Here is a 144,179-nt window from a genome sequence, read left to right as displayed (position 1 = left end):
TCAATGTATATAGTTGTGTCTTTCTCATTTGCATACCTAAAAGGGTTTTATGATATGTTAAGCTTGATTGATGTGCTTGATGTGCATCTCTCTAGATCAGTTTCACAGTCCTGGGCAAAAACAAAATCATTTTCCGGAGTAGGTAGGTTGCATATTTCAGTGAGGAAGAGGTTTTTGCATGTGAATATTAGGGTAATCTTGAACATGCAATCATTCAAACCATCATTGATCATGAATTTTTCTCCTAGTTTCTTGATGTATATATCAGTGTGATGTCCAAATTCATGCATTTGTTGCATCAAGCAATCGACAACATTCTAATGTTTTTATGTTCCTTTTTAAGTTGGATAATTTGTTGGAGACATAATTCCATCCATAGAAAAGGCCACTTGATGGAAGACTATCAACCTCATTTCTCATTTCTTAAATTTGTCTCACATTTTCATATTAAGTTCAATCATGTTTTCCACATCTTATCTTTAAGCCGCTTAGGGATGAAATGAACACCATGATAACCAATTCTGAAAGTTGTTTTGACTACTCATCTCATATCAGAATCAAAAAGATTAAAAAGTTAGATCAGAAGAAAATTTTTATGGTGCTTTTGTCATAAATAAAAACAGATTATACACAATATGCCTTATAATTCAACATAAAATTCATGTATGCATTTATATGTATAAAGATTGACTCAACTTTAGGTTTCACACTAATTGTATGTGGAATATGTCAACAATATTAGATACTCTCATGTTCTCTTGCTTTTCTTATGTGATCTGATGTTCTAATGAATTCCAGTTGTTGGCTGATCATATTATATAGCACAAACAGTAATTGTTCTTTCATACTTGCTTGTCAAACACTTCAACTATAAAATCCACCGAGGTGTCATCTTCATTATCTTCTTTAATTCGACTAAGAGCTTGTTAAACCTAACATCCAAAAACTAGAAATTTTTTATACCGTTACCGAATCATACAAATCTTCTAAGAAGAACAAGTTAATTCTGTTTTTTTTTTTTCCTTAATTCAACTTCAGGAAGTTATTGGTGGTACAATGCAAGAAACAAGTTATAACTGGTCCTATGTCCAAATCTGAAAACTAGATTGCAGCAAAGATTCATCACTAGAAGTTCAATCATACTTCATACATATCTTCATCCATTGAGTGCTACTTCAATGGTGAAGATGTTTTAAACACAATATATTGTTTGTCTGCATGAAATCAACATCAAGAGAAAGCATCAGACAGTTTTAAATTTGCATCACTTTATTACCGGTTGTAATTATGACAATCTACATGTTCATGTTGGACTAATTACTAAGAATCTTCTTGATTAAGCATTTGGTTACACTTTAGTTATTCAGAAAATGGATGTCATTATGATATGGTAAAACGAAAAGAGATACAGAAGCAAGTCTCATAATCATTTGTGCTTGTATAATTTAGACCTATGCAAAATCCTTAATCGTTTAGCATCAGAAGTAGTCAGAACATAGATTTGTGAATCTTTCTGATAATAATTACTTTGATGCACATTAATGCCAAGCCCGAATAAGAAATTGACTTATGAGGAGAAAAATATGTATTCTATAATGTCTGCGAAGACTAGAGAGCAGTTCTCTTGGAAACCAAATGGAAGTTTCAGTCACTTTTGCCTCATTATCAGAAGAAAAGTCTTGACAGAAGAAATAGTAGAATGATTGATCAAGAACTATTTTTCATGAATCTTTGCCGACTGTCGTGTCGAATTGAGAAGTATTATAAGTTGACCCGAAAACTACTCCTCATCGACCCATTTCAAGGTGGATCATCTGTGATGTAATTGTTCAAAGTTGTTCAAGATCATGCATGCATCTAAAGACACCATTTCAAAGTGTCCATGCCCATCAATCTGCATGTTAGAAGGATGTGCACACTACCACTTGTTGGAGCCATGTCAACCTTTGATTTGTTCAGTGACCAAGTCATTTTGAGGCCATCTTCTAGAGAACCTACTCCTGAACTATCATCAAGACAAAATTAAATGGTCTATATTGATAATATCTTATCATTATTTTGTGTCAAAAAAGTGTAAACCACAGTTTACAACATGTCGGCGAATCTGATGCAGGCATGACAGGCTTCTGCAGGTAGCTGCTTAGAATTACTACTCTTACAGAAGCCTATACCTTTTTGCAATAGCTAGATTGCTGCTTGGGAAATGAGGAGGGCAGAACAAAGTGAGAATGAGATGGGAACTGTGTCCAAACCATATTAGAATGGTCATGAAGAGTAGGTAAGACTGTGACATATAGCTATCCCTATCTGTGGATTTACTTACGAGACACTTCAGCAATTTTTTATCTCTCATTCTAGATAACTTCCTGTGCAGTCACAATCTACTTAGACTGATAGATTGTCATTTATGTTCAGATCAATTGTCACTGCTTGGTGTGAAATAATTACAGTAGTTCATAATGTAAGGATAAGGTCATACTGTTTTTGTTGCTTTCGTTGCATTGCTACATTAAAGAACCAATATGAATCCTAAAGAAATAATTGGTTTTCAGTAGGAAAACAGCATTAAATTTGAGAGAACTTGAAGCATGATTTGAAGCATGATTCATTAATCTTGCGGCTACAATGTGGCGAGTCAACTGACTTCGTTTTGAAAACAATTTGAGAGAACTTCAATAGAAAGCATCAAAGAAATTTTCCAGTCACAAATATTTTTCCCATCTCTTCCAACTAACATACTAATAGAAGCATAAATTATATATATATATATATATATGATTTATGATATCTATACTTTATACATATGATAAATTACATGATCATATTTTTTACTTTTAAAGTTGAAGTTAATGTTTTTCAAAAATATTATTTTTAGTGCTCTATAAAATATTAGGTGAGCATACGTAAGAGTAAATGCTTATTTTAAGTATATTTTACAATGAAAGAGACATAATCTTTTGGCATAACAAGCTTAAGTATGCTAGCGGATTTAAATATGAGGCTAAGTTATAGTAATAAGTATGTATATAATGATTATATGTGGCGATTGAATTGTAACGGACTTAAGTGAATCTCAAATGGGTTTGAACGTGATTAAAATAAGAAAGTTTAAATTTTAAACCTTATGTACATGAAGGATAATAAGCTATTTAAGTATGGATGGAGTAATAAAAAATTACATAAAAATATAAATCAAAGATAAGTGTTATATAAAAAATATTGAGGTACTAAGTAAGATCAAAGGACGAGTCTAGATAAAAAATGTCACATTTATCAAACAAAATTAGTTTTAATTAAATTTATTATAATTTTATAATTATATTAGTAAAAAAAAGAAAAAATTAACATAATGTCAAATGAGATTAAATCTTGGACCTCAATGTAATCTCTTAAGTACATCTATCTTATTTTGGTATCATCCTCTTTACTAACGTGATAACTCATGATCCTTTTTCTCTTTCTTTAGTCATTTTTTTAATTTTACTCATGGGGGCTAGGAAATTTCAGCTCTAAAAAATATTAAGGTACAAAAATCAAATTCTTCTAGTAATCTAAACTTTGAATTTATCTTTGATTTTTGGTTTATATGAATATTTTATGATATTAGATTAGTGCATAAAGTTATTACTCTCCCCTACTTATAATTTTTTATTTTTTAAAAAGGATTCTATTCAAGTTAAATTGACCTACTTAGATATATGATTAGGCTTTGTCTTTTTGGTATGTTTTAAAATGTTACCACGATTGTATGAGATTGGAGTTGAGTGAATATCATTTATGTGCATTAAAATATAAGGTTTATAAATTCAGATAGTCTTAACCTAGTTGAGCATAATAGAATTTGTGTTGGTAGTTGAATTAGAAGGATAGTTTAGTATTCAAATGATTCTATTTTAAGTTAAAATTTGGTATATATTTAGTTTTATGTATCTCTAATTTTTATAAATTTTAAAGATAATTCAAGGTCATTTGGTTAGCTAAAATAGTGAAATAAATTTTTTTCATAAAATTATATAGTAGTTTGATTGATACTAACTAGTTTATTTGATTATAGAGTGAATTATTAAAAAATTAACGATGAAATTTGGATAAATTTTGGGTTAAGTATAGTTTATTTTATGAGAGATTTTATATATTTTTCTATGAATTATCATAATAAATTATTTTAAATTAATAATTAAAGAGATAATATTCTTAATTAAGACATCTTATGATTCTATACTCCTAATTTGATAGGTGTATTACTCCCTAGTATACTCAATTATTAAGAATATAGTTTTTTTATTGATATTTTTATTTTTGAGTTCAATCAAATAATTATAAATTAATAATATAAAATAATTATCATATAAATTATTATATTCATAATATATTTTTAAAAACATACTTCGAATGATCTAATTCTTATGAGCTAGACATGAGTTAAATGTGAATGCATATATTTTATAAGTATAAAAATATATGATTTGCAAGAAAAATGTATTGTATGTATACATATATAATGACGAATGAAGTGAAAGTGTGTGTGTTTTCTATAACATGTGGTGTAGAAGTAAACAAATATAATATGATATCTAATGCTTGTATATGTTATGATGTGCAATGTGATAGTATACACATATATTATGGTATGCAAAATAAGATTATACGTATATATTACGATAACATGTAATATATAAGTTTATGCATACATTATAACATACATTGTAGAAGTATATATATATGATTATATATGATGTAAGAGTGCACGTATATATTATGATGATGTGCTGTATAAGAATATATGTACATGTTCTGTTATATGTAATAGAAGTCTATGAATTTATTATGTTTACATATAAGCATTCTGAATTATTTTAATATAAAATTTTATCTTTTTATTATATATATACTATGTTATAGGATTATGTTTACTGAATGATTACTCACTATAGATCATATTTTATAAGTATGTACAAGTATAAAAAATAATATGCAAAAACAATCTTATCATTATGTTTAGTAAATTAGCATATTTTAATTTTTACACTTATATCTATAGTAATAATAAAAATTTAAATATAATATCCTATCTTAATCATACATACAGAGTATTAATGAAGTTAAAAATAAAATGTTATCCAGTAACTTTTTTTGCCAAGATAAACTTATATGAATATAGTAGCCATTGGAAAGGAGACTAAGAAAATAAGAAAAATCAGTGACTAGTTGAGCATTTTTGAATCAACCAAAACAAAAACTGAGCAGATCTTTCTTTGATCTGTAGGCTAAACTGGTGTCAAATTAAATTCCTCAATATGAATTGTACCCTCAGAATTTGATTTTACTAGATTTAAATTCCAAAGTAAAGTCAGTTCAGCTATTCTTGTATGATTTAATTCTTACAAAGTAGACACAGATATTAGACATTTAGATGGGATGATTTCTTCATTAATATTTTATTTTCAATTCTGCAAATAGTACACATGATTGTCTTTTGGGGATGAGAGAAAAAACTGATTGTATTCATTATAATAATAAAAAAATGTAATAAAGATTTTAATTGAATATTCAACAATCCCAAAGGTTTATGTGATTAGAAAAATGATTTGCTCTAATGTGTAGTCTTAGACCCAATAAACAAAATCATGAGTATTGCATAAATATACTTAAATCAAATACAGGATGAAATAAAAAGATATTGTTGTGGAATTCATGATTTTTTGACACCATCATAAATAATTTAAATAAATCGATCAATAATCCCAAAATTTTAAACTATGGAGAAAAAAACTCATAAATATTTTAAATCAAGTGATTGATAATCTCAAAAGTTTAAGAATATTTATAGACTTCAACTGTATGTTCGATCATTTTACGATATATTATTAAAGGAATTAAAAGATAAATGTATGGCATTTACTGCTGCAGTATGTTTGGGATCTATCAAATGTGATTTCTGCTTTGAGATCCGCATCCGCATTCGCAATCGAATTCGGACTCGAGCCACTACGACCAAAAGGGCTACACAAAGAGAGCCGCGAAGCGAGAGGGAAGAGCGGCAAAACCCTTTTCCTCCTCGCCGGACAGCCATGAGCGAATCCCGCGAGGGATCCCCCGATTGGTTGCGGGAGTTCCAGGTGCGTTTTACTGCGATCTCTTTCTCCTTTCTCTGTGATCTGCTCGCATCTGCTGTTGTTTTGTTCGTGGTTCGCTTTTTATGTCGATGAAAGCTAGCAAATGTGAGATGGGAACTAAAGATCCGATTTGTATGCTTGGTTCTAGTGACGATTTCTTAGTTTTGAATGATTTTTACGAGCGTCACTGCAATATCTTTAATCTATGATCTCATTTTTGGTCATTGGTGAAGTGGATTGCACCTCGAACTTGATACTGTTTTAGTTTTGGGGTATTCTTGTCCTAGTATGTCTCCTCAGTTAGCGGATCATTGCTCGTTGAGTCGGGAGCTTTTGCCTGCCTATAACCTGTTTGGTTGAATGCTTATGTAGCTTTGCCTAATTTTTTGTTTCTTTCTGATGGTTTGGTGCTTGATGTTAAGTTCATCAGAATTTGAACCAATGGATCATAGTTTTAGTTTAATCTAATCAGTTGCTGCATTAGATCACCTTAATAATAAGAAAGCTAAGAAGCTTTTTGTTTTAATGAAGTGGTACCCTTGTTTCGGTGCTGCTTTCTTTTGGCCAGTGTTCTCTTTGACTTGATTTATGTATTGTGTTGTGCGGAAGTTTGTTTCGGCTATCATCTGTTTGCGATACCTCTAAGATTTTTTCTTTATGTCATTGGAATTCATCATTAGCTTTTGGCTCCACCCCCTCCCCCACCCCCTCTTTTTTTGATCCTATAACATTGAAAAATTTAAGTCTCCGAAATTCCATGTTAAAATATTTTGGTGTAGCATTCACATAAAATTTGTATCTGCAGAGAATTGAACTTGATTTTTTTGGCTTGTTATATAAGCATATGGTAAATGATCTTTACATTAGCTAGCTTTATCTTTTTTTTGAAGGCAAGCTTTGGTGTCATAGAAAGGTTGCTTCTTTTGCCATCTCAGTGACAACATTACAAGTTGCAAAAGCAATCTCCCCTATATGAAGGGTCGCACTATGTAATCTTCCCCAAACCCCACATTGGTGAAACTATTGTGCACTAGGCCACTGTTTTTAATATTTTTCTTAATTTTCTGATGAGTCATATATTGATGGCTTGATGATACTAGTGATTTAGTAATGCCAATTTGCACCTTGTATCTGATCTCAGAGACTGGCGAGGTCAGTTGGATTTATTTTGATTTTAAAGAAAAGATTCTGAGCTGAAATGACAGTTTGAGAGGCTTAATTTTCACTGAATACTTGTTCCTATGTATTAAAGTTTGCATCCTATCTTAAGTCCATGAATGTTTGTTTGATGTGTTGAACACTTTGAGCAGCCACCAAGCAGGACCATTGTGACACTATCGTCTGGATCTGATTCATCATCAGAAAAAAGCCCAACCAAATCTACTTGTTTAGATTTAGAGGAACCAGGCAGACATCAGAGACAGCAGGATACCTTCCAAATTGATAGTGGTGAAGACAGTGTTTTTATTGAGACTAAGAAACCAACAAATTTAGAAACTGAAAATGATCAAATTCTAAGCCAAGGTAAAATTAAAAATTTTCTTTTTGCTGCTAAAAATTGAAACATTTTTATTTCCTTTTCACATAATTTCAACAATATCCACTCTCTACATCACAAAGCACAAATCCTATTATTTTTTGTCTCAATTACTGCTGTTTGCTGACCTTTGATTTTGCTTCATATGGTAAAAAAAACATAGATGCCTTGGATGTGAATGAGGAGGGTACAGCTGAGCAAGATATAATACGAAGGAAGCCTGCAGGACCTCCTGTAAGATGCCAATTCTTGTTTTTCTTTTTTACCTGAATTGATTTCAGGTGGAGTAAAGTTCTCGCTTTACTTCATTCTGGTACCCATACTTTCATCATGCCATTTTTTTTGCTGTTTTACTGAAGCATATTAATAACATTGCTTACATGACTGATTATGAATTTGAGTCCTCCATAAAGTTAATAAGTTTTTACCGTTCTAGAAATCAAACAATATGGGATTTATCATACAATTTATCATGTATTCCTGCTTCTTCCTGTTTGTTAATGCTTTTCTAGTTTTCCTCTTGCAACAATATGAAGATTCTAATTGCCTTGTGTATTTCAGGTTTCCTCTAGGTTACCTTTGATGTTACCAGACAAAGTCCAACGATCCAAGGTATATTTTATTCATTTTTGCATATAGGATGTTTAATATCTAAGGTTTTTGTTACTACATGACATGTTAGCTCCTAAATAGGATGCTCTAATTTATGAATGATAGTTGATCCTTCAGGATCACAAATCACCATTTTGGTTTAAGTAAGATATCTGTCTTATGCGACAAACTATTCATGGAGTAGTTATTTAACTCAATCTTTAATCAAATTACATTGTAAACTTAGTTATTTTATATCTGTTAAGATCTATGGGTTTCACACAGTGACATAACAGGTTGCTTACGTTCATGTCAACAAATTGATTTTGATAAGGCTTATTGCATTTGATCTATTTCATGTTTTATAAATTACATGTTTTTGCACTCAGGCACTCATTGAATGTGATGGAGACTCCATAGATCTAAGTGGAGATGTGGGTTCTGTTGGACGTATAGTAATTTCAAATGGTCCTACTGGGAACCATGAAATGATGTTAGACCTAAAAGGTAGTATGTATAATACTTAAATGATGCCTTATTGATATTTTTGAAACAATGCTAACTTACACATGATTGCTTTTTTTATATATCATGCTCCCTTTTAAGTGTTTTTCATAGAAGTTTATAAAAAGTAAAACTTGACATTTGCCTCCAGATTATCTGAGTGATTGCATGCTCTAGGTTGTCTAACCTCTGAACCCATTAAACATTTCCAACAGATTATCAATTTGCAGTGCAAAGTGCTCCATGCAAATATGACAATATGCTAATCTACATAAGCTAGCTTTAGTCTGGTTGACATCTGCTAATTGTTTATTGTGCCTGCTAGGCATGACTAAAAGATAACTAGATTTGGAGTTTGCAAGATGGAACAACCAATTTGTCTTATTTTCTTTTGCTCCAAATGTCACAGATCTTTTAATTGTTTGTAAAAGAAAGCAGTGTAAATTCTACAATATAACCTTAAAGATGTTGCTGGTCCTTTTTCCAAATTCCGCATTTAAAGCATATTGAAGTTCCTGTTGATGTAATAATTTCCTTAGTAGTACCTTGTTTTCGACCTGATCCAATTGAATCATAGATTCAATGTCAAGCATTAAGTTTATTTATATTTGTGTTTTTATTCTTTAAACTTTCTATTTTTAGCTTTTTACAAATTCTTATTATAGCCATAGAGTATTTGCAGCTAATTGTACATCAGATATTTTTGCCTATGTGTTTTGTTGTCTTAAATCCGTCTGCTGATAGCATATAGAAATATTATTTGATGGACAACTAACAGTTCTCATGTTTTACATGTCACAGGGACCATATACAAAACAACAATAGTTCCTTCAAGAACATTTTGTGTTGTATGTCCCTCATCCCATCCTGAGCCCGGGACATCTTATTATTGTAGTTAAACATTTGAACACACTTCTTTGAAAGTTGATTTGTGATTTTCTAACTCCCTGTCATATTTGTTTTCAGGTTAGCATAGGACAATCAGAAGCAAAGGTTTGTCATTAGAGTAAAATATTATTGATGCAATCTATGACTTGGTAAAGTAAAAAAATTGAAGATCCCTTGGTTAAAATTTAAATAAAATTTATCCAATGATTTAAATGTGTTCTCTTATCATATTAAGGCACACCTTCAGTTATAAATTGATATGACTCCCATGGATGACCATTTTCATTTGTTTGTCGTTATTGTATAACTAGCTATGTGTTATTCTTTTGTCAAAACTGCTAACCATGCATCTTAGAATTTATTGTCATTATTTTTGAGGCAATGTTATCCTGTCAATCTTTTAATGTCTCTGATGACTTCTATTCTCTAAAGCTAGAAACTTGATAAATCATTTTTATGTTGGTTGTGCCATTGATATTGATAACAAAAACATGCACTTACATCATAATATTTGTACATCATAATATTTGTCTAAGAAGCACAAACATGTGCTTTTGGTGGATGTGTCCATGTCAGACACGTGTTGGACACGGATACGTCGTCGGCATGGCCGTACATGTGTCCAGCACATGTCCAGTCGTGTATTTTTTATTTATTTTCAATTCTATTTGTGGGACATGACAGTGCTCCTGCACACATCGTCGCGTGGCCCTCACATGAGGGTCATTTGCTTTGGATTCTGTGTGGAGATGGATTGTCGGCATCGCAAGGAAAGAAATCTGAAGATCATTGCAAGGAAACATATATCAATTATACTTGGACATTGTTAAATATTATTTTATGTACTCAACCTATTTGATTAACACACTTCACAATGCTCGATTTATGTGTAAATACTATAAAACTCATGTTAATCAAATATTATATATATATATATATATATATGTATATGTATACAGTGATTGCAAAAGGCGCTCGGGCGCTCGCCTAGGCGCTCGGGCGAGGCGAGGCGAGGCGAGGCCCGAGCGCCTCGCTAATGTCCCAGGCGGCGCGCTTCAAACAGGCGCCGCTTGGGCGCTCGCCCGAGCCCAGGCGCTGGGCACTTCGGGCGAGCGCCTGGGTAAACCAAGGCGATCGAACCAGAATTTTAGGTCTGGTTTGGTCCTGGTTCGGTTGTTAGTTGGTTCAATCGAACCAACTAAACCGATATAACCCCAACCCTAACCCTAACCCTAACCCAACACTAACCTGTCGCTGCTGCCGCTCTCGATCCCGATCTCGATCCCGATCGCGATCTCGTCGCTCGCTGCCGCTGTCGTTGCTCGCGCCTCCCGCGAGCCCTCTCGCTGCTCGTGCCTCCTACGAGCCCTCCCGCAAGCCCTTCCGCTGCTCGCGCCTCCCGCGAGCCCTCTCGCTGCTCGCGTCTCTTGTGAGCCTTCCCGCTACTCGCGCCTCCCTCGAGCCCTCCCGCTGCTCACGCCTCCCGCGAGCCCTCCCGCTGCTCGCGCCTCCCGCGAGCCCTCTCGCCTCCTGCGAGCCCTCCCGCGAGCCTTCCCGCTGCTCGCGCCTCCCTCGAGGCCTCCCGCTGCTCGCGCCTTCCGCTCCCTTTCCCTTTCCCGTTGCCGCTGCCGCCGCTGCTGCTACTGCTGCCGCCGCCACCGCTCGCTGCCGCCGCTGCTTCCTCGTTTCTCCATCAGGCTTAGTATACTCTTAATATTAAGTTTATTTGAATTTTGAAATGATTAATTTTCTGTTAATAGATTAATAATATATTATTTTGATTTTAATGTTATTAATTTTTATTTATTTGAAATTATTGTTATAATTATATTATATATTTTTATAATTTAGATAATTTTAAATAATTATATTATATATTTTTATAATTATATTATATATTTTTATAATTTAGCGCTTTGCTTCGCTCGGGCGAGCGCCTAGCGTCTCGGGCGTTTGTGGACCTTGGCGCCTTTTGGCGCATAGCGCTTTTTAAATCACTGTATGTATATATATATAGATATATATATTAAAAAACACATATGTCCTTGCCTTGTTCGTGTCCTAATTAAAAAAAAAAAAAGACATGTTGCTGTCTGTATCTGGTGTTCTGTGTCTGTGCTTCTTAGATTTGTGTAGTTCAGAGCTTTTTGATTTATCAGATACTTCTGTGTAACTAGAAGTCCACAACCTGATCTTTATAACACTTTTGCCACCTCAAGTAGCAATATTAATAGTTCAGCTTTCTAACTTCTAACCCGTTGTTTAAACATTATATTTTTTTCTTAACTTAATAACATAATTGGTGGTGACCTAAAAGGATTTATTAACATCTGTCATCCAACTGTTCTCTTGTTTTTAGTAATGTGAATTACTTATGGCAATAGATGAGTTGTTGAATGTCAGTTGAGGCTCATCTACTGTAAGAAATGTAGTAACTAAATAATTTTACTGATTTCTTCATTTTTGATAAAATTATTCAATTTAATCCCATGTATCTAAAAATTTGCTGCCTTAATATTCTACTCTTTGAATCTTGTTGATTTATTGGTCAAAAATATATGTTATTATGTAGATGGGCCAACTGTGCCCCTTGAGATGCATCTATTTACATGGGCTATAATGCAAATAATCCAACAAGATGCTAGCGTTTGTGTATCTTTATTTTATTTTCTTTGCATTGCATATATGACCATGTTTTTTCTCTATTTGAAACTTGGCTTCACAGATAGAGGCAATTATGAATGATTTCATACAATTGGAGCCCAAGTCAAATGTGTTTGAATCTGAAACAATGGTTGAAGGTAAAGGATTTTAATATGTGATTTATATACCATAGATGAAGGCATATGCATACATGTTATGGTTTTTTCTTTGGAATAAATAGATGATTACTGACTAAAATGACATGGCTAAGTGGTGGATTAGAATTCTGTCCTTAACTTATTATTAGAAATTGAACAGAAGGAAAGGGTTTTGGTCCAGTGACTTTGGGGTTTCTGGATTTTGCATGAGTCTTTCTCTCTAATAATCTTTAGCTATTTTTAAGGCTGTACTCCAATAACTTGTAAGTAGCTGCTTGCTCCTTCCTTTCTGCTGGTTCATGTGAAATGCCTACTTTGATTGGTTGATTTCCAGACTTCACTGAACTTTTAATCTATTAAACTTCAGTAGTTTTTGCCATTCAGCTAAGCCTCCTATTCATTTTGTAGCTCTTCATCTAGGGTCTTCTTAGATCTTCATGATACATTACCAGACTATCTCACTGTTTTTTCTGCCATTATACTAATTTTGACTGCATTGCTAGCCTGCTATGACTACAGTTATTAATTTTATTCCTCATTTCCTGTCATATTGCACTTATAATGTGTAGATTTATTCTTTTGGCAGGAACTCTGGATGGTTTTTCATTTGATTCAGAAGAAGATATAGACAGGGTAGCAAAGACTTCTGCCCATATATATGATCAGAAGGATGAAAATGGAGATAATACAGAAACAAAGACCAAGGTAAAATAAAATGAATTCATTGAAACCTGCAAAATCTAAGTTTCTCACACATTTTCAATCATTGAAGAATTACAACATAAAGATTTTGCAACATAGCCTATTATTTCAAGATTATATTTAGTGAATATATAGAAGTTTTTTTATAGATTGTTACTTGTGCGGCTACATGTGCTTAGCTCTTTGATTATGTTTAGTACCTTAGTGTAGTCACTTGTATAGGTATTTGTTTATTTAATATGTTGCTTATATTCTGTTCTGAAGGAGTGATCTATTAGGTGTTGTCTCATTTTATATTGGATTCTTGAAATGACACATGATCTTCCTTCTAATTTACACCAGTGAACCATAAATCCCAAATGCTTAGTGTCTGCTATATGACGTCTTTCCTGAGATTAGTTCTATTGAGTACTATATCACTAGTCAAACTAAGTGCCATCAAATCCCCTTGTACTATTTCTGATAAAGTTCTTTTTAGGTCATCCTCTACATCTTCTTACACCATTTATTTGAATTATAATCAAGTTGGATCACCATCAGTTGGGCCAAATCCTTCGTGATATCAGTCCCCATTGGGACTTCAATTTCTATTGTGAATGATATTGCTCCATGAACTACCTGCATTGAATGCATGCCCTTCCTTTGCATCTGTTACATCTTTGATATCAGTCCCCATTGGGACAATGCTTTGCTTCAATTCTAGCATCTATTTGCAGGAAACAATGCATAAGAAGGCAAAAACTAGCGCCAGATCTGCAAAGAAAGGAACTAGAAAACCCCAAGTTTCAAAGAGAACAAAGAAGTCGAAGAAATAGTCGATGTGCTTCTTGTGCTCTATGCCCATTGTTAGAACGCATTAGCTGTACTAATTCAAGTGATGGGGAAAAAGATATAGTTGAATCTGACAATGTATTTTTATATTCTTTACATTGTGTATGTATTTACACTTACAAATGAAGCTGCAGACAGCAGGGCCAGAAACTCTCTTTTTTGTTCTCCAGAACTTATTATGTTATATTCATTTGTCCGGAAAGTATTCTGGTTCTGATTCTTGTACATGGCTTCACATCAGTAGCTATGAGAAATCTTTCAGGAAGAATGCTCAAAATCTCAACTTCCCTCAGACTGTCAAAATTATTAATATTATAGTTTTTACAAAGGGTAAATGATGAATGTGAAATCTGAGTTGGAAGTTTTAAAGATGATTTATCGATATCTCTATCAGACAAAATTAATTAAGAATCTTGGGATCTTATAAAATTTTTATGTTAACATTTCAAGGGGAAAAAAAAAAAAGGTAATTACACAAGTAAATTTTACTTAAACATGTGTGTTGAAGCCGAATCAAATACATGGATTTTAGGATTTATGTCACCGAATTAGATGGTGTAATCACATGTAAGTGCTTTTTTATTTTAATTGGTAGATGATAAATCTGATGGTTGATGGATGGGTGGGTGGGTGGGTTGGTGGTGGCGTCCTGTCTTTTTTCTACAGATGATGGGTTTTGTCGGTGATGCGTTAACCATGACTAACTCACGTTTCATGAGATGCGCAAGTCTCCGAGTAATAATAATCAACATGGACAGATCTCCGCACTCTTTCATCTTTATTCCTCCCTCTGTTCAACGTCAAATTTCATTTCACATGTTGAATTTACCATTGCCTATATTTTCTCATTCCCCCTTTTTTTCTTTTTGGCTATTCTTTTCCCTACATGAATTCCTGAACATAAAATCAGAACACTATCGACATTACATCGTTGTTAGTCAACGTAAAACTATGTTAAATCGATCTTAATAGTTATATATGTAAAAGAAAACAAGAAGAGAGAGAGAGAAAGAGAGAGAGAGAGAGAGATTAAAGTAGTGTAGCGAGGTAATTATTCTGCCATGCCATGACATGAACCCAAGGGATGACTTTTGTCTTTCACTTTTTCTTTGTTTTTAATGTTTAAAGAGCATCTAGTTGTCCGAACGAGAAGAAAAAGACACAATTATTTGCGTTGGATGGTAGTGATCGTGAGAAATGCCTCCTGATTCTGTTCTCTCCTTGCAGTAAAATAATGTCAATCGATTTCTTTTCCCTCGAGCTGAAAAAAGCAAGTCTCTGAAAACTGCAGGCTACCAACATGGAGCAGCCCCATGATTGTTGGATTGTTTTGCCTTGTAAGATTTATGTTCTTTAAGTATAAAGATAATTCCAGAATTGTCCTTTTCTTCCTAATTTTAGATGGACAAACAAATCTACAAAAAAGAAAGAAAAAATGTTACTTGGATATAAACTAGGATGAGTCTGTTGATGCCTCATCTGCTAAAAGCCAACTTGTATTATGGATGGGCCAATCAACTGTTAAAACAAAGATTTAGAATCCCACCCTTATGCTGGAAAAAAATAGTCTTTTTCAACTTTGCCTCATTGAGAAGATTTCAAATGATACAGTGGAAAAAGAAACAAAAATATAATATCAAGGGGAGACAAAATCTCATCACATTCATGTCCCCTAAAAGCATTTGAGAGCTTAAAGATCAAACAAAACTTTGGCAAATGCTTCCATCACCCATGGCCTCATGTTGTGGTTTCACTGGCTCTCTTCCTCTATTGCTTGCTGGAGGAGTGATGGACTCCTCGCAAACCTGCCCTGCAAATAGCAACAATCGAAGCAGAAGCCAAAGCTTCTATCACAACTATGTCATTTGAACCAACACCAGCTCACTGGAACAAACTCAGGTTGAGAAGCTTACACTTGCCTTCATCCTCGGCCGTCGGTCGGCGTTTGCCTTCCTCACCTGGTACCTGATCTTCTTCGAGAACAGCCGGCTGCGCCGCTTCTCTCTGTACCGGAGAACGCTAGCTTCCCTCACCGTGCCGGCGCCAGTGGCATCCGGAAAAAGATCGATGTCTGCCAACTTGGCCTGCAAAATCCACATCTTTATGTCAACGAGGATGCAGTCACTCACATTCAAGAAGAATTCAGAGGAATGCTTCCGTGTTCATTTGGAAGTACTGAAATGCAAGCGTTGACTGATGAAACAGTAAGAATTGTGATGCTTGTGCTACTGTACTGGTTGCTTGTAGCATCATGCAATCTGCATTGGATTTGTGCTTTTGGGAAGAGAGTAGATGCTTACGAGAGCGTCGGCAGATGAACTTGGCGAGTCAGGCCCGTCGGAGAACATGGAGCCACGGCCTGACCATGCCTTGAGGACCTCCTCATGGTTCAGCTTGAGCCCCAAACCAGCCTCCTTTGATGGCGTGGATGTTGCGTTTGTGGTGTTCTTCATGCCACCCGTTTCCTCTTTGGCCGCCTTCTTCTTCTTCTTCTTCTCCGGTGCTGGTGCTGGTGCTGCCGTCGCCGACTTGAGGTTTGGAACGAGGTCTTGCACCGGCACCGCCGGTGACCTCCACCAGTCACCTTCATCCCTGTTCCTCAACGCACGTTGCAAGTTCCTCCCGAACCTGAGCCCGAGCCCGAGCTCGAACCGGCCGCACGTTCTGTATCCGATGAGGCTTTGAAACATGGGATTGACGGAGGCATTGCAGGTGTTCAGTCCCTCATTGTTGTTGTCCTCGCTGGGAACGTTCATGGTGAGATTCCCCATGATGCTATCGATGCTTTCCTCGACCTCCCCGTCGAGAATGGACTCCGCATCGAAGTTATCGTCGAAGGGGTCTGGGGAATTGGGCTCGAAGGAGACACTGCTCACCGGGCTTGTGCACTCCTTCTCGATCGGCATCTTGTACTTGAGCTCAAGCCGGGTGGCGGCCGGCATCTCCGGCTGCGGATTGTGGATTAGGAATGCGGCATCGCTGAGGACCGGGAAGGGCGGAAGAAGGTCGGAAGTTTCCGGGAACGAGTCGAAAGGTTTTGTGTCCTTGGATAGCTTCTTTAGGCTCTTGGAAGAGAAGATGTTGGGGTAGATGGCGGAGAGGAGCGCGGCGGCCTCGTTGTAGGTCTGGTTCGGCCGCTTCCGAGGAGTCCTCGCCTTCTTGATGGAGATTGCGCGCGGCGAGTTGCTGGATTCGGAGAGGGTGGAAGAAGGCGACGAAGAATGCAAGGAGCGGCCCGAGGACGAAGACGACGGCTTCACGATGTCCAGGTCGAAGCCGTAAGTCCGGCCGCCGCCGCCGCTGAGGCACGACGACATGGTACCGTGAAGACGACGTACTTGTACGGCCTACAGGCCTTAAAATTCTTCACTTCTGACGGGTATGAGATCGAAACCGATCAATTTTGTCCTAAAAATCGAATCTTTATGGAATTCTCCTACACAATTCCACTCCTTAGAACATGCAACCTGGGTCTTAATCTCAACATCTGAAAAGATTCGCCACAAATGGTGAAGAAAATGAAATGAAGAACAGAAACAAGGTTTGGAATTGTGCCAAAAACCCTAAACCCTACCTCGGAAGGGGATTATATGGGTTAAGAACCACAAGAACAGAGGGAAGCTAACGAGTCTGGATTGGATTCTGTGCAAAACTCATGCTCGATTAGCTGCAGCAAAATCCTATCTTTCGGAAGAAGGCAGAAACAACCACCGGGATTTGGGGACTGTACTGGTGGTACAACCAGATGGAGCAGGCCAAAATCCAACGTTTTGATTCTCGATGATTCCAAAGCTCGTTGCTTTACTCTACCGCTCGTCTCAGAACCCAGAAATTTTCACCTGGGAAGAAGGTAAATGGAACCAAAACCAATCGAGAACCGGGAGAAAAAGCTTCCAAATTCCAAGCACCACCACGTCCCGGAAAACTACTATTTCAGCGAACAAAACAGGGGAATGTCCTGAGAGCTAAATCGAGATGGCAAAGACTAGAGCAGCAATTCAACGGATCCGCGGAAGCACTACAATAGGAAGGAAAGAAGTGGGGTTTTGGAAAGGGCAAAGACGTTGGCAATCACGAGAGTCGCGAAAAGTTCGTTGAGAAGCTGCAGGATTAACAGCAGAGTACAGAGCAGAGGTGGGAGCTTGCGGAGGAATTCGAGAGGAGTGAGCAGGCGTGGGAGGTGCTTTAGAAAGAGAGCAAGACGGGAAGCGACAACTCTCTGTCGTCAGCCGGGCTGCCCTGTTCTGCTGGACCACCGCAGGCGTCTCCATCGCTCTCTCATTGCCATTGGTGATTTGGTACCCTTGTGGAATTACTCCATTGCTGTGTTTGACTCTTATGCCCCATGACTGCTTTGATACCACTGCAATAGCTTCATAAACAATTTCCCACAAGAATGCATTTGTCTTACACTGCAACAGTAAAAGATTGATGCAGAATATAATACATCAGGCCTTCTTTTCGTTTGATCTCCTTCCTAAATGTTGTCACTGTATCAGACTTGCACATTAGACAAGCAGAAATCAGGATCTGAGTCTTAGGCTTACAAAGAACACCTAAGATATTGTTGTTCAGCTACTTGGACTACAGGCTTATTGCAGTTACTTGGTGATTTCAGAGCAACAAGTCTGGCATGGAAGAACTTGTAGTATTGGCATCCATTAATACCATTTCCATATTCACATTTGTTCTGAAACACTTGTCAAAATGATGCATTTAGGATTTCATCCAATTTAGTATCTATCATCATACAAAAAAAGCATTTTAGAATGACAATTAATTCAGCTTTTTTCTTAGTAAAGTCTGTAATTTTTGCCATGCAGTGCCTTTTACAACATGCAGCAATGTATTATTTAATGTTAATTGTCTTTGTTTTAAGAAAAGGATTAGGAGTGAGTGATACCCACCAAATTTATCGCAAAACTAGGCTTTATGTGACAATCATATAGGCTTCAAGATCATATATTAACTCAAAATACTGCTTTTTAAAGGGATGATATGTTTGGTTATTTTTCTTACTTTTTATCAGAGACCATTGTTAATCCAATTCTAATATGAATGTCTCCTTTGCCTCAAAGAACTTGTTATTACCTTTCTACTCATCATCCAGAATTCCCACTCATAATCCAACCTGATTTTGACCCATTAGCTGAGCTAATATTAATAAATGAATGATATCAACAAAGACAGAATAAACAGATCACAACTTATGTCTTTTTGGTGGAGAAAAAGGAAAAAAAAACTTTGACATCAATCTGTAAGAAGAAAAAAAAAGAAGATGTTTCAAGATATATATAGTGGCTGAACAAGTGATGTTATGACATGATGTCCAATGAATGCAACCACACAGGTTTGATGTGAGAATGCTAAGAAATTATTCCTTTAAGCATTTGATTCCTGCAGCAGTTCCTGAGGCCAGGAAGGGGCACATCCGTCATCTCCCTCACCCGAGGATCACATATGGGGTTGCTTTGCTTATCTCCTGACATGGCTCTCTCTCATTGGTCTCGCTAGATTTTGAGGCCTACGTGGCCTGAACTCGATTGGCCACCAGGCTTTCACGTGAACCAAGGTGCGGCTGTGGCCCTGTCTCCCTTGGGGGTCTGGTAAGGAGATGTCGATGATAAGAACAATTTGGCCTTGCTTTGCCATTTAATGTGTGGCTCATCTTCCTCATACGTTGCCTCTCTTGGATTCAGTCAGTAATGATGAGGGGCTTTTCACCTCCACAAGTGTTGTTTCTGCTGAGATAGGATGGTTTGAATGACTGGGATTCGTGTACAAACTGAGGAGGGGATATTACTCCGGATAGTTCGCTAAATATCTCGAAGGTTATCCAGTTTGTGAAATGTCTTGATGCTCCACGGAACTTTTCCCATTGATTCCAATGTCCTGTCCTGTTCTTCTAGGAAGATCTCTGTAGACACCTCTGGACATGAAATCTAGATTATTTTCTCTTCCACTATTATGTCGTGACTATCCAGTTCCATTTCATGCAGTACAATTATCGATATGTGAGTTCAAATTTTCTTAGCATGATTAAGAACAAACCACAACATGTTGATATGCTTCTTGCGGCTAAACCATTGGGACTATGACATGAATTCAGAACCTGCAGCAAGAAGCTTAACATCTGAGTCCTTCATGGCTTCATCCCTCTCGACTTGCTGTGCCTTAACCCTCATTGGGTGATTTGGAGAACTTATGGCCTACTGATATGGATAAAGCCACCCACCCACATGAAGCATGATTGAGAGAGAGAGAGAGAGAGAGAGAGAGAGAGAGGGGGACCTCAAACTTCATAAACTTTATATTAATCAAGAAAGAGGCATCCAACTCCGAGAGGAACAGTACTAGTTCAGTTTCTAGATCTGTAATGTACCGCTCTCTACTCCCAAGTCTACTCAAGATCAGAATTAACCTCTCCTTTGTATTTGAAGAGCTTACACATCATTCGGCTCTGTTCTCTGTGTGCTGCTCCAATTTGGTGAGAATTAGTGAGAAGAAGACTCCAGTCCACTGTCTGGGTGACAAGCCGACTCCCACCTTATCACCTTCCATGCATGAGACTTGGAACTCTTGAGGTCCTCGGCATGGACACGTCGTGCCATGTCGATCTAATGTCCTTTTTGGAGCTATTGTTGGCATGGTTCCAAGAAGAAGATCCACTATCCATTTCAAATGAAGCTTCTCCATTGCCAGTATACGCTTCTTATCTGATCACAACTTGTTTTGTGGTCGTGAGTTCTCTGTGCTGTCCTAATGGTCATCAAACATAGGTGATAAAGCTATCAATCGTTTCGTATTAGAAACTGCGTTCTACTGGTGTGGCTGAGATATTAGGATGAGCATTTGGTGATGGATATGAAGATGAAGATATCAGCAGAATATATATATATATATATATATATATATATATATATATATATATATATATATATATATATATAGTCAATTGTCAGTTCAATGTATCACTCAAATAGAAAAAAATTATAATATTTTTACAATGTCAAAACTTGCCTCAAGTACAAATTTCTAGTTTCCTACATCAATTTTTATTTTTAATTTACATTTACTTTTTAAAATTTAAGGTTCGGTGCAAGTTGAATATATTGATTTTTAAATTTAATACATGTTATAACGAAAATAAAAAAAAGACTATTGTAATTATCTTTTAAATCAATATATATATTTCTGATTTATTATAAAAAAAATAGGGAAGTGGAGACGTGTGTGGGTGGAAGGTGTGTGCGAACGATGGAGACTGTAGCGGGACAGAAAAATAATAGAGAAAAAGAGAAAAAGCTAAGGTTACGAAGTTTTTACTATAAACTTTATCGATTTTGGCTCAACGAAAAATTCTTATAATAAGCTATACAATCTTAATCATATCGATCTATAATTTATTCTCTATGAAATATTATTTTGTTATACTCATTTGGTGAGATCTAAACTTTTTTTTTTATGAAATTCATCTATGATGATGATGATATGTTATTGTTGAGTGAAGATCTATGCTCTTGATGTTATTGTGATCATCTAATTATTTTGGAAAAGACTTATTAAACGTATTATCATTATTGGTGATAGCGGAAGTTTGAAGTAGACTACGATCCCATGATTTTTTTCGTATTGAATTTTTCACGTAAAAATTTAGTGTTTCACTTTATGATTGATTCATTGGTCTATTGTTTATGGTTAATATTTGCTTTGGTAATAAGTTGGTATTTTAATGAATAACCCATTTTGATACTCAGAAAAAAAAAAAATCCAATATAATAGTATATATATATATATATATATACTTATGTAATAAGAAAAAAAAATTTCACAGCACATATCGACCATCAATTCTATACCTCTAATCATGCCCATCTTATTTACAAGTTTAGAGTAGGGTTAGTCTCAAGTTTTTTCTTAAAAAAAATATTAATTTTAATGTTGATATATTAGATAAAAGATTGAAGATTCGAAATCTCATCCACTAGTTTTTTAGAAATTACTATATCTTAAAGATTTTATCATATCATCGCAATATTATAAAACCAAAATATCATTCACCGTGAAATCTTCTATCTACTATTATCTAAAAATAATTAAATTATTAATGATAGGACAAAATAAAAAAAACAACCCCTTACGAAGAAATTATAGATCTTCTATCTACTATTATCTAAAAATAATCAAATTATTAATGATAGGACAAAATAAAAAAAACAACCCCTTACGGAGAAATTATAGAAGATCTCCTTTAAGATCAAATAATTCTATCGAATTGAGTATGACTGTATGTGTGATAGCATCTACTATATCAGGAATACCAATGAACCCAATTCTTGTAATTGCTCACGATACCCTCTTTTAGTTTCTAGATTTATTTCTTAATTCAATATCCCTTTTACTAACTGGAATAAAAGAATTAGTAGATCTGTTCTGCCCAACCCAAAATGGGAATAGACTGGCGTTATGAACTTATAATCATGAACCTTTATAAAACCAAAAACAAAAAGATTAGTAAGACATTTATTTTTGTCCATACTCTGCCGATTGTTTATTAACTATAAACAGAAGTTAGTTTATAAACAATCTTTTATATGCTGTTTGTATGAGCATTCACAATAAATTTTCTCAGTGAAAGAGAAACTTTTACATCAATAATTTTTTATGAGCCTTTGAAGACCACTTCCATGGTTTATGTGAGCATAGCAGATCCCATAAGAACAACTCCCAAAGATCTAGGAAATGGACCAACTTGCTTGTGGATTCTGGTTTCTAGAACTTCCTTAGTCCAGTAAATGCCGTGTTGATTTAGTGATTATAATCTTTAAACATACCCAGAAATCATGCCTGATGGAGTTAATCTTGATCTCAAAACCCCAAACTCAACTACTCCCCAACTACAAAAGTAGATGGGAATCGGACCTGGACTTTGCCAAGTTATGTGAAACAGGATCCTTCCATGTTCAACATGAAAATATACCATCAGAAAATAAATGGAAACTTCAAGATGATGATACTGAAAAGACATCATTATTAGTGATACAAGCGCATTGATTTCTCTGAACTATGACCATAGTTTATGTTCTAGAAAGAATCCAGTGTCTAAAAGTCGTGTGAACAATCAATATGACAGTAAAAGAGACATATGACTACATTGTCCCTCTATAATCCTCTATCAGCCTATGACTCCTTCCATCCCTCTCACCCCATCCACAAATGCAAAATGCCTCAAAATATTATAACACAAATCTATATAAAGGAAGCTAAAAAGAATTCAGTTTCAATTCGTGGAACCCTGCTGCCCGATGAGCGCCCCAAGCACTGGCCATGTGATTCATCATGCTGGCTGCTGGTTCAACTGCACTCTATGAATGATTTTGCATTGATTTTTAGAGAGATGAGCCAAATTGCTGAACTTCCAAATCATAACCAGGTCATATCATCAAACTTTACATTGGTTTGAAAATAAGCTCTCCTCTGAGATGAGCTCCAGCACCAAACTTTTTAACCTTGCTGCTGATGGACTTGGCTTGACGGTGTTGATGTCAACCCCGCTCGAACAGGTATCGCCTTTCAACGTCTTCTCTCCATTATTTTTTAGCTGGGCCGAGCACCACTGTCCAAAGCCAACTCCATTTTGTGCCCGCTTTAGTATCTTCTTATCCACCTTCTTCAGCACTGGATCATCTTCCATGAATCTCCTAGCAAAGGCTGCTCTGCTCTTTATCATGGCCTTGTAATATGATTGGTTAAGAAATAGAGGCTCCAACCCTGGTGGGTTGTCCCAAACTATGTATCTTAGGTCAGTATTGACTGTGGTGTTCTGGAATTCAGGAGAGTTGCATATCACAGTTTGGAAGTAGGATTCCATCGAGTAGGCTACGTTGGCAAAATACATGAGTAATTTCCTAGGGAGGTTATCTGAGCCATGTATACAATGCTCAACGAAAGCTCTGCTAAGAATCACCCACGGAGAACCTGTTTCAGGTCAAAAAAAGGATAAAACAGTACCATTAACTAAAATGAGAAGTTAATCAAAGAAAGAATAATGCAGTACCAGTGGCCAAAACGAGAATATTAGCAATATAACACTTGATGACCTTGACGTTATCAGGACAACACTTGGATTATAAGAGAATCCAGACAACTTCATGCTAGACATGATCCCAAAGCAAAAAAATTTTAAACAGCAGGACACAAAATTCAGCTTTCGCTTATGTGATAACAATGAGTCTAAGATTTCAAGAAAACAGAAAATGAAACATCAAAGAATAGGAGGACATAACACTGGTGATAAATGGGAAGAAACATTTACAATATGCTCTTTGGCAAATGCAGATACCTGTGAAGATCTTAAAAGCATCTGGTGTTTTACGTGTTCCAGAAGAAATAAGCAATTGGGAATTCTTGTCCATATAAAGGCTGGGGTCTACAACAATTTTGTCAAACCTGTCATACCTACATCAAAAAGGTGCATTATAAATTAAAGAGATGCTTAACAATATAGATAAACATAAAAGTAGCCATAAATTTGGAGCTAGACTCACTCTTTCCAACCAAGATCACTTGTGTGATCAATGAAGTTCAGATTCCTGGGCAAAGAAGTGAAAACATGAAGAAGATCTGTACAGCAATGAAATTTTAAACATCACAACAAAGAAAATAGGAGCATGAAACACACAGGATATAAATATTTGGTAACTGAGCAAACAGCATAAAAATGGTCCATTAATGCTATGGACAAAAGTTACTCATGCTCGACAATTTGATATTTCTATGACTTAAATTTCTAACCTGAAAGCATAATTGTTGAGTTTTTGCAGGCAGAAGTCTAAAAGATCATCACAGTAATGTTTCATGAGTTGACATTGACATTCCATATCTCAAAAGCTACCCAATATTTTTTAGTGCCTGCATGTGATGCAGGACTAAATGCATGCTAACATGGAGTCTTAACATACCAAGACATGTCAAGATGGATCCTAATTTTTGGCCTCCTTTGAGCATGGTTATCTCATCAAATTTAGAGTTTAATCATGTAGACCTGTGGTTACCCTCAATTACATGCCACAATCAGATTGTGGTCATGTGAGAATGAGAAGCCAGGCAGAGTTTAAAGCAACAGGACAGGATAATATTCAGATAACTAGAGCCACTGTAGATGCAAAAGAGAAGATCTTGATTATCTTGATAAGAAAAATCTCTGCTTTCAAGAGGCAGTCCGTCCCACATATTAGTTTGATATGTTCTTTCACAGAGAAAGCAGATTAGGAATACCTCTGATTGTTAACTCTAGCTAACATAAGGTTTCAAAATAACCATATTGCAGTAAAGCAATCTGAAATGCTAATCGTTGAAGGTCAAGGTTACAACCTAGCCAGAACAAGATAAGTCAGCATGATGCATGAACACAAACTCTTACCATCTTGGGTCATAATTGGATAATCTGAAGAACTCAAGGTGATAAACCAGTCCCAATCGGCACTAAGCCTTAGCAAAACCGCAGCTCCATGAAGTGTTGCACTGAGTATGGAAGGACCTGTTCGATCAACAGCATAATTTTGGCCAATAACATCAACATTTCTGAAAGCTCTGAAGAGCCTTTCAGACTGAATTGAGTGTGCCAGGTTGATCCTCTCAAGAGCTGAGGAACCTGCATCTAGGTGCAGAACATATCGGTTCCTCGGATGATACACTGCTTTCAACAACCTCAGCATCTTCTGACCTTCATCACCAGTCCCCGAAATCCAATACGCAAAAACCGGGGGATCAGCAGGCCCCTTCAACAGAGGTCCAACAACTAGCCCAAGGTTCTGGTCAGCAACCGATGCCCCTCCTCGCAGAAACGAATGGGAAATGACTCCCAAGATGAATGCAGCAACGGCGAACACCAAGATCCCAATCCATGGAGAAAACTTAAGCAGCCTCATCGGACCACCTGAGTCACAATTCAAATTTTTTTGTTTTGCATCGGATAATTCAAGCTTTCAAAATCACATTCTATCAGACTCCATGCGTGGAAGGCCGACCAAACTGGAAATAATTAGACAGCATATCTGAATTAGTAAGATCCAAATAAGGAAGCACAATAGGGTACGTGAGAAACTTCCTAATTAGTACTTCAATAATTTAGAGACGGCATCCTAATTTGGATTTGGCAAAATTCATGAAGCAAATTCCAGGAGAGAAGGATCTAACTATTTCTAGGAAAATTACCCTGGACTCCAACAAAATCACGACGCAAACAGGCAAAAAAGAAAGAAGAAATCAAGGTTTATCACGCCAAGAATATATATAGACCGATCTAAATCGGCCAACAAAGAAACAGGTTGAGAAGAGAAAATTCGAATGGAGAAAGAAGATTGCAAGACGCCACCTTTCCTCAGAATCAACGACAAACCCAAGGAAACGGGAATGCCTGGCCGAGAAAAACGTAGTTTTGTTCAAAGACGCAAGTGGGGCATCGGTGGTGGATTCCCGCGCACGTCGCGGAAAGGAGTGATCCTTCGGAGCGCCCACCGCGGCATCAGCGAGAGGAAAGACGAGATCTTTCCCTGGTGACCCGAGGAAACCGTCCTATTCGGGGATGAAAGCGAAGAAAACGGATCCAAAGCGGGTCAAAAAGTGAACGCAAACCGCAGGGGCACAGCAGGGTGTGGGGGTTGGGAGGGCGAACGACCACCAACTGAACACTCGAATGGAGTAGAAAGATTGGTAACGAAGAAGCGCCGAAGCAGAGGGGCAGTGAGTGCCGGAAGAAAGGCTTGAACTTTGCGATCCGGCAGCGCGGAGAGGGAGAAGCCGAGAGACTCCAAGAAATAATAGTACGGGGAGGACGCGAAGGAATTCGAGGTGGTTCCGTTGCCGTCCTCTTCCTTGTCATAGTTCACATACACTGGGAGACGACTGGGGCCCACGACACAGTACTGTAGAGAGAGAGAGAGAGTGGCAGGAGAAAAAAGGTGAGAGAAGTGGGTGTCATCATTCCTCGAGCGGTGGTGGTTCTGCGGTCGCTTCACAAAGATGATAACGTCCGATATAATTGCACCACCCGAGAATAACCGGTATAAACATGTCAGTTTCAAATCGTTCGGACTCTTCACCGACATAGTAACGGCCGGTATAAACTATGTCGGACTCCATGTTAATGCGTATTGCATGATAACTGTTACGATGCAACTCGACTTATTCCTTGTTCTTCCATGTGAAAATTGCAGGTGACAGCTGACACAAGACAAATAAATACACCATGGAATCTCCACCATTTCACATGTTCTTCCACCAAAGTTTTTAGGGATGTGAAGGGTGTCATATCCTTCACCTTAGCATCACCAAGATATTAACTTGAGCTTACACATTTGCGGCAATTCAATGCCACCATCACCAAGTTTCTTCTCTTCTTCAATTTAGCATTAAATGGCAGTGAATGCTCATCTGAAACTATGAGGCTTCATCAGTGTGAAGTAGCTCAACTCAAGACATCAGCTCCGGTAAGTGGAATCCATTGTCACTTGTCTGCAACTGCAAAAGCTGAGCTTTCAGTCTTGTCAAAAGTCTGTTTCTTAAACACAGAAGTAGTGAATGCTTCTGCGTTTGTCGTCGACATGATAATTATATGGGTTGAGGACACTATTAGGCAGAGGGTACAGCACTGCTTTCTCGATCATCTTCAACAATATTCCTTTCAACTACAGATGCACAGAGAGTTGATGCCATAATGAGAGGACGATCTATCAACTTTTGGCTGCAGGATAGAAACAAAAAAAACCTCTATAAAGTTGCCAATCATTCGAGGCAGAACCTACAGTGAGATCTCAACAAAGCTTCCTTTTTAGAACAATTTACATCAATTGGATCAGTTGATTCTTTCAGTTCGTGGAAAATCGATCAGTTAAACTAAATTCAATCTGGTTATCTGACTTGTCTGGATCAAATCGGCCAAGAGTCTAATTCCTGATTTTTCAGTCTATCTCATCTCTGGGATCCAATTTTATGGCTATGATTCACACAAGACTTTCTTCTTTTCTATGAAGATATTAGTTCATAGAAAGGTACTTGCAATACTGATAAGAAGGGAAACTGGGTCACTGTCAGTCCCCATCTACAAATCGCAATCTTTGCACACTGAAGGCAGATGTGTGGCAGAAGAAAGTGGTCGATCCGAAACCGGGCATATGATGTTTGATGGGAGTAGCAACTCTATCCGTGTTGGAAAGAAAGCATAGCAGATGTTTCTTAAGCAACAATATATGAACCTTGATTTAAGATTTTTATTCAGATCAGATACCGAGGGTTTCTTTGGCATCTGGCTGTTTGTTTGTTTCTGCTACTAATCATGGATTATGAACACCAACCATGAAAACATATTAAACTGAGAGAGAGAGAGAGAGAGAGAGAGAGAGAGGACATATTTTCAATATATGGAGTGCAAAAGTAAGTTGTTAATCTTGAAGGAAACCTGAAATCACCTTACAAAATCTTCAAATGAGACTTGATGATTTATAATGACAATTAGATCTTTGAAATTATAATACCAGCATTCTTCATTGAGGATTATATTTTTATAATATGTACAAAAAAATAAAAAGGAAAATTATATTTATGAAAATATTTTGTAATTACAGAATAAACTAAAAAATTAATTATCAAAAGATAAAAATTCAACAACATGTGATATAAGGTGGTAAGACAAAAAAAAAGAAGAGAGAGATAGAATGGTTGCAAAATTGAAGATGATTACAAATTAATGATTATGAGACAAATAAACAATGAAAGTGAGGAAATAATGATGAGTTATAACATGACATAATTAAAGAGAGGGATTGGATAACGCATTCAAAAAAATATTTTATTTTTTAAGAAAAAAGATAAAACTAGATTCAAAACAATCCAATTAATAAACGGTATCGAAAAAAACATAATTCTTAATTTTTTAGATTGAATCATATAAGTTGGTCCTATTCGAGTTTAATAACTATGATCGATAGTGTTTGATAATGATAATTATTTATTTAAAAAAATTAAAAGTATATTATACTCTTAATTATTTTAAACAATTAATCTTAAAAACGTTAAAATTGTTATAAGACGCGAGTTCATTCGAAATTTGTCCAAGGAAAACAATGGTATTTGGTGTTTGGGACGATCCAGCTAATCTTCTACCAACCTCGGAGATGAGGCGCAAGCAATATCCAGTCCATTACATTCAGTGCACGAAACGCCCACTCAGCGCAGTGAAGTCGCCATCTCCCCCGGCCATCTCATCTCCTTCCCGACTGCTCCCATCGGCCGCCTCCTCTTCCCCTCTTGCTTTTCCTTCCTTTCCATCTTAATATTGGAGTGATCTGCTGTTTCATCTTTCTTTTCGATGGAAACGCTATCGAACACCATCTTGCCCTCCGGCCTCGCCGAGACCTGTCCCCCGCGCCAGTTCCCGGTTTCTCCCTTTTTCAAGGTCTCGCCCTTCCGCCGTGGGATCCTACGAACACAAGAGAATCCATATGTTCTGCGGCTCTCGATCTGTCAGTCCGATGCCCTGAAGTGTTCCCCGAGGCTTCGAGCCCTCGCCGGTGATGTTTCCGGGAACATCGAAGGAGGAGATGAAGCGGTGGGTCGTGGCTCTGGGTTCCTCCCCGCCGAGGGTGGTCCCTTGATCGAGGTACTCTTGTCATCAAGATTTGATCTTTTTGTGTTGTATAATACTTTTGTTCCTTCTTGGTACAGTTGTGAAGTTACGTTACAATCAATCGCATCTTGACTCCGATACCGAAAAATTCCATTTGCTTTTGGCATCTGTGCTGGTAGATTGGCTCTTTTCTTGGTCAGCTATCCTGCCAAGTCAAGTTTGACGCTGATCGGTTTTTTATCTTGAATATAATCTCACAAAAATCATTGGCTGTTTGAGATGGATAATTGACACATTAATTTGTTGAGTTTAAACTACTGACTTGGAATTGCTTAAGTCAAAGTTCTTGATAGTACACCCATCAAGTCTTTATGAATTAATTGAAATTGTTTTCCACTTTTTATATGACACTAAAGTGGGGGTGTTACAATGGGATTGCTACGTTTATCTTCATCTTTCAATTTCACATCTCAAAGTGCACAAAAGTTACCGACTCTTGCAACATCTAGCTTATTCTTTTGCATAAGATGTCCAAGATTTAAGATGATCACCCCTTTGATGAGTGCATTTGAGATTGATTAGTTACTTTCTTGTTTAGTGTGCATACAACTTCAGCGACCATCTTGGTCAAATTTGCAAAATCCTATTTATTTTTGTTATTGATTGTTGGATTTGGGAACAAGATCAAAACTGATCAGATCTTCGTAAAACCACTTGGATTCAGTTGGTATCTGTTTGAGACCAACTAAGACCTTCATAAAATCAGCTAAGTCATATCCCAGATCAATTGGAACTACTTAGGTACCACCAGGACCAATAAAATTTTATCATGTATCAGCCAAAACTGCTAAAAAGCTTGACTGAACTAGCTAGAAACCAAATGTAACAGAAATCAAACAACACAATGAAAAAACTATTGGCCAATTGCTTGCTAAATTTAATAATTTCTCATATCCAGTTACCCTTCTTGTTTAGGTGTCGATATAGTTGCAGGATGGATACAATCTCTATTGGAATATCTGGATCATGATTGATTAATCCGGTGAATCGTGAAGTTGGTCCGCATTTGAAAGGTTGATATATGACATTTTAATTTTTTTCTGTTGCTGTAGGCCATTAAATGGTCCAACACACCTGTATCAAGAGAACCACCAACCATGTAAGGGTGCCTTCCAATTGGTTTGTAGCACTCTTGGCTTGCCTGCTGAACTATTGGCTAGGGTGCCGATGTGTAAAGTTAGTGATCTTTCATAGGGCCTACACCACTGACTGATGGGAGGCAGTCCTTCTCTGGTTGGTGGCTTGGCTAAAAAATAGAAGTCAAACCTCTTTATGGAGGAACAATCTACTTCTTAACAGCTTATTAATCTTCAAATAGTTCGTCGACAACATCCATTTATTTAGCTTTGCAACTTCTTGGGTTCTTTGAAGTCTGAAAGAAAATCGTAGAAGAGCAAAGCAGCTATTGTGTTCTCTAGTGAAATGTTGCATACTTGAACCTTCTAGTCTAAACTCCATATTGTATAAATCTGTAATCTCATGGCTTGCTTATAAGGCATTCAACTATGAAAACTTTGAACTTTTCGATTTGCCAAACTATCATCCTAATGCATACCTCTTACAAACTTAGTCCAAACAGTTTCTTCTTGCTTGAATAGATCTCCAATCATATATTTGCTATTCTTTTTAAAAGTTTAAGCCATAAGAAATACAATAATACTTTTATTTATATCCCTTTTTGCAGCTTGTGTTGTCTACATCCAATATGGATCCAATTTTTGGTTTTATTGAATTCTCCCTTGGTGTATATTAGAGTTGATTAGGATGAAATTTAGATATAGGAAAGAGGTGATTTATGAAAAATTGGCAATCTGCATATTTAAAAATGTTTTTTGATATATTTGTAAGCTTGCAGCATCCATATCATAGATATCTTCAACTTCTCTGCTTAATGAACAACTGGGTCATTATTTAAATAAATAATCATTCTGATTGTTATTGTTATTCACTTGAAGAGAGATTTAGACCTCGGTGGTAGCCATGAGATGGGTGTATCAGAAAACCCGGACATGGTAAGACCTATCGCTGGAGGAAGTGGATCAAGTGGGTCTAGGTCTGGGCTTTTCAGGACACCGATTTCAGGTGGTGTACAAACTGCAACTTCCACTCATGATTTACCTTCTCCAGCCTTGGCTGTTCGCAATCTAATGGAGCAGGTGAGGCTATTTGCCACTACATGCGATCTAATGAGGCTTTTAATATTTGACTGACTATCCTGTAATTTATTTGTCTAAGATGAGTTGATTTCTTTTGATCTATGAGTGGAATTTTTAAATTTGTATATTTTTTCTGATTTATTGACTAAATACCAGGCTAGGTTTGCTCATTTATGCACCGTCATGTCCCAGATGCATCATCGTCGTGCAGGATACCCATTTGGTTCACTAGTTGACTTTGCACCAGATTCAATGGGCCGTAAGCTACCATCTTTTTACTGTACATATGTAAATTAATTTCAAATAGTTCCAAACATGCCATCCATTACCATTTTGTGCAGACCCAATCTTTTCGCTTTCACCATTGGCTATTCATACACGGAATCTTTTGGCAGATCCAAGATGCACTCTTGTAGTACAAGTATGACAATATTGATTATTCATTATTTAAATCATGGTTCGTGTTACTGGTCTGTATCAATATACCGATCGGCTATTGGCATGGTGCATATCGATCTGTACCAATGTACTGACACATGATATGGTGGAACATACCGACAGACTGGTATTTACCGCCTATATTGGTTTCTTGTCAGACCAATATGTATCGCTCATATTGGGCGGTATGTCATGATACGACAAATCTTGGTTTAAATTATCTTCAAGGACTTTCTTTTATTTATTCATGCTATTGCTTGCTTATACTACAGATACCTGGATGGAGTGGATTGTCAAATGCACGTGTGACAATTTTTGGTGATATTGTGCCCCTCCCGGCTGATCAACAGGTTCCTAAGCCATGCTTACTCACTAAGTTGCTTCCTATCTCCCTAAGTGATTGAACTGATTTATATTAGTTGCATCTATTTTCTCTATACTATTTCAAGCACAAAATAGTTGACAAATTAAGACATGATATTCTCAAGAAATATGAATATCCCTGGTCAAATTTGTTTGTAGCGGTAGGCCATGGTCTTGGATCATTTTTAAGGTCATTAAAAGCTTATCATATTCTAAGGTAATTATTGAAGGCATCTTATCCCTATGGTGGATTGTTTAGTTTTCTATGAACGTTTGAGTTCAGTTCATGGTAAACTTCCTAAAATCACACATCAACGTGATATTATGTAATAAAGATGTTCATTCATCTAGTTCTTGACATGTTGGTAGAAAATGGAATGTGCATATTTCCCACATCTGTTTTAATTAAGCTTTTCTGGGATGTAGCTCTGGACTTGTGTGTTTTCAACTTTACATATGTGTGTGCATGCACATGGATATTTTGAAGTATTTTCTTTTAAGATTCTTATAACGTGCGTCTACAAGAACAGGGTACCTATCTCCATGCCTCTAGAATTTACCTTGCTAGTTGTATTACAACCTAAGGTTGAAAGGCTCATGGATTGTGAGACTTCATTTAGTTAATAATTTTTTGATGCTAATTAATTCAGATTCTATGAGGTCATGACTATTTGGTATTGATTGATTATATATTTGGGTTGAGATGATATGATAATGAATATATCACTGGGTTTTCCTTTTTAAGTTTTACTACTTTTACATGATCTCTTCTCCAGACATATGGAATCGCTGGGTCCTTTGAGCTTATGTGATTTCCAACTTTCTATTCTGAGAGCTCCTCTATGTTATACTTGCAATAGTTGATTGCCGCATCCTGAGCTTGTGTCTTACAACTTTCTTGTGTATGATATTTCTGATCTTTTGCTTTACTTGGAATTTGAATCATCTACTAAGTTTGAAAGAAAACTTGTTTCTGTTAACCCTGAATATATTTTATGATGAATATTGCATAGTCGATCTCAGAATAATTTCTTCATCCACTGTAGGAATGGGCTCGTCAACAGTACATGGCCAAACACCAACAATGGTCATCGCATCAGTGGGGAAACTTCTACTACTACAGGATGCAGAGTATTAGGTTTGCCCTTGAATCTTCACCCTTTCAAAGTTGACTTTAAACATCCCGTGCAGGAGTTTTGTCTTTGTGTTAACCTAGTAATATATCATGGGTAATGCAAAAAAGTAAAGTTGGTATACACCAAAAAAAAAGATTGAACTTTAGTTTTGTATTGTAATACTGAAATACACAGACATATTACTACTGGATCCAGAAGATCTGTTAAAATATTAAAGTAATTACACCATGCTAGTTTATCTTGTGGCATTTGATTCCTAAAAATAAAGGATGTAAAATTCTGCCACTCTGCATTTTCAGTTGGCTACTTGATTTTCCAGGGATTTAAAATCCTTTCCCGACTAAATGGACATGCCGCACTAATTTCCAAACAGGAGAAGAGATTCCTCCAGTATGAGTTATCATAACATGTCAAGGTTTGCAGAAAAAATCTTTTTATAGAATAATTTTGTTGCTTTGAAGGAGATAATGATTAAGGGCTGTAACAAAAATGGTATTTGATTTTGTTTGAAGAGAGCAGAGAATTGTGAACAGATTCTGCAGAATCATTAATCAATTAACTGCATGGTGACGCTTGGTGATTTAGTAGATTTGATATTTAGGATTGATGGTGGTATATGCATCTCAACCAGAACATGTTCCTATTGTAGTTTGGCATTTTAAGTTTAACCATGAGAAGGGAATTATGGAGAATCAGCAATCAACATTCATCTGCTGCTTCAATTTGCTTTCGCTGTTGTTTGATATATAAGGTGCATTTTCTAATCAATGTTATGTACAGATACAAAATGTCAGAGTTTGGAAGCATCATGTTGTCTGAAAGCTTCTTTTAATTACTTATTCATGTTTTTGTTTTGTTTCAACTTATTCTGAAGTATATATGTTTTGAAAGATATTCTGCATCAAGTCATTTATTCCTGCTCATGATATTTACCATTACCTGGATTATCAGCGACATCTATTTTATTGGAGGATTTGGGACTGTTGCATGGGTCAACGTCAAGGAATATGAGGCCACCCAGCCTGACAAGATTGCAGCTGATGGCGGAGAGCAAAATTTAAAAGTAAACATGTGATGCAAATTTCAATACATCAAATTCTTGTGTGTGTACATCTATGGTAGCATAATTTTGAAGGTTGCATGCAAACATTTGCAAACTTGTCTTGCTATGTGCTTTTGTTTGCTTATGCTATGAACATGCATCTGCCGTAGGAACTAAATGCAAACTTCTCAAAACCACTAAAAGAACTCTTGTCCATGGAAGCGGAGATAGATGATGCAGCTCTCATATCCATAGATAGCAAAGGCATTGATATACGAGTTCGTCAGGGTGCACAGGTATGGAAAACAGGTGATATAGACTGTTATATACATTTCCCTTATGGTTTCAATTCTTCTAGTGAACTTGGTTTTTGCAAATAGCATTATTTATGTTTTAATAAGGTCTGTTGTTGCATTTAAAATTTCCAGAACTATTATTGTTGGAAGTTATTTGATTGTCCTTCATGTATATATGACTTATTTAAAACTCAATGAAGGATGTTAGTTGATCCAGCCAAGGAGAAATTCTTTTTGATAATCTTGTAGTCAGGGATGCATTGAACCTTAGGAACTTCATTACAGAAAACTCTGTTGGGCTTAAACCGTCTAGTAATTCAATATTTGCCAATCTCACTGTCTATACACACACACACACACACACACACACACACATGTATGTGTGTGTGTGTCTTTTTTTCGGTGAAGGGGCTTCAAAGTAGGGGGAAAAGTTAGAGAGGAACTTGGTATTATAATTGATGAACATGGGCTGAATTTTGTTTAGGAATGTCAAAAATCAGAACTATGGTCTAGGTTATGAAAGGAATTAAAGGCTAGTGTTATAGTCAACTGAAAGGCTTTTGTCTTGATAAATTGAAGGGGTTGTATGCAGATAAGGGGTTGGGATAAAATCATAAATTATTGAAAAATTATTGACTTTGATCACTGAGGGATATCCAGGTTTCTCCTCCCAAAAGTGTGCATATGTGAATGTTGTCATTGATTGAGAGGGGTACTGAGAATATGGATAGTTCTAGGGTTTGGATTAGTTTACATATGTTTAATAGAGGAGTCTAATTTGTGTTTCTATGTACTTCAAAGTAGTGAATTTTAGAATGAACTGTTTTATATATTAGCTTTAAGTCCCCATTTATCTGTGTGCAACATTATTAGAGAATAAGATGGTGGATATGTAAAGAAATTTTTGAGTTTCGGAAGGGAAACACCAGAAATGAGAAATAATTTAAGTGGATGGTTTTATAGTATGTCAGGTTGCTTAATAAGGATTGTTCTTTTTTTTAATATATATAAAATTTTAAATGATGTGATCCACTTTTCTATATGATACTATAGATAGTTTGACAAAGCATAGCAAATATATAACACCGAAAATTGGTGGATTATGAGTCTCATATTAGGATTAGAAAATTTTCATATTATCGTTGGCTTGCAGTGTTTTAAATACCACTCCAGTATTATTAATTCAACCAAGGACCTGTACTAGTGGTACAGGTTGTTACCACTTAATACATCAGTACCCCATCAGCCGATAAGGTGTCGAAACTAATATTGGGCCAAGATATTAAACCTTATTATGCCGTTTAGGAGAAAGATAGTCATTCTTTTGATCTTAGCATAGGATGTAGATTTGATTGAAATGTGTGAATGGGCCTCAAAGTAAAGGTTGGCTAACTAGTAAGGCTAAGAGCTATGAAGTGTTATTTTACAATTTTTTCTTTTCTGGTTTGCTAGTGGAACTGGTTGTTATTTGCTTGCAAATATAATCCTGGAAGATAGTCTGAGAGTGGTGCCATTATAAATGCTGGTAGTCTCCAATAGACAGTTTCTGAAAAAGAGTTTGTTTATCTGTCAATCAAAATAAACTGATTGGGTTGTCCAACTCTTTTTGGCTACACAATATGCCGATGTTTTTTAATGTATATTGTTTTCTTAATGTTCCATAATCTTCTTAGACCTTATCTTGACCATACAGTTCAATATTCAAAGACTATCGTTCGAGGTGGAACACTCGATCGAGACTCTGGAGGAAGCCAAAAAAGCACTGCAGAAGATTATTAAGGGCTACAAGTCAAATCGAGGTCGCCTTGGTAAAAGCTGAGCACTCTGCATTTCCATCACCGGTGTCGTCTATGACTCAGCGTGGCACGATAAATGAAGATTCCTAGATTCCTTTGTCTGTGACTAGAGTGATGAGAAATAGGGATCTGGAAGATGTATCTGCTTTTCTCCAAAATAAAGAATTTGTTTCAGTTCCGATATGCTGTAAAATGGTTCATGAGAACATGATCTTGGTGGGACCTTTTTCGAAATCAGAAATGGGGTTCATGGCACTTGATCTGAAACATTTAGGATTAGTATGATCGATTACTACTCACGCAGACATGGTAAAGAGCTTGTTCATGGCATTTCAGATAGATAAGAGCTTGCCGAGGTTTCACAGGTTTGCAGGTGTATGCTTCGTGGAGGTCAGACTCACATCTGAAGTTTTTCACAAGCTTGGCAGACGGGAGATCAAAGAGTCGGGACAGGATCCAGGTAAGGGTGGACTCTCCGTATGTATTTTTAGAAAGCGCAAGCGGGGGAGAATGGTCGTCGGTGCTGTGAGGCCGCGTGACGGGGTCAATTGCCCGAGGCCCGTCCCGCGTGAGGCAAAAGCAGCAGGTGGAAAAAAAATTTCTGGATCACCTGTCACCTTCCAGTCACTGTTCAGCCATTTAATCTTATGTCTTCCCCTAAAATGGGACCCTTCCGCTGTGGGAGCCACCGCCAATGGGCGAGTAAATTCTTTAACCTTTCGACACACGGGGCTAAGTACAGATTGCCTGTCATTTAATCTCATGTCTTCCCGTAAGATGGGACCCCTCCGCTCCGCTGTGGGAGCCACTGCTGGGCGTGAGGCAAAACAGCGTGTTAAAAAAAATTCATATTGACATTTTTGTGAAATATTTAATATTGTTTATCCTAATATCATTGGTTTTATTACGACCAAATGATACGAAATAATAAGTAAAAAAATAATTTCAACATCCTAGTTATATTTACTTTTATTATATCATAATTAAAATTTTTTAATCGATTATTGTAATAGTGGCGAATTGTGACATTACTAAAGTTCAGAGGTAACTATTATGGAGGTGGTCGCTATTAAAACTTTTTAGTCGATTATTGTCATGTTGATTCAAACATCTATGACTGATGCGAGGGTGACAGTCGCGACAGTGATAATAGTTTGATGATGGTGGTGGATCTCGAAGATGTGAGAATGTAGAGGAGAGAAAGCGACGACGGGAAATAGCATCGGTGCAACCATCATCATTATGACACTATCATCCCATGAGGGAGGAAGAGGAAGAGGAGGGTGAGCAACAACGGTAATACTATCTCCGGCTTTTGTAGCTTTTTGTAAGGGGAGGAGAAGAGAGATGATGGAGAGCAACAATGAGAGGTGAGGCAAAGGGAGAGAAGATAGCGGTTCTTCCTCCTTGCCCCACGAGAGGAGAGAGAGCGACGACGATGCTATCTTCGGCTTTTGGCAGCTTTTTGTCGGGAGAGGAGAAAGAATAGGGAGAGTGATGGCAGAAGGTGAGACAAAGAGAGAGGAGATAGTCACTCTCCCTCCTCTTCCCCCCACAAGAAGCCATAAAAGCTAGAGATAGTGTTGTCATCGCAGTCCTTCCTCTTCTCCTCCATCCGCGGGATGATAATATCACGAGAATGATGGTTGCACTGATGCTATCTCTTGTGACACTATCATCCTCGTCATCCTCATCCTTTTCCTCTTTTCCTTTTATCTCACCTCCCGTCATCACTCTCCCTCCTCTTGTGGTGGGAGGAGGAAGAGGAGGGAGAGCAACTATCTCCTCTCTCTTTTCTTGTTATTGCTCTCCCTCTTCTTCCTCCACCCCTCGTAAGAAATCGTAGAAGTCAGAGATAGTGTCACCACACTCTCCCTCCCCTTCCTCCTCCTCCCCTCGCAAAAAACTACACAAGCCGAAGAAAGCATGGTCACTGCTCACCGTCCTCTTCCTCCTCCTCCCTTATATGATGATAGTGTCACGAGGACAATAGCCGTGTCAATGCTATCTCTTGCTATATTATCACCCTCGTCCTTTTTCTCCTCTCTCTTTACTTTATCTCTCGTCATTGCGCTCCCTCCTCTTTCCCATCACATTCTTGAGATCCACCAATATCATCATCAAACCGTCATCACTACCTTTACTTTGATCAGTGATATTCGAATATATATCAATAAGATCGATTACCACCAAATAGCTACCCGCTACCCTTGTAGCATCATCGTCCACCACCATCACAATAATTAACTATGAAGTTTTAATTAGGACATAATAAAATAAAACAAGGATATTGAAATTATTTTTTTCTATCATTTTTATGTCATTTTTATAATATCACTATCTTTTGTCAATGACATTAAAGTTAAAGTAAATATGATTAAATATTTTACTTTAATAATTACAGAGATTTTAATAAAAACATTTAAGTTTAAATACCGAGATACTATAAGGTTTAAATACATGAGGTAATGATAATTATTAATTAGCCCCAGATATACTTATTGTTTATCCGTAACTTCCTCAAACATAAACATCAAAGCATAGGAAATAATAATAATAATAGAATTACTCACAAGTTGATTATATTTAAGTGGGATTTGTATATGCTTGTCAAATTTGGAATTAAATATCTGACCATCAAATTTAAGAACATAAAAATGAAATAGTTAAACATCGTTCTCATTAAGATGTTCATAACAGTTCATTAATTATGTAATATATAAAAAGTTATGTTAAAGTAATGATATATTACTGCCATGCTCACACTAGTGGCTGGTTTAAGCTAAGCATTATTAATTGTTACGGTTACATTACCACTTAGTAAATCCGATTAATTTTCATGTTTAAGCTATCCAGTGGTCCATATTTGGTATCGGGGAAGCAGGTTTAAGCCAAGCGTTATTAATGGTTTAAGTTCTCATTTTGGCTTTTTTTTTCCTAATAAGATGACCTATTTTCAATTTTCGATTCTCCTGTTTCAGATAATACCTCAAATATCTCTCACTGTGGTGCAAATGTACTATTCCCACCACAAACACCCCTATGAGCCAACGGTCCATAGTTTGGTGAAAATACTGTAAAAATTATTTGAAAATATTATAAAATCTACTTAAAAAATATTTTCAGTACGTTAATAAAAATATTATAGTGTTATTAAACAATACGGTAAGTGAGCTAAATAAAATCAAGCATATTAAAAACTATTTGATATATCATATATATATATATATATATATATATATAACTTAAAAGAGTGTATTTGTAATATTCATAACCTAAGGGGTCATTGATGCATGTGTCGAGTTCGGCTTAAATCTCCTCCTCCATTTCTTTCATCCCGAACTCCTCCCCCCTCGTTTTTTCTAGGGTTACCGCTCAGATCGATTGCTACGGTTTCCCGATCTTTTCTATCACCATCTTCATGGCGGACGTCATCGATATGCCCACCGAAACCCTTGATCGTGGCCTTGATATCCAGCCGCAGCGGCAGGAGAGCCACGGCGGCGGATCCCCCTCATCGCCGGCCCGGCCTCCGAAGAGGCGGGACAGGGATATGACGGAGAAGAGGGACGAATATAGGGCCCGCTCGCCGTCGCTTCCCCCGCCCCCGCCGCTGGGGCAGCCGCGGGACGACAGGGATCGGGAGTATCGCAGGAGGGGTAGTCGTAGCCCGCCACCGTACCGTGACCGACGGCATTCGCCTCCTCGCCGATCCCCTCCCCCCGGATCCTTTAAGCGAGCAAGGAGGGATGATGGTGGATATGAGCGGCGCCGAGGTAGCCCGAGAGGGGGTTATGGACCGGATGGCAGAAGGTGGGCAAGAAATCTGGTCCTTCAATATCAAAATATGAACTCCAGCAAGAACAATTTTTTTCATCGATAGTGGGATTGCCTGTTTAATGGCTCTGTTAAGTTGATGCTATTTGCTTATAATTCCAGGTATGGTTATGATTATGGTGGTGGGTACGATAGAGGTGGCTCAGGAAGCAGAGGTGGGTATGGGGATGAGAGGCCTCACGGTCGCTATATGAATCATCCATCAGGTAATTGTGAAGTCAGCACTCTTTCTAGCCGCTTGTGGACTTCAATTAATATAAAAATCGTTCAGATAAGAGATACTCTGAAAATTACTATGCTTGCAAACTCTTCCAGTTACATAGTGAGAATTCCTGATTCCGTGCACACCTGACCTGAATGAGAGAAGTGCTTCATTCCTTATGTGTGATATAGGTCCTTCTGTCAGCATATATGAAATTCATACTGAGATGACCTTGTAGGTTCTAGTTTGCTAATTATCGATATCTTACTCATGCATACTCTGCATATTTCTTGCATCTTATATTGCAAGTCATAGTTGGTTTTGGATATCCTTTCTCATGTGCTGCCTTTGTACACACCTACTCTTCCACCACTTTAGTCTGCATAGTTATCACCTCCTTCCTCTTTGGGCATTGGCCGACCCCTCCTCTACCTTTGTTGCAATTGCAGCTAGCAACTCTACATTCAGGTGTCCAAATAGCTGCGCCTGCTATTATGCTTGCATTTGTGCGTTTACCTGTGACTGTTACTTGCAGGCATTTTCAATTTCAGACAGCAGACTCCCCCTAGCGCTCATTGATAGACATTCAATATTAGTGAATGAGAAGGTTGTTTTATAAGAAAACTGGGAGGAAATTCCAACTGTACAAGAATTAATAGTCCAGAGCTGAATGCAATTTTATTTGCTTATTTTGTGTGCCAAAGTGTGTTCTTACAGCCAGGGGATGACTTTTGAAATTGCTAGAACATTGAAAGGGATCTGGACAATCTTGTGGTGGGGGTTGTAGAAAGAGTTGAGTATGAGAGAAGAGTCCACCATTTAAATGCTGAATGTTGTCCCATCTATTTACAGGAAAGATGACTGGAGGAGTGCCAATGTCAGTCTGAGGTTTCCATGTTGGAACCTAGTGCGATATGGTAGGATCTCTCCCACAATTTCTCACATAATACCTTCTAACAGAGGGGAAGAAAGCATCTAATTTCTAGTGGGCATGTGTCTGTACTGCAAAGAGACGAGCATTCTTCCTGGGCTGTATGTTATCATACTAACAAAGTTCTTAGTAGGATGCAGCTTTTATCCATGTGGATGATGTAACGTGCCAAATTGCCTGGATTGCAACCTTATCAATCCACTCATCTAATCTAGGTGGAAATGATTGCCATATTGAAGGATCTTTTAATGTCAGTTCTCATGCTTGTGCCTTTGTTAAAAGTACTGAAGCAAAATAATAAAGTAGTTACTGGTTAAAGTTGTCTTGAGTTAAAGCAAAATGATTTAGTTGGTTATGTCAAGATACTTTTAGTAATGCATATTGCCATTCTGATGATGTAAAATAATTATTTGATGTATTAGCATTCTTTAAAGTCTTATGCTTTTGTTAATTAATAAACGTTGTCTTGAGTTAAAGCAAAATGATTTAGTTGGTTATGTCAAGATACTTTTAGTAATGCATATTGCCATCCTGATGATGTAAAATAATTATTTGATGTATAATAGCATTCTTTAAAGTCTTATGCTTTTGTTAATTAATAATCATTGGATTTGCCTGATTCAGGATATGATGGTTATGGTGATGGTTCCGAGGTTATTCAGAGGTTTGTAATTTGTCACATGTTTTTATTAAATATGGTTCATGTTCCTTTGTTATGCTCCCTTTTTCTGGCTTAATTATGTCTACCGTCGTTCCCTATCATGTTTTTTTCATGAGTATTTCTCTTTTAGAGAATTTTTTATTAATTTTGTTATGGCATGGACATTCAGCCATTATTTTATAACATGAAACTCTAGCAACACAAGTTCTTAACTAGGGTAGGACTCTCTCTTCTCCAGGTCGACGTCCCTTAGCTCTCCCTCTTATTGGCAACTAGGATAGGATTCTCACTTCTCCAGGCCAGTGCCTCTTAGCTCTCCCTCTTATTGGCTATGCAAGTCCTTCAATCGAAATAGGTATCAGATTGAGGAGGGTTGGTTCTCTAGGTTGATCGCATATCCTTCTCTTGATTCGAGTGGGCATCATATTGGGTTTGCTGCAAGTGGAGTTGATGTTGGTCTGACTACAACTTGATCCGAAGCTTGAGATTGGGCTTGCATTGGGTTCGGCCAGATTGGATTTAACTTGGAGTTTGACTCGAACTCTAGTTGAGTTGAATTGGACTTCGACTGGAACTTGGTTTGAGCAAAACTTGAGTAGTCTGAGCTATGTTTGATTTGGTCCTTGAGCTCAAATTTGAGCTTAAGCTTGCTTCGGTTCGATCAAGATCGATTTGAAATCGACTCGAATCTCGGTCGAGCTGAATCGGAGTTTAGCTAGTACTCAGCTTGATTGTCCTAGATTATGGATCCCCCAATTGGGCAATTCAACTCATGATGAATATGGTTTTGAGGTTCTTCTCTCTATCTGCGAGTTTGGGCCATTGGAGGATTTCGTTTGGCTTATCATCATGGTCGGTGTTGCCGTGTTTAACTATGCCATCTTTTTGTGTTGTCTTGGTGGGGTTCTTATTGTCAATCACCATCGATCCGAGGGTTTTATTTTTCAACTTCTTGAGGTTGCAAGCTTGTTGTTGCCCCTCTCTATTTCTCCTCTTTTGTCAGTTGGAGGATTTTGATTTTCCCCGTGTTGTAGTTAGAGCCATGTGCTTTCGTCCAGCGTTTATCATCCTCTTTGCTTGGCCATTGGGTGCCAAGTCCACCATTGATTTAATCGGATCTCGTGTGATGAGAAACTTTCTTTCATCCTTCTAGAGTTGACACTTTTGTGCTTGACAGAAATAAGCATCTCAATCCCAAAGGTAAGGCTTTCCAAGGATGACTTAACATATGTCATGAGACACTACTTTGTATGTCGCCTCGTCGATCTACTGAATGGTTATTGCAAAGTGAATCTTGCATTGCCAGTCGATCTTTATCTCCACATTCTTGTGTAAGCAACTTGTAGGATATGAGTGTGGATGCGGTGTCATCTCCAGGTTGAGCTTTTGGACCAATCTCACCGAGATCGAAGATAGTGCTAATGACCTCTTGTTTCACCTAGATCTTTACGGTGAATGAGTTCTTCTCGAACTTTTAGACTGTGGGATGGACTCGAGTGTATAACCTTCGGTCTTGCCATCATCGATATACTCGGATTTGCATGAATAATCGACGCATTGTCACGAACGGTCGTCGAGCACCCGTAACAACTTCGTTCAATGAACCGTTCGCCGCTTTTGTTTACATGTACAAATGCTTGGCAGCATGTTTTGACTTGGTTTTATGCTCTTTTGCTTGTAAAAAATGTAAGTTCGAACAAGTTGCAGTGCTACAGTGCGATTGCTCACTACAACGAGCAAATCAACCCAAAATGGCTCCGTTTTCGGGTGTCATAGGTTGTTTGCTGCTGCCCGTCGTTGCATGTGAAATGTCAGCCATCTCAGCACCTTGGAACCACTCGGGTGGCACCATGGTGTCACGACCTTAGCTGGAATTGCCTAAGGCGTGAGGCACCCTTGCGGCCAAAGACTCGAAGCTAGCGTGCGTTGCCAAAGTCGCGGGTCACCCGTGCGGCAAAGACGCGAACTTAGCTTGCGTTGCCTAAGTCGCGCTTCGCCCTTGCGATCTTGCTCCGCAAGGATCAGCCACTTTGTAACCTCTCGCAGGTCCCGAAGGACCTGTAAAAGAGAAAGAAAGTTAGATCGAAAGAACGAGCAACGGACAAGTCCCGAAGTCTCGCGAAAAGGGAAGCTTTACAAGCAAATCGTCGAACACCTTGTGTGCACAAGAGAAAAGAGGGAGAGGGAGGAAAACAAGGCTTTCAAGGATGAACGAACAGCTGCAAGCCCACAAACAGCCGCTCACCTGGTCCCGGGCGCAAAACCAAGTTCCCGTAAAGGTCACGTGCGAACTTGCGAAAGAGTGTTCAACGCCCGGTATATAACCGAAGCCCCATCCAGCCATGTGCCACCCGGGGGGTTCCTGGGTGCTGAGATGGCTGACAGTTTGGTGAGCGGAGGCAGCACTCCGCTCACCTCCCGCGGCACGCGAAAACGGAGTCGTTTTGGGCTGTTTTGGGGCTGTTTTGCTCGGTTCGGTGAGCGATCGCTTTTGCAACGCTGCAGCTTGTTCGAACTTACATATTTACAGCAAAATGACCCAAAACCATGAGAAAACATGCTGTCAAGCAGCTGTACATGCGGGTGTGAGCGACGAACGGTTCGTTGAACGGAGTTGTTGCGGGTGCGCGACGACCGTTCGTGACATTCTCCCCCACTTAAACTGTCGACGCCCTCGTCGACGCTTGTTGGTAGTTGTTGATGACTTCTTCTTCATGTCGCAGGGCGTCTTCAGGCTCCCAACTGGCTTCAGTTCGGGGAAGCTTTCGCCACTTCACCAAGTACTCTATCTGTTCCGCTTCGCTGGGTAGCTTTATCTTACGATCCGCCAGAATGGTTTCCACTCGCTTCTCGTAGGAGGCTGTGATGGGAGGAAGCCGAGTTGGAACACTTCGAGAAGCGTCTTGCGGATCTGAATGGTAGGCCTTCAGGTTGCTGGCGTGAAGAACGTTGTGAATTTTGAACCACGCCGGCAGCTGCAACTTGTAAGAAACATTGCCTACTCTGCTGATAATTGGGAAGGGCCCTTCATACTTACGCACCAATCCTTTGTGAACTCTGTTCCTGAAGAATTGGAGTGATGCTGGTTGGAGCTTTACCAACACCAAATCGCCAACTTTGAACTCTTGTGGTCGCCTTCCCAAGTCTGCCCACTTCTTCATCCGTTTTGCCGCTTTCTCCAAGTAAGCTCGCGTAATATCGGCATTTCGATGCCACTCCTTTGCGAAATGATAGGTTGATGGACTACTCCCAGTATACCCAATTGCCATAGTGTGCGGAGTCGACGGTTGTTGTCCTGTGATAATTTCGAAGGGGCTCTTGTTGGATGCAGAGCTCCGCTGCAAGTTGTAGGAGAATTGGGCGATGTCCAACAGCTTCACCCAATCTCGTTGATTGGCACTCACGTAGTGCCGGAGATACTGCTCCAAGAGCGAATTTATTCTTTCAGTCTGACCATCCGTCTGGGGGTGGAGGCTTGTAGAGAAGTATAACTTTGACCCCAACAATTTGAATAGCTCGGTCCAGAAACGTCCCAGGAACCGAGCATCCCGATCACTAATGATATTGTGTGGGACTCCCCAATACTTCACTACACCCTTCATCATCAGTCTGGCCGCCTCTTCAGCTGAACAATGTAGGGGGGCAGCAATGAAAGTTGCATACTTTGAAAACCGATCGACCACCACGAGTATCGATCCAAGTCCCCCTACAGGTGGCAAACTTGATATGAAGTCTAAGGAAATGCTCTCCCATGGCCTTTCTGGTACGGGCAACGGCTCCAAAAGTCCCACCGGCTTCTGCTACTCCGCCTTGTCTTGTTGGCAAGTAAGGCATGTTCGAACATACTCCTCCACATCAATCCCCATCTTTGGCCAGTAGAAGGCCCTCTCCACGAGAGCCAACGTTCTGTGAATGCCGGGGTGTCCAGCCCAAAGGGAATCGTGACACTCTTTTAAGAGTTCACGCCTCAAATTGTCCACTCGGGGAACATAAACCCTATTCCCTTTTGTGTAAACAAGTCCCTCCTGGACCCAAAATCGTCGTGCCTTGCCTTCTTTGATGAGCTGCATCAGGATAACTGCCTGGGGATCACTATACAGTCCATCTCTGATTCGGGAAAGGAAGTTGGAGTGTAACTGACTTGCTTGGCGTCTGCCCTCCAGTTGTGCAGCATTCACGCATTCCACTTTCCGACTCAGCGCATCGGCCACGACATTCGCCTTCCCGGGCTTGTATTCCATTGCCATATCAAATTCAGCCAGGAAGTCCTGCCACCGTGCTTGCTTTGGGGAGAGCTTCTTCTGAGTTTGGAAATAACTCAGGGCGATGTTGTCTGTCCTCAGCACAAATCGCGACCCGAGAAGGTAGTGTCGCCAAACTCGTAGACAGTGAATCACTGCTGTCATCTCCTTCTCATGCACTGGATACCGCCTCTCGGTCTCGTTGAGTTTGCGGCTCTCGTAGGCCACCGGATGACCTTCCTGCATGAGTACTCCTCCAATAGCGAAGTCCGAAGCATCTGTGTGGACTTCAAAGGGCTCTCCATAGTTTGGCAATTTGAGCACTGGTTCTTCTAGGACAGCAGCTTTCAGGTCTTGGAATGCTATCTCACATTTGTCCGACCACTTCCAAGGCTGCTCCTTCTTCAGCAACTCCGTAAGTGGGGTTGCCCGCTTCGAATACCCGGCAATGAAGCGTCGATAGTAGTTGACGAAACCAAGGAAGGATCTCAACTCTGGCACCTTCTTTGGAGTTCGCCATTCCGCAACTGCTTGCACCTTCGACTTGTCCATCCGAATGGAGCCATCACCGATTCGATGCCCCAAGAATAGGATCTCAGTTTGAGCAAAGTAGCATTTCTCCCTTTTTACGAACAACGTGTTCTCCCTGAGAACCTTGAAAATCGTCCGAAGGTGCTTGACATGCTCCTCGAGCGTTTGGCTGTAGACGACGATATCGTCCAAGTAGACGACCACGAACTTATCCAAATACTCCTTGAATAGCTGGTTCATGAGTGGCCTTATCCACTCATCCAAGTAGACGATATCGTCCAAGTAGACGATATCGTCCATATCCTTGAATAACTTATCCAAGTAGACGATATCGTCCAAGTAGACGACCACGAACTGACCTTCAGGACGTTCGCCACCACAGCAGGTTCTTGAATGGCCTCTTCGTTGAGTGGCTCTAGCTTCATAGCAGCCACGAATGTCAGTTCGCCCTTTCGCACCCCTTTCTTCAATTGTAACGCCGAAATATGTTGGGGCTCCTTGGTTCCTCTCCGAGAGACGGGAACCACGCAGGGGTCATCGCCTCCCATCATACATAGGGAGTTCAAGAACGGCATCGGCACCAACTTCGCCGCGTGCATAAATTCCATTCCAAGAATCACTTGGAAGTCGTCCAGTGGCACGGCCATCATGTTGGTGTTTCCGCTCCAAGTCCCGATTTTGATAGGAACACCCTTCGCCAACCCGGAGATTCGCCTGGCCTCCGAGTTCACCGCTTTCATTCGGCTTGGGCTCTTCTCCAAGATCAACCCAAGTCGCTGTGCTTCACGATCGGCTATGAAGTTGTGGGTAGCGCCCGTGTCCACCATTGCACGGGTCATTTGGCCATTCAGCTTGATGTCTATGTACATCAACTCACCACTTCCTGCTTTCTGTTGCTTTGTCTTGTTGTTCTCCCCCACTTGACCCCGCATAGCGTTCAGCAAACGCATTGCTCCCATTCGGGGTCCTTGCGACTCTTCGTCATCGCTGCTGGATTCTGAACTGCTTGAACTAAGAGCAACAGCTTTGCCCTTTTCCGATCGGGGAGGGTGGATGGAAGCCGTCAAAGCATTGAGTGCCTGTTTCTGTGGGCACTCCCTTACCATGTGCGGTCCTCCGCACAAGAAGCAAGGAAGGATCTCAACTCTGGCACCTTCTTTGGAGTTCGCCATTCCGCAACTGCTTGCACCTTCGACTTGTCCATCCGAATGGAGCCATCACCGATTCGATGCCCCAAGAATAGGATCTCAGTTTGAGCAAAGTAGCATTTCTCCCTTTTTACGAACAACGTGTTCTCCCTGAGAACCTTGAAAATCGTCCGAAGGTGCTTGACATGCTCCTCGAGCGTTTGGCTGTAGACGACGATATCGTCCAAGTAGACGACCACGAACTTATCCAAATACTCCTTGAATAGCTGGTTCATGAGAGTACAGAATATGGCCGGAGCGTTGGTTAAGCCAAAAGGCATCACCAAGAACTCAAACGCTCCATATTTGGTCACACAAGTAGTCTTTGCTTCGTCGCCTTCAGCAATGCGCACCTGCCAATATCCCGACCGAAGGTCAAGTTTTGAGAAATACTTCGCCTTGCCCAATTGATCGAACAAGTCCGCAATGAGCGGGATGGGATACTTGTTCTTCACTGTTACTTTGTTGAGGGCTCGGTAGTCGACGCATAATCGGAGGCTCCCATCTTGTTTCTTCTGGAAGAGAACTGGAGCTCCGAAAGGTGCTTTTGAGCTGCGGATGAGACCACCGCTTAGCAGTTCACCTAACTGCTTTCTGAGTTCTGCCAACTCTGGCGGGGGCATGCGGTAGGGTGGTCTCGCTGGAGGCTTCACTCTTGGCTCCAGCTCGATACTGTGATCCACGCCTCTGCGTGGTGGAAGAGTCTTCGGCAACTCGGGTGGCATAACGTCTTTGAACTCCTTCAGGACGTTCGCCACCACAGCAGGTTCTTGAATGGCCTCTTCGTTGAGTGGCTCTAGCTTCATAGCAGCCACGAATGTCAGTTCGCCCTTTCGCACCCCTTTCTTCAATTGTAACGCCGAAATATGTTGGGGCTCCTTGGTTCCTCTCCGAGAGACGGGAACCACGCAGGGGTCATCGCCTCCCATCATACATAGGGAGTTCAAGAACGGCATCGGCACCAACTTCGCCGCGTGCATAAATTCCATTCCAAGAATCACTTGGAAGTCGTCCAGTGGCACGGCCATCATGTTGGTGTTTCCGCTCCAAGTCCCGATTTTGATAGGAACACCCTTCGCCAACCCGGAGATTCGCCTGGCCTCCGAGTTCACCGCTTTCATTCGGCTTGGGCTCTTCTCCAAGATCAACCCAAGTCGCTGTGCTTCACGATCGGCTATGAAGTTGTGGGTAGCGCCCGTGTCCACCATTGCACGGGTCATTTGGCCATTCAGCTTGATGTCTATGTACATCAACTCACCACTTCCTGCTTTCTGTTGCTTTGTCTTGTTGTTCTCCTCCACTTGACCCCGCATAGCGTTCAGCAAACGCATTGCTCCCATTCGGGGTCCTTGCGACTCTTCGTCATCACTGCTGGATTCTGAACTGCTTGAACTAAGAGCAACAGCTTTGCCCTTTTCCGATCGGGGAGGGTGGATGGAAGCCGTCAAAGCATTGAGTGCCTGTTTCTGTGGGCACTCCCTTACCATGTGCGGTCCTCCGCACAAGAAGCATCCTCCAGGTTTTGAGGTCTTGCCTTTAGGGTTCGGCCCTTTGTGGGAGCTCTTCTTCTTTTGTTCGCCCCCGAGCTCCTTCCCTCGAGAATGTTTTGGAGGGCGATTGCTTGAAGATTGTTTCCTTCTCGCCGGGTCTTCAGAGGAAACAAAGTCGGTGAGCCTTTCTGCAGCTGCAATTGCCCCGACCACATCGGTAACATTCCTTCGATTCAGCTCTTGTTGAGCCCATGGTTTCAAACCATCAAGGAAGCTGAACAACTTGTCCTTCTCGGACATGTCCTGTATGTCCAGCATTAGCGCAGAAAATTGCTTCACGTAGTCTCAGATGGTGGTACTTTGGCGGAGTTGTCTCAACTTCCTTCTTGTGACGAACTCTGTGTTCTCCGGTAGGAACTGAGTTCTCAACTCCCGCTTCAAGTCTTCCCATGTGTCGACTCGACACCGACCTTGTTGGATCTCCTCCCAACGAGTTCGCCACCAAAGTTTCGCATCTCCGTTCAGATACATTGTTGCTATAGAAACTTTGGTATCTTCAGAATCGGGCCTCGTAGCTCGGAAGTATTGCTCCATGTCGAACAAAAAGTTCTCGAGCTCCTTGGCATCTCTAGCCCCTCCATATCCATGGGGCTCAGGTGCCCTCAAGTTTTGTGGCGGTGCAACGCGGGTGTTGCCTCCTCCCGCATTTAGCGTTCTTGTGAGCATAGCCACCTTTGCCGTGAGTTCCGCCACAACATCCTGTAAGTGCAGCACGGAGTCCTTGGTGTCATCAGACAGTCGGTCGACTAGGGCCTCGACCTTGTCGATCCTGGACTCCGCTTCCTCTTGCGAGCTCTCTACCCCAACAAGCCTTTGTTGGCCATGGTAGAGTTCCTCCATGCTCGCTTCCAGAACATCCAGGCGGGTTTCCGCCGTCGTGAGTCTCTCCTTATGACTCTTTTTCCCAGTTAACGCACCAGATTGCGCTTCCTCCGCTCGTGGAGAGTTGCCAACTTCTCGCTCATCCTGTTCGCTGCCGCGATCCTCGTGAGCGGCTCCAACAGCATGAGAGCGAGTGTGCACATGCAGCCCACCTGCGGCTGCTTGGGGCAAGGTTCCGGCTTGCCCCGTCTTGCTTGATTCGCCACGATGCTTTGCCATGGCGAAGTTGCGAAGTTCGTTCGCTGTTCGATCGAAGAGCTTGCCCGCTCTGATACCACAATGTCACGACCTTAGCTGGAATTGCCTAAGGCGTGAGGCACCCTTGCGGCCAAAGACTCGAAGCTAGCGTGCGTTGCCAAAGTCGCGGGTCACCCGTGCGGCAAAGACGCGAACTTAGCTTGCGTTGCCTAAGTCGCGCTTCGCCCTTGCGATCTTGCTCCGCAAGGATCAGCCACTTTGTAACCTCTCGCAGGTCCCGAAGGACCTGTAAAAGAGAAAGAAAGTTAGATCGAAAGAACGAGCAACGGACAAGTCCCGAAGTCTCGCGAAAAGGGAAGCTTTACAAGCAAATCGTCGAACACCTTGTGTGCACAAGAGAAAAGAGGGAGAGGGAGGAAAACAAGGCTTTCAAGGATGAACGAACAGCTGCAAGCCCACAAACAGCCGCTCACCTGGTCCCGGGCGCAAAACCAAGTTCCCGTAAAGGTCACGTGCGAACTTGCGAAAGAGTGTTCAACGCCCGGTATATAACCGAAGCCCCATCCAGCCATGTGCCACCCGGGGGGTTCCTGGGTGCTGAGATGGCTGACATTTTGGTGAGCGGAGGCAGCACTCCGCTCACCTCCCGCGGCAGGCGAAAACGGAGCCGTTTTGGGCTGTTTTGGGGCTGTTTTGCTCGGTTCGGTGAGCGATCGCTTTTGCAACGCTGCAGCTTGTTCGAACTTACATATTTACAGCAAAATGACCCAAAACCATGAGAAAACATGCTGTCAAGCAGCTGTACATGCGGGTGTGAGCGACGAACGGTTCGTTGAACGGAGTTGTTGCGGGTGCGCGACGACCGTTCGTGACAATGGGGGATGGGGCTTCGGTATAGTGTTGGGCGTTGAACAATCTTTCACAAGTTCGCACGTTAACTTGATGGGAACTTGTCTTCGTGCCCGACACTCGGTGAGCAGCTATTTGTGGACTTGCAGCTATTCGTTCAACCTTCTAAAGTCCTTGTTTTCCTCCCTTCTCTCTTTTCTCTTGTGCACGCAAGGTGTTCACTGAATTGCTCGTGAAGCTTCCCCTTTCGCGAGACGTCGGGACTTGTCCGTCGCTCGTTCTTCGAACTAATCAACTTCTTTTACAGGTCCTTCGGGACCTGAGTGAGGTTGCAAATTTGCTGACTTTTGCAGACGTATATTGCAAGGGTGCGTCATGACTTAGGCAATCCTAGCTAAGTTCGAGAAGTTGGCGCAAGGGCGCTTCGCGACTTAGGCAACTCAAGCTAAGTTCGCGTCTTGGCCGCAAGGGTGCCTCACGACTTAGGCAATTCCAGCTAAGTTCGTGACATTGTGGTATCAGAGCGGGCAAGCAATTCGGGCGAGTAGCGAAGGAATTTCGTAATTTCACTATGGCAAAGCATCGTGGCGAATCAATCAAGCCGGGGCAAGCTGGACCCTTGCCCCAAGCAGCCGCAGGTGGGCTACAAGTGCATACTCGCTCTCATGCTGTTGGAGCCGCTCAGGAGGAGTGCGGCAGCGAACATGATGAGCGAGAAGTTGGCTACTCTCCACGAGCGGAGGAGGTGCAATCTAGAGCGCCAACTAGGAAAAAGAGTCATAAGGAGAGACTCACAACGGCGGAAACCCGCTTGGATGTTCTTGAAGCGAGCTTGGAGGAACTCTACCATGGCCAATGAAAGTTTCTTGGGGTAGAGAGCTCGTAAGAAGAAGCTGAATCCCGGATCGACAAGGTTGAGGCCCTAGTTGACCGATTGCCAGACGACACCAAAGACTTCGTACAACATCTGCAAGAAGTCGTGGCGGAACTCACTTCCAGGGTGACCATGCTCACAAGAGCACTGAATGCGGGAGGAAGCAACACCTGCGTTACGCCGCTACAAAACTTAAGGGCACCCGAGCCGCATTGTTATGGAGGTGCTAGAGATGCTAAAGAGCTCGAGAATTTCCTGTTCGACATGGAACAATACTTTCGAGCTACGAGGCCTGATTTTGAAGAAACCAAAGTTTCTATAGCAACCATGTATTTGAATGAAGATGCAAAACTTTGGTGGCAAACCTGCTGGGAGGAGATCCAACAAGGTCAGTGTCGGGTGGATACATGGGAGGACTTAAAGCGAGAGTTGAGAACTCAGTTTCTACCTGAGAACACAGAGCTCGTTGCAAGGAGGAAACTAAGACAACTCTGCCAAAGTACTTCCATCCGAGATTACGTGAAGTAATTTTCTACACTAATGTTGGACACACACGACATGTCCGAGAAGGATAAGCTGTTTAGCTTCCTCGATGGTTTGAAGCCATGAGCTGAACAAGAACTGCATCGAAGGAATGTCACCGATGTGATCGGGGCAATTGCTATCGCAGAAAGGCTCACCGACTTTGTTTCCTCCGAGGACTCGGGAAAAAGGAAACAATCTTCAGGAAATTGCCCTTCAAAATATTCTCGAGGGAAGGAGCCCGAAGGCGAACAAAGGAAGAAGAGTTCCCATAAAGGGCCGAGCTCTAAAGGCAAGGCTCCGAAAACTGGCGGATGCTTCTTGTGCGGAGGGCCGCATATGGTGAGGGAGTGCCCACAAAAATAGGCACTCAATGCTTTAACAGTTTTCATCCACCCCTCAAATCATACAAGGGCAAAGTCGTCGCCCTCAGTTCAAGCAGTTCAGAATCCAGCAGCGACGATTAGAAGTCGCAAGGACCCCGGATAGGAGCAATGTGTTTGTTGAACGTTATGCAGGGTCAAGTGGGGGAGAACATGAAGGCAAGGCCACAAAAAGCAGGAAGCAACCAGCTTATGTACGTAGACATTAAGCTCAATGGCCAAACGACCCGTGCAATGGTGGACACGAGCGCTACCCACAACTTTATTGCCGACCAAGAAGCAAAGCGACTTGGGTTGATCTTGGAGAAGAACCCAAGTCGAATGAAGGCGGTGAACTCAGAGGCCAAGCGAATCTCCGGGTTGGCAAAGGGAGTTCCCATCAAGATCGGAACATGAAGCGGGAGTACAAACATGATGGCGGTGCCACTAGACAACTTCCAAGTGATTCTTGGAATGAAGTTCATGCACGCGGCGAAATTAGTGCCACTGTCGTTCCTAAGCTCCCTATGTATGATGGGAGGCGATGACCCCTGTGTGGTTCCCGTCTCTCGGAGAGGAACCAGGGAACCCCAACAGATATCGACATTACAACTAAAGAAATGGGTACGAAAAGACGAATTAACATTCATGGCTACTATGAAGATAGAGTCAGTCGACGAGAAGACCATTCATGAACTTGCTGTGGTGACGAACGTCTTGAAGGAGTTCACAGACGTTATGCCACTCGAGTTGCCGAAGACTTTACCGTCATGCAGAGGTGTGGATCATCACATCGAGCTGGAGCCAGGAGTGAAGCCTCCAGCGAGACTACCCTACCGCATGCCCTCTCCAGAGTTGACAGAGCTCGGAAAGTAGTTAGGTGAACTACTAAGCGGTGGTCTCATCCGCAGTTCTAAAGCACACGTCGGAACTCCAGTTCTCTTCCAAAATAAACAAGATGAGAGCCTTCGACTATGCATTGATTATCGAGCCCTCAACAAAGTGACGGTGAAGAACAAGTATCCAATCTCGCTCGTCGTGGACTTATTCGACCAATTGGGCAAAACCAAGTATTTCTCCAAACTTGACCTCCGGTCGGGGTACTGGCATGTGCGCATTGCTGAAGGCGGCGAAGCGAAAACTACCTGTGTGACCAGGTATAGAGCGTTTGAGTTCTTGGTGATGCCTTTCGGCTTAACCAATTCTCCGGCCATATTCTGCACTCTTATGAACCAACTATTCAAGGAGTATTTGGATAAGTTTGTGGTCGTCTACTTGGACGATATCGTCGTCTACAACTAAACGCTCGAGGAGCATGTCGAGCACCTTCGGACAATTTTCAAGGTTCTCAAGGAGAACACTTTGTTCGTGAAAAGGGAGAAGTGTTATTTTGCTCAAACGGAGATCATATTCTTGGGGCATCGAATTGGTGATGGCTCCATTTGGATGGACAAATCGAAGGTGCAAGCTATTGCGAAATGGCGAACTCCAAAGAAGGTGCTCGAGCTGAGATCCTTCCTTGGTTTCGTCAACTACTATCGACGCTTCATAGCGGGGTATTCGAAGCGTGCAACTCCACTGACGGAGTTGCTGAAGGAGTAGCCTTGGAGGTGATCTAATAAATGTGAAGCTGCATTCCAAGATCTGAAGGTTGTTGTGTTGGAAGAACTGGTGCTCAAATTGTCGGACTATGGGGAGCTCTTCGAAGTCCATACAGATGCTTCTGACTTCGTTATTGGGGGAGTACTTATGCAGGAGGTGGCCTATGAGAGCCGCAAGCTCAACGAGATCGAGCGGTGGTCCACTGTCTACGAGTTTGGCGGCACTACCTTCTTAAATCGTGATTTGTGCTGAGGACAGACAACATCGCTTTGACCTATTTTTAAACTCAGAAGAAACTCTCCCCAAAGCAAGCACGATGACAGGACTTCCTTGCTGAGTTTGATATGACAATGGAGTACAAGCCTGGAAAGGCAAATGTCGTGGTCGATGCATTAAGCCGGAAAGTGGAGCGAGTGAATGCTGTACAGTTGGAGGGCAGAGGCCAAGCAAATCAATTGCACTCCAACTTCATTTCCAGGATCAAGAATGGACTATACAATGATCCCCGGGCATTAACCCTGATGCAGCTCATCAAAGAAGGCAAGACACGACGATTTTGGGTCCATGAGGGACTCGTGTACACAAAAGGAATAGGGTTTATGTTCCTCAAGTGGACAATTTGAGGCGTGAGCTCTTAAGAGAGTGTCACGATTCTCTTTGGGTTGGACATCCGGGTATTCACAGAACCTTGGCTCTTGTGGAGAGGGCCTTCTACCGGCCGAAGATGGGGACTGATGTGGAGGAATATGTTCGAACGTGCCTCACTTGCCAACAAGACAAGGTGGAGCAGCGGAAGCTGGTGGGACTTTTGGAGCCGTTGCCCATACCAGAAAGGCCGTGGGAGAGCATTTCCTTAGACTTCATATCAAGCTTGCCGGCAGTAGGGGGACTTGGTGGTGTAATCTTGCATCGATTGTTCTTGTCCTTGGTGCAAGTAATGCCATCTTTTCCACTAATATTCATGATAGGCCATCGGGTAAAAGTCATGATGGATGAGCCTTCTAAAGTGTTCCCATGTCACCTCTTCATCGTTGTAGGATCGTAGGTGTTCCACCATTCTAGACCATGGTGTGCTACAATTGGAGCTGATGTTGGTCTAGTCACAACTTGATTCGAAGCTTGAGATTGGGCTTGCATTGGATTCAGCCAGAGTGGAGTTGAATCAAAATTCAACTTGAACTCGGTTGAGCTGAATTGGACTTTGATTGAAACTTGGTTTGAGCTGAACATGAGTCAAGCTTAAACTATGTTTGTTCTAGTCCTTGAGCTTGGATTCGATCGTGAGCTTGGTTCGGTTGGATTAGGATCTATGATTCTATTTGGATTTCGACTCGAACTCTGGCTGAGCCTGGTTGAGTCGAATTGGAGATCGACTTGAACTTGGCTTGATCGTCCCAGATCAGATAATACAGAGGTTAAATATTGTTGCATTGTCTGAGGGAACATCAGAATATATTTTCTTTGTCTACTCTTGTGGATCATATGTTTTTTAAGAAGTATGATGTGAAAACAAAATAGTGTTACATGAAGCTTTGCTAAAACTTTTCTACGATTGAGAAGATGGTATTATTTTAGCAGCATGGATGACATGACTGTGTTGGATTTCTCGTGGTTTTGGGTTTCAATTGCTGAAATTCCATAACTTTTGGAATTCTCATTTATCTACTTGTTCATCATTTTGCAGGGGAGGTTTGATGACATACAAGCAGTTCATTCAAGAACTCGAAGATGATATTTCACCCACTGAAGCTGAGCACAGGTACATGTATTAGGGATACTAGGTATCACTTCAAAGAGTTAGTTTGTGATAAGCATTGTTGACCTTGCCACTTAACTTGTATCGGATTAGAATACTTGCCAATTCTGCTAGTTGTTTAGCTAGTATGGATGTTCAATCCAAGTTTTGATCATGTAGGTATGAAGAATACAGATCGGAATACATTTCCACTCAGAAGCGTGCTTATTTTGAAGCTCATAAAGAAAAACAATGGTACATGGTGCTTACATTATTCCATTTTTTATTATATTTTCATATGGAAGTTATGTAATATGATTGAAAACTTTTTACATGACTGCCTCCTGGTGTAGGTTGAAAGACAAATATCATCCAACTAACTTAGTGGCAGTCATTGAAAGGTGAGTTTCAGTGTATGCAACAACATAGACATGTTTTTAGAAGACTATTGGTAATTGTACGTTGAATATGATTTTCACTGTCTTTTACTTGAGGATTTCCTCCCTTTTTCCCTGTTTCAACCAGACAAGCTTTATTGTTTGTCTCTTCTTCATATGGTCAGGCTAGTTTGGTTTCATTTTTATATTTTTGCTTCTTCATTAGATTATTATCTTCACACTTCTAGTGCTATCATTATGTGTTGCATGTTTCACAGGAGGAAAGAACAGGCCAGGACTCTTGCAAAGGAATTCTTGCTTGATTTACAGAGTGGGACACTTGACCTGTAAGAGTTTCTTCTTAGACCTCATATGGGCTTTCCTAAGGTTTATGTTCCCTTGACTTGCGTTTTCCCTGCTTGTATCATCAGTGGACCAGGATTAACATCTTCTTCAGCTAGCAAGTCTGGGAATGGTAGTGAACCAAACTCTGAAGATGAGGCGGGCCCTGGTGGCAAAAGGAGAAGGCATGGTAGGGGGACAGAGAAAGAAAATGATCTGCTTTCTGCCACTCCCAAGGCTCACCCAGTTAGTTCTGAACCTCGACGAATTCAAGTTGACATTGAACAAGCACAAGCCTTGGTCCGTAAGCTTGACATGGAGAAGGGTATCGAGGACAATGTCCTTTCCAGTAGTGGTCATGGTAAGTTGGAAGTGGAGAAGTCTCATGGAGGCTCCATGGGGCCAATTGTAATTATACGTGGCCTGAATGCTATCAAGGGCCTTGAAGGTGTCGAACTGTTAGATACTTTGATTACCTACCTGTGGCGTGTCCATGGCTTGGATTACTACGGCATGTCTGAGTCATCTGAAGCCAAGGGTCTTCGGCATGTTAGAGCTGACAATAAGACACATGATGGAACTGATGCTAGTGGATCTGATTGGGAGAAGAAACTTGATTCATTCTGGCAAGCAAGACTGGAAGGTCAGGATCCCTTGGAAACATTGACAGCCAAAGATAAGATTGATGCAGCAGCTATCGAGGCTCTAGATCCTCTTGTGAGGAAAATACGAGATGAAAAATATGGTTGGAAGTACGGATGTGGAGCAAAGGGTTGCACAAAGCTTTTCCACGCTCCTGAGTTTGTTCATAAGCATCTCAGGCTGAAACACCCAGACCTCGTAATGGAGCTCACCTCAAAAGTTCGAGAAGATCTGTATTTTCAGAATTATATGAAGTAAGAATTTAGCATATCTGGTGTCCCAAAATTAGTGGCTACATTGAGAGAACCACTGACTTCTTTCTAATGCAGTGATCCAAATGCACCTGGTGGGACTCCTGTCATGCAGCAATCTGCATCAGTATGACTTCTTTCTGTAGTGTTAAGCATATTGTTTTTGCCTCGTGATTATGTCGTATTATTTTTTTCACTTTTGTGTTCTTTTACTCTGAACCCAAAGCACATTTACAACTTTCTAGTCAAGGTTTTAATTGTTGGTGTCAATCAATTAAAAAAAAATGATGAGAAAGAGGTTTCATCCATAGAGTTATTATAAAAAAATTAAAATAAAATAAGAAATCAATAAGGAATAGTTAAAGAATGCAATGGAACAATAATTAATTAAACTCCTTCCATTGTCCCGATTTGTAAAATTGTACCTTTATGCAAATGGATTTATCTAAACATGTTGATATAAGCAGAAAATGCTGATTGATGATAATGATAGGTTAAAGAGGAGGCAAGAGGTTGGTCTAATATTTCTTTGATTATTCTCTAAGTCGCCTGATGTTTGAATGAGTGGTTCTTTCCTTCCAATATTATTTTATAAATCTCTGGAATATGGAAGTTTGTGAGATGGGTTTACCCCCGTTGGACATCTCAGCATGCATAAATTTGTAAACTATCTTAGCAACTAGTTATAGAAACAGAAAATCGATAAATTAAAAAGAGCAATTAAAAAAATATGCAACAGTTTTGGTGATCGTTGTTGGGAACTGATGTCTATCTAATGCTAGTTAAGGCTCTGGATTTGATATGTATTCTAATTTTAGTCATTGGTATATCCGTATTGTCTAACAATATTTCGTCTTATTGTACACTCATTTTGTCTAAAACTTGTCATGTAGCTGAAATTGCAGAAATTTGTTTTATAATTTAATGAACTTATTGGAAATTTGTTTTGTGCAAAAGTGCTTTTAAGGGAGGACTAGGGATGTGAATTGTTTAATTGGATTTAATTTGGTTCTTCTGTTTAAAATTTTATTTGATCCAATTTTTTAACTTTTAATTTTGATGTTCTTTTATAGAAACTTCTTCTACTTTAGATTAATATTGCATTCTTATACATAAACAATCACTTGGATATGAACTTTCAAATATGTGATTCTGTGATCTTGAAATTTATTATTTTATTAGTTACACTTTCCATGTGCAGAAGGTGAAAATGCAGAAGAAACGACTGTTAGACGGCCGCCTTAGAGATGAACGTGGCAACCGCAGAGAGCCTAACAGGAACGATGGAGACGATGACCGGCATGATAGGACTGACAACTCACCTCGCGATGCCAATGATGGATCCGAAGTGGAGAATCATGACAAACCTCTGTATGATGCTTATGGTGGACAAGGCTTGCATGGTGCTTTTCCCTCAGATATTCCTCCTCCACCAGTGTTAATGCCTGTTCCTGGTGCTGGGTGAGTCGGTGGTTCCCAGAGTTCAAATCGAATTATTACCTCTATTAATCTTGTCTAAAATTTAATTATTACATATTAGCCCGTTGGGACCTTTTGTCCCTGCCCCACCAGAGGTTGCCATGCGTATGTTGAGGGACACTAGTGGACCATCATCGTTTGAAGCTACTGGAGGCCGTCGGGGTATCAAAGGAAGGCTTGGTCCGCAAGTGAGTGGTTCAGCGCCAGTTCTTGCTATGCCGCCAGCATTTCGACATGATCCTCGTCGCATAAGAAGGTCTGTGACATTCTTGTATCAGTTTGTATGTTTTTTACTAGAACTAATGTACTTTTGCACTTTGTTATTTCTGAACTTTTGGTAATGATTTAGTTTTCGTGGTCGTGCCACCATTATGTGCTGCTGGATTCTGTCTATCTTGTCGATGTATTTTTAACTGGTCATCTTTGATTTGCAGTTATCAAGATCTTGATGCTCCAGAAGATGAAGTGACTGTTATAGACTATAGAAGTTTATAGGCTGCTCATATCCTGCTCATCCTTTGGAATGATATTTGTTCTGTGACCAGACAGCTCACTCCTTTTGTTCAATGAAGGATGACTAATTTCCTCGAAAGAGCATGTCACATTTTTGTAATATAGTCACACCTCCATTGAATTCATCGGTAATGTTCTCATTTATGGCCAGAAGGGAAGATTCAATAAAAACATATACTATTTATGCTATGCCATCAGACACTCTGCTTATTACTGCACTGTGTGATTTGTATACTGCATCGTCTCCTTTTGTAAACATTATGGGGATATTTTCTAAGTTGTGGAATGATAGAGTATGCTAACACCTTTAAGTGGCTCAGCATATTTAATTGACATCTTTCTCGTGAGAACATGTACCGCATGCATTTCTTTATGTAAGTTCTCTATAAATTTCCTATGCCTGTTGCCATGTTTAAATGGTTGCAGCTTTCTCAAGGAAGAGGTGTTATGACGTTCCTCCGTGGATCGTCAACTCAAAGCTTGCTGTAAAGATTGGTGTCTATCATGCCGAATGGTAAACTTTCCTCTTCTGCAAATTTACTTGTTGCTATTCAATTGAAAGGACAGATAATTGCAGATAAAATGATGCAGAATTCAGCTGATCGGCCGTTCTGGTCATTGAGTCGTACCTTGGTGGAATCTGAAGAGTTTTGGTTTCCATTCGGTCATGCAAATTTGATAAAAAGATGTATTTACAAGCTAAACACTAACTGCATGTGAAACCACTTGAATTCTGGTTTCTGTAGGTGAAGCATGGAGGCAAAGTAGTGGTTTATCATCTGGTCTAAGATTTATCATCTGGTCTCAATCTACTTCCCTCCCAATAAATTCAAGCATTCTTTAGCTCTCTTTTTAGAGAATCTTTTATTTTGTTCCTCGTAGTAGTGGTTTGCTATCAGTCTTTAACCCATATTTAACCTTGGAAAGGAATGGCAAACAACTCGTGTTATCAACCAGGCCTCATGGTGTGGTGGAGAACGGGCGAGGGTCTGATCCTCCCTAGCATCTTCTCAGTTCAAAGGTAGCCTGTTCCTGATTTACTCGCTGGTTGTTAGGAAAAATTCTCTTTTAAGTTTATTTCTTCTCTACTAGTGTATTTGCTTAAACTCCATTAATAGACTTAGCTTGATCTAGGATCACAATCCAAGGTGTCCCGAATCACATCGTGGTTTGGGATCCTCAAGGCCTTGTCGTGACTTGTTCGAGGTATCTACCATTCATCGTGTTCGGTGATTATTGTAGATGACCACTCTTTTGCCTGTTAGATTTTGTGACATATTATATTATCTTATCTAATTAGGTAAGATATATTATATATATGATTAGATTCTGATTATCGATCAATAGAAAAAAAATATTTAATTATGATAGAATTCTTTACGAGATAATCTTGATGGGAAAGGTTCTCATACTTATTACTGACCTCCTAAGGACTCAGTATGGATGTGGATATATGGATATACAGATAAGAGAAGATAATGATATGTGACATTACTGAGAGTACAGATCTTCTCTCATAGTCACGTAAATCAGTTAATGAGAGATTATAGATCTTCTCTCATCTCCCCATAGTCACGTAAACTATTCAATGTGAGATTACATATCTTCTCTCATCTCCTATTTATCTCTAAATTTATTGCTCATAACAATCTTGTGAATGATAGGAAGAAAGGAGAATACGGGTCTAGTTCTCCTTACAAATTCGTATCACTATAGCTTTCGGATCTAACTATGATGCAGATAAGATAAAAGTTTTCCGAATGACATTGAAAGGTGCTCATCGTAAAATGGATCTATTGTTATTTGATTTTAGATTTTTACATTAAAGTTTTTCACATAATAAATGCATAAGGATGATTTTTATACTCATAATTGGTATTAGAGTCTAAAATCAAATATTTTATATCTATTTGGTAGCATCTTTTGCTTATGAAAAGTTATTATTTGATTTTTATTTACGATGTATGAACATTTCATCTGTATTGCTAATCTACTTTTTTATCTAGTCCATCTTATTATATGCTTGCGGGTAATGTGAGGTTCCTCGTGTTTTATCAATCGATCATTGTCGATGATAATATTGTTAAGAGCAGTGACCTTCGGTGGTCACCAACCCAATCGCAAGCAATGGTTGCATATCCAATACAAGCATTATGAGGTGTGACAACCCTACGATGGTTATGCAACGTCGCTACGTGCGATAAGTGAAGCAACACCATTGCCGATAGCTAATTACAGATTATCCAATGTATTTAGACCTCCTTAGCATCATGCTCCCTAGGCTTAAAAAAATTTATATTAAAATTTCTATAGTTATGAGAGTAAAATATCTACATCTATTTACCATAACATCGTTGATTTTACTAATAGAAACACGAAAACAATGAGCAAAAAATTAATTTTAATATTTCAATTAATGGTGACAGATGATTGTGAACAACAACACTGCTGTGGGTCACAGGTGCTTGTTGTGGATAAGGAGAGCAGTAGTCAGAGATGAGGGTCGCTCTCAACGCAGTTGCCGCATTTGTATCGACGTCAATACATATGCAGAGCGATGTCGTTCTGCATCTGCATTGATACTGATATAGATATCGAGCGATGGCGTCTGCATCTGTCATTGCCAATGTAGATGCTAAGTGACAATTTTGTCGCTCGATAACTACGTCGACATTGATGCAATGAGAGGCCCTTTCGCCACTCTGCCTCTACATCGTTGTCGAGAGGCCTTTTACATTGCATTAGTGGCTCTTTCACCATTTGCCAACTGTATTGGCGTCCACGCAAATGTAGAATGACCCTTCTCTTTGGCCACTACTCTCCTCATCCACACAGTAGCCACCCATAACCCCTAACGATGCTGTCCTCCGCAACCACCGACACCGTCTATCACTGCTAATTGGAACATTAAAATTAATTTTTTATCTATTATTTTTATATTTTTATTGATAAAATCAATGATATTAGGATAAATAGATCTAAATATTTTACTTTCATAATTATAAAGATTATAATATAAATTTTTTAAGTTGAAGGAGCATATATCTCATTTATTGCAGGCTGACAAAATAGAAGTGTCAATTTCAGTTAAGGTCACACATGCTTGAAATCTCCCGACACAAAAGGGATGATATTTCAAAAAACAAACAGTAGAACAGTTCATGTGGAGGTATAAAATGAAATTTACTGATCCCCACATATGGCAGTGTAAGTAACTGGTTGAATTGAAACAATCCCAGAATTTAATACAGCCAGAGTATACATAGAGAAAGATCAAAGATTGCTGATATGTTATGTGATTTCTCATCCACTTTTCAAGCAAAAGAAAAGGGTGTCACAGTGTACGAGGCTTCCTTCATTTTGAGGTCTGAGGTACTACTGGTGCTAGATACTTCAGGGCTGTAGAATAGAGAGGCTGTTTCCTGAATCCAATCCATGAAGGTCATGTTTTATTAAGTCAGCCTTATTATTCTTAAACCTTAATTGGTAGAATAAGTCAAGCCTTGTTACTCTTTACACCAAGACAAGAATGATGAATAAGCAGCTACAGCCATTCTTTAACCTGAGATTGCAATATGAATTACTATTTATAATGTTAGTATGAATTATTATTCATAATGCTTAATCCATATAGGAACTGAGAATACAAGAGTTCCCAGTGCAAAAGATGGAAAGAAGGTAATAATGATGTAGAAGAAGGCTCTCCAGCCATGTCCAGTCTTCCACATACCATATATCTCAGCTGCAAAAGTAGAAACTGTGCTCAAGCAGCCAGGAAAGCCTAATTGAAATCCACTGACAATGATTGCACATTTCTCTGTGTTTACCTGAACAAAACAACAAATTAATTAGTGCAAAACATCACACACACAATAAAGACAAGAAAAAAACACATTTGCTTGCTCAAAGGAAACCTAAAAGATTGTGAGTAGATGCATGTATGAATGCAGATGCAGATCTGTGATTTTGTGCGAGTGTTCCTTGCCATTGTGTGGGGATCTATCAGACACTAAATTATGACAATATAAAAAAAACTTGCAGGAAGCAACTCCCCTCTAGCAGGTGCAATTTGTTTCTAAATTGTCAGTTCAAAGTAATATTAGTGAAGAACAGCAAAATATAAGTTCAAGATTGACCCTGAATTTTGCACCGGATGCTTACCGCTTTGCTTATAATAGCAGCTGCAGCCGAAATGGTTGCTGCAAGTACATTGGCCAACAGAGTTCCAATTGGTAGCCATTTGAGCATTCGCTTGCTTCCTATACCTCGTCCATTAAGCTTAGCCAAGCGCCATCGGAGCCACACACCTGGGGGACCCACCAAGAAAGCTAGCCAAGGAACAGCAGAATTACTGACTCTGTTCAACTTAACCCTAAAGAATTCTCCACTCAGAGTCCATAACAAGCACCATATCAGTAGAACAGCGGCCATCACAACCACATGTTTATTGTGGTTATTCACCCTCCATTTTTCCAGATTGGTATTTCTCTTGTCACACCAAGCAATAATGCCTCTGCGGAGTCCTCCAGCACATCCAACCCCAACAATGATACTATAGTTGACAAGGAAAATCCCTATAGATGGGTAGAAAGATAAGAACAAAAACTGTGCAAGCAAGTGACAACCAATAAATCCTCCGCAAATTATAAGCTAACCTGTCTTCAAACTATGTTATCTTACCAAGTATCAGGCCAGCAACAGTATGCACCCAATGGCCCTTGGAAGACGATTCAAGCATCTTCTGGTTCCATCCACTGAGTGTGGTGAGACTGCCCAAGTACCCTGTACTTAATCCTACCAGCAAATGTTCAGATACGTGAAGGATGTCAGCCTTGAAGACAAATCCAATCCACCCCATCAGGAAGGAACCTATCTGTTAGAAAGCACATTCTGAATTGCATCAGTGAACGGAGAAACAAACTTTACTTTATCAAACATGAAGAAAGAAAAGAGAAAAAACCATATTGGAGGGAAGATCAAGGTACAACGGGCTATCCCCTGTGAGACGCAAGAGGTCAGGACCAAAGAGCTTCTGCAGTAAGTATCTTGTATATACCTATATGATGAAGGGACATTCACTTAATTCTTGTTGCACTGACAGAAATTTAAACAAAGAAGAAAGCAAGTACTTATTTTGATAGATACAGTTTGTTAACATTGTCAATCATTCTTCAAAACTGATAACAGAAGTGATTCCTGTGGCAACAGGATGAAAGTTTTCCCCTAAACAATCATGGTAGCACACTTGGATGCATATTCTAACTAATTAACTCCCAGTGAGCTGCTTCAGTAGCCTAATTTGTTAAAAGAACAGGAGGCCTAATTTATTCATTTTGGCTATATTATATATGATCAATGCTGACTAGCTTTACACTAATCATTTCTCTTCTCCCAGTAATTATGTGGTTCTTAAATGGAGTAATAGGTACTATAGTAACTCTAAACAGTCCAGGACAAGAGAACATAGAAGAGATAAGAGAATGCTAAAAGCTTACTCCTGTGTCATAATAATATTTTTCATCATCTAGTGGATAGTAGCAAAGTCCAATTTTGTTTCACTCCATTCAATGCTATTACAAGATTAACAAATTATTAAAAAAAATGGAATATGTGAAATCGTTATTTAGAAAAGTGAAATCTGTCAAACCAATCTATTGTAGAGAAGAACAAAATATGTGACACGGACGCCTTTCAAATCACATCAGACAGCACCTATTCTAATGTTGCCAGAAAAGTATCACATGCTCATAAATATGTTTAACTTTTATCCACAGGAGAAAGAAGTCAGACAAATATTCTTTTCCATTGTTTAACAATCAAATATAACTTCAAGAAACAAGAAATTTGAAAAGTTAAATGCCCAAAATTTTCTTTAGAAGGTCTAAAGTTTTTCCTTTTTGACAGATATAGCAATAGAGAAAAAATCAAATGCAGAATCACACACTTCTATCATCACAACGGATTGCTTTTGGCTCTGTATATATGTTTTTAATCATCTCTCTCAACTCAAAACATTCTTGTATTTTTTTTCTGAATCCAAAAAAAATCTAACAAGTCAACTTAGTTTCCTAAGCTCTTCATTTTGAGGTTCCTGGGTAATTGTTTTGAGTTTGAATCTTGTTATCCCAAATGAGTCCTTGATGTCCAAGCAAACGTAAGGAATTCCTTTCCCATAATAAAAAAAGTGAATCTACTTCCGTATAAATTGACTACAGACCGAGGAGATTAACTTAATAATGAAGTCCCCTAGATTAATCCAACCAAAGAAAACTGGTCTAGGAAGGAAGTTGCACAGAAAAACACAAGTTCATGCTGAGATTTCGAGATACTACAGCTCATCAAGCATAAACTACTTTATCCTAACAATTTCTCACCAATAAATATGACAGCCAATTCCTTTGCACAACCTTTCTAGAATGATTGATGCAGTATCTTTCTTTTTCATTTGGATTTGAACAGCATATGCAAATCTTTTCTATTTTAGTTCCCATTAACTTTGTTAGAAAGAAATTCTTTTGCACTGTTTTCTATATTCAAACTACAAAATATCAGTCTAATTTAACAAAAAAAAAGCGAGGATTTATCATATGCTAAATCTTTACAGTCCTCAACTGGCTTAATCATTGCTACAAAAAGAGAAATTTTTTTGAAATGAATAATGTATTTGTAGCCAAGAAATCTCACTAAACAAATAATGGAATAATAAAAAAAAGGAGATACAATAATCACAGAATAAGTGCAGACAAGGATTATAGTAGATAATGGAACTATAACAAAATCTTAGCCTCAGTTACTAAACTCTGCTATACACTCTTTGTAGACATTGGAAAAGAAGTTCAAAGTTTTACCCCAAGAATTCCAAAGACAGCCAAGTGACTCAAGTAAGAAATATAGTCCAGCCAAAATGGAAGCTTGTATTGCTTATCCTGCAAGAAAACATACAATATCAAGAAAGTAATTTTCTTCCTTCTAAATTAAAATTTAATCATATGTGAAGCTCACCTTTGGTGATGCAATACCTGTCATATGACTCTTTCCCTTTCCAGACAAGATGGAATCAGTTGGAAGAGGTGACACAATTTCCTCAGTTAATGGAGTCACAACTGATGGCAAGTTTGCTTCATATGACCAGGAATTAAATGATAGTATTAGAGAATCATCAGCAAATTTCACAACTCCGTCCTCATGTTCTTTATCATCCAGTCGACTCCCTCTGCATCCTACTTGTGCAAGTGAACTATCTATCCTATCTGTTAGTTCCTGTGGAAGTGCCAGATTATCAATAGTTCCATGATCACTAGAAAAACTAATCGAACACCTCTGCCAAGATTCCCTACTACTCATTCTGCTTAGTGAACCTTGTCTGAGACCATTTCCAGCCATCTCAACACCGACTGCTTGATCGTCACCAGCTGCTGCTGGTCTAGTGGTGTCAGTTGGAATTCCTTCAACTATGAGGTTGGGCCTGATAGATCCAAGATGCCAGTAACTTGTGCCAGCGATCCTGCCCAACGATGCTGTCCTCGAGAAAATCCTTTGACTAGATGAATCTAAGCTCAGGCGGATACCAAGTGATCTTGCGATCGGGCTGTTACTCTCATTAACAGCTTTCCTTTGTGAAGACCCAGGCATCCTGTTATGCTCCTGTTCCAAGCCTGCAAAAAAACTTCTTTTGCTGCAAAAGAAAAAGATATATGTTGAGGCATCCGGTTGGAGATCATAGTGGGAAGGTAAAAAGCACACCAAAAGTGTGGAGGGAAACTTTGTTAGTTGTCATAGCCATACAAGAAGTGTGGAAGGAAATGGAATTTGTTACTGTTGCAGACTGTGGAACTCATGTGATGCCATCAGACAATGACATGGGAAACCGAAGCATAAAATACTAATATAAAACTAAACCATGAAATGGTTGCAGACACATGAAGACAAAGTTTACATGGCGGTAAAATTAAAATGGGTCAATTGAAGACTGATCTACAGCTCTGTGATCGGAAGCACACAGAGGATACAAACAAAATCATCTTGTTGACAGGATAAAATTCCTAAAACAAACAAAACTGTGATTCTTTTCTGATCAGAAAAGATCAGTCAGAGATATACGAAGGCGAAGCGAGTAAAAGGCATCAATCAAACTACGCATACATTGAGGTCAAATATGAAGCAATCAAGGTGCAAAAAGCATATTGAGGTTAACTATCGCTTGCACATCGATTCCGTGGAATCTTGGCGTCAGTGGATTAAAATAATAGCCCGAAGGAATCGTGGCAATAGAATTGAAAGCAACAGAACACGCATAGGGCAGTGTAGGAGACTTGCAACAATTTGAGGGCCCATCGACTGCTTCAAATATTTGAAATAGGACGAAGAAATAAATGGAAAAACATATAAAAGATACTTAAATTAGATGAGTCGGTGATTCGCAACGTCATTCGTGCATACAAGCACAAATTTGTGGGCTAATTTTACTACCAATAGATCATATGAACTAGAAAGTTTCTGATCGATCTTCTTTAAGGGGAACAATACCAAATAAACAAGAGTCGTAATTTCTTTCCTTTTCATTTGTTTTAAAGGGAAGATTACCACGAGCTACCTCAGATCCAAAAAGGCGAAAGCACGAATTCATTTCAAATCAGAAAAAGATGGTTTATTTACGAGAGATATAGGAAAGAAAACAACAGAAAGAACACGCACCCGGAGGAGCCGGAAGAGGCTGCAGTAATCGATCGGATCACCGGGACAACACACGAACAAGCGGGAGGGAGAAGAAAGGCCGCGGCGGGAATACACCGCAAGCGACCACCGGCGTGGGAGAGTCGGCGACGCCGGTCTCCGGCCTCACTGCCCGGCGGACGTATCAAATCAACGTCGAGAGAGGAACCGCAGCGACGAGGGTTTTTTTGTAGGCACGCGTACGTGTGGAGGAGGCAGCCGTGGATGGGTGAGATGCCATGTTAGTAAACGGGTCGGGTCATTTCAACTACACCTGCCCGATCCGTTTAAATTTAACAAAGAATCCATTGATCGAACCCAATTAAATCCTATTAAAATATGGTTAGAAAAATTGTTATGAGTCGAGCACTAATTCATTCAACGAACTTAATCTATGTAATTTAAATGTGGATGATATTTGAAAGAAGCTAGGCATTGCGGGAGGATAACGAGGTTTTTGGCATTCCATTGTATATAAAATTAATTTATCTTTATAATTGGATAAGATATATTATAGAACTAATTAGATTCTGATAATAAATATTGACTAATAAAAAAAAAATTATATTATAATAGAATTTCTTATCAACATATCTCATAAAAGACATAGTAAAGAGATCCTCTGTTTGTTCTCGAGAAGAAGAGTCTAGTTCTCTTCGTAGATTGACAGTGATTTTGTACGCAAATATGATGCTTTTGTATGTCACGTTGAGATATTTTTAGATGACATCAAAAGATACGTATTGTAAAATCTATTGGATATTATTTGATTTCAATCTTAGTATAAAAGCTTTTCTATATGCTTAGAATATGGCGAGGAATGGAATATCTTTAAATTGAATGAGTTGTTTGGTCCTAAATTGGTTAATCATATTATTAAAATTGCGACTCTTCTAAAATTGCCTACAGATTTAATCACCGGAGGAGAAGCCCAAGTAGAATTCTCCGGCAATGTTAGAGTCCATGAAGTGATTAATGATACAACCCATACCAATAGTTTGATCTTGAAAGCCACCATTACAAATATTTTGCAGGTAATATGGAGAGCTCAAAATGATGCTAAATTTAAATTCAATGGGATGAGGCCGAATCCTCGCAAGATTTTGTCGAGAGCAGTTAGTGTTATTATGGAAGGTCATTAAATGATACGGCCCATAATAAAATTTTGATCTTAGAAAGTCACCATTGCAAATATTTTTGTGGGTAATATGGAAAGCTCGAAATGATGCCGAATCCTTATAGATTTTAATCACACCACATGTTCTAATGGATTTGAGAGAAGTGTGTAAGTGACACGGAGCAAACCAGAGAAGGGTTGACACAAGCTCAATACTGATGGCTTCGGCCATCATGAGCAGGACGGTGATATATGCTTTTTATTCTAAGAATTGATGAGGGGTTTACTGTTTTTGCAAGATGCAGAAGTTCCATGGATAGATCTATCTTATATAATGAAGATGTCGCGATTAGAGAAGGGCTTTTGGCAGCAAGAAATAAGCCAGTGAGAGGGGAGCTTCCCATCAAATCTGATTGATTTGCCTTGTTGGGCCGAATGATGTATTTTAAGCAATTCATCTCCATCTTCATCATCATCAATCAGAATGCAAGATCAGCAAAGAGAGAAGAAATGAAGTTGTAACATAGCTTGTGATTTCTGACTCTCTTCATATTAGCTATCTGCTTTTGTCAGACGAAAGATCGTGGTCTCTTTGATCTGGTTTGACTGGGTTGATGAATGAATGGTAGCCCACCTGAAGGAAGCTACTGATTCCTTATCCTTCATCGTCAAGAACAGTAGTCTACTGTTTGACAAAGATGAGCTTACAGTAGCCATGCTAATTGCAGGAATAAGTGCAACAAAGGTGTCTTAACATGAGTATACGTCCGATGGCCACCATTTCCTAGTTGTCTCCTCCGACGACCACCAACCAGGTCTCGGTTGCTACATTCCAGTATTCTTTCCTTCACAGTGTCTGCATTAATGTAGCCATGTACACATCACACAAGTATCGTTGTGGACGGAGGAGCAAGGAAAAATAGTATATACTTACAAGATACTAATTGCACACAACTCTCTATTTATCTCTTTCTCCGTCCTATAACTATTAGATCATGAGGTGGTTAATGAAACCACCTTATAACTACTAGATCATGATTGAAATGATTATTGAAATCATCATGTAATCACTAGATCATGATAACAATCTAGATAGATAACTATGAATCGGATCTCAACACTCACCCTTGATTCATAGTTGCATACACCAATTTGCGACATAAAATAAATATTCTTTCGAACTAGAAGTGATTTGGTGAGGATATCTGCAACTTGCTCATCCGTTCCATAATACTTCATTGTGATGGCTCCACTTGCGTGAAGTACTCTTTCGATCCTCTAAAGCTCCTGCACAATCACTATCAGTGAAACCAAATAATTTGTATTTAAATTTTGTTTTGAACATTCATTTTAACCCAATCACTTTCTTTTCTTTCGGTAGATTCATTAGCTCCCAAGTTTCATTCATTCTCAATTGATTTGATTTTCTCCTTCATTGCTTTTCTCCATTCATCTTTTTTAACTGCTTCATCAAAAGTTGTTGGATCTGAAATAAACAAAGCAAATGTTAAGTTATAAATTTCTGTCAGTGATGTGAAATTTCTTGGAGAGGTTTCATCCGAGGAATCCGAATTTGAACTGCTATTGGGTGAGGTTGACGATGAATTTGTTGGAGCAGGATCTGTCACTTGATTCTGCAAAATGTCTAGTTCTGTTGGAATCTGCATTTGTGTTTCACCTTTATTGATCTCCCAATTCCAACTTGCCCTTTCATCAAACATAACATTTCTGTTAATAATAACTTTGTCACTAACAGGATTATATAATCGATATACTTTCGATTGTAAAGAATAACTAACTAAAATGCATTTCTCTGATTTTTCATCAAGCTTGTGATGATTTTATGAATTCACCAAAGCATAAGCAATACAACCAAAAATTCTTAGATGTCTAACACTTGGTTTCATACCATACTAAGTCTCAAAAGGAGTTCGATTCATAACAGCCTTTATTGATGAAATATTCAACAAATAAACTGCTGTTGCAACTGCTTCTGCCCAAAACTGATTTGGAAGATATTTTTCTTTAAGGAAACTTCTTGCCATTTCAACAACAGTCCGATTCTTACGCTCAGCTACACCATTTTGCTCCGGTGTATATGGTGCTATCAATTCTATGTGAATACCATTTTCTTCACAAAAAGAACTAAACTCATTAGATAAAAATTCATTACCTCTATCTGTCCGAAGTGTTTTTATATATCTACCACTTTGTCTTTCTACAAGTGCCTTAAACTTTCAAAAATTATCAAATGTTTTAGATTTCAATTTCAAAAAATATACCCAACTCATGCGACTATAATCATCCGTAAACAATAAAAAATATTAACTTTCACCAAATGATTTTATATTCATAGGCCCACATAAGTCAGCATGAACTAATTCAAGACAATTAGATGCTCTCCATGCTTTTCCAATAGGAAATGGTTTTCTACTTTGTTTGCCATAAATACATCCTTCACGTACATCAAGTGTATTAATCTTAGGCAATCCAAAAATCATTCCTTTTTTACTTAACAACCTTAAACCTTTAATGTTAAGATGTCCATATCTTAAATGTCATAAACCAGACTCATTCTTTTGAGTTGTGATAAGCACATGTCTTTCAATATTTAACACATCAAGTGGAAACATCTTGTTTTGTGTCATGCAAACATTTACTATAATCAAACCGGATTTCTTATCTCTAATAGTGCATGAACCATCATCAAATATTACTGAATATCCATCATTTACTAATTGTCCAACACTCAACAAGTTATGTGATAAAGTAGGAACAAAGAAAACATTATCAAGGTATTTTACCTTTCCTTGATTTGTCTTCACCTTAATTGTTCCTTTCCTTTCAACTTGGATTTGCTTGTTATCTCCAAGTCTAACATTCAACTTGTGAGTCTCATCAATATCTCTAAATATTGATTTTATGCCTGACATATGATTAAAACATCCACTATCTAAAAATCAAATATCATTTGAGATGTTATGAATTTGTGAATGAGTCATAAATAACTTACTATTTTCTTCATTTTTCTCCACATAGCTTGCTTGTTTTTCTCTTTTCCAGCAATCTGCCTTCATGTGACCAAACTTTTTACAATAGTGACATTGAATTCCACTTTTGTAATTTTTTTGATCATAATTTGATTGCCCTTGTTCATCAAAGTGTCCTCTTCCTCTTCCATTTCCTCTACCACGAAATCCTCCTCTACCATGTCCTCTTCCTGCTGATTTTTTGTCTTCTTTTGAAGTAGAAGACTCTCCCTTAACTTGAAATGCTTTTTCTTCACTTTTTTCAAGTGACCTGTTCAACCTTACTTCATGTGCTTGCAAGGAACAACATGATCAAATTTCGGAGTTAAACTTCTCAAAACTTTTACAATAATTATATGATCAGGAAGATGCTCACCATAAGATTTCATTTGACTAACAATTTCAGTCACTCGAGAAAGAAAATCTTGCACCGATTCATTGCTTTTCATGAACAAAATTTCAAACTCACGACGGAGGGTTTGAAGTTTTACCGTAATCACCCTTGATGAGCCTTGAAATTCATTTTGAAGTATTAACCAAGCTTGCTTTGAGGTTGTCTGCTGCAATTCTTGAGAAGATCGTCTCGTGTACAACTTGTTGAATGAAGAACAATGCCTTTGAGTCCTTCTTTCTATTCTCCCTCAGCCTAATTTCGTCATCTGCATCTGCATATCCATTCTCTATTAAGTCCTAAAGATCTTAAGACTTGAATAGAGTCTTCATCTTGATACTCCAAAATTCATAACTTTTGCCCGAGAAGATGGGGATAAGGGGTTGAGATATGGAATTACCATTGAAAGTCATAATGCCTATTGTAGTATTAAAAGCAGGAGGAACACTTACAAGATACTAAGTGCACACAGACTTTTTATCTATCTCTTTCTCCACCCTATAACTACTAGATCATGAGGTGATTAATGAAACAACCTTATAACTACTAGATCATGATTGAAGTGGTTATTGAAATCATCATGTAACCACTAGATCATGATAACAATCTAGATAGATAACTATGAATCAGATCTCAACAAGTATTATCTTATCCGAGGAAGATAAGACACTCCAGGCCTCGACTTGGAAGCAAGATCACCACTGCTCCCGATGGCAGATACAAGTAATGCAAGTAGGGCGTGCAACAGAAGCAGCAAGAGTAAGAGACAAGGTCAAAGGAACGCCAAGAACTCGCTCTCCTGGGGGTTCCTGGAGACGCTGGCTTTCGTGTAAAGATCAGAATGACGTACAAGGGAAAGAAGAAACCCAACGAGACTCCATACTCTTTCTGTAGAATGGGGAACAGCCCAAGTGTTGTCAAGCCAGAGATCACCACACCCGAGTCTTCTAAGAGACTGGCCGCGACCGGCAGTCTTACTTAAATACTCCAAGCAGATCCTTCAGGTCTCCTTCCAAAGATATCATTGGAGCTATTTCCACCTCCTTCACCTCTTCATTCATCTGCTTCCATCACTGCCTCTGTTACATCGTCTTCTTCTTGTCTGGGAGGATCTTTCAAAGGAATGCACCTGAGGAAGTTCTCCGGGTGCCATGAGTGTCATGTGATGGCTGATCCCACTCATGGGCCATCAAGGGATGCTTCCATGAGGGCTACTATCTGTCCTTGCCCTGACCGTGCGGAGCTCTTCATGAGACTTTGGAGCTTCACCAAGCAATTAGCCATGCAGGTAATTATCCATCTTCATCATGAACAACTTGGTTTCTGGTTCTCAATCTGAGAAACTTGTCATGTTTTCAGCTACTTCATTATCATTTACAAGATATACTCATCTGAATCTTCTGTTCTCTGCAGTAATTTCCGAATTGGGTCCTGAAGACACAAGCAGAACCATAATTGAAATCATTTTCCAGTCAAGTTGGCTCGAGAATCAATCGCCGGTCTGCAAGATAGACAGGTTACTGAAGTGTTGGGTCCAGCCCATATGTAGGCTTGACAAATTTGGGTCATCAGCCTAAATCAAAGAAATCAAAGAGAAAGGTCAAAATTGAGTCAGACGGTAGCGTGCACAGTAAGCGTGCAGCGGCAGCGTGCAAGAAAAGAGAGAGAAATAGAGAGAGAAAGATTAGGTTTCTGAGTTTTCTGCTTGACGATCGGTGGCCAAACGTTGTCAGTTTTGGCCCAAATATTATGTGGAGAATCCTTGCAGCAAACTCTACAATCCTAACGGTGTTGATCTACAGTTTACCCTCTCTAAGGTACTTTCCTACGATATCTACTCCGTGAGACCTAGAATTCTCTTTTGAGGAGATGAAGATATGCTATTCTTGAACCAAGATCTATGATCTTGATGTTATTCTGATCCTCTAGTTATTCTAGAGAAGACCTACTGTAAATCTGTTATCATTATTATTGATAGTGGAAGTTTGAGATGGATTGCGGTCCCGTGGTTTTTTCCACATTGGGTTTTCCACGTTAAAAAGATTTGGTCTCACTATGTGATTGATTTATTGCTCTATTGTTTATGCTGTGCTGATTGATATTAGCATTTTGATATCAAGTTGATATTTTGATGAGGAACTTATTTTGATACACAAAGAGGGAAAATAATTATTCCGCATTAACAGGTTTCTTCCCAACAAGTGATATCAGAGCATCAGGTTGTTTGGTGCTAGTTTTCTTGTGTGATTGAAATGGAGTTAGATGGTATGATTAAATTGAACTCATCAAATTATTCCACTTGGAGGCGTCTGATGGAAGATTTGCTCTATTGCAAAGATTTATATAAGCCTATCAAGGTTAAAGATAAACCTTCTACTATGGACGATGAAGAATGGGAAGTTCAACATAGAAAAGCTATTGCCTATATTAGAAGATGGATGAATATAAACTTGCATGAGCATATTTCAGATGAAATCAGAGCTGATGTTGTTTGGCAAAGGTTAGAAAATCTCTTTGCGAAAAAGATAGTGGGAAATAAAATTTCTCTCCTCAAAAGGCTTGTAAATTTGAAGTATAAAGATGGTGGTGGTAACATTGTTGAGCACATAAGCCTATTTCAGAGTCTTGCAAACAAGTTGGTTGCTATGAAAATGAATATAGATGATGAGATGCAGGGATTATTACTTCTCAGCTCTTTACCAGAAAGTTGGGAAACGTATGTGGTGACTATTTGTAACTCCACGCCAGAGGGGACTCTAACCATAGATATGGTTAAAGATAGTTTGCTAAATGAAGATGCAAGAAGGAAAGAACAGGGTGAATCTTCTTCTGGTGCATTTGTTACTGAAAAACAAGAAAGACGTGGAAGAAGTCATAGCAGAAATCCATATGGTTATAGAGGAAGATCCAAGTCTAGAAGAGATATCAAATGTTTTCACTGTAATAGGCCAGGTCACATGAAGAAAGAGTGTAGGTTTTGGAAGCGAGAACAGAATGAAATGAAGAAAAATGAAAAAGAGACCAATACAGTTGCTGCTGAAGGTAATATCATTATTGTTTGTGATGAAGGTTGTGTCAGTCTTGTAGCTCAGGACAGTAACTGGGTAATTGACTCTGGTGCTTCATTTCATGTTACTTCTCATGGTGATTTCTTTAGATCTTACACTGTTTGTGATTTTGGTAATGTTAGAATGGGAAACAATGGTACATCTAAGATTGTGGGTATTGGAGATATTTGCTTGGAGACCAGTATTGGGAGCAAATTAATACTCAAAGATGTAAGGCATGTTCCAGATATTCGTCTTAACTTGATATCTATAGGTAGACTTGATGATGAGGGCTTTGCACATTATTTTGGTGAAAGTAAATGGAAACTCACTAAAGGTTCTCTAATTGTGGCAAAAGGAAAGAAGATTAACTCTTTTTATGTCATGGAAGCTAAGCTACACAAAGGAGAGATTAATGCAATTCGAAAAGGTGAAAGTATAGATCTTTGGCATAAGAGGCTTGGACATATCAGCGAGAAGGGACTTCAAACTTTTGCTAGAAAGCAGTTCTTACCAGAGTTGCAAGGTACATCTCTTAAATCTTGTGATCATTGCTTAGCTGGAAAAACACATAGAGTTGCATTTCAGACATATCCATCATCTAGAAGATCTGATGTTATTGATTTAGTTCATACTGATGTCTGTACTATACAAACTAGAACTCTTGGAGGTGCTCTTTATTTTGTTACTTTTATTGATGACCATTCTAGAAAAGTTTGGGCTTTTGCTTTGAAATCTAAAGACCAGGTACTCGATGCTTTCAAGGAGTTTCATGTCAATGTTGAAAGAGAAACTGATATAAAGCAAAAGTGTGTTCGATCAGATAATGGTGGCGAGTATAGGGGTCCTTTTGAGAATTATTGCAGGTTCCATGGTATTAGGCTTGAGAAAACAGTTCCTAAAACTCCTCAGCAGAACGGTGTGGCAGAAAGGATGAACAGAACCATTGAAGAAAGGATTAGGTGTATGCTTTCTCACGCCAAGTTACCGAAGTCATTTTGGGGGGAGGCTATGAGAACTACAGTTGACCTGATAAATCTTTCTCCATCAGTTCCTCTGCAAGGTGATGTTCCAAAGAGAGTATGGAGAGGAAAAGATATATCTTATAATCATTTGAGAGTCTTTGGGTGTAAAGCATTTGTTCATATTCCCAAAGATGAGAGGTCCAAGCTTGATAATAAGGCAAAAGCATGTATCTTCTTAGGATATGGTCATGAAGAGTTTGGGTATAGATTATGGGATCCAGTGAACAAGAAGATTATTAGAAGCAGAGATGTTGTGTTTCTTGAAGACCAATTGTTTGATGATGGTGATAATGTTGAGAAGCCAGAAACCTCTGTTTATATTCCTTGGAGTTTGGGTCCAGTTCCTTCACCTGTAGTTCATGATGATCATGGGGGAGATGAACAAGAAGATTGTGGTGAGAATACTAGTGATGATACACCTACAGTTGATGATTCTGAACCAATTGAACAGCTACCTCCACCACCAGTTGAGATTTCATTGAGAAGATCCACTAGAGAGCGACAACCCTCTACCAGATATCCTCCACATGAGTATGTTATGCTTACTGACGGGGGAGAGCCAGAAACTTACCAAGAAGCTATTCTACATGAGAATAAAAGTGAGTGGGTTAAAGCCATGCAAGAAGAGATGAGATCCTTGCTTGAGAACCACACCTATGACTTGGTAAAGCTGCCGAAAGAGAAGAAAGCTCTCAAGAATAAGTGGGTTTATAAATTGAAGACTGAAAATAATAGCTCACAACAAAGATACAAGGCACGACTAGTTGTGAAAGGATTCAATCAGAAGAAAGGTATTGACTTTGAAGAAATATTTTCTCCGGTTGTAAAAATGTCCTCTATCCGAGTTGTTCTTGGTTTGGCTGCCCGCTTGAATTTAGAAGTTGAGCAACTTGATGTAAAAACAGCATTTCTTCATGGTGACTTAGAAGAAGAAATTTACATGGAGCAACCAGAAGGTTTCAAAGTCAAGGGAAAAGAAAATCCGATATGTAAGCTTAGGAAAAGCTTATATGGACTCAAACAGGCACCTAGACAGTAGTACAAGAAGTTTGATTCCTTTATGATGAGCCAAGGGTATGATAGAACCACATTTGATCATTGTGTGTTTATGAAGAAATTTTCAGATGATGATTTTATTATTTTACTGATATATGTTGATGATATGCTGATTGTTGTCCATGATGTTGGAAAAATTGGAAAGCTTAAAAGAGAGCTAAGTAAGTCTTTTGCCATGAAAGACTTAGGATCGGTGAAACAAATACTTGGCATGAAGATTCTTCGTGATAGGAAGAAAATGAAGATTTGGCTATCTCAGGAGACTTACATTGAAAAGGTTCTTGAAAGATTCAATATGAGTAAAGCCAAAGCAGTTTGTTCTCCACTTGCAGGTCATTTCAAACTGAGTTCGAAACAATGTCCTACAAGTGAGAAAGAAAAAGAAGAAATGTCCAAAGTGCCTTACTCATCTGCAGTAGGCAGTTTGATGTATGCTATGGTTTGTACTAGGCCAGATATAGCTCATGTAGTTGGAGTTGTCAGCCGATTTCTCTCTAATCCTGGAAAGGAACATTGGGCAGCAGTGAAATGGATATTAAGATATCTAAGAGGTACTTCCAGGTTGTGTTTATGTTTTGGCAGTGATGAACCTGTGTTAGAAGGCTACACAGATGCAGACATGGCAGGTGATACTGATTCCAGGAAGTTCACTTCAGGATTCTTGATGACATTTGCAGGAGGAGCAGTCTCTTGGCAATCTAAGTTACAGAAGTGTGTTGCTCTATCAACCACAGAAACAGAATACATAGCAGTTACTGAAGCCTGTAAGGAAACTTTATGGATGAAAAAGTTTCTACAGGAATTGGGCTTGAAACATGAAGTATATACTGTTTACTGTGATAGTCAGAGCGCCATTCACCTCTCCAAGAATTCAACATACCATTCTAGATCCAAGCATATTGATGTGAGATATCACTGGATTCGTGATGTGCTTGAGATGAAAGAATTACAGTTGGAAAAGGTGCATACCAATGATAATGGTTCAGATATGTTGACAAAGTCTTTGCCTAAGGAGAAGTTTGAAGCATGTAGGCGAAGAGCGGGCTTGGTACAGCCCACCATATGAGCTAGAGGGGGAGAATTGTTGGGTCCAGCCCATATGTGGGCTTGGACAAATTTGAGCCATCAGCCCAAATCAAAGAAATCAAGAGAGAAAGGGTAAAATTGAGTTAGACGGCAGTGTGCACAATAAGCGTGCAGCGTGCACAGTGAGCGTGCAGCGACGGTGTGCAGAGAAAAGAGAGAGAAAGATTAGGTTTCTGAGTTTTCTGCTTGACGATCGGTGGCCAAACGTTGTCAGTTTCGGCCCAAATTTTATGTGGATAATCCTTGCAGCAAACTCTACAATCCTAACGGTGTTGATCTACAGTTTACCCTCTCTAAGGTACTTTCCTACGATATCCACTCCGTGAGACCTAGAATTCTCTTTTGAGGAGATCCATCCTATGTGATGAAGATATGCTATTCTTGAGCCAAGATCTATGATCTTGATGTTATTCTGATCCTCTAGTTATTCTAGAGAAGACCTACTGTAAACCTGTTATCATTATTATTGATAGTGGAAGTTTGAGGTGGACTGTGGTCCCGTGGTTTTCCCCACATTGGGTTTTCCACGTTAAAAAGATTTGGTCTCACTGTGTGATTGATTTATTGCTCTATTGTTTATGCTGTGCTGATTGATATTAGCATTTTGATATCAAGTTGATATTTTGATGAGGAACCTATTTTGATACACAAAGAAGAAAAAAAATTATTCCGCATTAACAGGTTTCTTCCCAACATGAAGGTCCACAACACCCAGAAGGCCGTCACAAGGTTCGAAGACTAGAGACATTCCATAAAGATGAAAGCCAACAAGCTCGGGAAGAAGCAATCAAGGTGTGTTGCAGACGGGAATGAACTCCTAAGATTCATTCTACTCCACCACTCGTGCGTGCTCCATTCTGCCATTGTGTGTCTGAAAGAGTTAGGCATCGAAGAAGAAGAGAGGGGAGGGGCCATGAGCACCCTATCACCAGCCATGCTTTGCAATGACCACTGAAATCTGAGATCGGAAGTAGTGCAGGTTGAGGTCAGATTCAAGTAGCTAACTTTTATTGTTGGAACAACAAGTATTTGAGGCTATTACATATTTTTGATTTAAGCTTAAACCAATCCAAAGAGAAGAAAAGACTTCACAAGTGAAAACAAAGGAGATGTCGAGAATTAAAAACAATCAAAATGATAATTGTTCCTTTGAGTAAAATACAACAAAGAACCAATTTTCCCAGTATTTCCTTAATACTTTATAATGTCTATTTTTCAGCAAAACTTCTTTGCTTAATCATTTCTTGAACAATGGGTTTGAATTTGTCAAATTATGAAAGAGACATTCAATTCTACTCCTATGGATCTTATAGCAGCTTAAAATTTCTTTTAACTCGGAGTCCATATTTGTCTTAGAAATAATAGAGAAGATAAGTTTCTTTATATTTATTTGGGGAGGAAAAGGATAAGGTATTAAACAAAAATAATCAAGATTAACATGACACACATATATTTATTTTTGCTAGTAAAGTCAAATTAGAATTGGCATAGATTATGACACATAAGCTATTATAACTTGTTACATAATAATAGTAATAATAATTATAATTATCATCATCAAATTATGTTGGTGCATTCATTCACCAATAATATTCTTGTACTATATATATATATATATATATATATATATATATATATATATATATATATATATATATATATATATATATATATATATTGTGTATCTGTTTAGAAGATCAAATGTCAAACAACATTGAATGGATACATTATATTTTGGTAGAAACAAAAAATTAATAAAAGTAGAAAAATAACATAATTCTTAGATGCTAAAAAATGCAGAAAAGTATCAAATAAAAATAAGAAAATAAAAAATAGTGACATGTGTTCATCTAGGTGGTATTCAAAGCCTTCCTAAAAATTTCAAGTCCTTTGGAATAGTTCTTCTATGTGATATAGAATTTTTTAATTTTTTCTCAAAAATAATTCACTAAATATTAGAAATTCTTTTTCATATATTATGGACTTATTTAGAAGTTCAAAAGGAATAAAAAAATGACAAGTGCATTATAATTTGCTGAAAATAAAAAAAATGAAAACAATAGGAAAATGGAATACTATTCAGATGTTGGAAATTTTTCTAAACTTTTTAAATAAATTCTGTAAAATAAAAAACAAGTGTCATATGTTCATATGGATTGCATTCAAAGTATTTTCAGAAATTTTATACTAAAAAATTGTTAAAATTTTTCAGAAATTCAAAGTACATTATTATTTGTTAAAAATGAAAAATGATATACTATTCAGATGCTGAAAAATTCAGAAAAAATCAAATAAATCCTGCAAAATAGAAAAACAATGTCATTTGGTCCAAATTTTTTTTTCCAAGACTAAATTTTTTTCATATATTGTTGACATAGTTAGAAGCTCAAATGTTAGAAAACATTACATCGAAAAATGACACACTCTTCAAATGCTGAATAATTCAAAACATATAATAAATTCTCTAAAATGGAAAAAAGTACATATATCTATCTAGGTCATATTCAATGCTTTCATGAAAATTTCAGATCATTTCCACTGGAAAATAGGAAAAGAGTTGGAGAAGTTTTGAAAAATGCTCTATTTTCCACATTTAGTCATACACAATGAAATATACATTAGAGAAATCCTCTATAATATTTCAAACAATTCAGATCATTTTGACTAGAAACTAGGAAAAAACTTGGTGAAGTTTAAAAAATGCTCTGTTTTCAACAACATTTGGTCATACACAATGAGATACACATTAGAGAAGTGCTATGTAGTATCCCAAAATTCTATTTGCATAATTATAAAATGTGTTATACAAAATGTTCATGTATACAATACAATACAACAGATGGCCTTTTTTACATGTACAAAACTGTTGTCATATGTACAATTTTTCAAATAAAAAAAAAACTTTTAGAAAATCATATTCTCCACAAAATCGAACCATTAATTGCATTGAATATAGCACACCATTTACAAGGTCATATGTAAAGTTTTAGAGATACATCTGACTTTTATAGAACTAACTAAGAAGCATATTCTCCACAAAAATGTTCATCATCCATAATTGCTCCTACAATTTGCATTCGATATGCCCTCATCTGTTTCTCGGAGAATAATAACACAGGAAATCCAAAAAAGAAACGCTTGATAAACTTTATAGCACGATCATTCCTGGAATATACAAAGGTTATAAATTATATAGTTAATCAACGATGGAATGTTTATGGTATTTCAGAGTCTTTGAACATTGTAAATTTCGATGTAATTTGCTTCAGATGGACTATATTTTTCTAGAATGACATGATTCTAGGATACAACAATTCTAGATTGACATCACTCAAATTTCTCAATGTGTTCACCTACAATATTGGAAATAATATTTATTATATTTATTTATGAATCAACACTTACTGCTTTATAATATATTTTAACATTACTTTTTAGATTGGACATTGAATTATAATGCTCTTAAATCTTTTTTTCTTAGATTAACAACCAAAAGATATCAATGATCTAATTTTTTAATATGTAGTGGCATAAAAATATATTTAGAGTCTTTTTGGACTGTGTAAAAATTCTATACTAAATAAAAAATATCAAGAATACTAAATACATATGTACATCAAATCCTAAATATGTTGCTATCGATGACACATAAGATTTTTTTATATCACACATAATATTTTTCAAGTGATGACATCGCATGTGTCTTTCTAATTAGAATATATTGACATGTATATATTACATCATCATCTACTATACTATACTATACTGCAAATTATTTCGATTGATAATATAACGTTAAAAAATCAATTATTTTGGTTAGCTACCTTATATTTAAGAAACAAATGAAAAAATTATTACATATAATCAAGCTCTTAATAAAATAATATTTTATAACTCACATAACGACTTTAGCTTACATAAGATTATTATCGCCTTCTCATCTTATGTCTATAAGATCAATAAAATTAGTTCAGATATCCTCTTTCTAAGTTTATTTGGTATCTTATAAAAACTATTAAAAAGTTACATAGACATCTCCTTCTCATAGTCAATCATAGTCAATCTTCGTCTTCGAGGTTTGGGTTTTACTTGGGCCTCTACTATCGAGAAGATAAATAATGTTCGGTCCATCTCCTTATTCTTTTCTAATTTTTTAGGTACACAATAGATATACTTTGGTTATGTTCTTCGTTATCTTCTTTTTACAGCAACTCCTCTTCCGTCTCTTTTTTTTTTACTCCCATTTCATAGGGATTGCATGATATAGGTTTGTGAATCATGTAAATGTATCATCGGTGTTAGTGAACAAATGTATCGTGGCTGATGAGTTGGCATGACTTGGTCCACGGGTCGTTGTCGGGAGTCTTCTATCGGTTGAACTGGATGCCGAGATAGGCCGAGCCCTTGCGATGGAGTGTTAATCGACATTCCTCGGTCTAGGCGTCATCTGTGTTGAGCAACGTCTCTTTGTCTCTAAGCTGGTTGGCAACTCGCCTTCGTACACTAGATGACAATTCCCAGGTTGAGACGCTCGCGGCTCAAGGGTGATCACTTTCCTGCAAAAATGGTCTTCGTCGGGTGATTCCCGACTTTGGCCCCTCCGACGAGCAAGTCAGTAGTTATTTTTTTCTTCTTTTTCCTCTCTCTCTCTCTCTCTCTCTCTAGTCGGATGCCGACCGATAGCTTTTATATTACTATACGAGGGTTGATCGTATGCAGGTTTAGCGTGGCGACCGATCCTCGAGAGATGAGACGATACTTTTGTGTGGTTGTCGTCCCGAGCTTCCAGGACGGGACATGCCAAATAACGCCTTGGTATGGGTTCTGACTTGGCGCGTGGGGGTGCTCCCCTTGCTAACTCGACTGTAGCATGGCGTGGCATTGGTTGTGACGTGTCTTGACCCAAAACATACCTTATCAATTGGTACACATATTTTTTTAATTCCTCGGGTAACATTTTAATGACCGCCCAACCCCAGCCATATTGTAATATGTAGTTGCCTTGACAAAATTATATACATGCAAATATATATAGCACATACAATGACAAAAATTCATAACTGATCTATCATGTACTTTTCTAAATCCCTGCGATTGATCCTTCGATTGTAAAAATATTTTTTAAGATACCTAGAAAATCCAGATGACTTTAGATCAATAATTTTTTTAGTATTTGATGGATTAAGAAGAAAAGATATATCCAATACCAAAAATGATAATTCCACTACATTCACTAGAAACTTATACCATCATTTTATAATTATCAATATTAATCCATAAGATATGATAATATCACGGATATCTAAGAAATGGTCAAATAAAAGTACTCCTTATAATACCTAAATGACAATTTTTGTTATAATGAGATCAATTTTACTCAATTAAGCATAGCGAATGCTATAAAAAATTAAACAAAGTTTTATGTATAAATTAGAAGGATCTCATTATAATTAAAATGATCCACAAAGTTTCATCTTAAAACAATCTAATTAGAAGGACTTTTTATCTCTCTTCATCGTTGAAATGACCTGATCCACGATTACCAATATATGTAACTACATAGATAAAATTAAAAAAATTATCAATGATAATTAAAAAAACTAATAATAAAAAATTAAACAAAAATATACTTATATATAAATTGACATTCTTGCAGTTGGCTTTGGAATTTCTACGTGTATAATAAGAACTTGGTGATATGATTAATTCTTGTTTAAAGCCAAAGAGATTAGAGTTGATAATTTAATAAATAATTATGCAAATAAAAAATAAGAAGAAAATGGGAAAATGGCACACTATTCAAATGCTGAAAAATCAAAAAATTAGTAAAAGGTTTCTCTAAAATGGAAAAATAGTGACATATGTCCAACTAGATCATATTCACTATTTTTTGAAGAGTTCTTCTATTCGATGCATTATTTTTGAATTCTCAAAAAATAGCGCATCACATATTTGGATAATTTTTTTTGGATCAAATTTTCTCCATATATTATGGATCTATTTAGAAGCTCAAATGTGGATGCATTATATTTTGGTATAAATTAGAAAAAAGAAAAACATAAAAAATAAAAAAAAATACTATTTAGATGCTAAAAGAATTTGAAAATTATCAAAAAAATTCCTATAAAATTAAAAAATAGTGACATATGTTCATCTAGGTTGTGTTCAAAGTTTAGTAAAAAAATTTAGGTTATCTTTTTAAAGAGTCCTTTTATGCGATGTACTATCTTTGAACTTTTTCCAAAAGAGTGCATCACATATTAAAAAATATTTTTTAGACCAAATTTTATCTATATATTATGGACCTATTTAGAAGCTCAAATGTTAGAAAGTATGGTATGGATGAATTATATTTTAGTAGAATTTAAAAACAAAGAGAAAACAATAAATTGAAATATTGTTTAGATGCTAAAAAATTTATAAAAATATCAAAAAATTCTATGAAATAAAAAAAGTGACATATGTCCATCAGTGTTCTATTTAAAACTTTTCTAAAAAAATTAGGTCATTTGAAACAATGCGACATATTATTTTGAACATTTTCCCAAAAATGTTACATTGCATATTAGGAAAAAAATTTTCTGGATAAAATTTTTTCATATATTGTGGACCTATTTAGAAGCTCAAATATTAAAAAATATTACATGAATCCATTATATTTTGATAGAAATTTAAAAATAGAAAATAAAATAATAAAACCCTATTTAGATGCTAAAAAAAGCAAAAATATCAAAAAAATATCTAAAATAAAAAATAGTGGCATATGTCATCTGTGTCATATTCAAATTTTTCTTAAAATTTCATATCATTTGGAACAATTCTTGTATGTGATGTACTATTTTTAAATTTTCTCCAAAAATAATGCATCACATATTAAATATCTATTTAGATCAAAATCTCTCTATATATTATGGTTGTATTTCGAAGCTCAAATGTTAAAAAATATTAAATGGATGCATTATATTTTGATACAAATTTAAAAAATAAAATAAAAAATGAAATACTATTTAAAAATTAAAAATTTCACAAAAATATCAAAAATTTCTTTAAAATGAAAAATAATGACATATGCACATCTATTATGTTGTATTCAATGCATTTTAAAAATTTAGATCATTTTGAATAGTCCTACTAAGTGACACACTATTATTTAAAATTTTTCCAAAAATATTACATCGCATATTAGAAATTTTTTTTATAGATTAAATTTTCTCCATATATTGTGGCCATATTTAGAAGTTCAAATATCAAAAAAATATTACATTGACGCATTATATTTTGATAGAAATTAAAAAAGGAGAAAATAAAAAATACTATTCCGATTCTAAAAAAATCATAACAAGAATAAAAATTCTCTAACATGGAAAAAAACAATGACATATGTCTTGCTCTATCATTTTCAAAGCTTTTCTAAAAGTTTCATGTCATTTTGAATAGTATTTCTATAATATGCGATGTATTATTTTTTTTTTAAATAATACATCGCATTTTAAAAAATATTTTTGGACCTATTTAGAAGCTCAAGTGTCAAGAAATATTATATTGATATATTATATTTTTGTAAAAATAAAAAAATAAGGAGAAAAATTATAAAATGATATATTGTTTAAATGCTGGAAAATTCATAAAAATATCAAAAAATATCTCTAAAATAGAAAAACAGTGACATATGTCCACCTGTGTCATATTAAAAAATTCTAATCATTTTTAATAGTCCTTCTAATCAATATATTATTTTTTATTTTATCCAAAAATAAGGTGTTGAGTGTTAGGAAAAATTTTTATGGACAATTTTTTTTCATATATTGTGTACCTGTTATATGGATGCATTATATTTTGATATAATTTAAATATAAGGAGAAATAAGAAAATGAAAGACTATTCAGTTGAAAAATTGATTAAAAAAATACTCAAAATTATAAAATTTGATATAGAAGTGCACTGTTTAAATTTTTTTAATAAACAATGTTCGAAATCTTGATAGTAAAAACCCATAACCCTCCCTTCACATTGATCAGACCAGTAAACACCAAATGTTCACAATGTTCATATGACCTAAGCTTCAAAATATTATAGAAATGGGGCATACTTTATGAAACCCTAGAAGCTCTGTTGCAAACGATGAAACCCTAGAAGCCAACAAGTTGGAACCATTGTCGTTGAGAATATGGAACTCGACACAAAAAAAAAAATGCTAGAACCCTAGAAGTCTCATTATAGTGGCGACGGAATACAGTGGAATAGTGTCGACACAAGAACTCAACATACCTTGGTAACTGCCGAAAACCCTAAACCTTTCGATGTAGGAACTCAACACTTCTTGATGACTACAGAATAGGTGAAAGTCGAAGACATCGATATCCGGAGTGTACATAGATATTCTGCTGTAGATGATGATGATGATGAATGACATAGGTCATGTTTACTGAGATTTGCACAATAATTTGGAGACTTAATATATATTCTATAATTTCTGTTGTTGGTTGTATATCACAACTTGAGCCTTCGAGTTGGCTCGACAAGTTATTCGACTATGCTTGGTATCAATATTACCAAAATGAAGTCTATATATTTTAGCATTACAAATAAATTTGCTAGGAATCCAACAAATTTAAGTTGTGATGCTAAGGTTCATATGTTCTATGAAGGAGAAGCAAGCAGTAACACATTAGATGTTACCAAGGCACTCATGCAGACGACAGTGGAAGTGATGCATGGCCATCTCAACCGTTGGCGCATATCTTCCGCTGCAGTAAGCTGGCGATTCCAGGCCTCGCTGAACCCCTTCACATAGTACGATGTCTTCTATCTGCACTCCAATTTGGAATCTTGTGTTGAGGATCTCAATCTGTTCATTCAATTTTAATATGCAACAAGGCTGAGGAAGAAGTGATAACGCACCTGCACTCTCTCACTCTCTTCTAAACTTCTCTCGATGAACACCTTGTCATCCTGGAGCATTTCATACGAGAGAGCTTAGTAAAGCTGATATATCAAATGGATCAAACAAGAACCAAGTTGTGATATTCTAGAACCCTCGAAACCATGGTAGACAAATGAAGCACTTAAATATACTGATGCTGAATTTTATCCTTCAGCATTAGTTTTGCCTTATTGATGTTCCAAAACAACCAATATACCAAAATGTTGTCGGGAACAAGATAATGCCTTCCAAATTTTTGAATCTCTGAAGAATATTAGGGTAAAAGAAAGGAACTTGAAGTCCAATACCTGCACTTTCATGAGCTATCTAAACTGAAACTTTTAGTGCAACCATGTTAAACAGAAATTGGAAATATTTCAGCACTTAAATCAATAGGCAAATCTTGTCACATAGAGATCCAGCAATAAATCCATGGTGCAAGTATGGACCGGATGCAGTTATTTTAATGAGTTTGAAAGTCCATTTTAAGATGAAGCTATTGGCCAACAAGAAGAAAATTTTTCACACAGATCTTTCTACCAGTTTAGCTAGGTTATAGCCCCAGTAAGGTCAATGATAAAGTTGCTCCTTTGCAATTTAGGTGACTAAGGATCAAGTCATGTATTGATCTGAGTCAAGGAAATTGTGCCACACTCATCAATCACAATAACTCCAAAATTTTCAGATGACTCATCCTGAATGACCCTTAATTCTGTGACAGATAATGACAGATATGACAAATATGCTCCACAGCAACATGAAAGGCTATCAGAAGTTGGAATTGCACTTTCTAGGATGATCGTTAATGAATTTCTAACGAGCAAAACAAGCATTAAGGTACTCACCACAAGGGACACATCAAGAAAATAATCAAATATCACTTGACATTTGGTTGTGGTCACTGGAACAACTAAGTTAGTGTCCATCCATGGACCATATCTGCATTACATATACCCAATAATCAAATATCACTTGACATAAAAGCACAAGAGCTGCTAAATACCATAATCCTGTGTTTTCTATTCAAAGAAGCTGAATAAGTTCCAACAGACCTGTTGATCATGAAGTTAGGATAAACAAAAGCATATAATGCTTTTGAGCCTAGCCGATCAAATCCATCTTTATCTGGTGGCCCACCTTCACATCTTTGAATGCTCACTTTCTCAAATATCTGCATAGCACAGTTAAGAGCTCAAAAGGAGAGTAACATACAAAATCTTGTTGCTTTTATTTATTTCCTATACAGATTCAGAATAATAAAAGGGACTAAATTAGTAATATAGTTTAAATCAGTTCCATAAAGAGTTGACATAGATGCATGCAAAGCTAAGATTAAATCTGGTTGTACATCGGTATCAGGAAAAGGGAAAAATTAGATGAAACATCAAAGTAGAATAAGTAAAAGCTCTTATAGGAGTTAGATGAATCATGTCCAAAGTTTCATGTGTCTACTTCAGCATGTACAGGTTCAAGAAACAATAAAGAACTACAAAGACTACTACTCCGATTATTACAAATGCCAAGTTTGAGATTGTATTATGAGAACAACAAAGGATATGAAAGATCTAAAAATGAATAGTCATACTTAGGAGTTACCATACAAGGGTTGAATATGAGTCAAGATTAAGACCAGATGCAAGATCTCCATGAGCATAAGGAACATGATATCCACCATCCAAGTAGTTGTCACAGAAAACCTGGATGAATGGCAAAATTGATGAGAAAACAATAGATATATTATGCATGACGTCATCTACTTTTTCTTGTCAATGCTAAAGCCTAGTTACCAACAAATGAAATGCTAACTGCCAATGAAGTTAGGCATTGCTACATCATACCTTCCAATTACATTGGACAGTATATTCACGCCTACAAACATGTTTCAATGAAGAGTCGATCCCATTCGTGCTCAGGATATTTGAAGCATTCCCAAGCCATTCATTTTCCACTGTCTCAGTACAACAATTTTGCTGAGGAACAGGATGCCTGTCGAATCTGATGAGTACAAAAGGTCCCCAAGTAGCCACCGCCAATGGTATAAGACCAAATTCCTGCTCCCCAAGAGCAAAGATCCACTTCACCTCTACATCATGGAAAGAACTCATAGAAAAAAATGGAACACATCTGTACAAAACATACATCCTTTTTGAAGTTCTTGATTCCTGTAATTCGAGTAGCCTTCAATAGGGTGCCATCTAGACCATAGGTCCACCCCTAAAGAAATAAGATATTAGAAGAACTAGATGTCACGATACACAAATGATATAAGATGATTCATATTAATCATGTAAATTTATGAGAACACGAGAGTTTGTGCACATGCCTAGATATGTCCTTAAATGTTTTTTAGATATGATTTCACTTCTAGAAACTCACATGATAAGGGCACACAAAGCATGACTTCTGCCCACTTCCAGAGGCAACTAGAGAAGCATGGTGGCGGCACACATTGTGAAAAGCATGAAGAGTTCCATTAGTATCTCGGCAAACAATAAATTCAACATTTCCCAGTCTGTAATTAGAAACAGTGTGCACAAGCAAACAGATCAGTTATGTCATGTACAATTTGAAATTCTGAATCAGTTAAACAAGTTGTCCGTCCTAAAATATGATACTAATTTAGGATTTCAAAAAGAATAAGGTCTGATGTTGCATAGAGAAAGAGCTTTATAACTAAGTACATGACTAAGTCCATTCCTAATTACTGTTAAAGGGGTCTCATGCTTCTTATGATTTCTAGAAAAGTTAACCTTGTGCCCTTACACATGGATCTGTGTTCTATTAGTCAATTTAGGTAATAGATCAATAATGAATCCTACCACATATATAAAGTCTCTACTAACAGAACAACTTAGGGTGCATGTATGTCCAGGTTTCATATTATGTTTTCTCATGATATCTTCAAAATTCAACTGCCAATTTGACACAAAGTCAAATGAATTCAGTTTTATAAGTATGACAAAAAGGCAGACTTTTTCTCTGAGCTACAGAAATTCAGTAACTAAAAATGATGCAGAGATGTGGCAAGGCTTCTTCAGAGCTAGTTTCCAGGACTGTATATTACTTTTCAAGAATTCATGGATTCAATCTAAAAGCTATTTTCGAACTAGCACTGGAGTTTAGTTTCCACCACATCCACATTAGCCACAAGAACAAGCACCAAACACAAATTACTTAACTTACCAAAACACAAGCTTCGTTAAAAAGAAAGGTACTACCTTCCTGTGAAGAAATCATGAGGCTGCTCAATCTGTTCAGTGTAACCTACATATCATTAAGTTAAGAAACTCAGCAACTACTGAATACAATCTGCAGATAAAAATTCCAGCTCTTCCGAATCAAAGATTACAGGACGACTATACAATAAGAGAGGAGCCATATTCAATCAATATAAACCCTAACAACGATAAGGAACACACATAACAAAAGTCTTTTTCCAATGATCAGGGCGTATCACACCCTAAATCACCATAAAGATGATCAGATATCATTAACATGGCGACAGATTGTGATAAATTCCTTCCCCTCTTTACGTAGTTATGTTCAATCGAGCAATAGATAAAGAAGGGTTTTTTCTAGATTCAAGGAGGAGGAATTACCGACGGCCTGCCATCCCCGGAAGAAGACGCGGTCGAACTCGAGGGCGAGGAAAGAAGGATCGGTGCACCACGAGCTGGGGGGCGTGATGGCTTCGGCGAGGGGAATATCGGGATTGAACGCCTCCACCATGCGCCGCTGAGCCCGTGAGATCCCGGTCTCCGTGGAAGGAGAAGGCGAAGATCTGCAGGCGACCCTGAGGCCAACGCCACGGGTCGAGGAAGAATAGGAGGGCGAGGCAAGGAAGCGCTCAAGCGCTAGGGTTTTGGCCGACAAAACGGCACCGATCTTTGCCACTACGATGGCCATGGGATGGAATGGAAGGGAAAGAGACGAACGAAGAGGGGGAGCCGAAGAGAGTTTTCAGTAGACGAAGAGTTGAGCTTATAATTAGCCATTCTGCAAAAAATTGCAAATACGTCCCTCAGAAATCTCATATTGATTACTTTCAATCTTTAAATTTAAATTTAATTCTCCATATGAAATTTTAATTGATGTTAATATTGAAAAAAAAAACTATTAAATTGATCAATAATATTTCAATTTTTTTATATTTTTATATGCCTGTAATCCAAACTAGTTAATATCGAGATTCTATTCTATGTGATTGATTATCTTGTTGTCACGAACGGTCATCGCGTACTCGTAACAACTTCGTTCAACGAATCATTCGTCGCTTTTGCATGCTTGTACAGAAACATAACAGTCTATTTTACCTTAGTTTTGTGTGCCTTTATTTGTAAAAATATATATTCAAATAGGTTGCAGCGCTACAGTGCGATCACTCATCGCGTTGGCCAAAAAGCCTCAAAATAGTTTTGTTTTTACGTACCACAGGTTATTTTCTACAGCTCGCTGCAGCACCCAAAACGTCAACCATCTCAGCACCCTAGAACCCCTCGAGTGACACAAGGCTGGATGGGGCTTCGATATATTATCGGGTATTGAAAAATATTCACAAGTTCGCATGTTAACTTGACGGGAACTTGCCTTCGCGCCCGGCACCTAGTGAGCAGTTGTTTGTGGACTTGCAACTGTTCGTTTTACCTTCTAAAGTTCTTGTTTTATCTTTCTTCTCTTTTCTCTCTTGCACTCAAGGTGCTTGTTGAATTGCTTGTAAAGCTTCCCCTTTCTGCAAGACGTCGGGACTTGTCCGCTGTTCGTTTTTCTAACTAATCAACTTTCTCTTTTACAGGTCCTTCGAGACCTGAGTGAAGTTGCAAACTGGCTGACCCTTTATGAATGCATAACGCAAAAGCGCGTCACGACTTAGGCAATCCTAACTAAATTCGAGAAGTTGGCGCAAAGGTACTTCACGACTTAAGCAACTCAAGCTAAGTTCGTGACTTAACCGTAAGGATGTTTCATGACTTAAGCAATTCCAACTAAGTCTGTGATATTGTATTATATAGACACATCAAAAGGATCAACACATTTTATGCATATAAATAATGCATCACATTAATTTTAGAATTTATACCTTAAAAAGATGGTATGAATTTTCATTTACTAGAGATTGAGGACTCAAACATCTTCATCCAATGATTTGAATTTTCATGTTCATACATTATAAAACTCATATGGATAGTAAAAATTCAGCCCTATATAAAATGTACCCAGCACACAATCAACTTGTTCAACTTCATATGATCATTTTGAAACCAAGTTCACATTGCAAAGAAGAAAGCTAAGTAGCAGAGACTCCAACAACAGAAATGAGGCTCTCTGCTGCCCTGCTACAGTTCATTCTTCATATAACTAACAGAAGCATGAGTAGGCAACGTGATTCCTCTTGGAGACATAAGGCGAGAAGAAATTGGAAGCTGTAGGAGAGGAGCTAGGAACTTGGGATGGGACGAGGATTTGGGTCCGACCCAAAGTGATTCTCTTGCCAGCTACATTTCCGTAGAATAAACCAGATATCGCAGGCACAAAGACATCGCTTTTGGAACAGATTTGGAAGTCAAGAGCTCTCTGCAGCTCGGCGCCTCCAGACTGGAGGAAGTGACCTTTCTTCTCTGCAGGTATCAGATCATCCTGCAACAAAACGAAAGCGGAATGCAAATCTTTAGATCTAAGTTTTAGCTCAACTAATGAACTTTGAGCCGGAGGCAGAATGCACAGTATATGCTTCTGAGGAACCAAAGATGCAGATTTCATGATCAAATTGCAAAATATCAAGATTATGTATCATCAAAATGGTGAGTGTCCTAGAATTAATCACAATCAAAAGACAAGCAACAAGAGGCTAAACTAAACCTTCCCTTAACAAATTTGTACTTTTTGATTGTTTCCGCAAACATAATATCTGAGACACATGAAAAATTATATGTAAACCAAAATTTTGCCTATCAAAATAGTTAACTGTAAATGTCAAGGATGATGCACTGATGGTTAAGCTTGAAAGCACACAGAATTTCTCTGAGTCATAACTAAATGTTCATGCACTAATGCTCATGGCACATACTGGTGCAATCGTAACCTATGTATCAACCATAAATGCTATACCACAAACATAAAGTTCTTGGAAACATTGAGTTAAGCAATCAGTGGAACTTACCTTAGTATAAGTTTTCGGAAAGACCTCCTTCAATGGGTTTAGACTTTCATGCCACCAGGTCTCAGTTAGGTAAATCGTGTTATCTGCATTAAACCCAACTTTTCTTAAGAAATCTCTGATCTCCACTGCAGTGTAACAAGGTTTTCTTCCATTGCTTTTCTCTCTGCAGCTCTTTTTCTCTAGCACATCAACCCTTATGTCGACTGCAATAAACTGGCTTCCTGCATTGCGACTAAGAGTTTTCAGTCTCTCAACCATCCGGTCAACCACTTCCAAAATTTCCTGTTTCATTACAAGGCTTCCAAACATAGCTAAGCAAGCAGTTGAATCCAAGTCGGTATTAGGCTTTCCCGATGCTTTCAAATTGATTGAAGGGAAGAAGGTTGCAAGTCTCAGGTAACTTTTTGTTTGGAAGACTGGTTGAATATTGTTCTTAATGAAGTCCTCTGATACCCTATTGGGGACTCTGATGACAGCTGGATTTTCAGTAGTTACTTCAGCAGGAAGCTCTCTGACAACTTCTATAACTCCAGTCAAGCTTGCAGTGAAATTATCGGCATCATACATATCCTCAAAATTCCTGTAAGCATTTGGAGTGTTTTAATTGCAGAAGAAAATTGAAGATCTATGAAAAAGCAACAAACAAAAGGAAAAACAAGATCTGAACTACCTCAATGTTTCGGAGGAAAAAATGCTGTCATATGCATCTTAGAGATGCTCTCTCTCTCTCTCTCTCTCTCTATATATATATATATATATATATATATATATATATGTATATATATACATGTATATACATGTATACATATATATACATGTATATACATATATATATATATACATGTATATACATATATATATATATATATATATATATACATATATATACATATATATACATATATATACATATATATATATATATATATATATATATATATATATATATATATATATAAGCCTAGCATTTGGTATCAATGGTTGAAGCATATGAAACAAAATACCACAGTAACTCATTAATCCGGGTTTTCTCTTTCACACTAGAGCACACACTGATCATTTCTCTGATCAATTTTAACTATATATTTTTAAGATCTGAAGACAATGCAAAGCGTTTTCACTTTACTACATTTTGCTGTTTCTGGTGTTTTCCTAAAAGAGGGAGAAAATTCAAAATCATAATCATAATGCTGAAATTTTAGTTATGATCAAAGTTACAATGACAAAGAAAACTGGTAAATTAACACTAGAACAAAATCCAGAGAAGCTGGCAGAGTATGATAAAAATTGGAAACTTACCTTCTTTGACCAACCTCATTTCCTCTGATGTCAGGAATCACTAAAATGGCACCTAAATACCTTGCGATTACCACAGCATCTGTGACCTGAATGATGAAATTGATTGCAGATAATAAAAAAAAAAGACTTCTCAGTGCATGTGGTTCAGTTTTACATTCTATTTGAACAAAAAAAAAGAGAAACATATAAATAAAAAAACAAATTTTATCTAGGACGAATACATTACAAAAGAAAATAAAAGAAAAGAAGGGTACAATACTATACAGCCATAGATCAGTGTTAAGGCATGTTCTAGTCAAGACAAATGAAGTGTTGCAGAACCCAAAAATAGTACAAGTTAGATAACATAAAAAATAAAAATAAAAAGCCACTTCATAAATTTCAGCCTGAGTAGCTGTGTGGGAGAATATTTCAACAGAGCAACAACTTGACGATAAAATTAACTTGTAAAAGTGACTATTTCAATAGATTAGCTTTGTCAACCACAGACACACATTATAAAAGTACTCCATTTATAAGCATTTGTTAAAGCATTCACTGTTTACAATCATTAAAATGAGAGGAAATCACGACAATGAAAATCAAAGTGCAGTTTTCATACCTGTGAAATATGGTGCTCAGGACCACCCGTCAAAGAGAATGTAATGAAACCTTTTGACTGCTCTATCTCTTCTAAACATGCAAATCCAGGTGGGAAATGATAGACCAAAATCCAAGTTCCAAAATCAATAAAGAGGAGTAGAGTTCCAACTGGAATAGCATAATAAATCCCAACACATTATATTACTTACTTGGAACTGGTTTGGCCCAACAAGGTTTAAGCTCTGGGCTGCTCTCCGTAGAGACTTGGGTAACAGACTTCTCTTCTGCCTTTAATGCATCAAATTGTACAACTGATGTTTCTTGAATACTCACCTAAAGGTATGCAACAAAAGAAAAAGAAAGAATGAACTAAAAGATGAAAGAAATACTTTATACAGCAAACATTAATGCATTAATTGTCTAAAGCATGGAGACAATGGGGCACCTAGAATGAACACTCAGATTTTGTAACTAACTAACTATTAGGAAGGAAAGAAGATAAATAAAAGTGACCAGTAAGGACCTGAGGCAAAGAATTTACTAACAATAATATCTGCAGTCGTCGCATATAGGCAAAATTGCCCAAAAGTAGATCATTCAAATAATTATTTTAAGGGTTTTCTAGCTCTATAGAGCAGTGTAAAGTGTTAGCCAGCACAACACCCGGGAGCTAACTGGGTGGCACATAGATGGATGGGCCTTTGGGGTGGTATCTAAGATTGATTCGCTGCCTTATTCCACAGTAGTGTTATGTGGGCACTTATGGGGACTTTTGGTTACGGTAGATCATCTTAGATCCTTTATTGCATGACTATTCAAAGCTTACGAAGTTTATATTTATAATTTATTTTGTTTATCAAGTGTTTACTGAAATATATGCTTATGAGATTCCAAGTTAAACACTTTTTCTAACTCGTCTTCTTTATTGCAAATCGTTAAGGGACCATAAGAGGTTTCACGGAGACTGACCCTTTGCAGATGGATACACAAGGGTATTGCACGACTGAGGTAAAACCAACTAAGCCCGAGATAGAGTTAAGTTTTGTTGTCGATATTTTACGACAAAGAGAAGATTAAGTTCTTATTTTTCTTTTGCTCCTCATTTAAAAACTAATGTAAATATTTAAATTTACTGTCCATGAATGCCAAGAAACATATGAACCAGATGAGGGAAAAGAAGGGAGGAAAACACTAATGTGAACTACACGGGCATACAAAAGAAGTTCAATTCATCCAGATTTGAGATAGCAATTGTCTTTAAATGTTTATTTTAATATGAATACATGACTGGAAAGACCTTTCCAGATTGTGCCTGTTCAACATAGTCACGGAACGCTAACATCAAATGCAAGGCTCAGCAAAGGCATGCATATCTTCGTAACTGCACATCTACATTCTTGAGAAATAAGAGGTTAATGGTATACACGTACTTTTCCCACTAACAACTACTGATTTGACACTGACCAATTCATTTCAAAGCTAGTGTAGTGCAACTAAAATTTCCATGTTTGCCTGCTTAACTGCGATGAACAAGTGAGCAGTCGATCTTGTCCACATAATGACAATATCAGTTAAAAGTTTAGAGTTGGATTCTATAGAGGATCAAACAAAAGAGAAACAATCAAGAACGCTACGTCATCACATTTAATGCTGATCATGTGGCTTTTTTTCCTCGAAATTAAAGATCAAGAACAACGAAATAGAGCAATAGATACTCTTGCCTGATAAGTAATATCAGCATCCTCAATGACGTTAATCCGATCAGTAAAAAGATCCTAGTAATACACATTATCGTAAATTCTCTGTAATCAGAAATAAGAACATGTACCCAAATTTAAAAAGCAAAAGAAAAAAATTAGAAGATGCAAATGTCCTAATTTACTGTTCATGCATGCCGAAAAAAAGATTGACCAGATCAGGTAAAAATCAGAGGAATAACGGATCCAGTTCATCCAGTTATGGAGTAGCAAGTTTGGGTCACGGTGATAAAAATGCCTAATTTTAGTGCACCCGCATGCCTCCGGTAACCAATCTGCATCACTCGAAAGACTACACCTTTACACAAGATCTTCCCGATCCGGCAACTAAACATCATAGGAAAAAGAGGGACACATGCATTGATCACCTCGATGGAATCGAAGTGGTCCCTCTTGATCATGTTGCCGAGCATGGCGAACATGGAGATGGTGAGAAATCCGGCGACCACCTGCCTGGGATCCACCGCCATTGCGGGCGCCAAGCTCCTCCAAGCACACACAAATAGAGAAAGCAAGAGGGAGCAGCTACAGCAACTACAAGGGGCTTGAGATCTGCTCAGAGAGAAAGCAAGAGTGAGAGAGAGAGAGGGTAAGGAAGGCGGTTTCGTCGCTTCTGCTCAGATCCGGCCAAGGGCGGGCAGATCGAGCTAAGAAAAGCAGCAGCAGCAGCTCGAGTGAGCGGGCGACGAGAGTCGCCGTGGGAAGCGTTTTGAGAGCCCCCTATGCCTGCCGACACTTAAGCAGTTCGAGCGAGCGAAACTAACGCATACTTCCGCTACAAGTGCTCTCATTATTTAATATATATATATATAGTATTTCCTCACTCATATAATGTAATAATAATTTCTTAGTGTGGTTTCTGAGCAAGTCAAAGGTGATCAGAGCAAACCGGAGATTAAGGAGTTCAAATTAATAGGCGAGAAGCTTAGTAGTGGATACTTTTTCTTTATTGCTTGTTTTGTGGATGTGAGATGGTGATTGGTTGAAGGAAGCGGACTGCTGAACTCACGCAGTGACTGGTGATGCAATGGGAAGGGGGGGCGGTTTAGGTGAGAGGGGGTTTCGAGCTACCCAAAGAAGGATGAAGACACGTCCACAACTTCCTCTGTCAAATTGTTGGGGCCCATAAAGAACATAAAAATGACGCTTTGGTGTGTGGGTGGGTGAAACCTCCGTGATTCTCTCCACACTTTAAGCCGACTTGGGAGGGTGTCAAAGGAATTGCCCGCCGCGACGATCGGGTGACAGGTCCCTACTTGGGACACGAACCGGATCACCCGGGTCGCGTGATAATGCACGAGTTTTGTTGGGCTGATATCATCCGCTCTTCCTTGTCGGTCATGCCGATTTGATGGTCGTCAAATAATTTTCGAAAACATATGCCCATAAAATAACTGTGGTGCGGTGCCACCAAAATTGTGGGCACTCGACCTAAGTATCAATTTATTTGGATCGGTATTTGGGCCGATCATGAGATCTTGAAGCTGGGCTTGTGTTCTTGATCTACCCAAGCCTTTTACATTTGTATACTTCCTTCCAAACTTGGGAAATAACATATTCGCCCTTCCAAATTAATGTATCAGTATAAAGGGCTCGTGATTTAGATTTCTTACTGTCAAAGATATTTGAATTTATCCTTAGGTGATTTAAATCTTTGATTTCTGATTACATCGTGAGCATGTCGTGAAGGGAATACTGAAATATATAATAGCTGTATGGTTTTGACTGACATAGTAGCACGTCACAGTGTCTCTTCTCCTGGCGTTACACATCCAAACTTGAAGTTGCACTCTTGCAATTATAACAGGAAATCAAGCTTGGGTGAGCGACATTTTAGGTGTTATTTGAGGAAGACGATGGAGAACAGTGACAGAACATAAGAGAAGGTACTTCAGTGGAAAAGCTACATCCAACATGCATAAATGTAACAACACCATGTGGAGCAACTAGAAGACTATGGCTTGGAATGCTTGTGCAGTGGAGGAGGATGCGTGCTCACTAGACTGTAATCTGCGCTGTAGATGATGAGACCTTCCCCTTCCTCGTGCTTCTTGTGCTCGTTGCCTAGTGAACTGACCTTGAGCTTTGATTCCTTCGTCCTAGGAAACATCTGCATCAAACGAATGAGTTCTCTTATTCTGAATCATCAGAACTGGAAGAATGAGAGTAACTGATACTAACCTCAGCTTTCTCTTTGCCTGCACAATTCGGCGGTGGGAAGCCAACCTCCTTCAGTGACTTTCTGCCTAGGTCTCGGCCATCTGTGGTTGGAGATGGAAAGGAGGAAGAAGAATCTACCAGTGCTGCCTGGTGAGAGAGATGAGGGGCCAACATAAGAACACAGGAGACATATGCACAAAGCAGTTTCTTCATGATGGTGACTCTCGATGCACACAAACCAGTTGTCGTTGAGAGAGTGATAATATATAGAGAAAGAAGAAGATATGACACCAACAATTGAAGCAGTAGGTACAGTAACATGCATGGTGATTGCCATGCCGTGGATCTTGTATCCATGAAGGGAGGCAGCTAAATGCCACCGAACTGACATTTTTGACTCTGTAAGCTTCTTAGACCTATTTCTATTATTTTTATCTTTGCTGGTGGATAAGTTGATGGGCAGCACAAAGGAGAGGAAAAGCATAAGGTTCGAAATAGGACCCAACTCCAATTGCCTACTCCATTAACTCAACATTTTGTTCAGCATGAAGAAGGCTTATACTAATTCATCACCACTTGAACTCCTGAGTTCAAATTATAGAATTAGGATATTGGCATTATTATTCTTTTCAGACACAAAATCTGTCTGTAGTAAATCCACACCTTGACGAGCCTTGTGGAGTTGATGCATCTCGGTTTCTGACTTTCTGTCAGAGACCAGTATTATTAATGTGAGTACCGGAGAAAAAACAAGGAGAGTCACGGAGAGATGCCTTCACCCATCCTTGTCTTTTGCCATGCACGTAAGAAAAGTCTCTGGCCTATTAAATATCAGGCCAGGCTATAAACGTTAGTATGAGCTGTCTACCCTTCTACAGTTCATTTGATCAAACCCATATTGCAGTGACAAGATGAGTGCACCTACTTCACGGTAGAAGCATCGAACATCTCCACCCCTGTGACTGCGACTGGCCACTTAAACCCACCGACTCAAGCAGTAAAAACCAGGGCACTTTGGAAAAGGTAACAGCAGATATCGTCCTCAACAACTCAGCCACCCTGCTCTCGCCTCTGAGATCACAGAAACCAAAGCCCCATCTCTTTCCTGCCCCTTCATTGCCTTCTTCCCGGCAGCAGAACGAGGGAAGTCAGATTAGAACGGAGGCTTGAAGCGTAATACTGGTTTGCAACATAGTGTCATGGCTGGTCCTCGTAGTAGTACCATGAAACCCATGGACGATGCAGATCTGGTACACTGGAGCAGCAGGAAAAGTTTTAAGCTGTGATGTTGGCCATTTATGCTGCCTTAAATAAGCGGGCCATGGCGCCATCAATTCATGAAGAGACATCTGCTGCTGAGTGTGCAGGTAATGGATTGAATGAACTCGTTTCATGGTTCTGTGAGACAAGCAGCATCATGAGTTGCACTTTAGTCCTCGGGTCTAAAATGGCATCTTTAATCTCATCCAGCGACCCTTTGCAGGATCAGATATGATGTGATGGTGAATCCTTAATGGTTAGCCAACATGCACACATCAGAATTGCGTAGCTGAAGTATCGTTTGATTTCTCCAAGGAGACTCCTTTGAAGAGACACAACAAACTACAGTGCTTCCGGGAATTGCATGTTTTCAATGGAATAGCAATAAGTTCGGACACAACAATGAATTCCATGGCAGCCCTGGGTGATGGCCAAGAACCTGTGGGTACAAATATCGAGACGACACCTCATCGCAACATCATGTAAGTGATGGCCTTTGGATCCTTCTTTCTCGATTATTTTTGCCACCTAAAATACAATCCTCAGTTGTTTGATCTGAAACTTCTCATGATTCCTAAAAAAAAGAAAAACTGAAATATAAATATATGTAAAAATGTTCCACAACATTCAAAGATATGATGGATATTACCACACAATGTGAAAACTGCAAGGCGAAGCAGAAAATAATATAATAATATACCACATTCTACAGTTGAACCCTTCTTCGAGCCAAATATTCAATGGCTCATGGCAAAGGAGAAAGAGAAAAGAAAGCTTCAGAGAACCACTCCTCTCCTCCTCTCGTTCTGATGCTCCTTCGCTCTGGTGTTCGATCCTTTGTGCTTCATTGGCAACTGCTGTAAGTTGTTCACTTGTTATGCAGGGGGTTCGAGCCGGTGGGCACGATGCGCTTCTCGTCCTCGGCCAAGCTATCGTTCTTGCCCGACCCAGCGAGATATCCGCATCTGCCAATCTTCTCTGACTTGCATCTGCCGATGCCGACCGTGATGACGCCGACAGAGGGCTCCTTTGCCGGTCTCTTCTCATGTTCCCTGTGATACCTTTGCTTCCCGTTGACCCGTCGAGCGAAAACATGCGTGCTAATGCTGGAGATGACCAGAACCAAGCATGCTATGAAAGACGCTTGAGCCCGTCTCCTCCTCATGGCCTACTCGAACACCGTCGCCGAGTGCTTCAAGAACTCCTACAATGATTGGGGGAGGGAGATGTCCGAGCTCAAAGGAAGAAGAAAAGGAGAGGGAACGGACGTTATCGGCGATTCCACCAAACCACATTAATGGTTCTTCAATTCAGAGAGAGGATACGTACGGAGATCAAACAACAAAAGGACTCGACCACATAAGGCTTTACTTGTTTTGAGGAAACACAACTCATTGGTCAACAGATAAAAGGAAATGGGACGAGGCTAAGAGGCTTCACTGCTCCATTTCCACTCCATGACATGTCGCTGCTCTCTCTCTCTCTCTTATTGCAGCTGTTATGCACTTGCCATGGCGGTTGAGACCTGTTGGGTTACAATCTGGGATCTCAGTATTAGGAGATGCATACAGACAGGGAGAGAGAAAGAGATGAAAAGGGTTTTGATTGCAGAGGAGGTCAACAAGGAGAAAAGAAGAGTGAGGCAGAGAAGCAGAGGCGAAGGGAATACGATTTAAGAGAGTTAGAGTCTAGTCAAAAGAGACAAGGCCAATGGAGGACAAGCGACTTCTCTGCTTTGATTTCTTCTCTCCCTTGAGGAGGATACTGCATGCTTGCAGAAAACAACAGCAAATCCAGCAACGCTGGGATCACTTTTACTTCCAACCAACTCATGCTGCGTCGAACACTCTCTAAGTAGGTCAACCTACCGTACAAGCAGATAGAATTACCGAAGTCAATTTAAACACACAACCATTCCAAGATGAACAGAACTAGCTAAGCCAAATTGGTTAAAGAAAGCTGTAGAAAATGCATATCTAAGCACTAAAAACCATCGTGCACTTTGTATGAAACTGTTGCTGCAGGAACAGGTGATCCGATCGCAGCAAGTAAAAATTAATCAGGAGCTGACCTTAGGGATTGTTGCTGTGGATTTACAGATACGTACTTGCTCATTGCTAAAGAACAGAGCCACACACAAGGACAAAAAAGAAAGGGATCGAGTTATCGCACAAGGTGTTCTTGGTTCCACTGTTGTTGGTGCATGTGAAATGAGACCGACAGATGAAGCAGCCTCGCCTGCCGCAAGAAGGCCAACTGCCCTTTGGCACAAGGCAACTCACGAGACTGGCAGAGATCTCTCTGTGACGCTTCAAGCGATGCCGGCTTCTCATTTGGTTATCCTGAAGAGACTTCTAAGTAGGATCGAGTTCTAAGCAAGGATTTCATAGGTGCAACTGGTTAAGCTTGTTCTTCCAATCTGGCATCATCGATGTATGATACGGATCCCATAACTTTTAGATTTGGATTGGATATTTGAACCCGTTCCTGATCCGATGGCTTATCGGATCAAAAAGTGAGGATCCGATGGCTTATCAGGCTCCGTTGAATGGACCCGAATGTACTCTGTTTCCGAGCTTAATAAATTAATGATGAGGATACTAACTGATCCTATGACCCATGTGAATCACATGATGGAGGGCCTAATATTCATTTATTTACATGCATGTTTCTTAGATTTGAAGAGCCTAAATTAGTTAGCCGACTTTGGATTTTAGATATGTGAAAACTAGACAAAATGATTGATTGGTTGTGGGTTAGATGTTGGGGTAGGTTGGTCATCATGTTAATCTAAGCATGATTTATTATTAACAATTGTATCATATATATATAAGCCTATTATTGCTATTAGTACTAGGATATGATTTATATTGTTGTGCATCGATTTCACCTATCTTGATGATGCCATTTTGAGTGTCTGAATCATGTATTTGAAAAAAAAAATCCAATCATATTATTCTAAAATTAGTTAATAAGTATAATTGCTAATGTTCTAGTAAATTTGATTATTATTATGCATGATGATTTTATGTCACGACATGTCTTCTCAATTATCATAATCCAATCGATATAACTTGATGAAATAAGTGATTTATTAATTTCATTGAGTTTAAACTATTAACTCAAGATGTTTAAATAGAACTAATCAAGGTGTTATATTCTCATTGTTTTTATTTTATATCAAATAAATATAATAAAATATTATTTACCATTATGCATGAATATACATTGGTAAAAAATTTTATTATCTAACATGATTGATATGGATCCAAATCTATATTTAGGTTTTACTATTTCTCTTTATTGAACTTGGGAAAGGATCCTTAGAGAAACTTTTATTTTGCACAAACTTTCATTTCATAAAATCTTGATTAGGATCAGTTCATGATGCCAGTTAGCTTAATATGTGTAAGCAAAGGCTAATAATCATCTTAATATATGAAGTATAACCTTCGAGGAGATAAGTGAAGTCAGGTAACCTTTGTCTTCTCAACCTTTAAGAGGATAGGTAAAATTGGATGCATCAATTCTTTTATTTATCCAAGGAGCTTTACATATGTTAAAAAATCATTCAAAGAAACTTAGCAGAAAACAACAACCATCAAATTCTCGCCAATGCTAATTGAAACTACCGAGAGTCGATTGCCCATTTCATTTTTCGACTGAATATCAATTGAAAGTAGAAGTGATGTGTATATATTTAGAAGTGACAATTAAGTAGAGGAGGAATTAATGGATAAATTTTATAAGGAAAGATTTAAAAAACTTTAACATCTGTGAGATGATGCTCATTAAAGTTTCAATAGGCATCCACCGTAAGACGTTTGAAATATTAGCACACAACAAAGAAAATCTTTTCTTTCGGATTATAAGAATTAGCAAAGATCATCATAACTTGACCAACCCCATATCAAAGTTTGAGTTAGTAGTAAGTTAAAGCAATGTTGATGGATCAAAGCTTGATTACTCAATAATAGCGAAGCAATTAGGACATAGGAGGTACATTGTAATTAGAGCAGAAGATTGAAGATTCAGCAAAGGTGATAAGATGCAATATCCACAAAGGCTTTAACGATGATGTTGAAAGAATAAGTGGGAGAGAATGTCATAAACAAATATGTAAATAGTATATTCAATATTATGTTCGTATCTTTTAGTTTTGTTAATACTTTACATGATATGTAGAGGATTTGTAGTGGGCTTTACAACCTTATTTTGGTTAGTTTTTATGATTATTTCAGTCTTATAAATATCGATTATGTGTAATTATCATGTTGAGGTAAAATTGTCTAAAAATAGGCCATCCATGTAATTATTTTGTGGGTTTTCTGGCTTTACAGAGTAGTACGAAGTTTTAAACAACATAACACCTAGGAGCTACCTGGGTGTTGCTAGTCATAGGTGCCCAGCAAGCCAATCACGTGAGTGATGGCACGTGTGACTTGATACAGAATCTTTTTGCTTATTATATTTTGGCATATATCACTTTATAACTATTGCATAAATGCATACATATATTGTGATGTCCTTGGATTTGTGCAATGGGAATCGGATCGTGATGAGATCACGATAATGAGATCGATTCACCTTTAAACACATATCCTAAATAATCCCGGTCATAGGTTACTCGAGAGGGACATCATGATAACCGGATAGACTGGTGTGCTGTATACCCGTTCATATGATGGATGCAGCTGATCTCATAGCTGCTCGTGTAGGGACACTAGGGATACAGTACAAGTGCTCATTGGAGAATGAGTTCACTGATTGATCCGCTTACGGAATGTTGGATGGTTGATGATGCCTTATTGTCAGACAACGATTCCGTAGTCCTAGTGGTGTATCTGGTTCTTAGACTTGAGACACCAAGGATGTCCTGTATGAGTGCTCCACTCTTTGATACCAGACTTATAGGTTTGGCTGTTCCCAGATCTAGTACAGCTGGTCATTGGGAGTGGTAGTCGACCTTACGAGGGCTATTGAGTGTCGACAGAGGATCATCCACTCTTGGCATCATGAGAGGAATATCCCATGTGTTCTTGCTCAGACAAATCCCTGGCCAGGGTCATTCGGGTTGAGAGAGAAAGAGTTCTCCGGGAGAATCCGATTAGAGCGAGACTCGAGTAGAAACCGTATGGGTCTGACAGCACCATGCTCGATATACGGTCTCTGGGATATTAGATGGATGAGGGACTATAGGTACATGGTAATTGAGGACAGACAGGTCCAATGGATTGGATTCCCCTGTATCGTCTGGGGACTACGGCGTAGTGGCCTAGTACTTCCGTAGTCGATGAGTCGAGTGAATTATTACAGAGATAATAATTCACTGAGTTAGAAGGAGTTCTGACAGGTATGACTCACGGCCAGCTCGATATTGGGCCTAGAGGGTCACACACATATGGTAGGCATTGCGATGAGTAGAGGTTCGGATATGAGATATCCGACGGAGCCCTTGTCTTATTGGATGCAGATCCAATACCCACTAGGGAAAGGACCCATTAGGGTTTTGACACGGGATCTCTATAAATAGGAGGGATTCACAGCCTCATAGGCTAGAGTCTTTGCTTGCCCTTCCTATTCTCCTCTCCCTCTCCACCTCAGAGTAGGCCTGGAGTTTTGAGGAGCGTCGTCGCAACCCTGCTGTGTGGATCACCGCTAAAGAGGAGGACGCTTGACCTCCTTCACCCTCTCCTAAGGATCTGCAAGGAAACAGGGATATACGATCTCCCTAGGTAACACAATCTCTATACGCAGTTTTGTGTTTTTGCGGATTTTGCGCACCAATCTTCGCACGACGATGAACATCTTTTTGGGAATCGGGGATTTTTATTTTCTTGTTCTTCCGCTGCGCATATGATGTCGCCCCCCCTATGATTTCCCAACAGGTGTCACATGGTTGGATGGGCCATTGGGACAATGTCGATGATTGATTTGTTGTCTTATTATATAGTAGTATCATGTGGGCACATATGAGGATTTTTAATCACGACAAACAACCTTGGATCCTTTGTCACGTGATCATTCAAATCTTACAAAATTTATATTTACAATTTGTATTGCCTATTAAGTATTTATTAAAATGGTTGCTTATGAGATCCTGAGTTAAATGCTTCATCTAACTTATCTTCTCTTTTGCATGATCTTGAGGGATTATAGGAAGTTTCGCATGACCTAAGCAAAACTAGTTTAGTTCATAATACTACAACAACAAGCCTTAGTAGCAACACATGAAAGCTTCTTCTTCCGTAACTAGGTGGCAGCAACTTGTTGAACCCAACAATCACAACTTCAATCGAGCAACAGCTGCAACCAATGCAATCTCATGAAGAGAGATTGGAGGCTGAAGAAAAAGGAAGAGAATGCTCGAGGCAATGGCGATGCTACAACTCTGAACACTTCAATGCTTGTGCCTAAGAAGTCCGAGCTTTAACGCTCATGAAATCCTTTCAGTAGTTTCTTATTTAGATCCTCTTGTCAAGTCCTTTCCCTATTCGAATCATCATATTACATACTGGTCAAAGCTTCTAAGGTGTTAGTCACACTTTGATGAAGTGTCAATCGAGTAGAAGTGGCCAATCAAGCAATATTGGTGTGTGATGAGGTGTCATTAGTCTTTTATGTGTCAACCTATAAATCACTTAGAATATATAGTTATTGACAGGGTGGTCTGAAGGTGTCATTTATGACTTTCTTGTATGTCAATTTTTTTAAGGTACCTTTATAAGTAGAATATCTTAATGGAAATTATTTCCTTTCCTATATGTGATTTATGATTTTGTAATGTATATTGTAATTTTCACATGCTCTTTTTTCCCTATTTATATTATGTATATTCCTATTTATCTTTTTTTCTCTATTTTATTAATGTTAAGTAGTTGCAAGAATCACCCTATCGAAATGATGTGTCACTTGGAATAATACTCTTTTGAGGTGCATTTTAAGACACTTTTAGGCTCTATAAATATATCCATGAGGATCCCTAAAATATGCATATAAAGATTCATCTTTATATTTTTAATTGTATTGTTTATGACTATTTAGTTGCTCGGTTTGTTGAGAGAGGCTAAGTCAAATTTCTCCAATCTTTGGGTAGAAGTTGTGACTAATTCCCGCACACAGGTATCATATTTCATCTTAAGAATATGTTTATGAGCCTTCTTAAACCTTATCTTGTAATTTATAATTATTATATTTATTTTTTTAAAAATCAGATTACCTTTTATTTTTCTAATAATTTAGGGTGAAAGCTTGATTGATTTTGATTAAGAAACTATTGAAGAATTTTTCAAAATAAATTAGTTTCATTTGGTTACAATGTGATGACATACACTTTCACGATTATAACTCTACATTTGATGTAAATAATAGAGATTAACTTCACAATGCTTACAAATCATATTCTTGTTTGTCGATTAAAAATAAAGATAGAATGAAGCAAAATTGGATAATGAGCTATTTGTTCCCATGCTGAAGTAGGGACTTTGCCAGATATTCAATTGATGAAATATTTGAAAGTAAAATTTCAAATTTGAAGTATTTTTTGGGTCTTATATGGTTATGTATTCCTTTCATATTCCAATCTTTACTTAGATTAAGTGTGGCATTTGATTTCACTTTTATAGATTAGTCATTCCACCTTTAGTGGTCTTGTAATGACATGTAAAGAGTAGAAACTAGATTTTTATCACTTTGTTTCTTCAACTATGAGTTTTAATGAACTAAAGTCATTCAGTTTGTTTATTAATTATATTGGAAAGGATCAATTTCTTTTAACCAAATTCTCTTTTAATTTTCCTTTTGTGAGTATATTGTTGTCTACAAGAATACATCAATGTTATCATTTCTCTTAAGGTGGTGTATATTAAAAAATAAAAATTTAACATTACTATCTAAGGTCTTTATGAAAATTTTGTTATATGGTTTTGTATTCTAATTTTTAATTTTATAATATAGTAAATTATTTTAGGAACTTATTGGATATTGCAATCTGAGTATTGCTTGGGTTGTACATGCTTAAATATATAATATTAATTTTTAAAATTATTTAACAATTTTAGTTATCCATAAAATTTGTTTTATATAATTTAACCATTTTATTATTTAGCAGAAGTGTAATTGGTTATAAACTATTTCACATAATAATAATAATTTTATTTTAACCATTCTTACTTGAGAGCCTAAGTTTAATTTTCAAAATGCTTATGTTTGATCGATTTAAATTTGTCTTGTATTTTATATATGTAATATAGAATACTAAATGATTTATAATTGATTTTAACTTCATAGTATTTGTCATTGTATAATTCAACTTTGCAATGTTAAAGGTACTCTTTGTGTTTATACATATGTCTAAAAGAAGGAAAAGAAGAGATATTTAATTATATTATTTAATATCTTTTAGCTGCTTGATTTGCTTAAAGAGATAAACTTAAGTCTATCAACTCATAGGAGGAATAATATTAGTTAAATCTTAAGATAAAAATCTAGACAAATTTTACACATGGGAACAAGATTTCACCTTAATATTATGTTTACATGCATCTGACTTCTTTCTTGAATTTGAACTTTTAATTTGTTATTTTAGTATTCCTTAGGTTCCAAACAAAATCATATACCTTTTTTCTAACATCTTATTCAAAAATTTCTCATTAGATTTTTCTCTCCTTCCTCGTGTGTAAACCTTGTGAAATATATATTGTTTCTTTATAAATAGTGTACTTAGTAGAACGGGATTAAATATTGATCTACTTGGATGTGGAAATTAATAGTAGATATTTTTTTTAATTTTTTAAAAAGATATATTATTTTGATCGGTTAACTAGCCTATCAACTTCGTTTGATCTAAATACAAAAATATTTAAGCTGAAGTTGATAGTAGTACACTCATCAGACCTTTATAAGTCAATCTTAATCTTGTCCACTTTCATACATATATTTTAGATCGAACATATTTTGTTCTATGCAAATTGAATGTGTTTTCAAATTTTATTTTATTTAAAGTTTAACGAGTACCTCGAAATCAAATTAAAAAATTGTGAGATGCCTTCGCCCATAAGATCATATTAAAAAAATTGAAATAAAATTCTCCATGGATTTAGTTCATCAATTATTTTTTCAATATTTAATTCATTGACAAAGTTATTTAACTTGTTCGTGCATTTCGAAAAATGTTATGTAAAGGATTGTACATGAGGTTGCATTTTGTAGAGTCACCGAAACTCTTTCCTCATTTTTGTCTCTCTCTTGTCTCTTTCAAAGGAAGAGTGAGGTTTACTGTTCTTCTTTCACTATATTGCTGATGACATTTCAATGTGTTTGTGTGTGTGGGTGTTATAGAGTTTGACTTGTAAAACAAAACATCAAGATAGGATAAGATGAGATCTGATCAATTGGTCTTGGTTCATAGATTTTGATTTATTGGAATAATAACTACTCCAGCAATAAGTTTCTTCATTCTTTGAATGTCCAATGATATTTTTTATTTGTTCTTTTTTCTTTGATCTATATTATCAACTTTGTACTTATTTTATCTTATATTTCTGCTTGATAGGAATTTAGATAATTATTAAAAGCAAGACAATTTTTATGATACCCGAAGACATCCTTCACTCGGAAATCCTTCCATGGCTTCCCAACAAGACCCTTTCTAGGTTCAAGTCCGTTTGCAAGAGATGGTTTCACCTCATCACCTATGACACTGCATTTGCATGGCGGCACTTAAGTTACCATGGATCGGTCGGCTTCATGTACATTCATGATCGTAAAATTGAATTTCGACCCATCAATTTTCTTGGAAAACTTGATATTTGCAAACCCGTATCGTCCTTCCTTCTCGACGACATGCAGTCAGCATCAATTGTTACCGCTACCAATGGACTCCTCTTATTAAAAGTGAAACCTTGTGGTGTCTTTGAGAATGACACCTTTTACATATGGAATCTAGTGACTAATGAGCATAATGTCATTCCTCAGTTTTGCTTGAATGATTATGATATGAATGTTGGATTGGCGTATGAACCATGGGCTACTCCGACTAGTTACAAACTAGTAAGCCTCATAGTAGAAAGAAGTCAAAATGAATTCTACAAGTTTAAATTCAAGATGTACTTCTCGAATATAAAGAAGTGGATGATTTCCAATCAGGAACTTAACATCCAACATAAAAGTATTGGTCATCCATGTCAGCTGGATATTTTGTATAGGAGAGGGATCATATACTGGAATTGTTCTCCTTTTATATTATGGTTTCAACTTGATAAAAATATCTCAGGTTATATTTTGTCACCAACAATGGAAAACATGAGTTATCAATATATTGGGATGACAGATGAAGGGATTTTGACAATCGTTCAAGGAATATACAACCATTCAAGTTTGATATGGATGATGAACAATGATGGAGAATGGATCAAGAGCTATGTTTTACCTCAAATTAACATTATGGGCAACTCGCTTTTTTATTTCCTACCATTCATGGGAGGAGACAGGATATATTTGAAATTGACAGTTGAATCTATGGATTGGAAGATTATGTTATGTTATCTCAACATGACAACCTATGAAATTGTAAAGATTACTGAGGCAGATGATTATTTTGGATCACTTGGTATACATATTCTTAAACTTCAAGAGCTTTAGCTGAATAGATAGCTTATAATGTTGAGTTTAGCTACGCCTATTAGCACTTTGTAGTTTGCAAGTGATGCAAATACAGTTTTTACGTTACCATAGTGAAGTATATCTACATATTGTGTTGGCTATACATGTTGATGGCTATATATATATATATACATATACATATATATATATATATATATAGGGTATGTAGTATTAAAGAAAATAATTATAAGAAATATTGAGAAGCCATGAAATATTCCGATATGATGTAATATTTCAAAATGATTCTTGAAAAAGGAAGTAAATGACCAAAAGTAACCTAATATTTTGGAAGGATTCTTGAGAAAGTAATTAAATTACCGATTACCAACAGGGATTTTTCTCTTGGCACAATGACAAAATGCTTTGAAAGAAACATTTTTATCGTCGAAAATCCATGCGATAAAGCGATGGCAAGTTCGTGTGAACATGAATTCAAGATCATAGGCAAAAGATTGAAGTAGAAATCTTCCTAGCTGATGTTATGAACATATTACAACCATGCTTGAGGGGAATAACTCTTGACAAGTCAATCCTGGAAAGTAAATTTTGGATAGAAATCCCATAAATATATTTGTGAACTAAATCAACAAGAAAGTACATGATGATTGTGCCCCAAAAAATGTCCTTAATCTATTGATTTTGGCATCAATAACAACCTATACTTCTCATATTCAGTAATAAGAAAAAGGATGAAAAATTGCAAGTCCTTCCCTCATATGGATTAGAAATCTTATGTTCTTACGTCGTCGTAGTTTGGATTGCTTATTGCCATCATGTCATCGTCTCTTTTCATTAGGAGTGGGGTTAGACACTTCAACTTCTTCTTTTTTGTAATCTTTATATCCTTGTCTAGTAGTAACCACATGCCACGAATGATGCTATGTTACTACTTGATCTGTACAAGAGAAGGACTCGATGATCTCGATCCTTGCGTTAGTGAATTTATGTCTTGCGGAGAAAGTGAGAAGATCGCTTAGAAAGATGAAATATGAAACAAGAAAATGATCTATATTGTTGGTTTTCAAATAAGAGTACCTAAACACAAAACTATTGGAAGGATTTTGTAAGCAAAAGGGTTCAGACTCGTCGCACACAAGCGTTGGCTACTTTGTGGTTGTAGGTTGTCACTGCCTCAACCTCTCTCCTCTCCTCTCCTCTCATATTCACATGCAGTTGACAACTAGCTAAACACCCTAGTAAAATCGTGTTGCAGAGAGAAAACAGGAGCCTGTGGAAGATGACTAAAAGTATGATAAAAGCAAAAAAATCTTCATAAAATTTGGATTAAATTAGTATCTATTGCAATCCTAATAAAATTTGGATTGGTGCCATCCTCTTGGTGATGGCACCATGCTGGGAAAGCTTGTGGAACGTAATGGCCGTGGTCACGGACAAGACGGTGGGCATGGCGATTGGGATTCCTCCGATCAGTAAGACTAGTAGGTTATCGATCCCATCCCTGAACGCCCTGTGCTGGATCGGGTACATGACGATGATGTCGATGACAATGACGGTCGCGATGGAGCAGATGCACAAGTTTCCGATGGATGTCAGTACCTTTTGGAAATGCCCGACGTGGTTGGTGCTGTCGACCAAGTGATCTCACCTTGTTTGCAAGCTGAACCAGAGTACACCTCGTCTCCGGGATTCTTCGTGACAGGGAGCGATTCGGCTGTGAGAGCAGACTGATCAATCTCCGACGGGTCTCCCTCGAGCAGGCGAGCGTCGGCCGGGATGATATCTCCCAGTTTGATGCTGACAGTTTTTCCAGGTACCAGGATCGACGCATCCTGCTCGCTCCAGGTGCCATCTTTCAGCACCTAAATCCATGAACAAGACATACAACTGTGAGAAATATGATCCAGCTTCAAAGGCAGTAGTTCTCGATGCTCGTTCCGCCTCTTCCTACCTTTTGTTTTTGGAGCCAGACGAGCCATGGGATCTGCTGCGGCATTCCCGGCATTGTTCTCTTCGATGAAAGATATGGTGGAGTTGATAACTAGCAGAACGACGATCCCAACGAAGTCTTCCCGGTCCCGGGGGTTCCTTCCGCCGTTGGCCAGGGCGATGGCCATAATGGCAGCCATCTCCAATGACCCGTGAAAGGGAGTTCCACATGAACCCGAGAAACTTGAGAAATTTGCTTTCCGGCAACATATGCATCGGTTTAGCATTTAGAAAGGCAAAGAGCAGATGACAAAGCATGAACGGATGAAGATCCTTCTCCTAGTGGGACCTTCTTCTCTTCGACCTTGTTTGGTCCAAAGATCTGAATCCGGTCGGCTGCTTCGTTCGTCGTTAGACCCTCTTTGGTGCATTTGAGCTGCTCAAACACTTCTTCTATGGGAATCTTTTCCTGGAATTTACAGAAAACCAGTGTGTGAAACACTAATGAACTAAAAGAATGAAAAAAGTTAGAGATCTTTAAACCTTATGGCTGTCATTTAGCCAAACACCAAAGAACTAAAAGAATGAAACCGAGAAAGACAAACTGTCCTGCAATCATGACTTTGATCTCTTGATGGATAAAAAATCCATCCATAAAAAAATCAAATGTTTGGACGAATCGCTACATCTTGTGGCTGTCATTAAGCCAAAAGACACATCACAATAGGCTACATTGCTTCTGGATATTGCATTTTTCGTTCGACTAGCAATAAGTTCAGACATAACAATGAACTCCATGGCAGCTCTGAGTGATGGCCAAGAACCTGTGCTTGCAAAATATCGAAAGGCCATCTTCTCACAACATCATGGAAGTGGACCTTTGCATCCTTCTTTCTTTTGTTCAACTAAAATATAATTTTTTATTTTTTTTTTATATTATAATCATATTATTATACGAAATAAATTTAGTGTTAGATCTAAAATTTAATAACAATAGATTAAAATTATGATGTATATATTTTGATGTCATTCAGAATACCTTTGTTCGATTCGTAAAAATGCATATCATAGTTTGATCTATAGAACATAATAATATTAATATGCAAAGAGAACTAAACTCGTGTCATGTCATATGCAATCCTTAGAAGGTTCTATATATTTATATAGGAGAGTAGGATAAATAATTAGGAGAGTCTTTTGATCAAGATTATATTGTATTGACCAATAAACATAATAAATCATACCATAAGTAAACTTTCTTTGTATTGACCAATAAACATAATTAAAATCCAATCAGAATTATAATATCTTTTTAAATTAAATAAGACAACATAATATAACATTATCCCACTTGGTCTATTAATTGGTAGGATATAAAAAAATTAAAATAAAAATAAATAAATAAAAATTATTTGAAAATAATTTTACCTAATTGGATTCTAAATTTTTTTTAAAAATATTTTACACATGGTCATGAATTTTAAAACAAGTCAATAAGTATGATAAGTACAATAATAATTTGTTAAGTCTCACTATTAATACGAGTGATTGTAGTTATATAGCATTAATGTTATACTCTATCATAACACTATTGATCTTTCATAATATAATCTATAATTACCCATATTATTTGTCTTATTAAGATTAATCTATTATCACATTCAACTATAATATACACATATATAATACTAGTTACAAGTGCCTTGCAAGCCAATCACTTGAGTGATGACACATGTGACATATGCATCATCTTTTTTGTTATTATTATTATAATATTTTATCATTTTATATTGATGACATATAAATTGTGATATTGCTATATCTGTGTAGTGATAATTGGATCATGATAAATAGACCAATTTACATATAAACATTGACCATAAGTATTCCTGGTCATAGGTTACTTGAGAGGGGTATTGGGATAACCAGACAAATCGGTGTGCTATACACCTATCATGGAGGCAACTGGTCTTATGGCTTCTTGTGTGGGGACACTAGGGATATGATGTAGGTGCTTATTAGAGAATGAGTTCACTGAATGATCCGCTTACAAAATGCTAGTTGGTTAATGATACCTCATCGTCAAACAATAATTTCGTAGTCCCAATTGTGCATTTGGTTCTTAGACTTAAGATATCAAGGATGCCTTATATGAGTACTCCACTGTTTGATATCAGACTTATAAGTCTGGTAGTTTTAGATCTAGTATAATTAGTCATAGAGAGTAGTAGCCAACTTTACGAGGACAATCAAGTGTCAATAGAGGATCATCCACTCTCGGTATTATGAGAGAAATATCTCATATGTTCTCACTCAAGCAAATCCCTAACTAGGGTCGATAGGATTATGATGAATCCAATAAGCACGAGATTTGGATTGAGAGAGAATATGTTCTTCGGGAGAATCCGATTAAAGTGAGACTCGAATAAATTTCGTATGAGCTTGATAGCGCCATACTTCATATATGATCTCTGGGATATTAGATGAATGAAAAACTATAGATACATAGTAACTAAGGATAAACATGTCAATGAATTAGATCCTCTTGTACCATTTAAGGATTTTGAAGTAGTGGCCTAGTACATCCATAGTCGATGAGTTGAGTAAATTATTATGAGAATAATAATTCACTTAATTAAAAAGAATTCTGATAAATACAACTCACGGCCAGCTCAATATTGGGCCTAGAGGATTACACATATATGGTGGATGACTTAACGAATAGAGGATTGGATATGTGATATCTAATAAGCCCCGATTTTATTGGATTCATTGTGTGAAACCCAATAAGAGCTTAGAGTGGATATCTGGAGAGAGATAAAATTTCCATTAAACTAGAGATAATTGGATGAAGATCTAGTATCCAATATGTCAGGATAATTAGATGAAGATTTAATACCTAATAGAGCAAGATCCATTAAGGTTAAGTTGAGAGGGCTCTCTATAAATAGAATATAGGCCAAAGGATCATGAGCTAGACTCATTTGGTCACCCACCTCTTATTCTCCTCCCTTGGTTTTCTCCCCTGCCATTAACCCTATTTGGAGCATGAGAACTATTGTCATAAGTACCCTGCAAGCTAATCAAGTGATGGTATGTGTGACATGACACACACTCTTTTTTGCTTATTATATTATTTGATACTTTATATTTTATCACTTTATATATATATATATATATATAGTGATGTCCATGGATTTGTATAATAGGAATCGGATCATGATGAGATCACGATAGTGAGACTGATTCACCTTTAAACATATACCCTAAATAATCCTAATCATAGGTTACTCGAGAAGAATATCAAGATAATCGGACAGACTAGTGTACTGTATACCCGTCCATATGATGGAGGTAGTTGGTCTCATAGCTGCTCATGTGGGGACACTAGGGATACATTACAGGTGCTCATTAGAGAATGAGTTCACTGATTGATCCACTCACGGAATGTTGGATAGTTAATAATGCCTTATTGTCAAACAGTGATTCCGTTGTCCTAGTGGTGTATATGCTCTTTAGACTTGAAACGCCAAGGATGTCTTATATGAGTACTCTACTATTTAATACTGGACTTATAAGTTTAGAAGTTCCAGATCTAACACAATCGGACATCGAGAGTGGCAGCCAACCTTACGAGGGTTATTGAGCGTCGATAGAGGATCATCCACTCTCGATGTCATAAGAGTAATATCACCTGTATTCTTGCTCAGACAAATTCCTAGCCAGGGTCATTCGGATTGAGAGAGAAAGAGTTCTCCAAGGGAATCTGATTAGAGAGAGACTCTAGTAGAAATTATATGGGCATGATAGTACCATGTCCGGTATATAGTCTATAGGGTATTAGATGGATAATAGACTATAGATACATGATAACTAAGGATAAATATGTCCAAAAGATTGGATTCCCCTATATCGTTTGGGGACTGCGGCGTAGTGGCATAGTACATCCATAGTTGATGAGTCCAGTTAATTATTATGGAGATAATAATTTACTGAGCCAGAAGAAGTTCTGATAGGTATGATTTATAGTTAGCTCGATATTGGGCCTAGAGGGCCACACACATATGGTAGGCATTGCAACGAGTAGGGGTTTAGATATGAGATATCCGTCAGAGCTCATATCTTATTGGATATCTAATAAGCTTTTGAATTATTGGGTCAAATCTAATAAGAGCCAATAAGATATTATTAGACAAAGATCCACTAATCTAAGAGGCTTGTAGTTGGATGGAGATCCAATACCCAATAGGACAGGATCCATTAGGGTTAAGTTGATAAGGGACCTCTGTAAATAGGAGGGAACTAAACACCCATAGGTTAGAGGCTTCTTAGTTGTCACCTGCTATTCTCCTCTCCCCTTTTCCTCAAATAGTATATGTAGAGATTTAAGTAGCGATTTGAGGAGCGTCATTATAGTCCTATTGTGTGGATCATCACTAGAGAGGAGGGCGCTTGACTTCCTTCATCCTCTCCTATAAATCTATAGGGATTCAGGAATATATGATCCCCCTAGGTAAAACATAATTATCTCATACGTGAATTTAAGTTTCACGGGTTTTTACGCACCCGTCTTCGCAAACAACGAACATCTTTTAGAAAATTTAGGGTTTTGGTTTTCTCTTCTTCCACTGCACCTATGATGTCACACCTAGATTTTCCTACAAGAACAGTAAGAAGGGCTAGCCCCTTCTTATGTTTGCTACTATATGGTGATGCACAAAGGCGAGGAAAGAATACGTTGCAAGAGGAGGTGTGTCACCATTATATCCGTCATGTGGATCATCGCTAAAAAAGAGCTTACGAGAGCTCTTTCATTCATGGACTCGAATTTATAGATTAGGAATATACGATCTCCCCTAGGTGAGAACATCTTACACGTATTATGTAGTTTTCGATTTTATAAGTTTTTCGCTCTCATTCATCGCATGAAGATCAAATATGATTTTTTTGAAAAACTGGTTTTTGTTTTATTTTTTGGTATGCATGTGATGCTCGCCAAGGTTTCCCAACACATAAATATAAACATTATAACAAAAATAAACTAATTTAATTAAATAAATTAATAATAATAATAATATCCACTTAAATATAATTACCAAAATTTTTATGAGTTGTTCACAAATCTTATTTTAAGAATATATTATTTAAATATTTTATGTTGTAAAGCTTTAGTAAATCGATCAATAATTATTAAAATGGTACCCAGGTTCTCAATTGTTATTGTTGTTTTTGAACTTCTTCTTTAACCACAAAGTACTTTATCTTTGGTAATATGTATAACATTGACTAAATAAAGCTACATATTAAATATCTCAAAGACTCGATCAATATACTTTTTCTGAAACAATCTTAGTAATCATTGAGATCTATCCATAAATATATCAATGCTAATAATATAATCTACGTCATTCATATCAACAATCTTAAATTTTTTGATGAGAAATATCTTGGTTTCATACAATAAACTATGATCACTATTTGTAAATAAGATTTCATCCATATATAAGACTAACATGATTAACTTGGTTCCATTGACTTATATATATATATATATATATATATATATCTCGATCAACAGTATTCTTCTTAAATCTGAAGGAAGTAATGATATTATGAGGCTTTATATACTATTGTTTGAAAGTTTGTAAGGCCATAAATGAATTTTCTAAGTTTGCAAGCCCAACTTTCCTTTCTTTTCTCTACTAATCTTTTATGTTGTTTTATGAAAATTTTTTCATTTAGATCCTTATTCAAAAATATTATTTTTATATTTATCTGATGTAATTTAAGATCTTAATAAGCTACTAATGTCACGATGATACTTAATGAGTTCTTTTTAAAAATTTTAAAAAATATTTCATCATAATCGATGTCTTCGTTTTGAGAAAAATCTTTGGCTATAAGTCTAACTTTATATTATTCAATATTATTCTTTGAGTCAAATTTTATCTTAAATATTTATTCACAATCGACTCTTTTATAACTATTGGATAATTCAATGAGTTCTTAGACATTATTTGGTATATTGATTTCAACTCTTTTTTCATTGCATTATAGCTTTCTATGACTTATGAAAATAATAAGGGGTCCCTTTTAATTCCTATATCATAATTTGGTTTTTGTAGATATATCACATAATAATTGGAAATGATAGGTCTCCTTTTCCTTATAGATATTCTAAAAAATGCTGGTGTGATTATTCTACAAAATCATTAGTGACGATATCATATGGGAGTTCATTAATATTACTTTGTTGGTCACTCTCATCAATTTATTCAGTAATTTAAAAAATAATAACCCCTTGAATAGAAAATGATAAAGGAGCATCAACCTATCTCTTCTAGGTCAAAATTAATCTTTTGAGATTTTTTACTTTAATTGATTTTATTATCTTTAATGAATCTTGTATTACCAGATACTATTATCATCTTATTATGAATAAGGTAATAAAATTTATATACCTTGGACTTTTTCTCGATAATTAATAAAATATTCAAAATAGTTCTACCAATTTATAACTTGAGTTGATAAAATTGATTTACTGGGAACATTGTTCAAGATATCTATAGTTATCTTAAAACTTCACCCCACACCGACTTAGGTATAGAAGAATAACTTATCATGCTTTTAATCATATCCATAAAAGTATGATTTTACCTTTCAACAACCTCATTCTGCTATAACTTACCCGATAAGGCATATTGAGTATAAATATCTCATTTTCTAAGAATCTATCAAAAGACTAAGATTCTAACTTAATTCATCATATATATTATAAAATTTATCATTTCTATTAGATTTAATAATTTTAACTTTTCTATCAAATTATCTGTCAACTTTATTTATGTACACCTCAAGAAAGTCAACAGCTTAAGATTTTTTATATATTCGATACACATAGTCATATCTTAACATGTCATCTATAAATATAATAAAATATTTTTCTTCACTAAAATAAAAGATATTAGTATGAATAATATCGAGGAGTTCTTTACTTCTTATGATATTTTTTATATTCTTAGTTTATTTTTTTAATGCAATCTATACAGACATCAAAATAAGTAAAATTTAAATCTTTCAAAATATTATTCTTCAATTTAGCATCTATTTAAAATATAAGGTACAATTTAAAATATCCTATAAATGATAAAATATTTATTATAATTCACACCTTATAAGATTACCATTCTATATTACTTTAGCACCTATTAGCCTTAGAAAACTTAATAATATATGTTACAAATAATATTCACTATTTTTTATTAATTTAATTTATATAAAATAGTTTAATAATAAAATAATAATAATAATTATTAAATATTAACTAGTATAGAAAAACTCATATGATGACTGTAATCATGATAAAATAAAAATTATGTATTTATATGTAAAATAAATATTATATCATAAATTTTAAGCATATGCATATGGTTAACTAAAAAATAAAAAAAATAATTAAAATTTAAATATCACACATAATATAAATTTACTAATATTTCATAAAAAAATATAAAAAAAATATACAATTTATATTTTTTAAAATTTCATGTGGAACTCCAAATTAGGTTGAGTTTATAGATTTGAGCTATTTAATGAGGTAAACCTAGAATTGAGCTATCTAAAATGAGCTTATAGATTTGGGCCAAATATCAACCCAAGTAGGTCAGTCAAAAATTAAAGTTAACTAAAGTAAAATTTTAATTAAAATTTATTTCTTTTTAAATTTGATAAAAAATAAAAATTGATCAAATTTAAATCCTATCAAACAATTAAGACTATGGACAGCCCAAAATAGATATTTGACTATGTTAGCATCAAAATTGGTCAAGGGATAAAAAATTAAGTTGACCACGTCCAAATCGTTAAAAAAATAGTCTCTACCCTAATTTTGGTCAACATAAGATTTTGACCAATCTTAGGTCAAAATTGGAGTAACACCGGGTCAAAACTTAAAAGGTGAGTGGTAAAAAGGGTATTTGATCAATTCGGTCAAGGTGTGCATATACTCTAACACCTCCCTGTGCCCCTTCTTTTCTGGCTTTCTTCCTCACCGTGCACCACTAGATGACACCCCCACTTGCAAGGGTACGTGCGGCCCTCTTTACTAGATTGATGACAGTTTTCGGCTGCCGACATCGTCGTCCAACGTCCAACCGAGCACCACCACAGGGTGTGACTACCGCAGCCCTATTGCCTCATTGCGTAGCTGCTGCACCACCAACTGCTGCTTTTACCGAGGGATCACCTAGCCGTGACATCACAATGGTGCCTTCGCCTGTCGCACCCACTTGTTGCATAGAGCATTGTTGTTGGTCGCCTACATCGCCCTCCACGAAGCCACTACATGTAGTAGCGGCCTCTAACCAATTCGGTGCTGTGCTGCTGAGGGCAGCCACCTTCGGTCATAGCAGCCACCTCCGAGGGCTCCTTTGCCCGTCTCTTCTCTCATGTTCCCTGCGATATCTTTTGCTTCCCGTTGACCCGTCGAGCGAAAACATGCGTGCTGATGCTGGAGATGACCAGAATCATGCATGCTATGAAAGACGCTTGAGCCCGTCTCCCCCTCACGGCCTACTGGAACACCGTCGCCAAGTGCTTCAAGAACTCCTACAGTGATTGGAGGAGGGAGATGACCGAGCTCAAAGGAAGAAGAGGGAACGGAAACTAAGAGGAGTCGTGCATTGTTACTCTGCATCCCATGATCGGCGACTCCACCAAACCACATTAATGGTTCTTCAATTCAGAGAGAGTATACGTACAGTGATCAAACAACATAAATTTTGAGGAAACACATAACTCATTGCTCAAGAGATAGGAATTGGAACGAGGCCAAGAGGCTTCACTCCTCCGTTTCCATTCCATGGCATGTCGCTGATCTCTCTCTTATTGCAGCTGCTATGAACTTGCCATGGCTGATGAGAACTGTTGGGATACAATCTGGATCTCAGTATTAGGAGATACCGAGACAGGGAGAAAGAGATGAGGAGGGTTTTGATTACAACGATGTCAACAAGGAGAAAAGTAGAGGAGAAGGGAATAGAAGTTAAGTGAGTTCGAGTCCAGTCAAAAGACACAAGTCCAAAGGAGGACAAGCGACTTCTCTGCTATAGTTTCATCTCTCCCTTGAGGGGGATACTGCATGCTTGCAGAGAACAGCACCAAATCCAGCAACACTTGGATCACTTTTGCGTACAACCAACTCGAGCTATGTCGAACAGTATCTAAGAAGAATTACCAAAGTCAGTTGAAACACACCCATTTCATGATGAACAGAATTAGCTAAACCAAATTGGCCAAAGAAAGCAGTAGAAAAGGCATAAATAAGCGCTAAAAGTCATTCTGCACTTTATATTGTTTGCCAAATATGTGTGAAACTGTTGCTACAGGTACAGGTGATCTGAGCACAGCAAGTAAAATTAACCAGGAGCTGACCAAGGGATTGGAGAAAAAAATTGAAAAAAAATAAAAAAAATAATCTAGAGAGATCAATAATCAAAGGAGTATCAGAAAGTCGATCTATAATTAATATGATTTGACAAATCCTATCTACGTAAAGAAAGCTAAATTTTTTAATATATAAGATTAACTATAAAATTCTTAGGTTATCCCCGTTCAAGTACAACTGTATTTGTATTCTCTCGCATAAATCTAAAATTTTTTTCTCTCGATTCTTTCTAGAAACCAGAAATCACCTTTAGAAATAACTAAAGTATGTTAACTCTTTCTATCACCAAAATTTTAAGATTCAAGATGCATTTATAAGAACAAATTTTAATTCACTAAGAAGTTTTAATTTAATTAGAATTTATCAATTAATTTGAATATAATTAAAACATCTAAAAATATTTATTAATCTTAAGATAAGATGTTTTTGTTCTACTATTGGACTGTTGGTGGTGCATGTGAAATGAGACTGATAGATACAGCTACCTCGCCTATTGTAAGAAGGCTAACTTCCCTTTGGCATAAGGCAACTTATGAGACCGTGGTAGAGATCTCTCAATGACCTTCAAGTAATGTTGACTTCTCTTCATTTGGTTGTGTGATCCCTCGATACCCTGAAGAAAGCTTTCAGTGGGAAGGAGTTGGAATAGACAAAGGAAAGACTAAAAAGAGCAGGGATTTCATAGTTGCCATTGTTTTGCTTCTTCTGTGAATGGCATTATCGATGTAGAATCGTCAACTTTTTGGATCAGATATTTGGACCTGATTTTGATGTGATGGCTCATCGGCTCAAAAAGTGAGGACTTGCATTCGGATTTTGTTGGTCATGGAGTTCCGTTGAATCGACCCTTATCTCTACTATGTTTCGGAGGTTGATCAATTGATGAATGAAGATGCAAGTCGATCCTATGGTTCTTGTGAATCATAATATTTATTTATTTGCATGCATGTTTCTTAGATTTTGTAGTCTAAACTAGTTTGAGCAAGTTAACATGTACACATTGGGTTTTAGATATGTGAAAACTACACATGGTGATTGGTTTGAATTAGATCAAATAAATTGATTTGGGATAGGTTGGCCATTCATGTTAATCTGACATTGGTTTCCTATCACCAACACCATCCATTGTTCCACATCTCTATGCATGGAGATGAGGCTATTTTAAGTGTCTAAACCATGTATTTGAAATAAAGAAAAAATCCAATAATGGTATTGTAAAATTAATACAAATTCTAAGAAAGGCATCATGCTTGGTAAATTATTAATTTTCCTTCCTAATACATCCTCATTGTTTCCATTTCATATCAAAATAAATATAATAAAATTAGATCCAAATTGAAATTTGACCATCCATTTATGCATTAATAAAAAATTATAAGGAATTAATTTATATACTATGCATTTTGCATGTACTTGGAATTAATCGATCGAGAGAAGTCAAACCCGATAGCCTTGATCTGGTTCATATCATCCTATTTAGGTAAAATTAGAGTCTCTCTATATAGAATTGATACACTATAATATGTTTTTCGAGTCTAAATTAAAGGGACAAAACTAGTCATCACAAAAAAAAAAAAAAAATTCTAGTTGAAAATTATGGTTGTAATAATAGGACAAATTATTGAAAAAAAAACTCTCTTTGGGTATTTCTGAGAAGTGCCTTAGTTATTAAAATTTTATTATAGCCTCAAGTTTGTATCTAATACCTAGAATATCCCTTTCCTCTCCTTTTTCTAAGGACTGATCTATTGGGTGAATCCATATAGTTATTATATTTTTACACTGTGTTATAGTATTTGTTACGATACCATAAAAATTCTATAACACAATATAAAAACACTATTAAATTTTATTAAAAAATTATGTTTATATTATTTTTACGCTATGTAACAGTGTTTTTTATAACAATAGATAAAATATTGTAATGTAGTGCAAAAATATTATGATATATTTTTTTATTATATTAAAATGTTTTATGGTATTATTAAAAATACTGCAACATAATGTAAAAACATTATAACTTAATCAATTCACTGTATGGATTGATCAAGAGGAAAAAAAAAAAAGATACGAGAGAGAGAAAAGGTATACGAGGAGTATTCTATATGCTTTTTTCTTTCCCTATTACACCTTCTAATATTAGATTTGACTAATTTGGTATAATTACAATAAACCATATTGAAAGGATGTTCCTTAGAATAATACTATGAAAGTGTCTTTTAATATATTTTTAGCCTCTATAAATGTATACATAAAGAACCCTTCATATATGCACATAAAGATTTTTCTTTATATTTTCAATTGTACTGTTTAATTCTATTTAGTTGCTCGGTTCTCTAAAAGATGAAATCTCGATAGATAGTGCTCTCAAGAGAAGTAATTCTGATTGAAAATCATGCTTAGTTCCCACACACATAGGTATTAGATTTTTCCTTAAGAATATGTTTATGCATCTTCTAAAATATTATCTTTCAATTTAATATTTAAATATTCATGATTTTATTAATCATATCCATGTACTTTTATTTATTTTAAGATGAAATCTCAATAGATTTTGATTAAGGAATTAATGAAGAATTTTTCAAAATAAATTATTTTCATTTGGTTGCATTATTATTCCATATTCTCTCATAATTGTAACTTTGCATTTGATGCATATAGGGATTAACATCACAATATTTACAAATCATACTCTTCATTTGTTAATTAAAACTAAATTAGGATAAAACCAAAGTTGGATATTGAACCATTTCTTCCCATGATGAAATAGGGACATTGACTTAGCATTCAATTGATTAGAATGTCCTAAGAAATATTTGAAAGTAAAATGTCAACTTTCAAGATTTTTTTTTTGTCCTATATGATTAGTTGAGAGACTAATTTGAAAATTTTAAAATGCATATGTTTGATAGTAGACTTCATTATGTCTTGTATTTTATATATCTTATATTGTAATCATTTATAAAGGATTTTAACTTTTATAATATTTATCATTGTATAATTCAACATTGTAATGTAAACGATTCTCTCTATGAATATAAAAGAAGAAGAAAAGAAGAAAAAAAGAAAGGTAGGAGCTACAAACAAATCAATTAGAATTGAGAGTCGTGGTGATAAGCTTTGGTCCATAAGATCATATCAAAAATTCTAAAATCAAATTCTCGATAGATTTAGTTCATCAATTATGTTTTTAATATTTAATTCACTTCCCAAGTTATTTAAACTTATTCATCTTGAAGTCTTTCAATAAGAAAAAAATTATTATGTTTATTATATTATCTAGGGAGAATTATGCTTCGCTTCAAATAATTTCCTTTTGCTATATTATAAAAATTATTTCTATGATATTATTTATATAGTTTATATCTTAAATATAATAAAATTATAATTTACTTTTAAAAATAAAAAAATAAACTCATGAGGTAACTGAGTGACCTATGGTTCAAGAAATAGTACAACAACATTGAGACCGATTGACGTGAGGAGATTGTAGTGAATTGTGACTTACTATCATTTGTCATTAATTTGGTGTCCAACATCTTTTCTGTCGAGCTTTATGACTGTGTGCTAAATTGATTCAATAGTTCATGTATGAAGTGAAAGAATCTAATATTTGATTTGAAATCTTTTTTTATATATTTTGGGCAGATTTTTGGTATAATTTTTATTATAAAAATATTTTTAACATGTAAATATGGCTTTATTATAAAATGTTAGGATCTCCCATATTTGATGTGTTAGTTTGGTGTAAGCATAAATTAGGTGACCAAGAACATTTAAATATAGATTAATTATAATTTAACATAGGTTTGAGGATATATGATAATGTGCTAAGGTCCAATCTAATACTAGTGAAATATGTGCAACCTAGTCTAGTGGATCCTAGTATCAATGGGGTTATAGATCTATGAACTTGATATTGGCAAAATGTATATCACTCGAGAAAATACAAAAGTAAATTAATAATATAAAATCATGTAGCCCTATGTTCCTTCGTAATGATCCTGCCATTGACACTAAATAAAAAAAATAAAATAGATAATAAAAAATATTATCCTTACTATAAACGCTATATAAAGGATTGTACAGGAAGGTTAGAATTATCTGAAATTCTTTCCTCTCGTTTTTCTCTCTCTTATGTCTTTCAAAGGAACAATGAGGTTTATCGTTCTTTTACTATATCGCAACTATTTATTTGATCACATGCTGATGACATTTTAGTGCTTCGTTATTATGTTTATTCATCTTTTTCATAGTGTATAACTTGTAAAACAAAACATCAAGTTCTGATTATATGAGTTCATATTAGTTGGTGTTGGTTCATAGCTTCTGATTTATAATTTTTTGGAGTAATAAGTTTCTTATTCATGGTTTGTAGCTTCTAATTTATAACTTATTGGACTAACTCAAGTAATTCATCTTCTCTTCATTCTTTAAATGTTCAATGGTATTTCCTTGGTTCTCTTTTCTTTGATCTTATACTTATTTTATCTTATATTTTTACTTGACAGAGAATTAATATAATTATTGGAAATAAGATAATTTTTATGGCAAGAATACCTGAAGACATCATTCGCATGGAAATCCTCCCAAAGCTTCCTCATGATTCTCTCTTTAGGCTCAAATTTGTTTGCAAGAGCTGGCTTCACTTCATCACCCATGACCTTTTATTTGCACGACAACACTTAAGCTGCAATGGGACATCTGGCTTCATATATATACATGATTCTCGTACAATTGAATTTCAACCTACCGACATTTTTGAAAAATTCAACATTTGCAAGCCAGTGTCATTCCCGGATTCCAATGGCTTTGAAAAGGCAATTATTATTACGTCCACCAATGGACTCATTTTGTTGAAGTATTATGAAAGAGGTTTTCATCAAGGAAACCATTATGTTTGGAATCTAATGACTAACAAGGTTCATGTCATCCCTATTAGCTTAAATCATCAAAGATGGCGGGTTTATGTTGGACTGGCTTTTGAACCATCAGCTACTCCGACTAATTACAAAGTAGTGGAACTCATAGAAGAAAATCAATATGAGTTCTATGAGTATAAATTCAAGATATACTCCTCAGACACAAGGAAGTGGATAATGTCCAATCAGAAAATTATCATCCCATATAAAAATTCCTATTCCGATCAGTGGAATGTTTTGTACAAACGAGGTGTCATATATTGGAATTCTTTTCCTTATATAATATGGTTTAACCTAATAAAAAATACCTCAGGCTATATATTACCACCGACGAAAGAAAATATAAGTAAGCATTCGATTGGGATGACAGATGAAGGATTTTTGACAATCACTCAACTAGGCAGGTATTACCATTTGGTATCGATATTGAATAATGATGGAGTATGGGTCAACAGATCTTTCGTATACAAAAATTACAATTCAGATGACTGCATTTACTGGAACCTACCATACATGGGAGGAAATAGGTTATATATGGTGTCATCTAAGGGTTTGAAGAATATATTGTGTTACGAGGACATGACGACCGGAGAGCTGATAATGGTTCGGGAGATCAAATTTTGTATTATGCCACCTATACAAACATGGTTTAACTATGATATCTTAACCAGGATAGGCAGCTTGGAAAGCTAAATTTAGTGAGCCTTTACGGTTTGTAAGTGATGCAAATACAGTTTTATATTACCATAGGGTGTATCTACCTACATATTGATACCTTCAAATTTATTTGTTCATCATCCTTATTTGACGTCATATTTGCTTCTTTTTTTTTGGGAGTCTATCGTTGTGTATAAGAGGACGATCTTATTTTGAATGGTGATTCTACATAGTGGGTTAGATCCTCATGATCAATCCTGTTTATTTGAATGTAATATGGGACGTTGTTTTTGTTTATGCATGCTTCGAATGTTAATATATAATTGTTTTACATTGTACACTCTATAAAGACTTGTAGAATGAGTCTTGAGAAAGTAATTAAATTATCAATACCAAACAGGATTTGTCTCTTGGCACAATGACAAAATACTTTGAAAGAAATATTATTGTTGTAAATCCATGTGATCATAAATGACATGTTGGTGTTAACGTGAATTCAAACCGCGAAGATATCATGACCAAAAGATTGGAAGTAGAAATCTTCATTGTTATGTTATGAACATATTAGGATCATATTTAAGGGGAACAACTCTTAACAAATCAATCTTGGAAATTAAATCTTAGATAGAAAGCCCAGAAATATAATTGTGAACTAGAATCAACAAGAAAGTCCATGAGGTTTAAATGATGATTAAGCCACAAATATAGTCCCTAGCCTTGTGATTTTGGCATCGATAATAACCCATACTTCTCATATTCTTAATAAGAAAATGAAAAAAGCCTAATAGAAAATGATAACATCATCCAAGCTTTATTTTATCGTAAAAGATCAAATTGGAGTAGAGTACCAAAGAAATTACAGTGCCAATTGCTTGTTAGCCGGAAGAAGCGGTCCAATATCGTTCGAGTTGATAAGATGAGAGAGAGAGGATTTGGAATTGATGATTGCAATCATGAGATGGGCGTGAAACAAGTGAGATAGGCAGTGTCTTGTCACGACGATCGTCGCGCACTCGTAATAATTTCGTTCAATGAACCATTCATCAGTTTTGCATGCTTGAATTGAGATATAGTAGTCTATTTTGCCTTGATTTTGTATGTTTTGCTCGTAAAAATATATGTTCAAACAGGGTGCAGCGCTATAGTGTGACCACTCATCATGCCGGGCCAAAAAGCCCCAAAATAGCTCCATTTTCATGTGCCACGGGTTGTTTTCTGTAGCTCCTACAGTACCCAAAACATTAGCCATCTCAGCACCCTATAACTCCCTAGGTGGCACAGGGCTAGATGGGGTTTTGGTATATTGTCAGGCGTTGAAAAACTCTTCACAAGTTCACACGTTAACTTAACGGGAACTTGCTTTCACGCCTAGCACCCGGTGAGCAATTGTTTATGGACTTGCAGTTGTTCGTTCTACCTTCTAAAGTCCTTGTATTTGTCTTTCCTCCCTTTTCTCCTATGCACACAAGGTGCTTGCTAAATTGCTTGTAAAGCTTCCCTCTTTGCGAGACGTTGGGACTTGTCCATCGCTCATTTTCAATCTAATCAACTTTCTATTTTACAGGTCCTTCGGGACCTATACGAGATTACAATTAGGCTGACCCTTTGCGGAAGCTGTTGGGAAATCATGGGGGCGACATCACATGCGCAGCGGAAGAACAAGAAAACAAAAATCCCCGATTCCCAAAAAGATGTTCGTCGTCGTGCGAAGATTGGTGCGAAAAAATCCGCAAAACACAAAACTACGTATAGAGATTGTGTTACCTAGGGAGATCGTATATCCCTGTTTCCTTGCAGATCCTTAGGAGAGGGTGAAGGAGGTCAAGCGTCCTCCTCTCTAGCGGTGATCCACACAGCAGGGTTGTGACGACACTCCTCAAAAAACTCCAGGCCTACTCTGAGGTGGAGAGGGAGAGGAGAATAGGAAGGGCAAGCAAAGACTCTAGCCTATGAGGCTGTGAATCCCTCCTATTTATAGAGATCCCGTGTCAAACCCTAATGGGTCCTTCCCTAGTGGGTATTGGATTTGCATCCAATAAGACAAGGGTTCCCTCGGATATCTCATATCCGAACCTCTACTCATCGCAATGCCTACCATATGTGTGTGACCCTCCAGGCCCAATATCGAGCTGGCCGTGAGTCATACCTGTTAGAACTCCTTCTGACTGAGTGAATTATTATCTCTATAATAATTCACTTGACTCATCGACTACGGACGTACTAGGCCACTACGCCGTAGTCGCCAAACGATACAGGGGAATCCAATCCATTAGACCTGTCTGTCCTCAGTTACCATGTACCTATAGTCCCTCATCCATCCAATATCCCAGAGACCGTATATCGAGCATGGTGCTGTTAGACCCATACGGTTTCTACTCGAGTCTCGCTCTAATCGGATTCTTCCGGAGAACTATTTCTCTCTCAACCCGAATGACCCTGGCTAGGGATTTGTTTGAGCAAGAACACATAAGATATTCCTCTCATAACGCCGAGAGTGGATGATCCTCTGTCGACACTCAATAGCCCTCGTAAGGTCGACTACCACTCCCAATGACCAACTGTACTAGATCTGGGAACAGCCAAACCTATAAGTCTGGTATCAAAGAGTGGAGCACTCATACAGGACATCCTTGGTGTCTTAAGTCTAAGGACTAGATACACCACTAGGACTACGGAATGACTATCTGACAATAAGGCATCATCAACCATCCAGCATTCCGTAAGCAGATCAATCAGTGAACTCATTCTCCAATGAGCACCTGTACTGTATCCCTAGTGTCCCTACACGAGCAGCTATGAGACCAGCTGCATCCATCATATGGACGGGTATACAGCACACCAGTCTGTCCGGTTATCATGATGTCCCTCTCGAGTAACCTATGACCGGGATTATTTAGGATATGTGTTTAAAGGTGAATCGATCTTATTATCGTGATCTCATCACGATCCGATTCCGATTGCACAAATCCAAGGAAATCACAATATATATATGCATATATGCAATAGTTATAGAGTGATATACGCCAAAATATAATAAGCAAAAAGATTCTGTATCAAGTCACACGTGCCATCACTCACGTGATTGACTTGCTGGGCACCTATGACTAGCAATCTCCCACTCGACCTAAAGCCAATCACCTATGTGTCTGATCCCCATCAGACCCTTGTGACGCTCAAAGACAATCTGAGACAACGGCTTTGTCAGTGGATCTGCAATGTTATCTTCGGATGGAACTCTTTCCACTGCTACAATTCCTCGGGTTACAATCTCTCTGATAAGCTGGAACCTTCTCAGAACACTTCTGATGAGACCCGGGTTCCCTTATTTGAGTAATCGCTCCGTTGTTGTCGCAATATAAGGAGATCGACTCCTCGTTACCCGGCACGACTCCCAAATCTGTGATGAACTTCTTCACCCAGACTCCCTCCTTTGCTACATCTAATGCAGCAATGTACTCCGCCTCTGTGGTCGAGTCAGCAGTGGTATCTTGCTTGGAACTCTTCCAGCACACTGCTCCTCCATTCAAGGTGTACACATACCCTGAATTCGACTTGCTATCATCGACATCAGACTGAAAACTTGAGTTAGTGTAGCCTTCAATCTTAAGGCTATTACCTCCATATACTAGTAAAAGATCCTTAGTCCTTCTCAAGTACATAAGGATACACTTTACTGCTTTCCAATGCTCCAAGCCTGGATCCGCCTGATACTTGCTCGTGACACTCAAAGCATGCGCTATATCAGGCCTAGTACATAGCATGGCATACATGATAGACCCTATTGCTGAGGCATAAGGTATCATATCCATGTTCGCCCTTTCTTAGAATTTTCAATGCCAAACATTTTGACAATGGTTTCTATGTATCTAGACTGGGACAAGCCAAGCATCCTCTTGGATCTATCTCTATAGATTCTAATCCCCAAGATATAGGATGCTTCCCCTAAGTCCTTTATGGAGAAGTGTCTATATAACCAAGCCTTTACTGTGGATAGCATTCCTATGTCATTCCCAATGATGAGGATGTCATCCACATATAACACCAAAAAGGTGATGGTGCTCCCACTTACCTTTCTGTATACACAAGGCTCATCTTCGTTCTTAACGAAGTCATAAGATCTGATTGCCTCATCAAATCTTATGTTCCAACTTCGGGAAGCTTGCTTTAGTCCATAAATGGATCTAAGCAACCTACACACCTTATCTGGGCAGTTCTTGGACACGAATCCCTCAGGTTGCATCATATACACCTCCTCCTCGAGGTTCTCATTGAGGAATGCAGTTTTCACATCCATCTGCCAGATCTCATAATCATAGTGTGCTGCAATAGCCAATAGAATTCTGATAGATTTTAGCATTGCTACGGGTGAGAAAGTTTCGTCGTAGTCAACACCTTGCCTTTGACGATACCCCTTAGCCACTAGCCTTGCTTTATAGGTCTCTACCTTTCCATCTACTCCGATCTTTTTCTTAAAGATCCACTTGCAACCGATGGGTACAATACCTTCGGGCGCATCAACTAGGTTCCAAACCTTATTGGAGTACATAGAATCCATCTCAGAATTCATGGCTTCTTGCCATTTCCCGGAGTCTATACTCATAATAGCCTCCTCGTAGGTCTGAGGATCAATATCCTCTACATCCTCTGCTCTAATATGTCCCACACATCTCTCAGGAGGATGGGATACTCTATCAGACCTGCGTAAAGTTGATACTTGTGTATTAGGTACCTAAACAGACTCGGGCTGTAGAGTGGTGCTTGAGCTTGGTTCTCCAACCTCGCTCAATTCTATCATTCTCCTACTGTTTCCGTCAAGAATGTGTTCCTTCTCAAGGAACACTGCTCTCTTAGCTACAAAGACCTTTTGGTCCTCGAGATGATAGAAGCAATACCCACAAGTTTCCTTGGGGTACCCCACAAATATGCATCGCTCTGTCCTTGATTCTAACTTATCGGGGTTGTGTCTTTTAACGTGGGCTGGGCAGCCCCAAATCTTAACAACCTTAAGATAAGGCTTCTTTCCATATCTCATATGGAATAGACACTACCGACTTAGTTGGAACTCTGTTCAGAAGGTAAGCTGCGATTTCTAGGGCATATCCCCAGAATGAGATGGGTAGGTCAGCGAAACTCATCATGGACCGTACCATATCTAATAATGTACGATTTCTCCTTTCAGAGACACCATTGAGCTGAGGTGTATAAGGAGGTGTCCATTGGGATAATATCCCATGGTCCTTGAGGAACTGAGTAAACTCTGTACTTAAGTATTCACCTCCTCGATCTGATCGAAGAGTTTTGATACTCTTTCCAGTCTGGTTCTCCACCTCATTCTTATACTCTCTGAATTTCTCAAAGGCCTCGGACTTGTACTTCATTAAGCACACATATCCATACCTTGAGAAATCATCAGTAAATGTAATGAAGTAGGAGTAACCTCCAATGGCATGAGTTGACATGGGTCCACATACATCACTATGTATGAGTTCCAACAACTCATTGGCTCTCTCTCCAGTTCTACTAAATGGAGATTTGGTCAGTTTTCCACGAATGCAAGGCTCACAAGTTGCATATGACACATAGTCGAATGGATCTAGATATCCATCATTTAGCAACTTTTGAATCCTTCTTTCATGGATGTGACCTAGCCTAAAATGCCACAGGTATGCACTGTTCAACTCATCTCGTTTCCTTTTGGACACATTTACATTCATGATATGTTGAGTGGTGTCTAACATAAATAAACCATTATGCAATGTTCCTTTCGTGATGATCTTATCATCTAATAATATCGAACAACCATTGTTCTCAAAAACAAATTTATATCCACTAACTGTTAAACATGAAATGGAGATAATGTTTTTGATAATAGAAGGAACAAAATAACATGCATCTAATGCAATAAAAGCTCCACTAGGCAAATGTAGGGCGACCTCGCCAACAACTAATACAGCAACTTTTGCTCCATTACCCATCTTGAGGTCCATCTCGCCTCTCTCTAGTCTCCTAGGCCTTGCCAGAACCTGCAACGAATTGCATATGTGATAAGCACTACCGGTATCCAATACCCATGTGTTATCATAAGAGTCTGACAAATGGAGACTGATCATGAATGTACCTGAAGCTTCATCAAGCTTTTGTTTCGCCCTTTCTGCAAGGTACTCTTTGCAGTTTCTCTTCCAGTGCCCATCTTTACCACAGTGGAAGCACTGGCCTTTGTCCTTTGTTGGGTCTTTCTTAGCAACCTTTGCTTTACCTTGTTTGCCCTTGCCCTTTCCCTTCTTAAGGGACATTTCTGCTTTCCTTTTCTTTCTGGTCTCACCAGTGTAGAGAACTGGATTCTCTTTCTTAATAGTACTCTCTGCCTCCCTCAACATATTGAGGAGCTCTGGGAGAGTCACCTCAAGCTTGTTCATATTAAAATTCATTATGAACTGTGAAAAGGAATCTGGTAGGGACTGAAGCACAATGTCCACACACAAGTTATCCTCTAGGACCATTCCTAGACCTGTGAGTTTCTCTATCCACTCAATCATCTTTAGGACATGGTTCTGAACCGGTGTCCCCTCAGTCATCCTAGCGCGGAAAAGGCTCTTGGATATCTCATATCGTTGAGTCCTTCCCTGTTCCTTAAACAATTTGCGAACATGTAGGAGAATGGATCTGGCATCCATCTTTTCATGTTGTCTCTGTAACTCTGGAGTCATAGAGCCCAACATATAGCACTGAGCAAGAGTGGAGTCATCAATGTACTTAACGTAGTGAGCGATCTCATCCTCGCTTGCCCCTTCTTCGGGCGTAGGCATTACTGTATCAAGGACGTACACGATTTTCTCCGCTGTGAGAATAATTCTCAAGTTACGGAGCCAATCCGTATAATTTGGACCAGTGAGGCGGTTGACATCAAGTATGCCACGTAAGGGATTTGAAAATGACATTTTCTGAAAATAAAGATGTAGCAAAAATGAATAACATGCAGATTTTGCAAGAAATAAACTATCAAGATATGGACTTCTATCTTAATATGCTCCCACTATTTTACTAACGAGTCACACGACACCCTCAGCACGTGAAACGGAAGTCTCCGGCAGACTTCTAGTGGGGATCAGGATCCAATCAGCGACTTAGTATAACCTCGAGGGACTCGACCAATCACACTAAGCCTAAAAGGTAGGCAACTCTTGCCGATCACAACTCCTTGTGATTCCCGTCCTGTTCGGCCTCCGAATCACCATGGCCTCGAGGGACTCGACCAACCATGATGCTCGGTTAAGTCAACACTTTCGTTACAAGATGAGTCTGATTTGATGATATACCCTCGAGGGACTCGACCAAGCATACCATGCCCTCAGGTCACCGGTGATATCTCTATGTCGTAAGCAAGATAGCGAATCGCGATATAGGTGAGTCTCGAGGGACTCGACCAACTCAACCTACACCGGGAATCGGTTCCTACTCATAACGATGGAAGGCCACGTGGGTCAATCTAATTGCCTCACGTTTACCGACTTAATATTATCGAGAGATGTTTCTATAATTTGGTCTCCTAATATGACATGTCACACATATACATATTTAATATATATCTACATCGCATGCAAATATATATACATATATAGTATGTGTATAAGCAATCACACCAGATGATCATGGACCACAACCTAATATGATTAGGCCCGAGCCAGTAGGCCTAATCATTCACATCAAGATCTATGTGTACAACGGTGCATCTCCATACCCTGTGATCGTTCATCTCGTCCTCGTCGGTTCCGTCGACATCTTGATGCATCTCCATGCATCACGATCGTCCGTCTCGTGGGTCCCGCTATCGCATCCACGCTCCCGCTGCACCTCCTCATATGATTACAACTTAATCATAGGCACGCAGGCCCGACAATAAACGAGAAATATAATAGAGGTTCGCAGACTTCAATAATAATAATCACAAGTACACACATCACACGATCCATGATCATCCGTCCACACATCATACATCACATGTATAAATAATCATCATCATGTAGTACTACTAGATAATAATAAAAAATAATAATCAACTAAACCTTTTAATTAATTAATATTTTTCTGAAATCAGGGACATATAGGGAATTTCTCAATTCCTAAGGGTATTTTCGTAATTTGGACAAAAGACAGAAACTGGAATTTCTCAAATTTCGAGGGGTAAAACTATCTTTTTCCTAGAAAACCCTAATTCCCTACTACCTTTGCTGCTGCCGCCGCCGCCGCCACCCTGCTGGCGGCGGCCTGTGCGGCGATGGGCGGGGCGCTGCCCTCGCCTGCGGGCGGCACGCCCGCTGGGGGCGCTGCCGCTGCAGGTGGGCGCCCCCGCGGGCTTCGCCGCCTCCGCGGGCAGTTAAGCCGGCGGGGCATCGCCCGCAGGCGGTGCTGCCCCTGTAGGTTGGCGCCCCTGCGGGCGCCGCCGCCTCCGCGGGCGGTTCTGCCCGCGAGGCAACGCCCGCAGGCGGTGCTGCCTTGCTGGCGGCCGCCCCCTGCGGGGTTTTTGGCCCGTGGGAGCAGCGGCCACAGGCGCCGCTGCCCTGCGGTGCCTCAGCCCGCGCTGCTGCCCCGCGGCGCCTCTGCCCGCGGGCTCAGCGGCCGCAGGCGCCTCTACCCGCGGGCTGCCAGCCCCGCCGGCCGCAAGCTGCTGCAAGCAGACCGCCGGCCGGCTGCTGCAGGTGGCTGCAGGCATGCAGATCGAGGGCAGCAACTGTTGCTGCCCTTCCTCGCTTTTGCGTCAACGATTTTGACGTCAAAATTCTTCCTAAACACAACACACGCAGTTTAAAACCAATCATTCGCACGAACAACCTGGCTCTGATACCACTGTTGGGAAATCATGGGGGCGACATCACATGCGCAGCGGAAGAACAAGAAAACAAAAATCCCCGATTCCCAAAAAGATGTTCGTCGTCGTGTGAAGATTGGTGCGAAAAATCCGCAAAACATAAAACTGCGTATAGAGATTGTGTTACCTAGGGAGATCGTATATCCCTATTTCCTTGCAGATCCTTAGGAGAGGGTGAAGGAGGTCAAGCGTCCTCCTCTCTAGCGGTGATCCACACAACAGGGTTGCGACGACGCTCCTAAAAAAACTCCAGGCCTACTCTGAGGTGGAGAGGGAGAGGAGAATAGGAAGGGCAAGCAAAGACTCTAGCCTATGAGGCTGTGAATCCCTCCTATTTATAGAGATCCCGTGTCAAACCCTAATGGGTCCTTCCCTAGTGGGTATTGGATCTGCATCCAATAAGACAAGGGCTCCGTCGGATATCTCATATCCGAACCTCTACTCATCGCAATGCCTACCATATGTGTGTGACCCTCTAGGCCCAATATCGAGCTGGCCGTGAGTCATACCTGTCAGAACTCCTTCTGACTGAGTGAATTATTATCTCTGTAATAATTCACTTGACTCATCGACTACGGATATACTAGGCCACTACGCCGTAGTCCCCAGATGATACGGGGGAATCCAATCCATTGGACCTGTCTGTCCTCAGTTACCATGTATATATAGTCCCTTATCCATCCAATATCCCAGAGACCGTATATCGAGCATGGTGCTGTCAGACCCATACGGTTTCTACTAGAGTCTCGCTCTAATCGGATTCTTCCGGAGAACTCTTTCTCTCTCAACCCGAATGACCCTGGCCAGGGATTTGTCTGAGCAAGAACACATGGGATATTCCTCTCATGACGCCGAGAGTGGATGATCCTCTGTCGACACTCAATAGCCCTCGTAAGGTCGACTACCACTCCCAATGACCAGCTGTACTAGATCTGGGAACAGCCAAACCTATAAGTCTGGTATCAAAGAGTGGAGCACTCATACAGGACATCCTTGGTGTCTTAAGTCTAAGGACCAGATACACCACTAGGACTACGGAATGGCTGTCTGACAATAAGGTATCATCAACCATCCAGCATTCCGTAAGCGGATCAATCAGTGAACTTATTCTCCAATGAGCACCTATACTGTATCCCTAGTGTCCCTACTCGAGCAGCTATGAGACCAGTTGCATCCATCATATGGACGGGTATATAGCACACCAGTCTGTCCGATTATCACGATGTCCCTCTCGAGTAACCTATGACCGGGATTATTTAGGATATGTGTTTAAAGGTGAATCGATCTCATTATCGTGATCTCATCACGATCCGATTTCCATTGCACAAATCCAAGGAAATCACAATATATATATGCACATATGCAATAGTTATAGAGTGATATACGCCAAAATATAATAAGCAAAAAGATTCTGTATCAAGTCACACGTGCCATCACTCACGTGATTGGCTTGCTGGGCACCTATGACTAGCAGAAGCGTATGTCGCTAGGGCACCTCATGACTTAGGTAAACTCAGTTAAGTTTGAAAATTTGGTGCAAGGGTGTTTCACGACTTAGGTAACCCAAGTTAAGTTTGTGTCTTGGCTGCAAGAGTACCTCACAACTTAGGCAATTCCAGCTAAGTCCATGACATTGTGATATTAACCTTATTCTCGTGGGAAGGCGCCCGAGGTCGAACAAAGAAAGAAGAGTTCCCACAAAAGACCAAGCTGAAAAGGCAAAACCTCGAAATTGGACGAATGCTTCTTATGTGGAGGGCTGCATATGGTGAGGGAGTGCCCATAGAAACAAGCACTCAATGCTTTAACAACTTCCATCCATCCTATCAAATCAGACAAGGGCAAAGTTGTCGCCCTCAATTCAAGCAGTTCAGAATCTAGCAGCGACGATGAGGAGTCGCAAGGTCCCTGAATGGGAGCAATGCATTTGTTAAATGCGTTGCGGGGTCAAGTGGGGGACAACACGAAGGCAAAGCCATTGAAAGTAGGGAGTCGTGAGCTATTGTACATGGATATTAAGCTCAATGGCCAAACAAACCGTGCAATGGTGGACACGGGTGCTACCCATAACTTTATTGCTGATCGAGAAGCAAAGCGACTTGGGCTGATTTTGGAGAAGATCCCAAGTCGGATGAAGGCGGTAAACTCGGAGGCCAAGCTGATCTCCGGGTTAGCAAAGGGAGTCCCCATCAAGATCGAAACATGAAGCGGGAGTATAAATATGATGGCGGTGCCATTGAACGACTTCCAAGTGATTCTAAGAATGGAGTTTATGCACACGACGAAGTTGGTGCCAATATCATTCCTAAACTCCCAATGTATTATGGGAGGTGATGACCCCTGTGTGGTTCTCATCTCTCGGAGAGGAACCAGGAACCTCCAATAGATATTGGCATTACAATTGAAGAAAGGGGTACGAAAAGATAAATTAATATTCGTGGCTGCTGTGAAGCTAAAGCCACTCGACGAGAAGGCCATTCATGAACCTGCTATGGTGGCGAATGTATTGAAGGAGTTCACAGACATTATATCACCTAAGTTGCCGAAGATTCTACTGCCATGCAGAGGTGTGGATCATCATATCGAATTGGAGCCAGGAGTGAAACCTCTAGCGAGACCACCCTACCGCATGCCCCCTCCAAAGTTGGTAGTGCTCAAAAAGTAGTTAGTGAATTACTAAGCGGTGGTCTCATCCGCAGTTCTAAAGCAATATTCGGAGCTCCAGTTCTCTTCTAAAATAAATAAGATGGGAGTTTTCGACTATGAGTCGATTGTCGAGCCCTCAACAAAGTAATAGTGAATAACAAGTATCTCATCCCGCTCATCATGCACTTATTCGACCAATTGGGCAAAGACAAGTATTTCTCTAAACTTGATCTCTAGTCGGGGTACTAGCAAGTGCGCATTGCTGAAGGCGATGAAATGAAGACTACCTACGTGACCAGGTATAAAGCATTTGAGTTATTGGTGATGCCTTTCGGCTTAACTAATGCTTCGGTCACATTATGCACTCTAAGGAACCAACTATTCAATGAGTATTTAGATAATTTGGACAGTATCGTCATCTACAGCCAAACACTCAAGGAGCATGTCGAGCATCTTCGAACAATTTTCAAGGTTCTCAGGGAGAACACTTTGTTCGTGAAAAGGGAGAAGTGCTACTTTGCTCAAACAAAGATCTTATTCTTGGGGCATCAAATCGGTGATGGCTTCATTCAAATGCACAAATCGAAGGTGCAAGTTGTTGCGGAATAGCAAACTCCAAAGAAGGTGCCAGAGCTGAGATCCTTCCTTGGTTTTGTTAACTACTATCAACGCTTCATACTAGGGTATTCGAAGTGTGCAACTCCACTAATGGAGTTGCTGAAGAAGGAGCAGCCTTGGAGGTAGTTTGATAAATGTGAAGCTGCCTTCCAAGATCTGAAAGCTGTTGTGTTGGAAGAATCGGTGCTCAAATTACTAGACTATGGGGAGCCCTTAGAAGTCCATACAGATACTTCAGACTTTGCTATTAGGGGAGTACTTATGCATGAGGCTCATCTAGTGGCCTACGAGAGTCATAAGCTCAACGAGATCGAGCGGCAATATCTGGTGCATGAGAAAGAGATGGCAGTGATGGTCCACTGTCTACGAGTTTGGCGACACTACCTTCTTGGATCGCGATTTGTGCTGAGGACAAACAACATCGCTTTGAGCTATTTCTAAACTCAAAAGAAACTCTCCTCAAAGCAAGCACGATGACAGGACTTTCTGGCTGAGTTTGATATAGAATTGGAGTACAAGCCCATAAAGAAAAATGTCGCGACCGATGCATTGAGTCAGAAAGTGGAGCGTGTAAATGTCGATCAATTGGAGGGCAAAGGCCAAGCAAGTCAGTTGCACTCCAAATTTCTTTCTAGGATTAGGGATGGACTGTATAGTGATCCTTAAGTAGTAACCCTGATGTAGCTCATTAAAGAAGGCAAGACACGATGATTTTGGGTCCAAGAGGGACTCGTTTACATAAAAGGGAATAGAGTTTATGTCCCTCGAGTGGATAATTTGAAACGTGAGCTCTTAAGAGAGTGTCACAATTCCATTTGGGCTGGACATTTGGCCATTCACAGAACCTTGGCTCTCGTAGAGAGGGCCTTCTACTAGCCGAAGATGGAGATTGATGTGGAGGAATATGTTCGAATGTGCCTCACTTGCCAACAAGACAAGGTGGAGCAGCGGAAGTTAGTGGGACTTTTGGAGCCGTTGTCCGTACTAGAAAGGTCGTGGGAGAGCATTTGCTTGGATTTCATATCAAGCTTGCCAACAGTAGGGGGACTCAGATCGATACTCATGGTGGTCAATCAATTTTCAAAATATGCAACTTTCATTGCTGCACTCCTATACTATTTAGCAGAGGAGGCGGCCAAACTGATGATGAAAAATGTGGTGAAGTATTCGGGAGTCCCGCACAATATCATTAGTAATCGAGACGCTTGATTCCGGGGATGATTCTGGACCGAGCTATTAAAATTGTTGGGGTCTAAGTTATACTTCTCCACAAGCCTCCAGCCCTAGACAGATGGCCAAACCAAAAGGATAAACTCACTCTTGGAGCAATATCTTCGGCACTATGTGAGTGCCAACCAACGAGATTAGGTGAAGCTGTTGGACATTGCCCAATTCTCCTACCACTTGCAGCGAAGCTCTGCATCCAACAAGAGCCCCTTCAAGGTCATTACAGGATAACAACCATCGACTCCTCACACCTTGGCTATCGGATATACTGGGAGTAGTCCGTTAGCATATCACTTTGCAAAAGAATGACACCGAAATGCATATAATGCATGTGCTTACTTAGAGAAGGCGGCAAAAAAGATATAGAAGTGGGCCAACTTGGGAAGGTGACCACAGGAGTTCAAAGTCAGCGTTTTGGTATTAGTGAAGCTCCAACCAACATCACTCTAATTCTTTAGGAACAAGGTATACAAAAGATTGGTGCGTAAGTATGAAGGGCCCTTCCCAATTATCAGTAGGGTGGGCAACGTCTCATACAGGTTGCAGCTGTTGGCATGGTTCAAAATTCATAATGTTTTTCTTGCCAACAACTTGAAAGCCTACCACTCAGATATGTAAGATGCTTCTCGAAGTATTCTAACTCGGCTACCCCCCACTAGAGCGTCCTATAAGAAGCGAGTTGAAGCCATTCCGGTGGATCGCAAGATAAAGCTACCCAATGGAGCTGAGCGGATCAAATACTCGGTGAAGTAACAAAAACTTCCCCAAACTAAAGCCAATTGGGAGCCCGAAGATGCCCTACAATATAAAGAAGCAATCATCAACAACTACCAACAAGCATCGATGAGAGCATCAACAGTTTAAGTGGGGGAGAATGACATGAACAATCCTCGCGCACTCATAACAACTTCATTCAACAAACTATTCGTCGTTTTTACTTGCTTGTACAAAGACATGGCAGCCCGTTTTAACTTAGTTTTGTATGTTTTGCGAGTAAT

The 144,179-nt window shown here is 38.1% G+C and overlaps 8 protein-coding genes and 1 long non-coding RNA gene across 13 annotated transcripts; 3 read left to right on the top strand and 6 right to left on the bottom strand.

The window, feature by feature from the left end:
• The first annotated feature begins 5,960 nt into the window (after positions 1-5,960).
• On the top strand, positions 5,961-14,184 carry LOC135642524 (DNA-binding protein BIN4-like). The gene is made up of 10 exons (XM_065158737.1): positions 5,961-6,119; positions 7,427-7,640; positions 7,817-7,887; positions 8,215-8,265; positions 8,634-8,751; positions 9,550-9,596; positions 9,715-9,741; positions 12,362-12,437; positions 13,024-13,142; positions 13,856-14,184. Exons 1-10 carry the CDS (start codon positions 6,072-6,074, stop codon positions 13,952-13,954), a joined length of 870 nt encoding a protein of 289 aa, XP_065014809.1. The 5' UTR covers positions 5,961-6,071; the 3' UTR covers positions 13,955-14,184.
• A 1,340-nt stretch (positions 14,185-15,524) lies between these two features.
• On the bottom strand, positions 15,525-18,139 carry LOC135584516 (protein CHLOROPLAST IMPORT APPARATUS 2-like). Of its 3 annotated transcripts, XM_065160660.1 has the most exons (4): positions 17,545-18,139; positions 16,271-17,457; positions 15,884-16,054; positions 15,525-15,780 (listed from the first exon to the last, which is right to left on the bottom strand). In XM_065160660.1, exons 2-4 carry the CDS (start codon positions 17,285-17,287, stop codon positions 15,721-15,723), a joined length of 1,248 nt encoding a protein of 415 aa, XP_065016732.1. In that variant the 5' UTR covers positions 17,288-17,457; positions 17,545-18,139; the 3' UTR covers positions 15,525-15,720. The 3 variants fall into 3 exon arrangements, with proteins under 3 accessions (XP_065016732.1, XP_065016731.1, XP_065016733.1); XM_065160659.1 differs by having other exon boundaries at positions 16,271-18,139; XM_065160661.1 differs by having other exon boundaries at positions 15,890-16,054; positions 16,271-18,139.
• Positions 18,140-22,960: 4,821 nt separating this feature from the next.
• Positions 22,961-26,824, bottom strand: LOC103992299 (beta-glucuronosyltransferase GlcAT14A-like). The gene is made up of 5 exons (XM_009411945.3): positions 26,347-26,824; positions 25,393-26,003; positions 24,518-24,593; positions 24,313-24,428; positions 22,961-23,948 (listed from the first exon to the last, which is right to left on the bottom strand). The coding sequence occupies exons 2-5, from the start codon at positions 25,898-25,900 to the stop codon at positions 23,413-23,415; spliced, it is 1,236 nt and encodes a 411-aa protein (XP_009410220.1). The 5' UTR covers positions 25,901-26,003; positions 26,347-26,824; the 3' UTR covers positions 22,961-23,412.
• Positions 26,825-29,173: 2,349 nt separating this feature from the next.
• Positions 29,174-37,149, top strand: LOC135643678 (uncharacterized). 2 transcript variants are annotated; one of them, XM_065160951.1, is made up of 9 exons: positions 29,174-29,628; positions 31,611-31,811; positions 31,968-32,070; positions 32,153-32,232; positions 32,522-32,599; positions 33,659-33,750; positions 34,700-34,811; positions 34,961-35,099; positions 36,780-37,149. In XM_065160951.1, the coding sequence occupies exons 1-9, from the start codon at positions 29,338-29,340 to the stop codon at positions 36,863-36,865; spliced, it is 1,182 nt and encodes a 393-aa protein (XP_065017023.1). In that variant the 5' UTR covers positions 29,174-29,337; the 3' UTR covers positions 36,866-37,149. The 2 variants fall into 2 exon arrangements, with proteins under 2 accessions (XP_065017023.1, XP_065017022.1); XM_065160950.1 differs by having other exon boundaries at positions 29,177-29,628; positions 34,961-35,086.
• Positions 37,150-40,174: 3,025 nt separating this feature from the next.
• Positions 40,175-60,839, top strand: LOC103992297 (serrate RNA effector molecule). The gene is made up of 12 exons (XM_009411941.3): positions 40,175-40,695; positions 40,822-40,925; positions 42,477-42,516; positions 56,996-57,070; positions 57,227-57,301; positions 57,400-57,447; positions 57,702-57,770; positions 57,855-58,661; positions 58,737-58,785; positions 59,860-60,119; positions 60,199-60,393; positions 60,572-60,839. Exons 1-12 carry the CDS (start codon positions 40,304-40,306, stop codon positions 60,630-60,632), a joined length of 2,175 nt encoding a protein of 724 aa, XP_009410216.2. The 5' UTR covers positions 40,175-40,303; the 3' UTR covers positions 60,633-60,839.
• A 3,341-nt stretch (positions 60,840-64,180) lies between these two features.
• Positions 64,181-69,576, bottom strand: LOC135642639 (uncharacterized). The gene is made up of 7 exons (XM_065158936.1): positions 69,345-69,576; positions 67,653-68,325; positions 67,499-67,576; positions 65,611-65,706; positions 65,331-65,523; positions 64,812-65,224; positions 64,181-64,477 (listed from the first exon to the last, which is right to left on the bottom strand). Exons 2-7 carry the CDS (start codon positions 68,280-68,282, stop codon positions 64,259-64,261), a joined length of 1,629 nt encoding a protein of 542 aa, XP_065015008.1. The 5' UTR covers positions 68,283-68,325; positions 69,345-69,576; the 3' UTR covers positions 64,181-64,258.
• Positions 69,577-88,544: 18,968 nt separating this feature from the next.
• Positions 88,545-92,992, bottom strand: LOC103992295 (choline monooxygenase, chloroplastic). The gene is made up of 10 exons (XM_009411939.3): positions 92,636-92,992; positions 92,255-92,300; positions 91,413-91,548; positions 91,176-91,250; positions 90,875-91,087; positions 90,638-90,733; positions 90,089-90,207; positions 89,882-89,975; positions 89,015-89,065; positions 88,545-88,922 (listed from the first exon to the last, which is right to left on the bottom strand). The coding sequence occupies exons 1-10, from the start codon at positions 92,940-92,942 to the stop codon at positions 88,782-88,784; spliced, it is 1,278 nt and encodes a 425-aa protein (XP_009410214.2). The 5' UTR covers positions 92,943-92,992; the 3' UTR covers positions 88,545-88,781.
• Positions 92,993-94,216: 1,224 nt separating this feature from the next.
• LOC135642062 (protein MANNAN SYNTHESIS-RELATED 1-like) lies at positions 94,217-99,607 on the bottom strand. Of its 2 annotated transcripts, none has more exons than XM_065157848.1 (6): positions 99,200-99,607; positions 97,284-97,407; positions 97,094-97,161; positions 96,493-96,578; positions 95,194-95,773; positions 94,217-94,670 (listed from the first exon to the last, which is right to left on the bottom strand). In XM_065157848.1, exons 1-6 carry the CDS (start codon positions 99,299-99,301, stop codon positions 94,392-94,394), a joined length of 1,239 nt encoding a protein of 412 aa, XP_065013920.1. In that variant the 5' UTR covers positions 99,302-99,607; the 3' UTR covers positions 94,217-94,391. The 2 variants fall into 2 exon arrangements, with proteins under 2 accessions (XP_065013920.1, XP_065013919.1); XM_065157847.1 differs by having other exon boundaries at positions 97,094-97,164; positions 99,200-99,606.
• A 1,046-nt stretch (positions 99,608-100,653) lies between these two features.
• Positions 100,654-101,213, bottom strand: LOC108953395 (uncharacterized). The gene is made up of 2 exons (XR_010498075.1): positions 101,013-101,213; positions 100,654-100,941 (listed from the first exon to the last, which is right to left on the bottom strand). It is a non-coding gene; the product is annotated as an uncharacterized LOC108953395 (long non-coding RNA).
• Positions 101,214-144,179: the final 42,966 nt, after the last annotated feature.

Source organism: Musa acuminata, chromosome BXJ3-7 (assembly GCF_036884655.1).
Source record: "Musa acuminata AAA Group cultivar baxijiao chromosome BXJ3-7, Cavendish_Baxijiao_AAA, whole genome shotgun sequence".
In the NCBI taxonomy this organism is placed as follows: domain Eukaryota; kingdom Viridiplantae; phylum Streptophyta; class Magnoliopsida; order Zingiberales; family Musaceae; genus Musa; species Musa acuminata.
This window is presented reverse-complemented; position numbering and strand designations above follow the sequence as displayed.

Excerpts from the sequence above, each read along its gene's own strand:
- LOC103992295 (XM_009411939.3), bottom strand. The coding sequence starts at position 92,942 with ATGGCCATCGTAGTGGCAAAGATCGGTGCCGTTTTGTCGGCCAAAACC. Across the intron at positions 90,208-90,637 it reads TTGACTCATATTCAACCCTT|ATATTTGAGAAAGTGAGCAT; the intron begins GTATGGTAACTC and ends TGTGCTATGCAG. Across the intron at positions 89,976-90,088 it reads CCTAACTTCATGATCAACAG|ATATGGTCCATGGATGGACA; the intron begins GTCTGTTGGAAC and ends TATGTAATGCAG.
- LOC135642062 (XM_065157847.1), bottom strand. The coding sequence starts at position 99,301 with ATGGCGGTGGATCCCAGGCAGGTGGTCGCCGGATTTCTCACCATCTCC. Across the intron at positions 97,165-97,283 it reads TTGGGCCAAACCAGTTCCAA|AAGAGATAGAGCAGTCAAAA; the intron begins GTAAGTAATATA and ends TTGCATGTTTAG. Across the intron at positions 94,671-95,193 it reads TTCCGAAAACTTATACTAAG|GATGATCTGATACCTGCAGA; the intron begins GTAAGTTCCACT and ends GTTTTGTTGCAG.
- LOC135643678 (XM_065160950.1), top strand. The coding sequence starts at position 29,338 with ATGGAAACGCTATCGAACACCATCTTGCCCTCCGGCCTCGCCGAGACC. Across the intron at positions 32,233-32,521 it reads GATGCACTCTTGTAGTACAA|ATACCTGGATGGAGTGGATT; the intron begins GTATGACAATAT and ends CTTATACTACAG. Across the intron at positions 34,812-34,960 it reads GCGGAGAGCAAAATTTAAAA|GAACTAAATGCAAACTTCTC; the intron begins GTAAACATGTGA and ends CATCTGCCGTAG.
- LOC103992299 (XM_009411945.3), bottom strand. The coding sequence starts at position 25,900 with ATGAGGCTGCTTAAGTTTTCTCCATGGATTGGGATCTTGGTGTTCGCC. Across the intron at positions 24,594-25,392 it reads TCCAATTATGACCCAAGATG|ATCTTCTTCATGTTTTCACT; the intron begins GTAAGAGTTTGT and ends ATTGCTGTACAG. Across the intron at positions 24,429-24,517 it reads AGTGATCTTGGTTGGAAAGA|GTATGACAGGTTTGACAAAA; the intron begins GTGAGTCTAGCT and ends TTTTTGATGTAG.
- LOC135642524 (XM_065158737.1), top strand. The coding sequence starts at position 6,072 with ATGAGCGAATCCCGCGAGGGATCCCCCGATTGGTTGCGGGAGTTCCAG. Across the intron at positions 8,752-9,549 it reads AATGATGTTAGACCTAAAAG|GGACCATATACAAAACAACA; the intron begins GTAGTATGTATA and ends TACATGTCACAG. Across the intron at positions 9,597-9,714 it reads CTTCAAGAACATTTTGTGTT|GTTAGCATAGGACAATCAGA; the intron begins GTATGTCCCTCA and ends ATTTGTTTTCAG.
- LOC135642639 (XM_065158936.1), bottom strand. The coding sequence starts at position 68,282 with ATGCCTGGGTCTTCACAAAGGAAAGCTGTTAATGAGAGTAACAGCCCG. Across the intron at positions 67,577-67,652 it reads CAGGTATTGCATCACCAAAG|GATAAGCAATACAAGCTTCC; the intron begins GTGAGCTTCACA and ends GTTTTCTTGCAG. Across the intron at positions 65,707-67,498 it reads CTGTCTTTGGAATTCTTGGG|GTATATACAAGATACTTACT; the intron begins GTAAAACTTTGA and ends TTCATCATATAG.
- LOC103992297 (XM_009411941.3), top strand. The coding sequence starts at position 40,304 with ATGGCGGACGTCATCGATATGCCCACCGAAACCCTTGATCGTGGCCTT. Across the intron at positions 40,926-42,476 it reads CTATATGAATCATCCATCAG|GATATGATGGTTATGGTGAT; the intron begins GTAATTGTGAAG and ends TGCCTGATTCAG. Across the intron at positions 57,071-57,226 it reads CCCACTGAAGCTGAGCACAG|GTATGAAGAATACAGATCGG; the intron begins GTACATGTATTA and ends TTGATCATGTAG.
- LOC135584516 (XM_065160659.1), bottom strand. The coding sequence starts at position 17,287 with ATGTCGTCGTGCCTCAGCGGCGGCGGCGGCCGGACTTACGGCTTCGAC. Across the intron at positions 16,055-16,270 it reads GTTCATCTGCCGACGCTCTC|GCCAAGTTGGCAGACATCGA; the intron begins GTAAGCATCTAC and ends TGGATTTTGCAG. Across the intron at positions 15,781-15,883 it reads GGCCGAGGATGAAGGCAAGT|GGCAGGTTTGCGAGGAGTCC; the intron begins GTAAGCTTCTCA and ends TGCTATTTGCAG.